At 38.5% G+C, this 144,179-nt stretch overlaps 4 protein-coding genes and 1 pseudogene across 8 annotated transcripts; 4 read left to right on the forward strand and 1 right to left on the reverse strand.

The window, feature by feature from the left end:
- Positions 1–41,814: 41,814 nt before the first annotated feature.
- Positions 41,815–45,719, forward strand: LOC110739724. Of its 2 annotated transcripts, none has more exons than XM_021920194.1 (5): positions 41,815–41,967; positions 43,124–43,363; positions 43,467–43,548; positions 45,177–45,255; positions 45,390–45,719. In XM_021920194.1, the coding sequence occupies exons 1-5, from the start codon at positions 41,953–41,955 to the stop codon at positions 45,454–45,456; spliced, it is 483 nt and encodes a 160-aa protein (XP_021775886.1). In that variant the 5' UTR covers positions 41,815–41,952; the 3' UTR covers positions 45,457–45,719. The 2 variants fall into 2 exon arrangements, with proteins under 2 accessions (XP_021775886.1, XP_021775885.1); XM_021920193.1 differs by having other exon boundaries at positions 41,825–41,970.
- Positions 45,720–46,671: 952 nt separating this feature from the next.
- LOC110739726 (probable inactive purple acid phosphatase 27) lies at positions 46,672–52,010 on the forward strand. 3 transcript variants are annotated; one of them, XM_021920195.1, is made up of 11 exons: positions 46,672–48,206; positions 48,427–48,499; positions 48,701–48,823; positions 48,941–49,036; positions 49,439–49,568; positions 49,775–49,856; positions 49,982–50,117; positions 50,264–50,469; positions 50,584–50,709; positions 50,828–51,137; positions 51,222–52,010. In XM_021920195.1, exons 1-11 carry the CDS (start codon positions 48,022–48,024, stop codon positions 51,531–51,533), a joined length of 1,779 nt encoding a protein of 592 aa, XP_021775887.1. In that variant the 5' UTR covers positions 46,672–48,021; the 3' UTR covers positions 51,534–52,010. The 3 variants fall into 3 exon arrangements, with proteins under 3 accessions (XP_021775887.1, XP_021775888.1, XP_021775889.1); XM_021920196.1 differs by lacking the exon at positions 48,941–49,036; XM_021920197.1 differs by lacking the exons at positions 48,427–48,499; positions 48,701–48,823; positions 48,941–49,036 and having other exon boundaries at positions 46,889–46,960; positions 51,222–52,008.
- A 3,137-nt stretch (positions 52,011–55,147) lies between these two features.
- LOC110739727 lies at positions 55,148–62,329 on the forward strand (annotated as a pseudogene).
- A 360-nt stretch (positions 62,330–62,689) lies between these two features.
- LOC110739728 (probable inactive purple acid phosphatase 27) lies at positions 62,690–71,286 on the forward strand. The gene is made up of 12 exons (XM_021920199.1): positions 62,690–63,453; positions 64,918–65,009; positions 65,231–65,300; positions 65,395–65,517; positions 65,627–65,719; positions 66,358–66,487; positions 67,963–68,044; positions 68,125–68,257; positions 69,312–69,517; positions 69,819–69,944; positions 70,199–70,508; positions 70,822–71,286. Exons 1-12 carry the CDS (start codon positions 63,271–63,273, stop codon positions 71,125–71,127), a joined length of 1,854 nt encoding a protein of 617 aa, XP_021775891.1. The 5' UTR covers positions 62,690–63,270; the 3' UTR covers positions 71,128–71,286.
- A 649-nt stretch (positions 71,287–71,935) lies between these two features.
- LOC110739729 (snurportin-1-like) lies at positions 71,936–96,272 on the reverse strand. 2 transcript variants are annotated; one of them, XM_021920200.1, is made up of 7 exons: positions 95,789–96,272; positions 94,884–95,070; positions 94,554–94,804; positions 94,307–94,421; positions 93,640–93,732; positions 91,353–91,496; positions 71,936–72,574 (listed from the first exon to the last, which is right to left on the reverse strand). In XM_021920200.1, the coding sequence occupies exons 1-7, from the start codon at positions 96,166–96,168 to the stop codon at positions 72,464–72,466; spliced, it is 1,281 nt and encodes a 426-aa protein (XP_021775892.1). In that variant the 5' UTR covers positions 96,169–96,272; the 3' UTR covers positions 71,936–72,463. The 2 variants fall into 2 exon arrangements, with proteins under 2 accessions (XP_021775892.1, XP_021775893.1); XM_021920201.1 differs by lacking the exon at positions 71,936–72,574 and adding an exon at positions 72,581–72,996.
- Positions 96,273–144,179: the final 47,907 nt, after the last annotated feature.

A 144,179-nucleotide genomic window follows, 5' to 3' on the forward strand; every position in this document is an offset into this window, starting at 1 on the left:
GAGAAATCTTTTATGAATCGCCGGTAGAACCCCGCATGCCCTAGGAATTGTCTTACCCCTTTTGCATTGACCGGTGGTGGTAGCTTTGCTATAACTTCAACCTTTTCTTTGTCCACCTCTATGCCGGAATTTGAGATCTTGTGACCGAGGACAATACCTTCTTCAACCATGAAGTGACACTTCTCCCAGTTGAGGACTAAGTTCACCTTCTCACACCGTTGTAAGCACTTCCCCAAGTTCACTAGGCAATCATCAAAGGACGCTCCTCCAACAGAAAAATCATCCATGAAAACCTCCATCTCGGCCTCTAACATGTCCCCAAAAATGCTCATCATACACCGTAGAAAGGTGCCCGGTGCATTGCAAAGTCCAAAAGGCATTCTCCTGTAGGCAAAAGTACCATATGGACAAGTAAAAGTCGTCTTCTCTTGGTCATTCGGGTTTATAGGTATTTGGAAAAACCCCAAATAACCGTCAAGAAAGCAATAATACTTGTGCCTAGTTAGTCTTTCGAGCATTTGATCAATAAAAGGGAGGGGAAAATGGTCCTTTTTGGTAGATGCGTTTAGACGTCTATAGTCTATGCACATCCGCCAACCGGTCACCGTTCTAGTTGAGATGAGCTCACCATTCTCATTCTCAACTACAGTCATTCCCCCCTTCTTAGGGACAACATGCATAGGGGAAACCCATCTAGAGCTTAAAATGGGGAAGATGATACCTACATCAAGGAGTTTGGTGATCTCCTTCTTCACCACCTCCCCCATTTGAGGATTGAGTTTCCTCTGCCTCTCAATAGAAGGCCTCGCACCATCCTCGAGAGTTATGTGATTCATACATATAGCGGGGCTAATACCCTTGAGGTTATCAATGGTATAGCCTATGGCACTTTGATGCTCTCTCAATACATCACACAACTTCCGAGTTTGATCCGCATCTAAAGAAGAATTCACAATGACAGGATAAGTTAAATTAGGACCAAGAAATTCGTACCTTAGATGTGATGGTAGAGGTTTCAATTCTACCTTAGGGGCCTCATTTACCTCTTTTGTGGTGGCCATAGCAAGTGCATACATGGGTGTAATTTCCTTGAAACCGTCATCACCATCATCTTCCTCTAGAATTTGCTCCTCTATGTACCTGCTCTCATCGGTATCACTTGGCTCAAGATCATGGTTAGTAGAAAGCAATAGTGTATGCATACTAGAGACAATCGAATCTATAGTGTCAATCATCATGCAGTTTTCGGAAGTAGACAAAGGATATTGCATGCTTTTGTTCAGATCAAATTCAAGGACCTCCTCTCCTACCTTTAAAGAAATCTTGGCACTCTTCACATCAATGAGAGCACCAGAGGTAGCGAGGATTATCTTCTACCTTACCCTTAGGTATATGATTATCTTCATCCATTTCCAAAACTACAAAATCCACAGGTATCACAAATTTCCCAACCCGTAGGGGAACATCTTCTACCTTACCCTTAGGAAATTTGATCGAACGATCAGCTAACTGTAGGGTAATGTTGGTAGGAAGAAGTTCTCCTACCCCTAATCTTTGATATACAGAATATGGCATAAGACTAACACTAGCCCCAAGATCACATAATGCATTATCAATTTTCATTTTATTAATAGCACAAGGGATTGAGAAATTACCTGGATCTCCCAATTTGGGAGGCATCTTGTTCATGATGATTGCACTACAATTCGCGGTGAGGTTAACAGTTTCCACCCCATCACAATTCCTCTTGTCACTCAAAATATCTTTCAAAAACCTAGCATAGTTAGGCATTTGTTTTATAGCATCGGTGAATGGTATGGAAAGGTGAATTTGCTTCAAAGTCTCTAAACACTTACCAAATTGAACATCCAACTTATGTCTCACAAACTTATGGGGGTAAGGAAGTTTTTGCAATAGATTAGGTTCTTTGACTTGTGTTACTTCCTTTTCTTTTAGGACCTCAACAGTTTTATCATTCTCTCCGGTCCTCTCCTCCTCATTCTCTATAACAGTATCAGTGGTAGGTGTAGTTACAGATTGACTCCTAGGAGGTACTACTTCATCGCTCCCCCTCAATGTCTTTCCACTCCTAGTGGTGATAGCATTTACAGAGTTTTTAGGGTCAATACCTTGAGGTGGGAGTTTTGACACTCCAACCCCATCCTTTATAGCACTAGCCAACTGAGAAATCTGGGTTTCAAGCATTTTATTATGTGTCATCACTTCATTAAACTTTTTGTCACTGGTGGCCATGAAAGTGTTGAACATTTTGGTCTGTGCTTCCATCATCTCCTCCAAACTAGTCCTTTGCGATGGTCCTTGAGCATTGTAGTTGTCATTAGAGGCTCGGGAACCACGCGCATTAGACTGTTGGGGATTTTGATTTTGGAAGTTGTTCCTGTTACCATTGTTATTCCAGTTTCCCCTGTTATTGGCATTCATGTTCTGATTGTATTGCCCTTGATTACCTTGATTACCTGCATTTTGTTGGTAATTATTCTGATTACCAAAATTACCATGTTGATTATAGGACCCTTGGGGATTTTGGTCCCTTTGGTTCCTGTTTCCCCACTGGTTTTGTTGTTGGTAGTCAGAATTATTTCCCTGTTGATTATAATTGTTCCCTCTTTGATTAGGTGGTAAATATCTGTTATTGTCATTCCTAGGTCTATTATCATAAGACAAGGCATTGACTTGTTCATTATCACACTCATTACCATCAATATAGTTAGATTGAAATTGGGAATCTACGTTGCAGGCAGAGGTATCATGGTCATAAGACCCACAGTTTTCACAGAATATACATCCAGCAGGCATATTATTAGAGTTAGAGTGCATACCTGCTCCCTTAGAATGGGATGGAAGATTTTGATGCGGTGGAGCATCGAGCTTCTCTTTGATAATTGACATTTCCTTACCTAAATTTGCAATTTGCGATGTCAAATTCCCGATTGCATTAAGGTGGTCTACCGAATAGACCGCTCCTTCACTCTTGCTCGTGACCTCTCGCTCTCCATCTTGCCAATCCATATGGTGTCATACCACATCTTCTATAATATCAATGACCTCCTCTTCGGTGTTGTTCATAATAGGGCCACCTGCTCCTGCATCCAAACTGGTCTTACCTTGAGGACTCAATCCTCCATAGAAAATATTTAGAACTTGGTATGTTGGGATTCCGTGGTGTGGGAACTCTCTTTGGTACTCCTTGTACGTTTCCCATGCTTCGTAGATTGACTCCCCACTCCTTTGGCGAAATCCCTGGATCAAAGCTCTAGCATCGGCCGTCTTCTTTTGGGAATAAAATCTTCCCAAGAATGCTGTCGTGACATCATCCCAAGTGTGTAGAGAGTTCGGCTTCACCTCCTTCTCTAACCATTCGAGAGCTCTCCCAATAAGTGAAAAGGGGAAAAGCTTCAATCTCACGAACTCTTGATTCACCCCATTAACCTTGATGGTATTGCAGTACTTCTCAAATTCGTTCTAATGAGCCAAAGGGCTCTCATGCTTGGCACCACTAACTACCTTCTCTCGATGAGGGTGATCATAGCCGGCCGGATCTCGAAATCATTGGCCTCAGTAGTGGGTGGAGCAATCCCACTTGAATCTCTACACGCCCCGGGAGTTCCCAACTCCTTAAGGGGTCGTGGTGCTGGCCGATTAGGTTGGTGCTGATTATTCATATCCGTCATTAGAATTGGTTGTTTGTCTGGCTCGGTCTCCTTTCCGTGAGAGTTTGATGACTTCTATCGGGATTTACGGTTGCTTCTCAAAGTTCTTTCGATTTCTGGATCGAAGGGTATTAACTCTCTCTGTTTAGACCTGCGCATACACACTAACCAACCCAATTAAATAGCAGGGCTACAAGTGTAGCCAAAAGGGAAAAATATTTTTGTGTTTTTTTTATGATGAACTAGACTCAAGAAATCAAAAAGCAATTAACAAACACCGTTCCCCGGCAACGGCGCCATTTAAGCAGGGGTTAAATCGGTCGCTACAATCTAACTCTCAATCAAACAATACTTATACGAACACCCTATAACCAAGTACAATGGCAAATAAAGGTTCGGTCCACGAGGAACGAGAGTAATTGAAAATCAATCTTAAACCTAAGCTAGTTCGAAATCAATGGAAAATGGTGTTCTAAAATACTACTAATAAGATGGAATAAATCAATAAACTAAGACACTAGGGAGAACGGGAATTCACCAAACCATCGGTAACTACGCAACAAGGAATCACAGAGACAAACGGGATATGCAAAGACTATATGTCTGATCAATACCGTGCGATAGGAAGACAACGGGCAATACTAAGCTTGGATTTCTCATGCACTTAACATTACTCGATACATAATCAAACCACATTCAATAATGAAATACTCCATTCACAATCTCTTGTTCAAATCAAGAATATCATGCAATCAAATTCAATATTCTAGGTTAGCTACTCCTATTATAGTGAATTAACATGCAATCACATATAATCAATTTAATCACAATCCGCTTATCAAAATCAATCCTTAATTACGTAGATTACCTAGGTCGGGTTTCATCCCGAAACCCTAGCTAGGAAACTACTCACACATATTCATAATCACAACAATAATAGATTCCATAAACATCATAGATCTAAACATAAATTCTGATTAAGGAATAATAAAGCTAGATTTATAAACAAGAATGAATAATACCAATTGTATTGATGCGAATCAATGGAAAAGTTTAGAACTTTGATATCCGTCGTCAATGAATAATATAAAGAATCTTCACAAATCTTGCTTCAAATCAATCCGAGAAACTAAAATCGCTAGAATTATCTGTAAGAAAACTAATGAATCTCTAATACCAAGAATGTTCTCCAATAACTCTCTACAAAGGCTCTCAAAAATTATCTCTAAATCTGTCTAAAAACGCCCCTTAAAGTCGGGCCTTATATACGTCTTCTAATTCGGAGAAGTCAAGCGCGCAGTCAACCCTGGATCAGCACGGCTGTGCTATATTTGGCACGGTCGTGCTAGCTTGTCAGTAGCTAAACCGGATTTCTTCTTCAATTTGGCACGGTCGTGCTATATTTGGCACGGTCGTGCTATATTTGGCACGGTCGTGCTATATTTGGCACGGTCGTGCTATATTTGGCACGGCCGTGCAGCTGCCTGGCACGGCCGTGCTAAAAATGACACGGCCGGGCTGAATATGCTCTAGCACGGGGCTCATACTAAAGCTGACACGGGCACGGACAACATCTGGCACGACGGTGCTAATGGCCTGCACGGCCGTGCTGGTGCGTGGATACTGACACGGCCGTGCTATTGGCTTGCACGACCGTGCTGCCTTGCTTGGGGCTGCTTGCTCATAGGCCAGCACGGGTGTGCCTATAGTAACTCGGCCGTGCTGCCTGTGCTATGTAATCAATGCACGGCACTTGAACTTCCTTAACTCCTCGGACTTCGGTCAAGGCTAGCTTGGTTACGCATCAAGGGCTCAGGATCCGACTAAACTCGGTTGATATTACCTGAAAACACATCAAAAACAAACCAAAAACTCGTGAAGCACGTAATATAGGGGACATAAGCATAACAAGGTAATAATCGGCCAAAACGGCCCCAAATACATCCAAAATCATCCTAATATATGCTCTAAAGCGCGCCCTAAAGTGCGCTTGTCACCGGCGCCACCCGATATCCCCTCCCCTAATACCAGCACCGCTTTAAACCCCCTTCTCTAACACCGACAACCCCCAAACCTCCTCCCCTAACACCGGCGTTCCCCTAAACATCCTCCCCTAACTAGAGTTTCGTGGTCTTTCAGGTACAGACGGTCGACGCGCATTCTCGGAATTGTAACTCTCCCGAGGGACTCCAAAAACCCGAAACATTTGGCGCCGTCTGTGGGGAGAGTACTTCTGAGATGGCATCCGATTTTGTACCGCCTGGTGAGGGCAAGCAGCCTACGGCCGAACCTGAGGTCCATACGGACCAGGATAGCACTGACGACTTTGAGGTCGACACCTATGTGGCCCCAGACCGGGTCATTCCGAACAAGGCGCACCCGTTCCAAAGAAACAAGGGAACGGGGCGAAGACAAAGCTGGTCCCAGCCACCTAGCCGGCAAGCCTGTTAGGCAACCCCAGGCGGCGGAGGGTACTGCCCTCATCACCAGAGACGAGCTCATGAAATTCATGACGAGTTTCAAAGTGGAAATCAAGGACATAATAAAGAAGTCAACTGGCTCCAACAAGGGTCAGTCGGCCAAGAAGCCTTCTCCCTCCGAGAAGAAGCACATAAAAGATCGGGTGCCTACTCCTCACCCTAAACCAAAGGGGGTGGATAGGCCCCAGATCGACCTTTCCAGACTTCATTTCCCTGAATCAGAGCAAAGGAAGGCCATCCGGCAAGTTCACCCTGATGGGTCAAAATAGACTTACTCTGACGCCCGGATGTTCATCCAGGAGAAGAGAAGTCAACATATGTCTGATTCGGCCTCAACGTTGACTTACCCAGACAGTTTTCGCAATACTTCAATGAAGTATTCAGACCGAGAGAGTCAGTTGTGCGACATGTTCGCACATACTGGCCCTCAGATTATCCAGCCGGCTCCGTATGTGCCCCAACAGCCATACATGCTGTATGGATCACCATACATGAAGCCGACCCTCTTAGAGGGTCCGGCGGCACAGCAGGTCCAGGTTGCTCTGGCTGCTAAACCTTGGGAAACAACCGTCGGTGTTCTCTAGGGAGATAACCGAGGCGGCTTAGCCGGCCAAGGTTAAGAATGTGTTGGTTGGTACCTATGATGGTACCACCAACCCGGAAGACCACCTAATGGCTTACACCAACCTCATGTACTTACAGGGGTTGGAAGACACCGTTTGGTGCCGATGTTTCCCGGCAATGTTGAATGGCATAGCCCAACGATGGTTTGGCAATCTGCTTGCCGGATGCATCAACAGATTTAAGCCACTTGCATACTTGTTTGCGTCCAACTTCTCCATGAACATCCCTGCCAAAAAGACAAGTCTCAACTTAGGGGCTATTCAGCAGGGAGATAAGGAAGGACTACGGTCCTATGTCAGGCGGTTCAATCTGATGAGAATTTAGATTCAAGGGCTGTCTGACGAAGTTTCCTATATAGACTTCTTCAAGGTCTGAAGGACGGGTCGACCTTTAAGTTCGACCTGGTCCGAAAGAGGGTAGCTACCCTCCAAGAAGCATTGATGGAAGCCGAAGCCTACATACAGGCGACGGAGCTCTGTGCCATTAAGCACTCGTCGGAACCTAGAAAGTCCGACAGGAAAGAAAGTCGGTCTGCTCAGCCGGCCAAAAAAGAAGAGAGCAAGCAAAGAAAAGAAGTCTGGGCGGCGAACCGTTCTGGTCAGCCATCCCAGAAGAAAAAGAGAGAGTTTAAGCTGTATGTCCCTAAGTACGAGTTCAACAAAGACTGCTCCTCCATCCTCATAGAGATCAAAGACCGGTTGACCCTTGAAAAATTGGCAGCAATGAAGAGTCCCATCAACAGCCGGGACAAGAGCAAGTACTGTCAGTTTCATGAGGATGTCGGCCATGACACCAATGGATGCTATAGCCTCAGGCGACTATTGGACCGTCTAGATGATAAGAAGGCTTTAAAGTCCTATCTGATGAAGTCCAAGGGTAACCCCAAAGCAAACAGTGGACAGCCGTCCAAGAAGCCGGCTGTGAGCTCTGACACAGATGAAGAGCAAATCTTTACCATAGCAGGCGGCTTCGCGGGAGGGGGTCCTACCATCCGGGGTACCAAAGACAACATCCGAAAGCTGGTCAACTCAGTGGATGAGGGCCAGGCGTCGAAAGACACCTTTTTGAGGTCCTCATCTCTAAGAAGGATCAGGGCAAGGTCAGGCGGCCTCACGATGACCCTATTCTCATCGAATGCAAAGTTGCCAACCAACGAGTAGGCCGGATCCTTATTGATGCTGGGAGCTTGTCTGACCTAATCAGCTATCAGTGCTTGGCGAAGCTCAAGTACAAGCCTAGCTGCATGCACAAGGCTTCCCACCCCCTAGTAGGCTTTGGGGGAGGGGTAGTGCATCCAGTGGGGAGGATTGACCTACCCATTCGGCTAGGAGAGAAGGAGGATGGAAGACACATGGTCGTCATGTTCTTGGTGGTCGAGGAATTGACCGCCTACAATCTAATTCTGGGCCGTCTAACCCTCAATGATTCCAAGGTAGTCATCATCCCATCCCTCATGCTGATCAAATTTGAAAGGGATGACGGATAAGTGGGTTCCATGAACGGGGATCAGAAGACAGCTAGGGAGTGTTACCTCTCAGACGTCAGGCCTATTGTGGCCGCAGCCGGCCAAGGCGAGGAACCCATTGACCTTGATGACTTCAAGGAAGTCGCGCCTGCTCCCAAAGCAGCCGGCAAAAAGAGAAAGGTAAACCACCTAATGGACGTAAAAAAAGAGAAGCAACAACAATCACTGATCAGGGAACGAACAGAGGATCTCCGTCCCTAGCCGGCTGGTGAAAATATTGACATTGTTTTAGATGATAGACGTCCGGAACGAACCATAAAAGTGGGGACGGTTTCTTTTGCAAAGTTGGGTGCAGATCTGCACCAACTATTGAAGGAATTCAAAGACATTTTTGCCTTTGAAGTGGAAGAGATGCCGGGCATCAGCCCGGATATTGCTGTCCACAAACTTGCCGCGGATCCAAAAAAGAAGTCGGTTAGGCAAAAAAAAAGGAACCACGGCGAGGAAAGATCTCAGGCGGCAGCCGCCGAGGTCAAGAAGCTACTGGATGCCGGGTTCATTCGACAATGCTACTACCTAGATTGGGTAGCCAATGTCGTCCTTGTGAAAAAGCCGAATGGAACTTGGCGGATGTGTGTTGATTACACAGATCTGAACAAGGCATGTCCTAAGGATAGTTATCCATTTCCAAAGATCAACAGTCTGGTCGACTCTACAGCCGGTTATGCCTTGATGAGCTTTATGGAGGCCTACTCAGGCTTCCATCAGATACCCTTGTGGAAAAAAGATCAAGAGAAGACGTCATTCGTCACTGATCAAGGGTTGTTCTGTTACGGTGATGCTGTTTAGGCTGAAGAATGCGCTTGCTACCTTCCAACGGATGATTAATACGGCCTTCATTAATTAAATAGGGAAGAATGTAGAGGCGTACATTGATGACATGATAGTCAAATCTAAGCTCCAGACGGATCACCTTGCTGATCTTCAAGAAACCTTCACCACCCTCAGGCGGCATAAGGTCATGTTTAATCCCAAAAAGTGAGTCTTTGGTGTTGAGTCTGGGAAGTTTCTCGGATTCTTGATTGATCAAAGGGGAATAGAGGCCAATCCAGAAAAGGTACAGGCGGTGATTGACATGAAGTCACCCGACACTGTCAAGGAATTCCAAAAACTTACCGGTTGTCTGGTGGCACTAGGGAGATTCCTCAGCCGATCAAGTGACAAGTGCCTCTACTTCTTCCAAGCAATTAAGAAGAAGACTAGATTTGAATGGGGAGAATGCTAAGGCGGCATTTTAGAAATTGAAGGAGCACCTCCACTCTTCGCCACGGCTGGTTAGCCCTCTAGCAGCAGAGGTTCTCTATATGTACTTGGCCGTCTCAGATCATGCCCTCGGTGCCTTTTTCCTAGCTGAGAGAGATGACATTCAGCTCCCAGTCTATTTCACTAGCCATGTTCTCCGAAATGCTGAGCTGCAATACCCCTTGGTTGAAAAAAATTTTAGGCCTCGCCCTATTCATGGCAGTCAAGAAGTTGAAGCCATACTTCTTGGCACATCTGGTGGTGGTCTACACAGATCAACCCCTCAAGCGGCCAATGACAACCTTAGAGTCATCCGGCAGAATGCTCAAGTGGGCTATTGAAATGCAAAGTCTGGAAATCACCTTCGAACCAAGAAAGGCAGTGAAGGGTAGGCGTTCGCCGACTTCATTGTTTAAATGACAAGGCCGGCTCAGCTGGACAATGTCAATCAGGTTTGAAAGGTTTATGTAGACGGGAGCTCTACTATGAACGGTTGTGGTGCAGGCGTAATTTGCAAGTCTCCGGAAGGGGACAAATATGAATACGCACTACGGTTCAAGTTTCAAGCCTCAAATAATGAGGCGGAGTATGAGGCCCTGCTAGCCGGTATACGCATATGTAACGCGACAGGGGCAAGAAAAGGTGACGCCTACTCAGATTCTCAATTGATCGTTAGTCAATACCATGGTGACTATAAGGCCACCAATCCGGCGATGATAAAGTATTTGCAGGCGGTTAAAGGTGAGGCCGGGACGCTTGACGAATTTCATCTAAGTCAGGTGCCCAGGTCAGAAAACAATCAGGCGGATGCATTGTCCAAATTGGCATCATCCGCCACTTGTGATGCGCCTAGGTTAGTCTTCTGGGAAGTCATGGAAAAAAGAAGCATTGAATATGATCCCATTGGAGTTCTTGACCGAAGCTCTACCTGGATGGATGCCATTCGAGATTATCTGGCAGACGACACTTTGCCGGATGCCCCTTCAGAAGCGGCTGCGTTAAAAAAGCGAGCCTTAAGTTTTGAAATCTACAAGGGGGAGCTCTTCATAAAGGGTTACCTCCAGCCATTGCTGAAGTGTGTTACCCCTGAAAGGGGAAAAGAGGTTCTAGAGGATCTGCACTCGGGCTTTTGTGCATCACATATAGGCGGCAGAACTCTAGCAAAAAGGGCCAGACGGCAAGGTTACTTTTGGCCCACTCTTGAGGCAGACGCCATGAAAATGGTGAAGAAGTGAGACAAGTGCCAAAGGTTTGGCCAGCTCATACACTGTCAGGCCACAAATTTGACGGCTATCTACAGCCCGGTTCCGTTTGCAAAATGGGGCATGGACATCTTAGGTCCATATATGCCTGCTACAGGCGGGTGGAGGTACATCCTGGTGGCTGTAGATTACTTCACCAAATGGGTTGAGGAAGAGGCGGTCAAGGGCATCAAGACAAAGGATGTCATCTCTTTCATTTGGAGAAATATCATCACCCAGTTTGGGGTTCCTATGTCTATGGTCATTGGCAACGGCCCTCAGTTCGAAATGCCTACCCTTAAGAGCTGATTGGGAGATCAAGGGATCTCACATTGCTTTGCATCAGTTGGCCACCCCCAAGCAAACGGCCAAGTTGAAGCCTTCAACAAGCTCATCTCAAACGACATTAAGAAGAAAATTGAAAGGGGTGGCGGTCTATGGGCGGATGAGTTGCCTCATGTCCTATGGGCCATCAGAATAATTAAAAAAGGGGCAACCAGTGAAACCTCGTTTCTCATGACATACGACACTGAAGTTGTCCTACCAATCGAGCTTTATGAGCCAACACTCCGAATCATGCTCTATGATTAAGAGGCAAATTGGGAAGCCATGCGTCTAGCTTTGGACTCGCTCCTGGAGCGCAGGGGCAATGCCACCTTGCGTCATGAGATTTACCGTCTAAGAATGACGAGGGTCTACAACAAAAGAGTACACAAACGGCCCCTCAAAGTGGGGGACTTTGTGCTATGAAAAATGGAGGCAACCGGTAGGGCAAATGAGCAAAGGAAGCTGGCCCCAAATTGGGAGGGTCCCTACCGGATTTTTGAAGAAGTTAGAGGCGGCACCTACTGCCTGGAAACTCCAGACGGCAGGCAGCAAGCCAGAACCTGGAATGTAGATAACTTGAAAAAGTACTACTTCTAAGGACTTGTAATTTTTTTGTAAATAGAGTATATTAATGAAAGAGTACTTTATTTCTACTATCTTTTGTATATAAAGTCCCATCTGTGCAATGCACAACCGGGCAACTACCAAGTCCCATCTGTGCAATGCACAACCGGGCAACCATTTGCCCTAAACTAAGTAGAAGGCTAAGTATCGAACTTAGCTATTCATAAGGCTAATGGCCAAACATATTTTAAACCGCCTGCTCCAACTTGAGCAGGCATCCGGCGACGCCCATTTAGGTGAATTCGTTGAAGAGAACATCTCCCTTCCAGGTAGTACATTGTTCTACAGATCATAACTCAAACGGCTTTAACCGACTACCTAGATTAAAGATAACTCATGGCCGTTCGAATGATCAATCGAAATCAAGATACAACCAGTCATTGCCTCAAGGCAACATAGACGATAATTTACATCTTGGTCTGTAGCCGGTTTTTGCTAAAAAGCACTACAACCGGCTACAAATCCCATAAGCAAGGTCAAAACCTTGTCATTTAATCCGCAATTGGTTAAGATGCATACGTCAGGCCACAGGCCGCCTACGTACCAATCAACGGGTAATCCACAGCCGGTTAAAAGAACAATCTAGGTTGGGCTTAGTCGGCACCGCCAGCTCATGGTGGAACTTCGGTCTGGCGGTTCGATTTGACCTCGGTGCAAGTCGGTTTCGGTTTGGAGCGGTTCGGGTTGAAATAGTTTTATTTAGCTGACGGGTCGGTTCGATTCGGTTTGGGTTAGTCACAAGTCGATTCGGTTTCGGTTTATTTCTTTGCGGTTTAAATTCGGTTTGGGTCATCAGTGGGTCGGTTTATAAACGATTCGGATTATGCCGGCTCAGTTTGAAACGGGTCGGTTTAGGGGGCGGGTTTACCCGGGTCGATGTTGGTTCGGTTTACAAACGGTTTGGATCATGCCGGTTTGGTTTGAAACAGATCGGTTTAGGGGCGGGTTTACCCGGGTCAATGTTGTTTTGGTTTATAAATGGTACGGATCATGCCGGTTCGGTTTGAAATGGGTCGGTTTAGGGGCGGGTTTACCCAGTTCAATGTCGGTTCGGTTTATAAACGGTTCGGATCATGCCGGTTCAGTTTATCAGCGGTTTGGGTCATGACCATGATTTAATGAGTTGATACTTAGAATACGATAAATTGATAATTAAGGAAGTACAAGTATTCAATTAGATCAATCAATAAGTGTTTTAAACTTTTAAGTTTTAATAATCAGATATGTTTATCGATTATACGTACATACCAATGATTCAATGAGAAAATAAATAAGTAATCTAAAACTACATTATTCACATTAATAATGTCGTTAGAGTAGGTGATATAAACCTAAGAAGTTTGATTAGATTTACATTTATTAACGTTAATTGTATTTATTTTAAATTTATATTTATTGTTACCTTTGTTAAATTAAAGTGTATATATATAATAATACTAGTATGTTACATTTGATATTAATTAAAATAAAAAAGTAATCTAAAACGACATTAATAATGTCGTTGGACTAGGTGATATAAACCGTTGTATAAACCTAAGCCGTTTGATTAGATCTACATTTATTAACATTAATTGTATTTAGGTTGTAAATAATTCAATTTGAATTAAGCAGTTTGTAATCGGATCAGTTTAAACATGTCGCGATTCGAAAACAGTTCGATTTTAACTGTTTAACGAGTTATGGCAGTTCGGTTTAGACGGTTAGCGGATTGTAACGGTTCGGTTTAAACATTTTTTCCTGCGGTTTACACGGTTTCAGTTAATAAACGGGTCGGTTTAAACGGTTAGCGGGTTACAAATGGTTCGGTTTAAACGATTTTTTCTACGGTTTAAACGGTTTCGGTTTATAAACGGTTTGAATCAATAACGGGTTTATAAACCATTCGGTTCGGTTCCCTTTCGGTTCGGTTTTGACCAGTTTGGTTTGTTATCGGTTTACGGTCCGTAACGGGTTGACATTAAGCGGTTCGATTCGGTTTTGGTTTGATATTGTACGGTTCAATTCGGTTTTCGGTTTAGATTTATCGGTTTATAAACGATTCGGTCCGTGATGGTTCGGTTCGGTTCGGTAACGGGTGGTTTCACGGTTCAGTTTGAAAAGTCCCACCCCTACCGCCAGCAGATCCAACTTAGGAATAATTCTATTTTAAAAACGGTCAAGGACCGCCTATTTATTAGCCTAGATGCTTGTATGGACGGTCGCTTGCTTAGAGTTGGACTAACTATAAGCAAACAACCGTCCAAGGGCAGACAGAGCCAATTCATCCGGTATACCGCATGTAACAATTCAAATCGCAAAACAAAAAACTTGTACGAGGCAAAAATTGCAAAAATTGAAGCAAATTATATCAAGGCAAAACCGACATAATCGACAAATATATTAAAAGAAGATTGTAAGCCAGACCTACGTCCGGGGAAATAAGATACATGCTTAAAAATACACGGCACGCAGGTCGGATGATGACAAGAAGTATAAAATAAAAGAAGGCTAAGGCTGCTACTGCTGTTGTTGCTCTGACGGCTGCCCTTGGCCTGAAGGAGGAGCCTCTTGAGTTTGCTGGGCTTGGGCTTCAGCAGCCTCACCCGGCATCTGGTCTTCCGCATACTCCTCCTCCTATGGAAAGCCGCCCACTCTTCAAAGGGCGCCGACTTCTCGGTCCCGAGAACTTGTGCGTCAAATACTTCAGTAGCGTATTTGTACCTCAAGTCGAAGAAGGCATAGTCAGTGTTCGGATGGATCATGAACCAAGCCATCTTCATGTCCTCGTAGTCGCGCTCCTTCTCGGTGACCATCCGGTCTTATTCAGCCACAAGCTTGTCCTTGTGCTTCGCCTGGGTCTGGGCCAACTCATTTTTCAACCGGTTGACCTCAGCCCGCAGCTCAGTGCTCTCCTTATCAGCCGCCCCCAAGGCTTTGACGTCAGCCTAAAGGTTCTTGATTTGGAGTTCATAGTCGGACGCTTTCTTGTTTGCCGCATCAGCAGCAGCCGTGAGCTCCTTGATCAGCTCCTCCTATTTTATCTCCCGGCTTCTAGTTTGGATTTCAAGCATAAGGGAGTTATATTGTGAAACATCTATGAGTTCGGCTGCCCGTCTCTGGGCATCCCTTACCTCCTCTTGCTTTTTCCGCAAGGGGGCCTTCATGCCTTCTATTCTAATTATTGTCTGCAAGAACAGCCGGAAAAGGGTTAGATCATTCCAATAATGTACAACTGGCAAAAAGATGGAAATATGTTGTACAGATCAGTCGGTGGCAAGCCAGATTGGCTCTCAACACCCCAACCGGCGAAATAACCTCGGCAAGAAGGGCAGTAAGGCGGTCAAGGTTGACCTGGTGCACAGCCGGCACCGCCTCCTTCTCAGACCGGGTTAGGGAACGCAACATTCTCTTGGCGTAACTCTAGAAGAGGCATCTAAATCAATAGATTTATCGGTTAAGTACTCAGCATATGCGGCACCTATATTCTGCCAACTGGCTGAAGAATCCCCTGATTGGGTAGCTTAGGACTTAACTCACATAGGCCCAAGCGGCTAGAGGGGATCAAAGGTGAGAGCAGTACCTTGATTTTCAGGCTGAGGGGTCACACTACCCCCAGCCGCATTTGAGCCGGAGGCAACAGCAAGCACCCGGCTTGAGGGACCTCAGGCTCCCTAGCCCCGGCCTCAGCCAGCCCTGAGCTCAAGCCCAGATCCTTCAGGATTTTGCCAGCAGAAGTAGGCCTCTCAGACGCAAGCGGCCTTCCAGTCGAGGGAGGGGCACCCGAGACCCTTCTTGTCTTTGAAGCAGGATGAGAGGGCTCCTCTCCCGGCCTCTTCAGCATTTGTCTTAGGGAACGAGGAACGTTCTTGCTCCCCGTCTGCAAAAGAAAACAACACAACCAGTTAGCATCAAAATGAGCCACAAATCATACAAATGGTAAGGAGGTCAACCGGTGCTAACCCCATCATCTTTGGTCGCCAGTTGGGCCTTCTTTTTCTCGAGTTGTTCCTTCCTGATATCAGCGGCTGACTTAGCCGGAGTCTTCTCTGGAGGACCCATTTCCAGCCCTTTCTCTACAAATAAGAAAAATGAAATTAGAATTTACCCAAGCATCATACAGGCAACATAAGGATGCCGGTTAGTAATCAACATACGTTTGCTCCAAAAAGTGCTAAGACCGCAGGTGGAAAGGAACGCCTCATCTTTCAACCAGTCCGGATGAGGGACTCAGTATTTGGGGACAATGACTTCTGTCCCATCATCCAGAGGCAGGGTGGTCTTCTTGAAAAGACCCGTCTCCATGATTTGATCCCAGGCCCTCTCCAGTATTTTGGGGAGGGCGCACTTCTTTCCAAGGAGAGCTGGGTGTTTGTTGTACGTAGCGACGCAGCCGGTGGTTCTGTTGCGGAGAAGGGGAAAAGACCATGTAAAACTTGCTCTTCCAGCTGCTCCACTTAGACGGCTTTTCTAGCGTCATCATATACTTTGGATGCATGGTCAATATATACCACGCATTCCATCCGCCTGGGGCACGGTTGAGGTAGTGCATATGTGCAAACGCCTCCCGGCTAGGCGATATTTCCTGCATCTCGCAGGCGGTGATATATCCTAGTATTTTCACCCAAGAGTTGGGTGTTAGCTGCCAGACGCCAAGGTCGTAACCCCTTAGAATGGCTTTTATTGTGTTATGAAGGGGGAACTAGAGGCCGGCCTTGAATGCCGCCTCATAGCAGCTGAAGTAATCATTAGCGTGATCTAAGTCGTCATCCTAGAAGACAGATGCCTCAACAGGCGGCACAATGATCTCCCATCCGTCCCTTACCGGGCGCTTTTCCAAAAATGTTGGGAGGGTGGCGTTTAAAGTAACAACGTCCCGGGCGCTCATGTGTGCCTACGTTGGATTATTTATTAAGGGCCAATTATATGCCTCCTCGTCCTCTTGAGGGGCATTCGGCTCCATCGTTGACTTAGTGGAGTCGGATTGCTGGACGTTCTCTTCACCGTCTGAGCTCCCGGATTCCTCCAAGATCTCATCCCCGGGCGTGCTAGGTACGCCCGGTTGGTCATAAGGAACATCATCAATCGGAACTTCGGCTGAAACACTTGACTGGTACTCGGGGTCTACAGCCGTCCATCTAGTCCGAGCCATTCTATCCTGCACATGAACAAAGATGGTCGGATTCGCAGAAGAGTAAGGGTGGTCTAAACACCCCCAAACGGCATCCCTAGTTCTAGATTCAGTCGTGTCTGGTGACCGGTTGAAAACTACCCTAGACCGTGCCATGTGTGTGTTGGGTGAGTCCATTATTCTCTAACAACCTATACAACCGGGAAAAACTCAAAAAAGTTGCAAGGGGTAGAGACGATACCTTGAAGTTGAAAGAAACTTTGAAGACGGTTGACTTGCTTAAATTAGCAGCCGGAAATCATCTGTGTTGCTTGGAGATGCCCCAGACGGTGTCCCAGATGTACCCCTTTGAAGAGAAACTGAAATTTGTAGAAGATCCAACCATTTTTCCAAAATGTGGCTTGAAGATGCCACAGGCGGTAGAGACCGGCTATGGGTATTTTGAAAGCTAAAGAGAATAATCGGATGGTCAGACAGTTTTGAAGAAGATGGATTGAAGATGCCCTAGACAGTAAAAGACCGGCTGTGGGTCTATTGAAAACAAGAAGAGGAAATTGACTAAAGTCAGGCGGTACCTTAGAGAATTGAGCAAAGAGCACTTAGACGGTATCCGGATGTGTCTGAAAAGAAGAAGCTGGTTGAATGCAAGGCAGCCGGTGTCAGAGCTTTTTCTCTCAAGAAGTTTATGAAAAATTTGTAAAGTGTTGAAATGAGAGGAGGAAGCCTTCCATTTATAGGAAAGGGCAGAAGGTGAATCGTCACCTCCCCCTCCAATTCAAATTCAAAATTCGAATTCAAAAAAAAAATGGAGGGAAGGAGACGAACCGTCACCTTCCCAGAATGTGACACCTGTCACATGTGCCACGTGGCAAGCCACGTTACACCTGTGAGGCGCAAATGTTTGGGGTAAAATTACCCTATGCTGCGTGGCCCAATGGCATGCTGACACGTGTCAACCTTAGAGAGGCCCAATGGGATCCACTCCTCTGCTGACACGTGTCACTGTAACCCTAATAGGAGAATTGATCTCCTTCTACTATAAATAGAGGAAAATCCTCATTTATTGGTCATTCATAAATATAAACACAAAAAATCGAGCAATATTAATTGCAGAATTTTCTCTGAATCAGAGAGAAAAACCTTTACTTTCCGCACATTTATACATCCGGAAACGGTCTGACTTGATCGTCGGAGGCAGAACTCCACCCAACCGGAGTTTCGTGGTTTTTCAGGTACAGACGGTCGGCGCGCATTCCCGGAATTGTAACTCTCCCGATGGACTCCAAAAACCCCAAAACAAGAGAAGCATTGCATGTAGGAACTGGAATGTGTTTTCTCATGAAGTTATAAAAAGGTTAGGCTTAGGAGAAACATAGAAATTCTTATAGATAAGAAGTTTAGTGGGAGCAAAAGTCAATTTTGTAAGGGTCCAACAAGAAGTTTACGAACTCTGTTGTGAAATAACTATCAAATGCTAAATGCTTAGATTTGAAAGTATTTTTGACAATGGACCAAGGTAAGGCGACACTTAGTACATAGTGGGAAATAAGATCTATTGGATAGACTCAATAAAATGTTTGAACGAGTAAGGGATTTTACCGTGTTAAACATGAAGGACTTGAAAAGTTTTCGACCCATATGTATAAAACTAAGTAACTGTTTGAACTAAGTACAAGCTAGGCAACTACTAAGTCAAACAAGAAAGACTCTAGTAGAGACTTTCAATCGTATCTATAGCAAACAGTTTAGCAAGACTCAGTGAAACTGGATGAGCTAAAAGTCACATGAATGGGATGATATTGGGAATATTTCAGCAATTAAATCCATCATGTATGCTACAATATGGAATCGTCACATGACCTGCATGCTTAGAGCATGACAAGTATATAATACCAATCGACTTGAATCTAAGTAATCAATAGTTAGATTATGATCAAGAACACCCAAAGTACTTGGTTAAGTAAAAGGATGAGTTCTTGATGCATGGAAACAAAAATAATTTGAGTATTGATGTTGCGAGCACAACCTTATCAAGGATCAGATCCTTAACAAGGAAGCCATTTATAAGCACAAGCTTAGATGCGTCGTAGCTTGAAAATGGTAACATGGACTAGCATCCATGTGCAATGTGCGGAAATTTAAGGTAAATTTCCATGATCACCAATGGTTAGAGTATCCCAAATCATTGTGAACAGGTTTGTAATATCCTGTATTTTTATACGTATTTTAATTTAAATAAGTATTTCTTAAAGTATTTAAATAATTCGAGATGAATTATTTATGGTGTTTCATTAATTTAAAAAGAATTATTTAAATTAAAATTTTATTTTTAATTATTTAATAATCTTGAAAATATATTATTTCATGATTTGGAAACTTTGGGGCATATTATTTTATAAAAGGAAATTTTAAAGTCAACGACTTTTTAAGGAATTTCAAAATACTAGTTTGAATAGGAAAGGGATCATTAAGGGTAGTAAAGGAATTTTAATTAGGAGGGTTATTGAGAGAGGGTATAAATACCCATCATATGCCCAAGGTGGAAAGTACCCAAAGGTAAACCCTCTCTCTCTCTCATCTTATTTTCCTTCCGCTTAATTTTTCCCCTTCCCCTTTATTTTAATTTTAATTTTTTTTTCACCACCACCACCACACACACCTCACGGTGGCCAGCTGCCACCACCACCATAGTCGGCCGTCGCTGCTAGCACAGGGCCGGCAACAGCAGCAGCCGTGGGAGGTGGCGCCAGCCACCCTCCCTTTCTTCCCCTTTACGCGTGCGTGTGTTTGTAAAAAAAAAATTTAAAAATTAAAAAAAAAAAATTCTCTTTTGTTTTTAATCTTAATCTAGCCTTGATCTAATTATTGTTTTTGGATTTTGTGATGATTTTTATGATGTTTGATAATAAGTATTTTGTATATAAATTTTCAGATTTAGTTTTGAATTAAAAAGCCCCAAATTATAAACCCTAGGTTTCTAAGTTTATGTATATTGATGGAAATTGTTTATGGGTGATTTAAATTATTGAAATAGGTGTTTTAAAACACAATTACAGCAATTTTAAATGATTTAATAAAGTTGGAATTTTTATATATAAGCTATAATTATGTTTCTTGAAAGGATTTTTAATTACCCATTAATTGGGAATAAAAGTAAGGGTTTTAAACTAAATTTCAGCATGTTTTAGAGGGTTTATAAGTGATTTAAAGAGTGTATATATTGCTGGAAATTTGTGTGGAATAGGTATTAATGCCTCTTTGTAATTTTGGTTCGGGGAGACTTCGAAGTGAGTGATTTTATTTAGTCGTGGTGATTTTGAGATCATATTCAAGGTACGTTCGCGTACTTGGTAATTATTTGAATATGTAGAAGCATGCTAGACTTTGATAAATTAATTCCAAGTAGCATCATGATAGGTGTTGGTTGGATTTTGTTGATTAGATTGATGTTGGTAAATGAATTGTGATGTATGAATTGTTTATGATGAATTGGTGATTGGCATTAATTATGTTGGCATGTTGGTTATGAACCACACTTTTATTATTGGCATGATAGAGAGCATGTTTAATTAAACTAAATGTTTAATTTGGTTTGAAATATGAAAAGGGAATTTTTGTTATGGTTCATATAATTTTTATTGATGCTATAAGCATGAGGAAGGAGCTATTTAAGTGTCTTAGTACAAAGGAATAAATTATATTGCGGTGCCTATGTGCACTTAAGGTGTTATTTAACACCGAGGGATAGGATTTGCGGCGCATTATGCGTTTAAGGTGTCTGTGACACCGAGGTAGTTTAAAAAAGGTTCAACAATTAAATGTCTATGGTCACTAATTATTCAAGAATTAAATTGGTATGTTTGATTGCTTGAATGAAGTGTAATGTTTGATTGTGTTATGATTTGAGAGTCATCACCAAGTATAATAATATGTAAAATAATGTAAAGTGAAAGAGATTACGCACCAAAACTCTTGGAAAGTATATACCTCGAGTATGAACATATGGGGGGAGTTATGCAACTTTATATTTGACCATAACTTCTACTAGGAGTACAAGACGCTGTATTTTCCTTTTTATTTATTTTATGCGCAGGACGTCCAGTCACTTCATGTGACATTTGTCTACCCGGTTAGCTCCCGGTGTAGTTTATCTCAATTTATTTGGGGCAGGGATTTGGTTGGAAACCCGTTTGATGCGTAATCAAATTAAATGGACGTTGGTATTTGTCTAGTTAAGTGTTGAATGTCTTGTGTTCTTGTTTACAGGTGCAACAAGGTAAGTTGTGTGATGATAGGATGAAAGCATGTTAGTGTGTTTTATTACGCTTATGTACTCAGCATTGCTGATTGTGTGTTGTATTTTGTTTGGCCTTGTCTTTACCTTTGCCCTACGACAACCCATTTTTAATGGCGAGTAATGGGGACAAGTAGAGAGAAGTTTTTCAGGTGATGAATCATTTTCATGATGGCCATGAGTGAAGAGCGAATCATGCTTAGTTTCCTTAGGAATTTGATGTGTTTTATTTGCTTTGAATATTATTTATTTTATGATGCTCATGAGACTAATGTAAAGGTTTTCAGTATTATTTGGTTTTAAGGGCCTACAATGGTTCCAAGTTGTAGGTTTGACTTTGCTTTTGTTTGGTTTGACTTTTGAGTTGACTTGTTTTGAATGGTTTTAAAGATAGTCTTCCGTTGTGTGTCTTTGATATTTGCCTTAGCCGTTTTCACGGTGGCAATAATGTCTTAGATTTTCCTATTTCGTATTTTAAAAGGGCAAAACACGTATTTTAAAGGAAAGAAATTTCTAGGGTGTTACAAGGTTGGGCTAAAATCCAAACAAAACATCATTAGGAACTCTACTAAAATATATGTTGAGAACATTATTGCCTTAAAGGCAATAATAAGGAAGTTGTTCAATGGATAGTTCGTTGTTGAACTTTAATTTGATAATTGTAGGTTGTCAAGTTGGAGACCTCAAATCATGAAAATGAGTGGGAAGCCATCACTTGGAAAATAAATCCTAAATCGCATATAATCTCTAACACTCTCAAATCTTATCATCTTATTATGAGAGTTTTTTTTATAATGAAGATGCTAAGTTTTGCAAAGTAATAATAACTAAACCTATGTAGTAAGTGAACCACAACATTCATGTATAACGGAAATCAAGCATATTAGATATGGGTGTGATTTCTATAAATGTTTTGTTAAGAGTATTACTCTTAAAACATTTGGGAAAACCATTTATTATAAGATGAAATGTTTGAAAATTTCATAGTGGAATAAAATTTACTAATTATTCCACAAAACTATTTAATTGTGGTTTAGAATTAAATAATGAGTTCGTTCGATTTAACAATATTCAAAATAGGGTATCAAGACCATGTCTTGGATAAAGAAACACCTATTAAGTGAACGTTGAATATCATTTATCGAAATTATCCCTAATCGAGGTCATTTGAAAGTTGGACGACTAATGACCGCGTGAGATTAGTGTATGATTTATAGCACCGTTTCTTGTACAACAAGGACAAACTTGTCATAAATCATTTGCAAAGGTATCAGTTTGGAACTATATCGGATCGACCTATGAGAATACTTTAAGAGATTTAACAATCATCATAAGTATATTACTCATTATGGCTATCGGAAACTTTTTTTCTCGACCATGAGTATTGTTAGTTCTCTTGTTTAAGTACTAGTTCGCTTTGATGTTGTCAAACGTCTGCCGTACAAGGGGATTATAAAGGCAACAGTTAGGCGGCTAGGGCCTCTTAGTAAGGGAACCTGACAATGCAAGATTGGGAATGTCCCCCTATTAACAATGGGGAACATGTCTTTATTGTTTACAAGGCCTCTCGAAGAGTGAGACTGTGAAAATGCATGGTCGTGCTCAGATGGATTTTCGAAATCATCTACTTATTGACAGTCGAACTCAGAAATTGAGAAACACTTCTGGACGTAATAAGGATGACGAAAAAGGCTATACATTAAGTGACATAGGAAACAGGCTATACACATAGAGCACACTTGTCCGAAAGGACAAGTGGGAGATTGAAAGGAATGGTGTCCTTCGAACAAGTGTATTATTCCGATAGAGGGTTCGGAATTAATTAGAAAGTTAATTATTCAGGGAGGTTCAGTGATCGGAATGCCTAGCTGAAGGCCGCTTCCGATCAGTAATATTAATGAGTAATTAATGTTACAGTTTAATCTTAACTGAACCCTTCAGGTCACACCCAATCGTGTAACCCAAAGGATTAAGTGAGTCGATAGAGATTTTACGAACTAAGACGTTGGACTCCAAGCTTAGAGCGTTGAAGCCGAGCGTCGAACGCCGAGTCGTTTCCAGGAATCGACAAGACGAGAAAATAAGTCAAATGACAAGTCATCGAACCTAGCCTCGGATTAGCCGAGCCAACCGAGGACTAGGCCGCGCTAGCTAGCATGGCTTCTAGCCATGGACTAGCATCGGCAACAGGCCCAGCAGCCACACGTGTGCGCTGGCTAGGCATGCTAGCCGAGCTAGCTAGCTAGCAGCGAAGGGGCCATGTGCGCGTTGCCTTATGGGTGAGCTAGCAGCGCTAGCATCAACCCACAAGCATCCGAGCAGACCAATGCTAGCAGCGCTAGCACCAGCCCGCAAGCACGCGAGCAGGCCAAGCAGCAGCCCGCTAGCTCGCGTGGGCTTGCGGCATGCTAGCAGGCCCAGCTAAGGGCAAGGCCGCCAGCTAGGCGAGCCTTGAGGCCCAAGGCATGTAGCCGGTCTTCCTTGTGTTGACCAAGTATGTGAGTTGGTGGGTTTGTGCTTGCTCTCCAAGGATGGGTTTGTGGTCCGTACCTACTCTTTCCCTCATGTTGACACTTGTCATTTGACTATTGCATAGCTTATTTATTTTAATTTGGAATTAAATTAATTGCTTATTTTCACATTTTACCAACTATCCCACGTTGAAAGATGATGAGAATTCTTGGGGAGATTTCCCTATAAATACCCATCATGGGGTATTGGGATTTTCACTTGAGTTGGTGAACTCTAACGGATCTCCAAAAGCGAGACAACCTTTGTTCGTAAACTCTAAGTTATTTTTGATCTAGCAACGACTAAGCTTCGGGGTAGAGACTGGTTACGGTTCGGTAGCGAGGGTATGAGCCGTTGGATGTTCTCGCACTTGCGGAACTTAAAGCTTTCAAGTCCGAGCTTAACGGTTGAGCGAAGCACGCTACAAGGGTGAGCATTCTTTCTCTTCTCTTATGTTTATGTTTATTTTGCATGCTTTTATATATGTTGTAATTATTATGCATGCGATTCGATTATCGAGTTTTGTTTCCGCGCGGTGTTGGACACCACAAAACCCAACAGTTATATCTCGCCTTTCACAGGCCAAAAACTGTGACAACAGATGTGATTTAGATATGTTTAGAGAGAAACCGAATGCTTCAAGCACTTGGAAAGGTATTCTCAACAGTATAGACATTGTTAGAAATGGAATTAATATGGTCATTGGTAATAGTTCTCGCACATTCTTTTGGCATCATAGGTGGGCGATGGAATAACCACTTACTTCGATTGCAAACAGAGAACCTCCTATTGTAATTCAAGATATGACCGTGAAGTGGGATTCCAATATGGGGTGGAAGCTCAAAATTTTTTGCAGATTTTCTCTCGGAGCAGGTGCTGGGCGAAATTGCAGCTCATTATGTTATTGATGATGAAGATACAATTGATGAAATTTTTATGAAGGGTACTCCTTCAAGTGGATTCACAATCAAATCGGTCATCTCAATTATTCGAGAAAATTCTAACACAGAAAATATTGCTTTTCAATATTGAAAGGTAGTTTGGAGACTCCCTGTTCCCCAGAGGATTCATTTCTTCCTATGGTTAGAAATACAAGAGAGAATTATATCGAATAAGAATAGCTTCATTAGGAAGTTGAAGGACGATCCTCGGTGCTTGGCTTGTGGGGCTGCGGAAGAAACAGCTACGCATATTCTAAGAAATTACCCTGCTTCATTTTGTGTCTGGCAGAAATTAGGTATACATTCTAACCCATATTTCTTAAATTCTTCTTTGTAAGAGTAGTTCTGGAACAATATTACAGGTGGAGATGCAATTAGAGGTGAAGAATGGCCTTGGATCTTTGAGGTGACATGTTGGTGCCTATGGAGATGACGTAACGAAAGAGCCTTTAATACAGAGCCTAATGTTCCAATAGATCAAATTAGTTTTATCTTTACGAGAGTTAGGCCGATAAAACAAGCTATGGAGAGGGATATTTTGTTGCTGCATCAAGGAGGAAAAAGGAAGAGGGAGCAAGTGTATATATCAGGTGGATTAAACCAAATATTGGGTGGGTCAAACTCAATACCGATGGCACAGCCAAAAGGAATCCAGGAAGAGCTAGAGCCGGTGGTTTGATTAGAGGCAGCAATGGTGAGTTGTTTGAGTATTTCGCAATGAAATGTGGGATATGTACTTGTTCAAAGGCTGAATTGTTGGTTGTTATGCGAGGCTTGATGGTGGCTTGGGATGGCGGACATCGCAAAAATATAGGTAGCAATTGACTCTGAAGTCGTGGCTTGCATATTGGTGGATGACATTCCCACTAACTCCCCATACATTCATGTGTTACGAAAATGCAAGGCTTTGATGTGTGAGAGAGATTGGGAGGTGGAGATTACGCATTGTTATAGGGAGGCTAATTGGGCAGTCGATTGGCTTGCTAAGTACGATGTGACGGCGGATCAAAACCTTATCTTGTTTGAGGAGATCCCGAAGGATCTTCATGTAGTTTTATTGGAGTACTTGGGAGGTGTTGCATTACCGCGTAGAGTGACGGCTATTAAATTAGCCTTAGTGCCCTTATGGAATTCTGTTAGTCTTGTTGTGCTTTTTAATTTCATTTGTTTAGTGTTTTATGTTTTGCTTGTTTAGAGGCCTAGCCCCTCTCCTCCACAAAAAATAAAACATCATAATATTTACTATGTTATGTAAGATATACTAAAATGATGGTTAGACAAATTATATTTAATGTTGTATTATCTATTGAGCTTATATGTTTAGAATGCAAGGTTAAAAAATATACTACCTCTGTATATTATTTGTTGCAACTTTGAGCTCTGGCACGATTCCCAAGTCAAAATAATTTCATAATGGTGATTAATGGATGAAAGGGTATGTGACTAAGGATGAGAGAGAAAAAATAAAAATGATTAAATAACCAACCACCAGTCCACCACCACCGACACCCTCCTAAACCCAGACCACCACCACCGACACCCTTCTAAACCCAGACCACCCACCAGCCACCACCACCCATCACTAACATCCCCTAGACCCAGACCGACGACCTCACAACCCAAACCCCCCATCGCCGACAACCCCTAAATCCAAGCTCAAAATTGCCGAAACCCAAATCGAAGCTCACCATCGCCGACAACCCCTAAACCCAAACCCACCATCGCCGAAACCCAAACCATCGTCAAAAGCTCACCATCGCCGAAGCCCAAAACCACTCACGAAACTCCCCACCCCCACGAACACAACAACCCCAAAGCGAAATTAAACCACGAAACATCCCGAAACTAGCCCTAGTCCAATTCAAAGCCTCCCTTAAACCATCTCGAACCGCCACGCATCCCGAAATCAAACCACGAACTCCTCAAACCATCAGATCTAAACAATTTTCTTAAAGAGAAAAAGAGGAACACCATTGAATTTCGAGTGGTCAGGGGCGGTGATTTTGAAGGCAGTGGTCAAATCTAAACATTGAAGGCAGTGGTCAGGGGCGGTGACGTCGATATTCAAGGTGGTGTTCTGATGGATTTTTGAAGATGAATGAATTATGAATTACGAATGATTTGATGAATGATTTTTTTTATTGAATTATTTTGGGTTAATTAAATTGGGGGAGAATAACTATGTTAAATAAGCTAAATTATTAATTTAATGAGTTGTGAATAAGTTATCTAATAGTTGCAACTAATGTAAAGCATCTTAATAAAATGACAAAAGTTGCAATTAATAATATACGGAGGTATATAACTAGCTATCAATATCTATATCTATTAAAAATTGTTGCATTGGGATTTGGGAACATCCAAAAGTAGTATGGAGTATACAACAATATTGATGCCAAAGTCAAGTTTCGTACTTTTAGTTTTGAGCCTACTTGGTCCTAGTTTCTTGCAAGTAAAAGGAAAGGGCCAAAAAAAAAAATTAATGACATCATATAGATAAATATGGAGGGAAAATTTATAAGGGGATTGATGACATCAACATGTTTTGTTTTAGTAATAGTTAATTGATTTGATCCAAACCCTTTTATTTAAGACTCAATCCAAAAATCTGAATTTTCATGAAAAAAAAAATCTACTTTTCTTGTAAAAAAAATCTGACCAAATTACTTATTTAGGCCCCGCTCACTTCACCTTATTTTTGCTGAACTGAAATTATTTTTACTGAATTGAAATTATTTTTGCTAACCTTAAATTATTTTTACTGAATTGAAATTATTTTTGCTGAATTGAAATTATTTTTGTTGAACTGAAATTATTTCTACTAATTTTCTGTAATATTTTTCTTCTAAAGTTACTGATGTTTACTAAACTGAAATTATATTTACTGAACTGAACTTATTTTGCTGAATTGAAATTAGTTTTATTGAAGTGAAATTATTTTTACTAAATATTATTTTTTAAAGGTGAAGTGAACAAGGCCTTAGTTGGATGAATTAAATTTTCAATTTTTACCCCAATTAGTTGACAGCTCAACACCTTTTTTTTTTAAAGGAAATGACAGCTCGACACCCTACAAATACGAACTAGTGATTGAAGGAAACATTTTTTTAGTGTTTAGATAGCCACAAGCTAGGGCGGGGGCGAGAATCGATCCCAAGATCTCCTGAAATCGAGAGGGAAGCTCTAACCACTTGAGCTATCCCTCACTCTCTCATTGAAGAAAACATTTGGGTGTTTGGTTGAGTAATTTATATATGAGGTACTTGTATTTGTTTAGAATGACAAAACCTAATGTAGTATTTATATAAAAAAATTTGACTCATACCATATTTTGTTCGATTCAGAACAAAATCAAATATGTGATACTACTCTAATGATTTCAAACCCATACCACTTTGCGAACCAAACATCTCTTACTTCGTATTAGAATAGAGTCCAGTTTGAACATTTGTATATCCAAGGGCGGCTAATGTGCGTGCCATAACTAGCTATGTCCGAGGTTAGTCAGATCTAAGGAGCCTCGCCCGACTTCTCTTTATATGTTAACCCCATATTTTTGAAATGTATTTTCTTATTAATTAAGTAATTAGTATTTTCTAAAAAAAGTTATTTTAGTAATTTATTTTATTATTTGAATTTTGGAGCCAAAATGATATTTAAATTTTGGCACCGAAAACATTTTCAAAACTCGATTATTATTTTGGATTTTGGATAAGATTTATTATCCATTTATTTCATTTTAAAAACCTTCGAATATTTTAATTAAACAAAATTGTATTTCCTATTTATTTTAACAGGGCCGAAAATTCCTAATTAATTAGCTAGAATTTTCGGATTTTCTAAGCATAGAAAATATGATTTTCTTAGTTAATTAAATTTATTTTAAATTGATATTTTCCTAATTAATTATTAACAAAATATATTATTTACACACTCATTTTTAATCCTTAAAGTCTAGCAAAATAATTCCTAAAATCTAACTATGAGGGCCGAAAATATGAGCATAGATATGCTCAAAATTTTTGGCCACCTTGGTGATTTTTGGGCAAATTATTTTGGCAATTTTGTATTTTATTGAGGAAGCCCCAGTTTATCACCTTGATAAACAAAATTCATTTATCAAATGGCAAAATTGTAAATAAATGAACAATTTTGCCTAGTTAACATGGCATATTTGTAAATAAATCAACTATTGTGGGCTCCATTTTATAATCTTCATGGTATATTTGTAAATAAATCAACTATAGTGGGGTCCTTTTTTTATTAAAAAGTTGTTTATTTATTTACAGTTTTTCCATTTGATAAACATATTTTGTTTATCAAGGAGATAAAATTGTATTTTCTCAATTTTTAATTATCTTCCTTAAATTTCCTTAATTCTTATTTTCCATCTCACAAAGAATTTGATCATGCAACTTATTTGCCTTAAATCTTTCTTGATTATTCCCCAAGTAAAGCCTACTTACCATTTTATATTTCATGACCAAGCTACTTACCTTAATTCTTCATTTTTTAATCACCATAAACTAATCTTTCCTAACTTTCTAAACTCTTTTTTCCAAGTAATTCCATAAACACAATTTATCATAATTCCTTAAACTCAAGCCTATAAATACCCCATGCATCAAAGCCAAAAACTCACACCAACACTCTCTCTTTTCTCTCTTAATCTCACGGTTTCTCTTCTTTTTTTCTCTCGATTTTTCTTGCGCCACAACCACCACAGCCACCGGCTGCCACCACCTCCGGCCAGGCACCGACGCCAGGCACTACCTTCGGCCACCAGCAGCCACCTGCCGGCGTGGTGCTGCCCCTGTCGTGCCCCTTCTTCCTCCTCCTTGTTTCAGTTTTCTTTCGTTTCTTCTCAGCAGCAGCAGCAGCAGTAGTAGTAGTAGTGGTAGTAGTAGTAGTAGTAGTAGTAGTAGTAGTAGTAGTAGTAGTTAGTAGTTAGTAGTGCAGTAGTAGCAGCAGTAGCAATAGTAGCAGCAGTAGCAGTATTATTATTATTATTATTATTATTATTATTATTATTATTATTATTATTATTATTATTATTATTATTTTTATGGTTTTACAAAAAATATTATTGGTGTTTTAAATTAAATGAAATCATATTATTGTTCAAGTTTATAAAAAGAATTTTTATAAGGTTCATGTACATAGAGTTGGGAGTTTATTTTATTTGTTGTGATTATTTGATGACCTTATATTGATTAAGGTTATATTTAATTGTATGGTGTTTTTGATAAGAGTGCTTGAGGTTCTTTGTGTTTTGCTTGATCGAGGATCAAGGTACGTTTAGGTGGTTAGATACTTTTAAGATTGATTGGATTGAATAGCATATTTTGTATGATTGAATTAAATTGAATATTATGATTTATGAAATGATCTTGAGAATTCATGTTTAAAATAAATATGTTTGAGAATGGATTTTTAATATTATGTTTTGAATGATTTATTTAATTATCATGTTTAAAAGGTTTGGATTTAAAAACATGTTTGAATTAAATAAAAAGGAGTTTTGAGGATTTAATAAGTTAAAGAGAAATTATTGAATTATTATTATTAAAGTGGCTTTACAAGCATTATTATATTAATTCCACTATGCGGATTTGGTAGATAAGACTTTGGACTTTGTATGACTGAGTATTTCGTCAATGATAGCTTTTTAATATAAAGAAACTAATTTGGGGGGTGTGCACACTTAGGAGAGAAATTGATTTATTAATCACTATTATTGAATTATTGCGTTATTGGAATAGTTTTGAGAAACTTGAGAATTGGTTTGAATTATGAGCTTGAAAATATTGAAATAAATATTGGAATCGATTTAAAAGCATGTTTGCTAATAAATTGAGTTTACTTATCTTGCACTTAATGTACTTAGCATGTTTTGCTAATCCGTATTTCCTATTTGTTTTGGTTCGCCTTGTTTACCTTAATGGTAAGTGATTAGGGGATTTTGCTCCTACCAATCGGAATGCGCCACGTGGGCCAATCAGGTCCTGCCAAGTGTCCCCCAGTTGGAACTGCCAGGGCTTGCCACGTGGCACACGCTTATTCGTCCACCTTGCACCTATTATGTCATGACACGTGGCATACTCCATGCCTAATGGAGAAACCGGCCACCCAGGCCCAACTTCCGAGGGAAACCCAATCAGCCCTAGGTTAACCTAAACCTAGGATTGGCACGTTTCCCAAGGTTATAAATACCTCCCTTAATCCTCATTAAGGGAGATTACGCTAAAAATTCAGCTATTAATGACTCTTACCTAGAGAAGTCTAAACACATTGATCACTCCTCCCCTAGAGGAACCAGATCTCCCACCTTTACTTTCCGCATTTATTACTCCTCAAACAAGTACTAACTTGATCATTGGAGGCGGAGCTCCCACCACAAGGAGTCTCCGTTGTTTTGCAGGTACAGGCGTCCGGTTCCAGTCTCGGAATTGTAACTCTCCCGCAGGACATCAAAAAACCCCGAAACATTTGGCGCCGTTTGTGGGGAGAGTACTTCTGAGATGGCATCCACGTTTGTACCGACTCCTGAAGAGAGACGTCCCTTGGACGACCCTCTAGTTCAGTCGGACCACGATACTGAGAATGAATTTGAAGTTGAAGCTCACACAGCTTCAGACGGGACCCTAAGGGCCCGACGTACCCGTCATACCGAAAGGAGGGAACGGGAACATCTTCAAACTAGAAGCGAGCCAGCAGGCGCACCGCCTGTTCGGCAGCAGCCGACTGATGGGTCTGCTCCCATCACAAGGAGTGAACTCATGACCTTCATGAGGGACTTCAAGAGAGAAATTCAAGAGTTGATCAACAAGAAGCCGCCTGCTCTGGACAAGGAGCAGTCGGCTAAGAAACCCTCCACTTCACAGAAGAGGAAGCCAGTTCAAGGGCGAGAGGCGACTCCTCATCCTAAATCTAGGAAGCGGGAGCCACCTGCCCTTGATTTCACAAAATACCGTTTTCCTACTCCAGGAAATAGGAAACATGTTCGTCATGTTCAGGAGGACGGGTCGAAGAAAACATACATAGACGCTCGGCTACTGCTAGAGCAGAAGAAGAGTGACCGATTGTCAGAGTCGGCCTCTACTTCAAACTTCCAAGACAGTCTGCGAAATACCTCGATGAGGCATACTCAGTCGTATCATGAGAGTCAGTCAGGCGGCACCTCCCGTCAGTCCGGCTATCATAGCGACCAGGCGGTACCAAACTTACTGTTTGTACCGCAACAACAGTATTTTATACAGCCACCTCCGTTTGGTGGACATGCAGCAAAACACGTCCAACCTATGGACTGGCAGCTACGGTTGCTTAGACTTGGCGAACAGTCGTCGGCCTTCTCCAAGGAAATTACTGAAGCCGCTCAGCCGGCCAAAGTGAAAAATGTATTAGTAGGCGCCTATGACGGCACTACTAACCCAGAAGACCATCTGATGGCATTCACCAACCTGATGTACCTTCAAGGGTTGGATGATCCCACTTGGTGCAAGTGTTTCCCAGCGACTCTCAAAGGAATCGCACAACAATGGTTCGGCAACCTGCCGACTGGTTGTGTAAATAGCTTCAGGACGCTTGCTTACTTATTCACCTCCAACTTCGCCATGAACATCCCTGCGAAGAAGACGACCCTTGATTTAGGAACAATTCAGTAGGGCGAGAAGGAGGGGCTTCGTTCTTACATCAGGCGGTTTAACCTGATGAGAATACAGATTCAAGGGTTACCGGATGAAGTAGCCTATACTGACTTTTTCAAAGGTCTCAAAGACGGGTCGACCTTCAAATTTGATTTGGTCCGAAAGAGGGTGGCGACTCTTCAAGAGGCCTTGATTGAAGCGGAAGCCTATATACAGGCGACTGATCTTTGTAGTACGGTAAAACAGTCAGACGGGAAAAGGTCCGACAAAAGAGAAGGACGACAGAAACAGTCGTCAAACAAAGACGAGAAGAGAAAAGAGGTCTGGGCGGCTGATTCCTCTAAACAGCCGGCCCAGAAAAAGAAAAAAGAATTCAAACCATACTCCCCAAAGTATGCGTTTAACAAAGATAGCCAGTTTATCCTAAAGGAAATCAAGGGACGGATCTCAATTGAGAAGCCGGTCCCCATGAAGGGTTCTGCAAACAACCGGAACCAAGAAAAATTTTGTGCTTATCATGAAGATGTTGGTCATCACACCAATGAATGCATCAGTCTCATGCGGTATCTGGACCGCCTGGCTGAGCAAGGTGATCTTGACACTTATGTCAAGAAATCTACGGGGAACACTTCCTCAAAAAAGCAGTCGGCCAAAAAGAATCAACAGGCCGACAGCTCCGATACAGATGATGCAGTCGTCTACACCATTGCAGGCGGCTTCTCAGGAGGCGGCCCCACTATTAGGGGCAACAAAGACAATATCAGACGGTTAGATGTAAATTCCGTTCACCAAGAACGGCCCTCCAAATATTCATTTCCTGAGATTGTCATCACTGAAGAAGATCTAGGAGGGGTAAGAGGGCCGCATGACGACCCAATCGTTATTGAATGTAAAGTTGCCAACCAGAGAGTTGGCCGAATCCTCATAGATACCGGAACCTCCTCAGATCTCATCAGTAGCAAATGTCTGTCGAAACTAAAATATCAAACTGATTGCATACATCCGGCATCCCACCCTTTAGTAGGGTTTGGAGGAGGAGTCGTCCACCCAGTGGGACGAGTGGATTTACCCATCCGCCTCGGCGAAAAAGGGAAAGGACGACACATGGTAGTCCGGTTCCTGGTAGTAGAAGAAGTCTCGGCCTACAACATGATTCTGGGACGACCAACCCTGAATAATTCCAAGGTTGTTATAATCCCATCTCTTATGTTGCTCAAGTTTGAGAGGGATAATGGAACAGTCGGGTCCCTAAGGGGAGATCAGAAGATGGCCCGAGAGTGCTATCTCTCGGATGTCAAGCCCACTGTTATGGCCACTGGGTCGAGTGGTGGAAAAATAGACCTTGACAATGTCAAGGAGAGTGCGCCTGTTCAAGAAGCAGGCGGCAAGAAGAGAAAGACATCCCAGACGGGGGCCGCAAGAAAAGACAGAAAATAGCAATCATTGGCAGAGGAGCGGTCGGATGAATTCTGCCCTCAACCGGCTGGTGAGCATACGGACCTGATCTTAGACGACTCGCGTCCTGACCGAACAGTCAAAGTTGGGACGACTGCTCTGAGAGACCTAGGTGACGACTTTCACAAACTAATGAAAGAATACAAGGACATCTTTGCATTCGAAGTCCATGAAATGCCAGGCATTAGTCCTGATCTGGCGGTACATAAACTGGTCGTGGATCCAAAAAAGAAGTCGGTACGGCAGAAGAAGCGGAACCATGGCGAAGAAAGAAGTCAGGCGGCAGCCGCCGAAGTTAAAAAATTACTAAATGCAGGGTTCATTCGGCAATGTTACTTCCCAGACTGGGTTGCAAATGTGGTGCTTGTTAAAAAGCCGAATGGCACCTGGCGAATGTGTGTAGACTACACAGACTTAAACAAGGCGTGCCCCAAAGACAGTTACCCTCTGCCTAAAATTGATAACCTGGTCGACTCAACAGCCGGCCATGCTTTGATGAGCTTTATGGACGCCTACTCTGGTTTCCATCAAATTCCTTTATGGAAGAAAGATCAGGAGAAGACGGCCTTCGTCACTGATCAGGGGTTATATTGTTACACGGTCATGTCGTTTGGTCTTAAGAATGCCCCGGCCACTTTCCAGCGAATGATAAACACTGTGTTCTTTGATCAAATTGGGAGAAATGTCGAGGCATATATTGATGATATGATTGTCAAGTCTAAACTTCAGAAAGATCATCTGTCGGACCTCCGAGAAACTTTCGCCACACTTAGGCGGCACCATGTCATGCTCAATCCCAAGAAATGTGTCTTTGGAGTTGAGTCTGGGAAATTTCTCGGATTCCTTATCAATCAGAGAGGAATAGAGGCGAACCCTGAGAAGGTGCAGGCGGTCATTGACATGCAGTCGCCTCGTACCATCCGAGAGGTTCAGAAGTTAACAGGTTGTCTGGCGGCCTTGGGAAGATTTCTAAGCCGATCAGGCGACAAATGCCTATACTTTTTCCAGGCAATTAAGAAAAAGGCAAGGTTTGAATGGGGGCCGGATGCTGAGGCCGCCTTCCAGAAATTGAAAGTTCACTTGCATTCCTTGCCGAGGCTGGTCAGCCCTTTGCCCAAAGAAGTACTCTACATGTACCTGGCCGTCTCTGATCATGCGTTAAGCGCTGTTCTCCTTGCTGAAAGAGACGGCTAAGGTGGGATACGGGTAGTAACTATGAGTATATTTGTATTGGCTCCTTTGCACAAAGTATTTTAACTTTGGCGGAAATTGATAAAATATGATGCCCGAGCTTCTTTCAAAAAAAAAAAAAATCTATTTTATTTATGTTTGGTATTAATAATATTTTTTTTAAAATTTTATTACTAACTAGATACATTAAACATATTTTTGTTTCTTTAAATATATATTTAGTTTAATATATATATTGGGTTATCGCGTACCCAACCAATTCCGGGTCATTAAGAATTGGAATTGGAACCGGTTGTAACTAGTTCCTTAATTTATTACCTGAAATTGGAACCACCGGTCCAATTCCAGTTTCGGACCACCAATTCCTAATTAGTTTCTATTCCAATGTGGAGTACTCAAATTTTTGCTTAACCCTACTGTGTAAGAGTTCAATTGTTCAAAAAAAGGCCGTTAATATCACGAGGGCAAATAAGTTTACAAACAATTTTAGGTAGCACTGTCAAAACGGTTTGACAGTTCGGTTTCGGTTCGGTTTGAAATCGGTTCGGTTTGAAATCGGGTCGGTTTGAAATCGGTTCAAATGTCTTACGGGTCGGTTTCGGTTCGGTTTAAATAATTATCGGTTCGGTTCGGTTTCGGTTTATTCTTGAACGGTTTAAATTCGGTTCGGGTTATAAACGGTTCGGTTAGTAAACGATTCGGTGCAAACGGGTTGCGGTTTGTTAACGGTTCGGTGTAAACGGTTTTTAACCCGGTTTAAATTCGGTTCGGGTTGTAAACGGTCCGGGTTGTAAACGATCCGGGTAGTAAACGGTTCGGTGCAAACGGGTTGCGGTTTGTTAACGGTTCGGTGTAAACGGTTTTTAACCCGGTTTAAATTTGGTTTGGGTTGTAAACGGTTCGGTGCAGACGGGTTGCGGTTTGTTAACGGTTCGGTGTAAATGGTTTTTAACCCGGTTTAAATTCGGTTCGGTTTGTAAACGGTGCGGGTTGTAAAAATTCCAGGTAGTAAACGGTTCGGTGCAGACGGGTTGCGGTTTGTTAACGGTTCGGTGTAAATGGTTATTATCCCGGTTCAAACAGTTTCAGGTTGGAAACGGTTCGGTTGTTTTTTGGTTTAGTTTTATTTTAGTTCGGTTATAACTGGTTCGGTTCGTTCACGGGTTTGGTTCTTCTACGATTTAACATTATTTAGATCGGTTTTATTTCAGATTTACTAAATTACGGTTCGAGTCTGTTTTTGATTTCAAAAAATTTTGTACTACTTTCTAACTTTTTGCTAGTTAACAAGTTTTATATCAAGCCGAGACTTCATCACTTCATATTGAGGCATCATATTATATGCAAATTCTCATTAATTTTATAAATACATATCATGTTATGATTTAAGTTTAGCTATACTGATCTTACTAGTTTATTATGAAGTAGATTATAAAAGTTTAGTGCATTAATGTATTATTGTTTTACTATCAGATTATTATCTGCTTCTGATTTGATCATTTAGTTAATAGTGTCATAATCATGATTTGATGAGTTGTTGTGACATCGAAATTTGCAATTTGGTATTCGATACTTAATTAGTCAACAAGACTGATAATTAAGACTCGTTTATCATTATATATTTGCATAAAGTTATACATGAAGATATTACAGAGTAGTTTGATTTGTATAATGAAAGAAAACATTAATGAAGAAGAAGGTAATGTTGATTCCTTCAATCGATTATACAGATACATAACATATAACCATCTCATATTCTCATAGTTAGATATTATTAGTATAAAGGGATGAGAAACATAAGATTATTATATTTTTGTATATCCTTTACTGGTTTACCCTTAAGGCTTAAGTCACTAATTAGTAATTAGTAATTACTTAATTAGACTAACAAGTTAATCAGAAAGAGTAACTTTTAACTTGAGTCTAGTAGATCAAATACTGAAATGGTATTAGTATATTACCGAGTATGATAGTCTAGTACGCTGCTAATCTGTTATGCAGCTATGCTAAATTGACAATTGCTCATATAGTCATATTAGTCAATCACTCATGTAGACATAACTCATATCTAATTAAGTAATTTGTATTTATGTACTAATCTACTAGTCAACTATATCATTTATAAGTTTACACTATTACAAGTGTAATGCTTATAGGTACAACTAAACTGATATAAATATAACCATATAACAAATCCGTAGTACTTCTAACTCTCTAAGATACGACATCATTATTTATTAAACAATTTTCGATTTTTTATTAATCGCAACGCCTAGAAATTACACGCTAACCGATTCATATTTTATAATTTAAAGAACTTAATATTTTAATGTGTGTGTTAAAAAAAATTATAAAAGCTGATATTATGAAGGTGAATATCGTTTTATCGGGATCCGAGAAATGTAATTAGTTTTTTTTTTAAGTCATGTAATTAATTAATTGTATAAAAGTTTGTTTAATGTTATTAAAATAAAATTAAAAATTTTGATTTTTACAAAGTGGAAAATTAATTTCATTTTTTTGGTTGACAATTTCAACAAAATATGGTGGGAAATTTCCCTCCAAAAACCAAAAGGAAAAACACATTTTAGATTTAGAATTTAGATATTTTGATTCTTTAATAATTAAATAAACATGTGGTTCATATATTATGCAAAAGAGAAAAAAAAAAAAAAAAAAAAAAAGTGAAACGTGAAACTGTGAAAGACTGAAAGGCAATTAGGTTCTTCATTCATCCTCTTCATTCATCCTCTTCATTCCACAGCATTCACCGTTCTTCTTCTTCATCCTCAAATCGAAGCGTTGAATCCTCACTCACTCTCAAGTTCTCAACTCTCAAGCTCTGAACTCTTAGCCTTCAATAGCTCAAAGGTAAATTTTAGTTAATTGTTTTTGTTTTCGTTTCGTTTTTTTCGATTTTTTTTTCGATCTCTCCATTCTCGTTTTTTTTTTCATTCTCCAGTTCTCCATCTTCAAATCTTCCTCTCCTTCAAGCCGTCACTGCTCAAAGGTAATTTTATGTTAATTTTTTTATTTTCATTTCGGTTTTATGTTGCTGATTCGTTGTTTGCAAGATTTGCATGTCTTTATTTTTTGATTTTTAATTCGGATTTGTTCATATAATTTCATATAATTTCTGATTTGTTCATATAATTTCTGATTTTTTGATGTTGTTTATGTAATTTTTAATTTTATTGTTCTTGTTGTTCATTTAATTTCTGATTTTTTAATTTTATTGTTCTTGTTGTTCATTTTTTGTTATATCTATTTGTGAGGTGTTCTGGCCTTACCAGCTTTGGCTATGCTCAGTTCTGATCAGGGTTGTGGTTGTAGTACCATGAGCAACAATTGAGTTGATTTGGTTACCTTATTCATGCTCGTGGTTTCTTTTCGTGTTATTAATTGTGCTTGGTTTTTTTCAGGCTGCTGTGTTGTTGCTGGTCTGCCTTTGTGACTGTTTGCTGTTTGTTGAGCATTTAAAATGTATGGCTTTGTCTATAATGCTCTATTAGTCTTCAAATATACTGAATGCTATCCTTTGTTCTATCAGCTGCATTGTTCTCTCATTAGTGTTTCTGTTTATGTGGGTTAATGCTGAATGCTAGCAGGATTTTTTGATTTAAGTTTGGGTTTTGTTTTGTTGCAAAAGTGCAAGTGCATTCAGATAGGAGTTGTCTAATAGTGTTTAGTATATTTTAGGACTGAATTGTAGATGGACTACCTCAGCTTAGAGCATGTAGTACTAGCTAGGGTTTGTCCTGTGCTGCTGCTGTTCTAATGTCTGGCCAGATCTGCTAGATGTACAAGGCTAGATTGTAGGATCTGCTGGGTGTTTTCTGCCCTGTTCAGAGCAGAGTCTTTCTGGCCATGGTTTGTGCTATCCTAGTTGATGTCTCTGCTGCAGGCTGGGTGCTGGGGTTGGTTGCTGCTGGTTTTCTAGGGTATTGCAGCTGTGGTTTTGCTGTCGTCTTGTGTTAGCTGGGCTGTGTTGTCTGTCTGTTGCTGGGCTAGGTTGCTGGTGTGCTTTGCTTGAAGCAAGCAGGTCCGGAGCTGCTGTGTTAATTTGCCTATTTTTTTTTATTTGCCCTTAATTTGCCTTTTTTTTCACTTGATTTATACTGTTGTGTTTTTGTTTTTTCAGCAATGGAGCAAGAGTTTATTGGTTTTGATGAGGATTCTACTGTAAAGAATCAAGATTCTACTGTTCAGAATCAAGATTCTACTCAACGTACCACTAGTGGTAGTAAGCGTGGACGAACATCAGATGTTTGGAGGTATTACACCTTTTTTGATAAGATGGTTGGTCTTGCTCCGATAAAATATGCTCGATGCAATGTTTGCGGTAATGAATATAAAACTCCAGGTAATGCTGGTACTTCAACTTGTAAAGCTCATACTAAGACATGCATGAATAAAAATCCACACCATCCTGGAAATCATGAAAGTGGTGTTGAGCTCCTGTTTAATCAAACACGTCATTTACAATTGCTTGCTAGAGCTATAATTTTGCATTCCTATCCTTTAAGTATTGTGGAGCATCATGGCCTTAGGGAAGTTTTTACGAATTTGAACCCCAACGTGAATCATGTGTGTAGAAACACTATTTTGAAACATTGTATTGATGAGCATGATAAGTTTAAGTCTTTGTTGTTGCAATCTTTTTCGGGAATTGAAGGTAGAGTTAGCTTCACTTGTGACTTATGGACAGCATGTACTAATCGAGGTTATCTTACTTTAACGGCACATTATGTTGATAAAAATTGGTGTCTTAGGTCTAAAATTCTGAATTTTAGATATTGTGGTCCTCCTCATACTGGTGTTGAGGTAGAAAAATTTGTGTTAAAACTTATTGGGGAGTGGAACCTTCAGGGTAAAGCTTTTGCAATGACTGTTGATAATGCTCGATCCATGGATGTTATGGTTAACCTTTTGAAGAAAGATTTAATGTTGACTTCTCCTCTTCCTTGTAATGGTAAATTTTTTCATATTCGATGTTCAGCTCATGTCTTGAACATTATTGTTCAAAGAGGTTTAAAAGAAGTTGATAGTAGTGTTCAAAAATTGCGTGAGGTTTGTAAATATATTGATTCTTCAGATTCTAGACTCACTCAATTTGAGCATGCTCTTCATGAGGTTAACTGTGTGTTTAATGGAAAGTTACGTCTTGATGTTGTGACTCGTTGGAATGCCACATATACGATGATTCGAAAAGCTTTGGAAGCAAAGGAAGCCTTGAAATTGGTTATTGATAGGTTTATAGGTTATGAATTCAAACTTTCGAATGATGAATGGGATACCCTTACTAAAATATGTAATTTCCTAAAGCCATTTCATGAAATCACTGTGTTATTTTCTGGTTCAGAATATCCTACTGCAAATTTGTATTTTGCTAGTGTTTTAAAAATTGAGCACACAATAAGTAAAGCCCATATAGATCCTAAACACCCATGGCAAAGTTATGCTTGAAAAGTTTGAGGGCTATTGGGATGAATATAGTTTGATCCTATCAATTGCTATTGTTCTTGATCCTCGTTATAAGCTTGTTCGAGTGATGAAGATGTTAAAAGTGCTTTATGTTGATGAGGCATGTGTTGAAAAGGCGAAGGTGATTAAAGATGCTCTTTTGGAGTTGTATAACTTTTATTCTTCTTTGTCTTCCGGTTTTACATCAAGTACAAATGCTCCACCCTCCATCCCAGCTGTTATCGAAAATTCAAATAGTCACTTGGATGATGATATATTCAAGGTAATCAATTTCTGATTATTGTGGTTTACAAAATTAATAATTTTATGTTTTAATTTTATTATTTAATAAAAGCATTTTGTTTGAACTTTTCTAGTATGTTGATAATGATGATGATGAGGAGGATGACACATCAAATCGGCCATCGATGGAGATTGATTCTTATTTGTGTACTCCTCGACAACCAATTTATGAAGGGCAGAAGTACGATGTTCTTAAGTATTGGGAATCTCAAAGTAGTGTGTACCCCATATTAGCTGTTATGGCTAGGGATGTTTTGGCCATTCCTATTACATCGGTAGCCTCAGAGTCTTCTTTTAGCATGGGTGGTCGTATTTTAAACAAGTATAGGAGTGCGCTTTTGCCTAAGAATGTTGAGGCGTTGGTGACCACACAAAATTGGTTACGTGGTTATGATTGTGATATTGAAGAAGACGTCCTTGAAATTGGTAAAGAAGTGATAGATGAAAGTTTTGCATCTAATTAAGAAGACATGGATGTTGTATTGTAGTGAACTAGTGATGCTTAATATATATTGTGTTGCTTCATTGCTAAAATGTTTTAATCTCATAGAACAAGTATTAATAGTTTTAGTCACATTACATATTGATATGTTGTTCCTTTTTTTATCTTGAGTTATTGGTTATTATTTATGTCCCGCTAAATATTCATCTTGACCTGCAACCGACTCACTTCGTAAATGATCTGCATCGACCCACACTGACCCACCCAATAACCACTCCTAGTAGTAAGTAGTTTGTAAACGGTTCGATTTATAAGGATTCGGTTCATAAACAGTTCGGTTTATAAATGGTTCGGTTTATAAACGGTCCGGTTTATAAACGTTTGTAAACGGTTCGGTTTGTAAACGGTTCGGTTTGTAAACGGTTCGGTTTGTAAACGGTTCGGTTTATAACGGTTTTTATGCCAGTTTAAACGGTTTCGGGTTAGAAACGGTTCGGTTTATTTTCGGTTCGGTTTCCTTTCCAGTTCGGTTTAGATTTGGTTCGGTTCTAAAACGGTTTAACATTACTCGGATCGGTTCGGTTTCAGGTTTACTAAAATGCGGTTCGGGTCGGTTTTCGGTTTCAAAAAATTGGTTTTTAATCGGTTCGGTTCTTATTCGGATCGGTTCGGTTTCACCGGTTCGGTTCGGTTTTTGACAGTGCTAATTTTAGGGATATACTTGTATAAAACTTTTCTTAAACTTTGTGAAAGTTAGGGATATTAAAAAAAAAAAAACCTTCAACGTTTATAAATTTCCTTAATTTGTTACTCACACATTTTAGGGTTTACAAAAATCCCAAATCTTTGTGGTGCGAGAGCATGCATGAGTGAAATGAAGGTGGTTAGTTTCTCTTTTCATCTCTCTTTATTTTGGTCTTTTTATTCCTTCTTACTTTTTACTGGTTTTTTGTGGAATTATATGACTTTTGATGTTATTAATGGTAGTGCAACCTAATTTATGAGCATTTTTCTTACAAATTTGATTAAGAAAATGTACCTAATTTATGAGCCTTTTTTTTTGCTGATTTGATTAGGAAAATTGATGATTTAGGCCAATTTGCAACGTCAATTTCTAGCCGTTGGTTTTAAATTGAAACCTAAATTCTGTTGCTTAATTTATACATGGTACACAATTGTTGGACAATCGTTATTATTATTATTTTTTAATTCTTGATTGATATAATTAAGAGGGTAATTTGATATTCTAGGTATTTTATGAAATAATTTATGTCAAATTACAATGAAATATTATGAGTTGTGATACGATGGGGTTCGTTTATTAGCAGTAATTGTGTTCCAATTTCGTTTTTGAACTCAGTTAACACGATAATCGGAGGATATCGCGCTGTAACAATCAGACCGGCGCTAACCTTATTGATAATAGCTCAAATATTGTTTATGAATAGCTTTAAATCATGGAGTTATTTATGGAATACACTAAAAATGAGTTGTGAAGAAGAACTGTTTTTGTTGCGGTTCGGTCCATCTGAAATTATAATATACACTAGTTAAGCTATTATGAAAATTAAGATATATGAAGGACCAACATTAGCTAAACCGATTTTCCGTGAGGTAGCTACCCAAGCAAATGGAAGAAATGGTTCAAACTTCTTGTGTACTTACATTACACCTGCAGAAGTGCAGAGCATAAGACAAGATTCAATTGATTCTTTGGGAACCCTGAAATTTACTGACCTTGGAGTAATTTATGACTTACCTTATATCACATGAGAAACTTTAATACATGAGGATTTCTGTTTTACCTTTATATATGGAAGTTAGTTGATTAAGTTGCAACACTACATTTCCTTCTAGAGCCCTCCTGACAAAATGAGAACAAGATATAAAACTTTCTACTACCTATTATATTTATCCCAGACCTTATATGTTTATTATTTTTTTACCCTTATTGTTCTTCTACTCTATATATCATTAGCTGACTATTACTTAACACTTGTTGGAATATTATAATATCATGTGGACATTTTTAACAGGAGGATAAACAAGCTAACCGGGGTGAAAATCCAGCTCGGTTTCAACGTACAGATCAGTGGCGTCCTGTTTATTCTTGGTTGGAAGCATTGGATTTGGATGAGGTTATTAAGTCCAAAGACATTTCTGACTGGTTGGCTGCAAATCCTGAGGTCAATGAAGAGTTGGGCTCAAGACATTCTCGTTATCATTTGATGCACTACATCAAAAAATGTCATATGAAGATACTGAAGAAACGGAATGTAATTATATCATTTCTTGCTTCCATTTTTATCAGCTCATGCATGTGTAACCTTAAGCTATTTGCTCATGCGTGTGTACTTGCTTTTGAAATTTGTTGGATAGGGTGGGCAGCAGAAGCCTAGTGAATCAGCTCCCTTGAGTGTTGAGCATCCCAATGTGCCAAAACTGCCAGCCACAATTACTTGTATGTTTCTCCTAGTTAGCATATATGTTCTCTTTTAGATTGCTTCAATTATATTGTTTGAGGATGACACTGTCATGATGTCATCCATGATTCATGTCTCTGTTTTTTTTTTTATCAATTACTTGAGAATTAACATGGATTGGGAACTTGTTATTCCATTTCTGATATATGCTCTTGGATTCTCTGTTCCTCCCATACTTTGATCATCATCTCTAATAAACTAATGTTATTATAATTTATTTTCTAATGATTTAAGGTTGCAAGGAACTGATGGATTATTTTTCCTCTGTATGTTTATTTAAACTTTAAGGCATAGAGATCTGTATGCAGTAGATTATAAATGCCAATTTTCCTTTTTCATCTTCCTCAGCCCCTACAAATCGAGCTATCAATGGTTTCGAATTACAATATAATTGAAATACAGTGCTTTCCTATAATCTTTGGATATCGTTAATTTGTTATGGCCATTGAACACTTCTGTGGCCATTTGGATACGATACATCATTATATTATGTTAATATGTTAACTTTTATTGTTTGCTACATTTTTCTTTTTAGCTCGAGTAAATTTTGTTTTCTTCTGAAGTCTGAACACATCTGGTAGCAGCAGCAACCTTCCAGCTATATTTTTATCTAAGATATTGACTGTTGCTGCAAAGTTATGGATAAAACTCAGGGAATTGACTCTTGTGAACCAGTATTGACAAATTAATTGGTCTGTCCATGTGAGCAAGCTCATGTAGAGTTGTTTTATTATACTAAAAATTACATTCCTTAATTAACTGTTCCTCTTGTGCTTTAAGATCTTTAATATCGATCAACTTTACTGCTGATAGTATTAACTATTAAGGTATTCTTGGTTGTAGGTTTTTTTTTTTCTCCCCCCTTTCTTTCATATAATATTTATTTTTATATATACTGTGACAACATTCAATACAAGAAATGAGCAAGATTTTTGAGAAATAGAAATTATTTTCTTCCACATCTTACTGCTAGCTAACGAGCAAGATTAACTTTTGAGACCTTTGCACTTTTTATGCGCTCCACTACATTGCAGCTTCTTTGCTTGAATAAGACTAATTAACAGTCCGAGAATTATTTAAGTCTCTGCTAGATTTCTAAAGATGATCAAATTTCTTTCATTATTGACCTTGTAGGCATTAGGCAAGCAAGATCTTCTTATTTAGTTCCTTAGACTGGTGATTGCTCAATATCCCCTTGTTACTTTTTATTTACTTGAAGAATCCATGGCAATCCTTGCTTCACCTGCTGGCTGCTTAAAGATTTTTTTTTTCTCCATGCTCACTCTTTTAAGTTTTTGCTTCCTGTTGTCTGAATCAAGGAGACTTATAATTATCTTGCCTCTTTCTTTGGTTTTGGAGTCTGCATTAAACATCTACCACTGATAGCTTCTTGCTTTTTCATACTGCAACTCTGCTAAGAGGATTATAGAAAAATTCGAACTCCAAGTTTCTATGTTGGACACAATTTGTTCTGCTCTAACACCCCCGTGATAATAATAAAGTACATCACAGTTCTGAATTGGGCGAAGCTAGGATCATGTACACCGACTCTGGTAAGCTACTTCTTATCTATGCTGATTATTTTCTTCTTGGTATCATTTGACAGCTAATCCATTGACAAACGTGCCTGAAGACAGTGACCTTTATCATGTGAAACGACTGGAAGCTTTGCGCAAATATGAGATGTTAGTACTGTTGCATGTCTTGCTTGATTGTTATCATGCATGTGTCCATCTCCACTAAGTATTATGATGTTCAATGTATACTGCATTTTTTATACTCACCCCTTTTCTCCCTGTATATCGCAACATTTCTGCAGTCTGGTAGAATTTGAGAAGCAACTTTCTTCTATCATTGCAAAGCAGAACACTGCTCAGGAGTCTTGATCAAGCTCTCATTTTGAGCACAAATTTAATGGATAATGTGGAGCGAATCCTTTGAAGTTTGTGCCCATCAGTGTGCTATGTATGCATTCAACAAACGGGACCTTCCTTTTCTCATGATATTTCTGTAAAAACTAGTTTGTGATTCGGGTGATGCGAGATGCAGTAGTATACATGTAAATATTACTCTGTGCAATTGCTTAACTGGTATTTAATCTAGAAAATTACTCATACCATTTATGGAATCAACAACCATTAGTATGTGATTAATTTCTTACAAATTAATTTGTAGTTTATTATTGTACAATAATTACTTAGAAGTTATCTTTTAGAGAAAAATTAAATATGAAAGTTACACATATGAAAAGTTTTAGAATGATGACACATATAAGGTGACACGTAAGGGTGACACATAGCGATGATGTGGCGCCAAATCATATTGATGCAACAGTGATACATGGTGTTACCATGTTGTCCATTTGTGTTTTAATAATATTACAGATTATGGTAACAAAATGTGGCTGTTTATAACCTGTGTATGCTTTAGACAGCTTCACCACATTCTATTTATGAATCTAAATCCATGTATAGATTAGAATTGCCAAATTTGTTTTTCTATCCTTTTCTAATACACGAAGTATGTAGTATCAAAATTTTAATTCTAATGAAAAAAGTTGTGAGAACTTAAGCTGTTTGGTAAGATAGTAAAACTACCTTATTTCAGGAGATCCCAAATTCCTAATTCCTAAAGTTGAGGCTTATCAACATGAGTTTGTGAAGTGGTTTAAAAATGATCGATTAAATTCCTAAAGTGTGATTATCTATAAGTAACTAAGTATGTCTAATGAGACTTCTACATTATGTACATACTTCATCGGTTTCTTTTTAGTTGACACATTTCTTTAGTTACGTTTATTAATGACACAGATTCAACCATTAATATCATCATTATAAATAAGCAAAAATTATAAAAAGTTGATATTTTAAAAATATATGTAATGATGAATCTAACATGATCTCACGTAACTATGATAACAACTGTTGAGTAAATCTTGCACTATAAAACATGTCTCATTTATATTGCCGGAAAGTACAAGATATTGACAAAGTTCTAAGACACTAATCATTGCCCGTAAATTGTTTTTTCTTTTTGGCTCACATGTAGGAATGAATGTTAATGGCTATCCTCTTACCACGTTGGATCACAAAACACTCATAAAGAAATAGATATTTCTTGGTGTACTAAAACAAAAAAAAGTCCTCAAACTCGAGGAAAATTGAAGAGAATGAAAATTGGAATAATAGTCCTAAAAATGGAGAATAATAATTACAAGTTAATCCAAGTTTTCCTGCTGACAATCTTAATCTTAATGAGGAGAAAACACCTAGTAGACGTATATCCCTGGCCGAGGCCGAAATTAATTTACCGGTTCAAGAAAAGGAGAAGCTCAAGCTGAACGTCCTAAAGTATGAAGGAGATGAAGTTCAAAGTATAACCACCAAAGAGGTAGTTTTGCAACTGAGAACCTCTAAATTACTATTGAGATATTCTTGACCATATATACGTTTTATTTATGACATGTGTTGGGTATAATGTTGGTTTTTTTAGTTTGTATAACATTAATATATGACGGTCCAAATGGTATAACACCTTCTTATGTTAGGACATTCTGCTTAAAATTCTATAATTAGTATCTGTTTCTATGTGAACTTTTTCCTTACTAGCAAAATACACTTGGTAAAGCAGTTACACAAGGACAACATAGATGCCAACTAACTTAGTTGATTATAGTCTTGAGGATTGTAGTTATTAGTCAAAACCTGAGATTAAGTCCTGTTTTCATCATGGCCTTTGATGACTATCTGTACACTTTGAACTGTTAGGAACTCTTAGCATTTGCACACATAGGCTTAGAGGCTAGCTGGACTGCAAAGCACGATTAAACGTAGTATCTACTATAAGCATCTAAAATGAGCTGGATTGTGGGAGTAGTGTCCCTTTTCAGTTAAAAGTTCTGTACTTTTGTGTTTAATACTGCGTAGTACAAGTATATATGGAAGGGGTGGAAGCTGACTTTGATGTATACACTCATAAGATCTTGAGAAGGTTTGAGAGTTTCTCGAACACAGTTTAAGAGAATAAATCAGGAATCAGAATATTGTCAGTTAAAAAGAAGATTGAACCATTTTGCATAAAACCACTTAGTATTCCTTCTTAACTGATTTGATTGTTTCACCTCAGCACTACTTCAACTGTTTTTTAATGCAATCAACTTGGAGACTTCTAACTTCCTAATCTGTTTATACTGGAGTTATGTTGTTAAATTAAGCTTTATTACTAAGGCGAATAGGAATAAAAAGGTGTAACAAACTTCAATTGAGTTTTTGTATTAATTTTTACACGAACTGAGCTTTGAGATTAGTTAGACTTGAGTTTAGAACTTGGAGCCATATCAATTATATATTCATGGTTACAACAGACGACTGTCCTACAAATTGTTCTGTTGTATAACATGATCTTATTAAGCAGTTGATCAATCATTTTATTATAACAATACTTAGCTTACGATGTTAATTGTACAACAGACTGTCCAACACTTCTTTTGTGTACTCTCAATATACAATATATTCCCAAATTTAATCTTTCGCTACTTTAGACAGACTTATGGCCAAGCAAGGGCAACGGTGAATATCAACACTGATCATCCATCTCCGGATGATTGGGTTGGAGTTTTCTCCCCTTCAAATTTCAAGTAAGGCAACAAACATCCAACTACAATTGGATAGAAAATCTTATATACTGTTTGAAAACGGAAACACTAATAAGAAGGATAAAGCTGTACTCGCTATGTAATAGTGTCTTTTAGGCCATATCTTCTCTGATTACAAGTTTTTTTTTCCTAAGCCGGTATTTCGATTTTCACAAGACTAGACCTGCTTAACTATATATAATTGGTTTGTGTGTTTGGGTAGTGTATCTGCATCTTGTCAGGAAGTTGGTAACAAAAGAGTTAAGGAGCCATACATATGCACCACGCCCATAAAGGTTAGCATTATGTAATTCTACAAGCCTTACACGAACACGAGGTATATGTACCAATAACTTATTGAGAGGCATAAGAAGTTTAAGTTTAAAATCATAAAAAGTCATTGAACTAAGTTATTGGTAAGTTGGCTTCATACAAAATTATGCCAAATACTTTTTGTTGAACAAGGCAACAAGCTAACAATAGGCTTAATCTTTCAGTATAAGTATGTAAATTACTCCAGTCCTAATTATCTCAATACTGGAAAAGCTACTGTGGATTTTGAATTGATCAATCAACGAGCTGATTTCGCATTTGCAGTGTTTTCTGGAGGATTGTCTAATGTAAGTTTAAAGTATCCTCTTTTCAATTGTTACCACTTTGCCTATCATATTTTTTTGTTTTGGGTTTGACAGATATTTTGCCTATCATACTGATGCATCAATATTTGATTTTTGAAGCCAAAACTAGTGAAGATCACAAAACCTATATCACCTTTTCCAAATCCTAAAGCACCGCTTTACCCACGCCTTGCTATGGGAGAGACTTGGGATGTAGTAAGTGTCAATCAACGTACTGCATTCTTGCACATATAACAGGCAATCAGAATTGTTTCTTTATTGTTGTTGCATACTAGTTATTTTTGGTGGTTAAAGGCAACTCGGGCTATTCATTTCTCCTCAAGTGCCTTTAAATGTTAGATTCTTAGCACTCAACATGAGTATGGACACTTGACACTTTATCTTGGACCTAAATGATGATGGAGTAAATTACATTAGCCAAGTTTGACATGTATACTCGATTTTGAGTAACATAGGGTACTACAACATATTGTGACTTTCATCCCTATTGTTTGTGTGTATCAATTTCTTAGATGGTTCACTCCTGTACTGTAATTGATTTCTTCAATCTCAAAACTCAAATTTTGTCTTATATATCACTCTTTGTGATTTTTACAGATGACAGTAACATGGACAAGTGGTTATAACATAGATGAAGCAGTCCCTTTTGTGGAGTGGGGGTGTCCTGGTGGCGCGACCATGCAATCGCCTGCTGGAACTTTCACATATATTCGCAATCAAATGTGTGGTATGCAATTTCATCTTTAACATCACCTTGATCTTTATCTTCTTGGTTTATATTTTGTCATGCTAATATTGATATATAAGTTAATCATGTTTTATCATTCTACTTTTTCTATTTAGATTTTGTCTGAGTTTTCTTGTCTTGTAACATTTTCATAATTTGTGCATTCATATATACTATTACGGAGTTATTTGGTTGTAAATGTGAAGGTTCACCTGCACGCACTGTTGGATGGCGTGATCCTGGATTTATACACACTAGCTTTCTAAGGGATTTGTGGCCAAACACAGTGTAAGAACTGATGAGTGATATTCACTTCAGCTGAGTTATAATACTAAAACTCGTAAAAGCTAAGGTAAAATACCACTATCAGCTCTCACCTTCACAAATAACTATGTTCATTGATTATTCTTCAGATACACCTATAGGATGGGCCATCTCATAATATCTGATGGTTCATATGTTTGGAGCAAAAAGTATAAGTTCAAATCCCCTCCAGTTCCCGGAGAGAGCTCATTACAACGTGTTGTTATCTTTGGTGACATGGGAAAGGTACAATAGATTAGTTCAATGTAAACATAAAGTATATAGCATAGGGATAACTGTCAGGTATGGTGGATACCTTCCTCCTGCTGTACTTGAGAAGTTATGTTGAAGTTTGATCGAAGATTGAATTAACTGCATATTTCCTGTCTTAGGGAGAACGAGATGGATCAAATGAGTATGCTAACTACCAACCAGGAGCATTGAATACCACAGATCAACTCATCAAAGATATTGACAACATTGATGCTGTTTTCCTTATTGGAGACTTGCCTTACGCCAATGGATATGTCTCACAGTGGGATCAATTCACTGCACAAGTAGAGCCTATTGCATCCGCTGTACCCTTTATGGTTGCAAGGTTTGTGTTCTGTATCAATTGAATCTTTGTATGATTTGTCATGTGAAAAAAAGGTAGTGTACATGAACATACATGAAAGAACGCTAATTTGTTTAGTAACTGACTGTTTTTCAGTGGAAATCATGAACGCGATTCACCAGATTCAGGATCATTTTATGCAAATAATGACTCAGGTGGTGAATGTGGTGTTCCTGCAGAAACAACATTCTATGTTCCTGCTAAAAACAGGGCAAAATTTTGGTATGTCAAAAAATAGAAATGGCTTTGTCACACAAGATATGGCCTTTTCAAGTCATTTGAAAGACTGAAATAAAGTTAGTCTGGCAACAACAATGACACTTCTTATGCACTCATACAGGTACTCAGCAGATTACGGAATGTTCCACTTCTGCATAGCTGACACTGAGCACGATTGGAGGGCCGGCACTGAACAATACAAATTCCTTGAGGAATGCCTAGCATCAGTAAATAGGCATAAACAACCTTGGCTGATCTTTGCTGGTCATCGCCCCCTCGGTTACTCCTCTAATAAATGGTTTGGCCAAGAAGGCTCTTTCGAAGAGCCCATGGGTAGAGATGACCTACAAAGACTATGGCAGAAGTACAGGGTTGATATTGCATTTTGGGGTCATGTCCATAATTATGAGCGAACATGCCCTATATATCAGGTATGTAATTCTTGTTCAATATCACATAACTGCAAACACTTAAGAATACTCCATTTTAAAATTTCGGTAATTTGGTGAGTGCAGAATCAATGTGTGAAGAGCAAAGATCAGACATCTCATTACTCAGGTGTGGTAAATGGTACCATTCACGTTGTTGCTGGTGGAGGCGGCGCTCACTTGAACGAATTTAGTCCAATAAAAACTGTCTGGAGTATTTACAGAGACTACGATTTTGGATTTGTGAAGCTCACTGCATACAACTACTCGCATCTAAAATTCGAGTACAAGAAGAGCAGTGATGGCAAGGTTTATGATTCCTTCACTATATCTAGAGATTACAAAGATGTCCTGTCTTGTGTCCATGATAGTTGTGCACCGTATACATTGGCTAGTTAAGATGAGGAAAAAGTCTTGGACAAAAGTGAGCTAGACAAGAATCCCCTCAGTACATAGTTGGTTGTTCGTATATAAGGATAATCATATTACACTATCAATGTGACGAACAATTTTAGATGGAAGAAATATGATTTCACTTCGACCACTTTGTAATGTGCTTTTGTAGCTGGCCCGTGAGTCAATCTATGTAGATATATTCTTGCATCAATAAACATTTTAGGTAGGAAAAACAAAGCATCACAATTAAACGTCCAGGAATAAAAATCACAAATTAAAGTATATTCTTAATGTACTTGCTTATGCCTCACTTTGGTAAAACTTATGTATTTTACTTTGACAAAGCTATAATAGCCCGTTTGATAGCCAGTAATAAATGGTGCTCATACTTTGTAAGACTTTTCACCAAAGTAGTGACAGCCTAGACATTTGATTTGTAATACTTTGGATTATATTGTGGGCCTAAAAAATTGACATGGTATTTGTAAATAATTGTTAGATTTACTTTATTGATAATCATTAGTCATAAGCATCATGGTTTGTGAATATACATTATTGCAAAAACATCAAACTTTACTTTGATTATTATTACACTGTAGCTTTTGTCAAAGAGATCAAGTAGATGCCCACTTTGGTCGATTGCTAGAAAAGAAAAGCACCCTCGTGTTTCATGCTAAATTGCTACTTTTAGTCTTTTAGATGTATAGGTTAAGTATTGGCGCATAACTGTTATTTACACAGCTATAAGATAAAAGAGTGGGATTTTTTTTTTTTTTTTTTTTTTTTGGTGTTACAAATATTGCACCACTGTTACCTATAATGACTATAAATAGTACTATTAAAACAACTTATACTCTAGTAGTATAAAATATATGTATAATAGTACATTAAAAATACCACTGTAAGTATAATAGTACATTAAAAATACCACTGTAGCATTAAAAAATCACAAAAATTAAGTGAATTTATCAGTTAACCTTCCTATATGCATCCCAAATAAATAGCAGCTATGCGCCTAGTTGCACTCTTTCTTTTATTTAGCAAGCTTTATTATGTACTTGGAAAATTTGGACAATGGAACGAATATCGCTTTCCATATTAAATATCCGATAATCAATAGCGTTGAAAATGATAAAGAGTGATCAACTGATTATGATGAATTGAATTAATAAGTTCAGATGACTGAATATAATAACTCGAATATAATAACTCGAATATAATCTCTCCTTTTCTAAATAATTAAAACGTTTGACTTTTTCACTATTTATATACTCATTTTGACCATTAATATTTTTTTTATTAACGTATAAAAAACGAATATAATAATAAATTATATTGTTAAATAAGTATTTGTATAAAGTTTTATAATATTAAATTTTTTAATATATTTACTAATGTTTAATTATACAAAGTATAAGATCAAAATAGTGCAATAACATGTGTGTCAAGTTTGACCATATCAATTATCGAGAAACGAAGAGGGTATATTATATTGGTTTCATGACTCATGAGTTCATGACCATATCAATAGCATAGTTTTTTTTTTGTTTTTTTTTTTTTTTTAATCTCTAAAAATTGGTAATGAAAAGCATAACTACGAAAACATGATATTTGCTAAAAAAAAAGGTAACTAATAAAATACACAATGATACCACATGTTTTATATTGCTATATGAAATTAAGAAATGTTAAATATTAGGTGCACTTTACTATAAAGATTGAATTTATATATTCTTGGTTAGGTTGTAAAGTAATTTTACACATGAGTGCGCAATTGCGCATAGATCTTGTAAATTATTTGTCCAGGCCATGAGCCAAGAATAGACGAAATCTGGGCGTTACAACTTATAATAGGGTGAATTAGAACTTGCAGCAATGTGTCGATCATATGTGGAAGGAATGTATGTGTAGTACTGTAATAAGTTCTATTTGATCATTCTTAACCAAAATTGTTTAGTTATAAATTGAATAGTAAGTATAAGATTAATGAGCGACTAAGCATATAGCTAACAAAATGAAAGAGGTTGAGGTGTTAGGCCTTGTTTGGTTCACCTTATTTTTACTGATCTGGTCTGATTTGGTCTGATCTGGTCTGATCTAATCTGATCTGATTGTCTGATTTGACCAAACTTTGACCTTAAGTGTACGATAATCTATAAGGAAAAAATATATCAAGTGGGATCTTGTTAGATTCGTAATAATGTATACTTTATTAATATGTAATTTTCACAATTTTTTTCATTACGAAATTAAGAATATTTAGCGATAAAAAACCGCACATAAAACGAAGTTCTGATCTGAACTTATTTTTTCTGATCTAATTTGAACTTATTTTTTTTGAAATAAGTAAAAATAAGTTGAACTAAACAAGGCCTTACAATCACAAATAACATGTATCATACTTTTGCTAAGCTAATTTTATTTTAGGGGTGACAAATAATGTGAAAGTAGTCCTTAAAAGTCTTGATAACACTTTGTTTTTACATAATGTCATCAAATTGATAATTTATGTTTGTATCTTCCCCTCAAACAACTTTATTTTTAAATTGATAATTCATGTTTGTTTCTTCCCCATAAACAACTTTATTTTATTTTACTGTGGGTTAAAACAAAATATCTTTTTTTTTTGTTTGACAACAGCAAAATATCTTTATAGAAGTCAATATATCAACCATAGAAGATCCAGAGATTCTAGGCGGGTGTGTAGAATTTCCGGATCTTCCATGATGGATCCGGAAATTTTAGGCGGATCCATCTAGAAGAATCCTGATTTTTTAGGCGGAAGTCATTTTTTTTTTGTATTTTATTGATTTATTAATCTAATCATTTTTTTTGAAACCAATTAATCAAATTTATTATTATAATCTTTGTATGATAATTATAATTTTTATTGTGATTATTATTATTTTTGTGATAATTTGAGTAATTAGTATTAGTATTATTAGTTAATATTAGTTATTTTTGTGATATTAGTTAATGTTAGTTAATATTAGTTAATGTTGTGATATTAGTTAATGTTAGTGTTAGTGCTGTTAGTTAATATTAGTTAATGTTAGTCTTAGTTGATGTTAGTTAATATTAGTTATTTTTGTGATATTAGTTAATGTTAGTTAATATTAGTTAATGTTGTGATATTAGTTAATGGTAGTGTTAGTTGATGTTAGTTAATATTAGTTAATGTTGTGATATTAGTTAATGTTGGAGAATTTTGTGTGTTTTCTTTTATTTTTATAGGATTTGGAGTTTGAAGACGGCGGTGATGGTGTGAATTATAGTGTGAATTTTGTCACCGACACGTTATTTCCAACATTTGATGGTGCAGTTAAATGGGCGGATGCTGTTTCCATAAATCTGGGATTTATTTTGGTTAAATCGTCTTACAACAAAACCAGAGATGGTCGGCCGTATCGATATTTGAGATGTGATCGAGGACGGAAGAGCAAGCCGAGAGATTTTGAGAACGCAATACGAAAGGACACAAAAACCAAAGCTAATGGTTATCCTTTCTACGTCAAAATACAATAGTAGAAAAACTTAAATGAGCACCGCTAAATGCGCATCAGTTTTTAAAAACCGGTGCAAAAAAAAAATAGGCGGGGGAGGGAAAGATTTTTCGCACCGGTTCTAACCAAACCGGTGCGAAAAATGAGTTAATCGCACTGGTTCGGTTCGAACCGGTGCGAAAGCTTTTGTTAAATAAAAAAAAACCCGGTCTGTATATATGCTCTTTCTTTCTCTTTCATTTCTTGTTTCCTCCTCTCTCATCTGCCTATCTCTCTCCTCCATTAAAGCGTACTTGAAATTCTCCATTGAAGGGGCTTTTGAGCTTTCTCTCAGCACTTTCCTCAAACTCCTTCTCTCTCCTTCGATCTCCTTCTCCATAACTGCCACTTTCCCTTTCCTTTCTTCTCTCTTTCGATCTCCTTCTCCTTCTCTGTCCGAAATTGGTGTCATTAGAACCAAGCACAACCACCATCGCCGCCACCGTCAATTTTTCCTTCTTTCTATTTCCCCTCTTCGTTCTTTCTGTTTCCCCTCTTCCTTCTTATCTCTCTATTCTATCTCCTCTCTCCTCAAACAAACCCTAATCTAATGAAGAAATCGGCCTTGAACGACCTGCTGCCCTCCTTCGAAAATCAGCGTCAATTCGTACCAAGGACGACCATCATCGCCGCCGCCGTCTATTTCTTAAATCTACAATATTGGAGGTTAGGGTTTCTGGGTGCGTCTATTTTGAATCAATTCGATGTGCGTGCGTCTTAACAACAACAAATTTGAATCAATTTCGAACCAAAAATCATAAATTCGAGGTTAGGGTTTCTGGGTTATTTAGCTTTGCGTTATATTTTGGTCTTTTGGTCCAATTATTCATGTTAAATGCTTTGAAATTTTGGGTTTAATTTATGTAACATTGTTCGAAATTTGTTGAAGATGGCTTGAGAAACTGATACCAACAACAATGGAGGTAACAACGCTTTTAATGAAGATAAGAAGCCTGCTCCTGATCAATTTACTCATATCAATCTCAAGGTTAAAGGTCAGGTAATTATTTTTAATTTTTTTTGGTGATTCTTTTGATTTTTCTGTGAATTTTATTTTGCTTTTTTATAATTTTTGTGTCAATTTTGTATTTTCTTAGGTTAAAGGATTTTTGTGTTAATTTTATGTGAAATTGTTGCTGGTTTGGATGATCCGATGAAATTAATTATGCGATTTTGATGTTTTTGAATCATTTTATGACAATGCATGCATATTTAAAAAGAGTGTTAATGTTGTGGAAATTGGGCATTTTTTTGGTTGATTTGGGTGAATTGGGATTTTTGATGGTTTATTGATGCTATGTTACTGTGGGTGAATATGTTACTGTGACGAGTAAGATTATAATCTTCTAGATTATATAAAATTTTTGTACATTATGTATTAAGTTTTCACTGTATCACTTATTTACATTAATTTGAAAAGAGAAGATATGGTATTAAATAAAGTTGATAGTTTTAGTAGTGTGTACATAAATACATGTAGCAAAATTAATACTCTGCAGTAAACTTTTACGACACAAATATGTTAGTTGATTGTTGCTTGATTTTAGTACTTCATCAAGCAATTTATGATTATGATTTGTTTTCAATCCCATTATGCAGTAAATTAATTTAATTATGCGAAATTTCCTCTGAACTTGGTGTATCTATCTGATAATTATGGCTTTTCAATTAATGTTATATTGCATGTCTGGCGTGTAGTTGCTTTGCTACCTATTTGTGGTAAGGTGTATGGATGACACATTCAAGTAGTGAACAAAAAGAATAGAGACTTTTGGAGGGCAATGGGAGAAATAAAAGCTGTAAAGAACAACTGTGTAATTTGATTATACCATTTAAAGCGAGAAGAGCTAACTACATATGAAATACATAGGGCTGCTATTAAAAGTAGAAAATAACATAATCCGATGTAGGAACATGTGTCAAATTTTGTGGAAAAATAAGGACTCTTTATTTGGTGAATCTATGGTATTGTTTGATTATTTCTACTCCTCACCATTTCAGCACCACAAAATGATAAAATGTGACTAATAAGTTGATCCACCAGCTATATTTAATTTGCTTTTTTGGTTGAATAACATTTATTTTTCTATTTGTCTTTCAGTGTGGCCATTAACATTTTTTGGGATTGAACCAATTAACAATTTTTGGGATTGAACCAAAGTTCACTATTCCTCACTCTGCTAAAACAGACGAGGTTGTTCTTGCAAATGGACTAATTGGAAGTGTTCTCTCTGATTACTTTTGGTATTTAGTCATCCTTTTCCAAATCCTTTTAATAAACGGTTCATCTTTTTAGTTCACTCATAAGTCATAACATAATAATCCAACTATTCTTTTCAGGGCATTATCTGTTGTTTGGACAACTCCTCTAGTTGCAACTTTGGGTATGTCGCTTACAATCCCACTTGCAATGTTGGCTGGCATGATTATACATGGTCGACATTATTCCATAGTCTATGTTCTTGGTTCTATCCAAGTAAGAAACACGATTAACAAGATAATTGCCATTTCCAATTACTGACATAGAGTGTTATTTCTGTATTCTTTACTTTATTGAGTTTGCCAACTTATTACATGTGTGCTAGGAACTAGATTCTGCTACTGGAAATCCGATTACTCAAGTATATAAAAATGGAAGAACAACAAATGTTGCCCAGATATTTGTAAAGTTAGCTATTAACCAACTATACAATGGTTTTTCCTTCTGTTCGAGAAGAAGGCACTCTCCCAAAACAAGCCTGAGCTTATCACAATTAATTTCTGGATATCCATTGTTGTGCTCATGCACACATATTTATACTACTATGATCTTCTACAAGACTTAGGACAAAGCCACCAAGGTTTTGTTACAAGTGTACAATGACAAAATAAATAACAAACACATGAAGATAAGATATTTTTGTTATACAAATACAACTAAGAATAAAAATGGGTGGTCAATTGAGTATTTGGAAATATTAATGGCTTGTTGTGTTTCAAACACTGTATTCCACAGGTGGAGAGGAAGCCCAAGGAGCTTATTTGGATGGAACATCGGAAAGTCAAAAGTTGATGAGAAACCACAACCTAAGTACCATGACATTGATCTTCCCTTCGCACCTTCTCTGGTCTCCAAAACATTTTTAAATGGTATCCTCTTTTCCTCTTATCTTTTTTATCCTCAAAACAAAAGTGCATTATTTTTTTATTTTAAAAATTCTACAATAATTCATCATATTAAGTTCCCATTTCATATTATTGAATTTGAATCCATGTGTATTAACAATAAGTCAATCATGCTCAGTCTTTTTACTATTATTGGGGGAATATTAACTGGCAGGAAAAGAACTGAAATGCTGTTATAGAGCAAGCATTGATGGATTTAATGCAATAAACTTCTACAACTGCTGTAACTTTAAGGGTCCTTGTGTTATAATAGGGTACACAAACAAGCCCTTCAAATTTGGGGCATTGTTACAGAAGCAGAGATGACTACTATGACACATTTGATGCATTCCTGTTTTACTGGCATGAGGATGGGAATCCTGATCCTATAATATGTAATCATTAACCAAAATACAACGAGTTTAAGAAGAAAAGACGTTCTCGTTGTAATGTTAATTTTGCAGGTTCGAAAAGAATGATGTTCCTGCTTGGTTGATGATTGATGAGTTCGAAAAGCGGAATGTTCTCATCTTTAAAGAAAAAAAAATTGAAGGCGACATCACAAGAGTGTGCATCTCGGCTTCAACAAATTTCGTTTATTAAATGGCAAAATGGTAAATAAATCAACAATTTTGCTAGTCATCATGACATATAGGTAAATAAATCAACTATTGTGGGTCCATTTTCTAGTCATCATGGCATATTTGTAAATAAATCAACTATTATGAGGTCCCATTTTATTAAAAAATTGTTGATTTATTTACAGTTTTGCCATTTGATAAACATATTTTGTTTATCAAGGAAATAACCTTGTATTTTTCGGAATATACTATAGAGTATTTATGTATTTTACAAAATTTAATTTGTTTTAAATGTAAGATGAAACATATAAACTACATACTCTTTGAGATTAACATGTATTGAAATTCCAAAAGCATTCTCATCTTTTGAGCTTAATGATTATATTTATTTTTTAACATGAGCAGTGCATCTGCAAATTGTGAAGAAGTTGGTAACTCAAGAGTTCTAAAACCTTTTATTTGCACTGCACCCATTAAGGTTAGTAAAATATAAATCAAATGACATTTTAGTTCATATCAAATTTAGATTAATTTAATTTTTTTATTGTTATTATTGAAATTCAGTACCAGTATGCAAATCACTCGAATTCAGAATATACAAATTCTGGAACAACCACTTTAAAGTTTCAATTGATCAATCAACGAACTGATTTTTCATTTGCATTATTTTCTGGTGGATTATCTAGTGTAAGTTTTCTCAATTTTGGATAATATAGTTATATTATTGCTACTATGTATATTGATGTTATGTGTTCAATGTTGTAGCCAAAGCTAGTCGCAGTATCGAACACCATTTCGTTTGCAAATCCTAAAGCCCCTGTCTATCCACGACTTGCTCTCGGAGAAACATGGGATGTGGTATGTTTATACTTCTAAGTTACATTCGTGTTATATTCGTATCATCATTTACTTGTTAAAAAATCACATAGACCATTGTGTACTATTCTAAAAAATGGTGACTATTATTCGGATATCCTAAAATAGTATGATAAATGTCTGATGTAGAAAATAGTATTCTGTTATTTCTTTAATTTCATCAGAGAGACTATAACATGAATCAGTAGAATATTAAATTTTTTGAAAGATATTGTTATGTGAAATTCATTTTCCTATAGTTTTTGGTGCAAAATAATGTACTAAACCCTTACCAGATTGCAAAATAATGTACTAAATCTTTACCAGAATGCAAGATTTAACTATGATTCTTGTAATTATGCAGATGACAGTAACATGGACAAGCGGCTATGACATAGATGAAGCAATTCCTTTTGTTGAGTGGGGTATGCCTGGTGCTCACACTACGCGATCACCAGCAGGAACTCTGACATTTACTCGTAACCAAATGTGTGGTATGGTTCTTCTTCACTTATAATTTCAGTATATCTTTATATTAATTTACCTGGAAACTGCAAACATTTCAAAATCTCTTTCATAAAGTGAATGCTTAATCAATATTGTTAAATTTCACAAAATAATTGTATAAGAAGTGTCTTTGGCAATCATGTAGCTGCACCTGCAAGAACTGTCGGTTGGCGTGATCCTGGATTCGTTCACACTAGCTTCTTGAAAGATCTGTGGCCCAATATCAAGTATGCAAATAAACATTGGTTTAGTATACACTAGCATGCTTGTCGTGACTAATGATTAATAATACATTCATAACGACTTTGATCCTTATATATGTTATTGATTGTATGTTTTCCAGATATACATATAGGCTTGGTCATCTCTTAAATAATGGTACATATGTTTAGAGCAAGAAGTATCAATTCAAATCATCTCCATATCCTGGACAAAGCTCTTTACAACGTGTTGTTATTTTCGGTGACATGGGGAAGGTATTACATTTATACAATATACAAAAAGTTGGTTAGATGTTTTGAATCTACCCATCAAGACAGTACTATGTAAGCAACATATAAATTTGCAGGCTGCAGGCTGCAGTGCCTGAAATCAATTTTTGCTTCTTTTAGGCTGAACGAGATGGATCAAATGAGTACGCAGATTACCAACCAGGATCGTTAAACACCACAGACCAGCTAGTTAATGATATTGACAACATTGATGCCGTCTTTTTGATAGGGGACATGCCATATGCCAACGAATACATCTCTCAATGGGATCAATACACTACACAAGTAGAGCCAATAGCATCAGTTGTACCCTTTATGGTGGCAAGGTTTAATCTATTCTTAAAAACAGATTTTGTTTATTTTTAGTAATAATATTATTTGATAAATGTTCTGTAAAGTTTAGAAATATCTATACTATGCTAACGCTTATAGCTATTTTTTATCAATGGTAATCATGAGCGCGATTCACCAGATTCAGGGTCATTTTACCAAACTGATCACTCAGGAGGTGAATGTGGTGTTCCTGCAGAAACAGAGTTTTATGTTCCTGCTAAAAATAGAGCCAAGTTTTGGTAAGTACAAACGACGAAATTTCCTGTAATCAGTTGTAATGGAACACTCGCTCACCAACAATGCATATACATATATATAGGTACTCAGCAGATTATGGAATGTTCCATTTCTGCATAGCAGATACAGAACATGATTGGAGAGAAGGCACTGAACAATACAAATTCCTGGAAGAATGCCTTGCATCAGCAAATAGGCACAAACAGCCTTGCCTTATATTTGCAGGCCATAAACCCCTAGGATACTCTTCGAATTCATGGTACGGCCTAGAGGGATCTTTCGAAGAGCCAATGGGTAGAAGTGACCTTCAAAAGTTATGGCAGAAGTACAAAGTTGATATGGCATTCTGGGGACATGTCCATAACTATGAAAGGGTTTGCCCTATTTATCAGGTATCACTAGAATTGTAGACTTTATTATCTGTGATAAAAAAAAACAATAAGCTAATTTTTGTCTTGTTCTCGTCACCTGATTTTTACTTTGCAAAGTATTAGTATTACCACCTGAAACTGCCTTTTACAATGTCATTTGTTTTATTGTATGTAGTTATTGTTTGTTTACTGATTAGAACAATGATGGGTTCACGCAGAATCAATGTGTGAACAACGAGAAATCTCACTACTCAGGAGTTGTAAACGGAACAATCCATGTAGTCGCAGGAGGAGGAGGAAGTCATTTGTCGGAATTTAGTTCGTTAAAGACAGTGTGGAGTATATACCAAGACTATGATTATGGGTTTGTGAAGCTCACAGCATATAACCACTCGTCTTTGCTGTTCGAATACAAGAAGAGTAGTGATGGCAAAGTCTATGATTCTTTTACTATCTCTAGAGATTACAAAGATGTATTAGCTTGTGTTCATGATGGTTGTGAACCTTACACTTTAGCAACCTAGGAGAGATTAAGGAAAATGTTTGTACCTTGAAAAAGGAGGCAAAGGTCAATAACTGCCTCATTCAATGTGTAAAATGGAAAAAAGGAAAATGAGTATTCAATTGGATTGATGAAATGGGAAGAGAGCCAATTAGCCTAAGACTTTGACATCACATTCAATTAATTAAGGAAAATTGTTTTGGACCTTTTTCAATGGTTTTATACTTTCATTTATATTTCCATGACTTTATTTCCAATGTTAATACACTTTTTCTTAAATTAAAATAAAGGATTTTTTTTTGTTAATAACAACCTATTAAGTTTCAACCTTTACTACTCCCTCCGTCCCTTATTTTTTGCCCCATAGCAAATATATGGGTCAAACTTTTATAGCTTTGACCATGAATTCTTGTTAATTTATAAGCGATAATATATTCATGTTGGATCATGTTAGAATCATCTTATAGTATATTTTATTAATATCAAGTTTTTATATAATTTTTACGCTTATAAAAATGAAAATATAGTTGTTTAAAAAGTCATCTTGAAGACCGTGAAAAGTCAAATGGAGCAAAAAAAAAACATAAGGAACAAATAAAGTAACATTTATCTTATGTTTTAAACTTTGTAAATAACTACTACTCCATAGTACTTTTTACTTTGTTTTTGTTTTGGTACTCTTACTTGATGACGAATGTAGTCAAAATTTTCGTTAATGGGGCTCACATTCATCGATTTCTACACTTTTCCCCAATTAAGAACCCTAATAAAAAGAGAAAATAAAATTTTATCAAGTTAGAGCACTTAAAAAATAATAGGAGTTTAACTCCCAAAAAAAAAAAAAAAAAAAAAAAAAAAAAAAAAAATGAGGTTTATCTGCTTGTGAAAGTATAACTGTAATTTGATTATTTGACTCTTAGTCAAATTCTATCTCATCACCAAAAGAATCCTAATCTCCGCATAAACCTCGTTAAGATTCCTCAGTTGTTCTTACTACTCACAAGACTTATCATCATAAAGTATTTATTATATCTCCAATAATGCAAATTAATCAACCTTTTCCCACCATTAAAAGATATATTTCCATAAAACTAAGATTAATAACTTCAACTAATGAATACATTCATTATTTAACCCCAAATCTCAATTACTAGCAAATTCAATTTCAGTGCTAAAAATGAAGATGGGTTTTGTAATTTTGAAGCTTTTCATAGTTTTGAATTCATGGGTTTATCTTGGGTCGGGTCATAGACCCGTTTCTGGTGAACAACCCCTTTCAAACATTAATATTTTGAGTACTATTCTTGCTCTTCATCCACATGCCTCCATTACTGCTGCTCCACTTCTTCTGGGTTTGAAGGTATAAATTTACTACTCTTTTTATTATTATCAATTTTTAATTGATTTACTATTTTTTTAATTAAATTTTTGTGATGTACTGATTTAGAGTAGGGATCATATTATTAATTTAGTGAAAGATTTAACCTTTGATGATTTGGACCTTTTGGGATTATCTCGGGTTAATCAAAAGTTCGGATCTTGTAAAGTAGACTGTCTAAAGTCGAGAACTTTGTTATTAATTTTTCTATTGATTATATTATATGATCATTACAGTGGTGAAATATAATGACAATGTTGGATTATTTATTAGAAAAATGGTTTTTATACAAAATAATAAAGACAACTTGAAATTGAATGATTAAAGAGACTAAAGTACTTTATTTACTTTAGTGCTGTTTAGGCTGAATTGTCTAAACAATCTTCAAAAGTTGCACATTGTTAAGCAAACCCCTCTATAGATTAGGAAACTGTATATTCCCTCCATCCAGAAACAATTGTTGTGATGGCTGCATCTTGATTCTTGGCTGACTTGACTCCCAGATGAACTATACCATCGTGAATATAGATGGTAGAGAATTTTATTATTGGCCTCGGTGTCTTGTGTATATATGTGTTCACTTTCAGTATCAGGCTTTTAAACATTACAGTATTATATTTTGTGTCAAGTGTTAATATCCATGCTAGAGCATATAAAATCTTGGCTGCTTCACTGCATCGTGATCGCATTGTAAAGAATTTTGAGCTTACCGTGACAAATGTATTAGGCCGGAAACCATCTGCATTGCCCACAAAATTGGTTCAATGGTTCCATGACTGTTACTGCATTGCGACCACATCCGAGATTTAAAATCATGTGCTAGTGTCTAGGATGTAACACTGTATCTTTAGGTGAACTGAAGAGTCAAACTAACAAAGGTAGAAATCAATGAAGAAATTTGACAAAAACTATTCCAAGTTTCACATATCTTGTCAAATTATTCTCACTTTATGATAATTTAGGATCGATCCCATGATCTGGATGAAGTATTCTTTGAATGGTGTTAAATAGTGGCATTGAATAAGGAATTGCCATTATCAGAGAAATGTTGTTTTTGCCCGAACTGCTTTTGTAAGCTGTAGGAAATAGAATATCCTAAAACAAAATATACTCATTGATAAGATTATAAGAACAATAGTGCTGCTATCATAGAGATGATCAAGTGTTATAAAGTGCATGACAATGAATCTAATATATTTGCATCATTCAGAAATTATTGACTGCCCTGTATTGCATTATCCATTACCAAGCTTAGATTTCAGGGACTATGCATGGCTATTTGGCAAATGTAGTTAGAGATTGAGAAAGAAATAAAGGGGACATAAAACTTGTGAAAATGTCGACTTTGAGACTTTTTAGTCTATAAGCTTCTCAAGCTATGAAGTGGTTCCATCAGTTTAGTTCCATCTGTCATAATTTGATTACTTATATGTTTATTGATTCTAGGGTGAAGACACTGAATGGGTAGACGTAACCCTTCAGGCTCCAAACCCATCTTCAGATGATTGGATTGGAGTTTTCTCTCCTGCAAAGTTCAAGTATGCTCTCTTACTGCCTTTATACTCTGACCATATTGTTGGTTATGTTTGTTTAACAATCGGTTTTCAGCATGATTGCTTCTTTACTCTAGCCACATCTCATGAATGCTGTCCTCAATTTTGTTGATACATTACCAAGTTTTTACTTTTTTTGGTCAAAGCTGTTTAATTGCTATGATTCAAGGACAATATCCTAATTAACAACTTACTTGCTTCTGAAGCTCATCATCCTGTTATTCAGAAACTGATTTGAAAGATCAAAAACCATATTTATGCTCAGCACCAATTAAGGTATATATACTGCAAAGAAGCTGTTTTGTCCAACTAGATATATTTTCTTCACGAACACACTTGGATTGGCTATGAACTAAATGTATTATTTCAGTACATGTTCGCAAACACCTCCAACTCAGATTACACAAACAATGGAAAAGCCAATCTGCGTTTCCAGCTGATCAATCAGCGTGCTGATTTCTCATTTGCTTTGTTTTCAGGCGGCTTGTCCAATGTAAGTGGAATTACTTTATTCAGATATCTATAATCATTACTGTTCTCATTATGTTATGAATATCACTTCATGACTTCATCAATGCCTCTGATATACTTGTTCTCTGCAGCCAAAACTGGTGGCAGTTTCAAATTATGTAACATTCGCAAACCCTAAAGCACCACTTTATCCACGTCTTGCTCTAGGGAAGTCATGGGATGAGGTAAGTCTGTTGTCCTCGTAATCTCTGTGTGCAAACAGTGTAACAATTATTCTTTAGCTTTGCACTTTTCCAGAAGAGTCCTCTCATTCCATTTTTAGACAATTTCAGTTTCACTATGTTCTTTTAGGTGTTATCTTTATTTAACAGTTTTTAAAAATAGAGTTGGGATATTTGAAGCATTTATTATGCCAATATTGTAAGGTACCAGTACAAAATGGCTCCCCCTCAAGTATAATGATATTATGACAAAAAAATGTATAAGAAATAGTTAAAAAAAAACCGGCTTATAGAAAGAAAACATTCACGTAATTTGAAAACTACTCGTAGGGGTTAACAATTTTATTGTAATGGAGGGTATGATCTTATACTTTCTTTTCTCTAGGCAATATGATACAGCACTCCGGTTGACTTGCTGACTTTGATTCAAACAGCTGTGATTTTGCCGTTATTTGGGGTCATGTATAATCAGTACATCCATTTATTAGTGTATTACAAGTTTGCCATTTATATATAGTGAGGTTTGGTTGCAATGCATTAACATCACCAGAACATTTCATCATTTGTAGTTGAATTGAGAATTGAACTCTCTCTGGATGTGCATGTGTCATGTATCAATATATACTATCTTTGTTTTGCAGATGACTGTAACCTGGACAAGTGGCTACAATATAGATGAGGCTGTTCCTTTTGTCCAGTGGGGCCCTCTAGACACAAGTCCAAAGCGAGCACCAGCTGGAACATTGACATATACCCGCAACACCTTGTGTGGTAAGGTTTAGTTGCTGAACTACTGTCATGTTGTGATTCAATAATCGTGTCAGTTTACTTTCAAGTGCACAGCTCCAAGCCTTTATTCTTTGTTTAAATTTCAGACCTCTAACTGTACAAACATCCTCTTTCCTCCTGTGTTATGATCTGGAATTGAGCATCTTAACCTCTTATCAAGAAGCATGACTTAGATGAACTTCATTGCCTTCAAACTGAAAATTTGATCTTTGCATTTAAATCAACCTTGTTCTATCTGCTACTTTCTCTCTCCCTCGCTACCTTCTTCTATCTACCTCTTTTCTCTTTTTCTATCTCCCCCCCCCCCTCTCTCAAGTTTCTTAAAATTAATCCCAAGAATATTCCATTTATTATCTGTTTCTTTTACTGTTTCTCAAAAAAAAAAAAAAAATCTGTTTCTTTTACTGGATGTGAATGACCAAATTAGATACTTATCTTGGCACTCCCTAAAGGACTTTTTATACTACCTCATAAGTGACCGGTATTATACAGTGTGCTTGGACATGGAGGACTGCAAAATGTAAAGTGTGTAAACACTATCAATAACATTGGGCTCATGATTGATTTTTATTAATGGGGAGGCTTCTGTTCAAGATACATTGTACCACTGAGGTTGCAGATCGTGATTCAAACATTGTTTGAGACTTTGAGCCAGATAACTCACCTTTGGGATCACATATTGCCATGCTTTCTATGGTTTTTTTTTAAATTTACTTGAATGGAAAGATACAACATAAATTGCTCTGCCAATCTCTCAATGTTTATAATCTATCACATCACAAACATTCTCTGTTCTCTTACTTCCTACTAAGAAATTTGATTCACTTTCTTTCCAAAATTGATTGTAATCTGATGAAAAAAACTATATACCAAGCTTATCTAGGAAGTGGTTTGAGGTCATAGATCATCATGGATTGAACACCTTCTAAGTTGTGGTTGAAGGGCACCACTTTAAATGTTGGTGCTTAGTGCTTTCAACCTGCCTGTAGCGGAGGGCACATGAGTGTCCATCATAATGACTGTGTGCAAAGAATGAGCAGATATAGCTTCTCTCTGGCCTAAATTACACATAAGATTGCATTTCATTGTCCATTGAAAAACCTTATCGCTTCTAGCTGCATATTCTTGACTGCTTTATAAAGTTACAAATATGCTCTGAGGGCTATCTGCATTATTGAATTTAATCCTTTTCCAGACAGCCTTAGGATCAGATTCCCAAGTTTGTTTGACATTTTCTGAATGGAGAAATCCTGAGCATTCTGAAGATCTTTCACTTGCTGTAAACTAAACTTACATTGTACAATATTGCAAGTTCCCTTAAACTTCAATCTGGATTTTAGTGATTCTCAAACCTAGATTAAAATGGTTCAAGTATTTTCTTTATTTAATTAACAATAAACCTATGTGTCACTTGTAGTGGCAACACTTTTTTCTTATTGTACTTAACTTGCTTGTAGGTGCGCCTGCAAGGACAGTTGGTTGGCGCCATCCTGGCTTTATACATACAAGTTTCCTGAAGGATTTGTGGCCAAATCAGCTGTAAGCATCTAAGAATCTTACTTTCTATAATTATCTAGTCCATGACTTTCGTCCTTATGCTCGTGGCTATTATTCTTCAGGTACATGTACAGGATGGGCCACATCTTGTCCAATGGTTCATATGTTTGGAGCAAGACATATTCATTCAAAGCTCCTCCTTCTCCTGGGCAGGACTCATTGCAACGTGTTATAGTATTTGGCGACATGGGGAAGGTATGTCCATTTTGTGCTAACTGGGACATAGATTTCTTCCCAAGGAGTTCATATTCCCTGTATGTTCTCATATTTTTATGCTTTAATGATCAGCTGTGCAGCTGACTGCTATATTTCACCTGATAAACTACATCCATATATTTTTATGCTTTAATTATCTATAACAGCTTTCTTTTAGTGATCTTTCTCAAGCATTAAATATTTTTGGAAAAGTGGTACATATGTACTCATGGTTTGACATATTTTTGCATAACACCCGCCCACACCATCCCATGTTTTTACCTATTGCCCTAAATAGGTCCCTTTATAATATATTAGTTATAGCTGCATAGGTGAATAAGTCAATAAGATGTAAGTAAATATACTCTACACTTACGTAGTGACTTTATTTTTAACAACCCTCATTCTTTCTTTTATTCTGTTATTTCCATTGTTAAGGGTGTTTTGCAGCTGGGCTTGCATACAGATGACTTTCAAATTAGAAAAATTTTGCATGTAGCATTCATGATTCCTGTAATCTTGATGACCTTGATTGATTATATACTAATGTCAGATGAGAACTTTGACTCCACACTTGTTGTGATACTTGTAGCTAAATGGTTTTTTCACGATGAATCTATAGGCTCAATTCATGCTCATTTGTGTGCTACCTGCTTTTTTATCCTCTCTATCTTTGTTAGTGTGTCTTTGTTCAATTAGATTTTAAAGATTTTTTAGTCTTACTGTCATGAGAAGAGAGCCATTATTAGATTATGTTCGCTCCCTCCATCTTTAAAAGTTCTCATGCTCTGACAAATTTTGTCTCACAACAAAAAGTCAAAATAGAAAGAACTTTTAGAGACGGATAGAGTACAGTACTTCATCGCTACTTGTTTTTCGCACTTGAAGAAATAATAAGCTTTGTAATGCTACTCAAGGAAACATATCAAGATCGAGTCTTGAAGTATTGCTGTTTTTCCCGTTTTTGTTAATATTTTTGTTTACTTTATCCTTTTAATCTTAATATTAAATTTGTGAAGGCATTACAATTTTATATGTCTCCTTTCTAATTCAGGCAGAGCGTGATGGATCGAATGAATACAGTAACTATCAGCCAGGATCACTCAACACTACAGACCAACTCATCAAAGATAAAAAAAACTTTGATATAGTATTTCATATAGGAGATTTATCATATGCAAATGGATATCTCTCACAATGGGACCAATTCACCTCTCAGGTGGAACCTATTGCATCAGCTGTTCCATACATGGTTGCAAGGTCTTTAAGCTCTTCTCTTTAGTGTTATTGTCTGCATTATTACACTTTCACACAGCATTTCCTTCCCTTTTAGATTAAGCTAATGTACCCTTGGAAACTTTTTTGTTTCCTTAACTTGGTTACCACACATATTTAAAATTATTAGGTGGTATTTAAGGGTTATCAATCTAATTGAAATAACAAACCTTTGCTAGTGGAGATGCATCACCTTGGACATACATTTCTGAGGGACACTGCATGAAATTACACAAGCTTGATACCATTTCCTCAATTAACATGTCATATTGTCTTTTTTTCTCAGTGGTAATCATGAACGTGATTGGCCAGATACAGGATCATTCTATGGCAAAACTGATTCAGGTGGAGAATGTGGTGTGCCAACACAAACCATGTATTATGTTCCAGCAGAGAACAGGGATAAGTTCTGGTAAATTTTGATCCAAGCTTCCAATTTAGCTTCAGTATCTTTCATTATAACTATGACAAATTAAACTATGATGCAACTTGAAAACCTGTAATGTGTTGGCTTGTTCAAGGCACTCAGTATGATGCATGCATAGAATTACACCTACAAGAGCAACAATTATGCCAGATTTGGCTCAGTACTGAGTCTGACGGTTAAAAGTTTCCATTGTATAGTTTTTCCTATATATTTCACTAACTAATGATGATATTGTTTAGGTATAAGGCAGACTATGGAATGTTCCGCTTCTGCATTGCAGACAGTGAGCATGACTGGAGGGAGGGAACTGAACAGTACAAATTCATTGAGCACTGCCTTTCAACAGCAGATAGGCAGAAGCAACCTTGGGTCATCTTTGCTGCTCATCGTGTTCTTGGTTATTCATCGGACAAATGGTATGGGCTACAGGGCTCGTTTGAAGAGCCAATGGGTAGAGAAAGCCTTCAAAAGCTTTGGCAGAGGTACAAAGTTGACATTGCATTTTACGGACATGTACATAACTATGAAAGGTCGTGCCCAATATACCAGGTATGGGTTCTATATCCTCCCCATGTACATTTACTATTGGATGAGAACTGAAGTATAACCTTATCTCATAAGATGGGATCTTAGTAAACTCATCCACTTTTCTCCACAGAAAAAAAACTCCTATATACTCAGGCAGTGCCAAAAATGCTTGTCACCCCCCAAAAATTGCATAAAAATGCCTCTGAGATACACTCTCAAATAGTCAAATGTGTATCACTTCTTGTTGGATGGGTTGGCGCAATGGTACTGTTATTGTCTTTGTAATATTTTCCTTTCTAGTGATCTGATTTTTCTCCCTGCTTGATTGATGCAGAATCAATGTGTAAACTCGGAGAAGTCTCATTACTCTGGCATTGTAAACGGGACTATCCACGTCGTTGCAGGTGGTGGAGGAAGTCACTTATCGGAATTCAGTGAAGTGAATACTACTTGGAGTATCTACAAGGACTATGATTTCGGGTTTGTGAAGTTAACTGCATTCAACCATTCATCTCTGCTTTTCGAGTACAAGAAGAGCAGAGACGGCAATGTCTATGATTCCTTTACGATATCTAGAGATTATAGAGATGTTTTGGCTTGTGTCCATGATGGCTGTGAATCAACTTCCATGGCATCTTAAATTTGAAGGAACTTGATATAAATTCAACATGGAAAATTGATGACTTGTGAAATTTTAAAGGGACTATTGTTTCTCTAGCCTAGGAAGAATTAATTGCATACCAAAAGGATATTGATAGTCATATAATCGAATTTCAAAGGGATGCGCATTTTTCAGACACCAACTACTTAAAGAAGAGTGCTTGTCTGGGACTTCAGTCTCGAAAATGCTTCCCTTTCAAATGTTGTTCCAATTTCAATCGATCAAAATTTTTGGTTCCGAATTCGTGGCCTTGACATAGAGAACTTCATAAAAAAAATAAAAAAAAATAAATCGGAGCCTTCTTTCGCTTGATGGCTCGCTACTTTGATGATAACCAGTTTTATGAAATGGCTTGAACAGGCTATTTATAACAAAACCCATGATAAAATAATTTGCTTTTATTCAAGCTAGCCCTAGTCAATCTTGATAAACGAAATATGCAAATCAAAGGAAAAACTTGTAACAAAGCCCTACATTAAGCAATTAATTTACAAGTTTGCTACTTGATTTGCATTTCAAATTTATTAAAAATTTAAAATTGTATTTTATCCTTTATAATTATATATTTTTCATATGATAAAAAAGAATGTTTAAGAGTGCAGAAGGGGCAAACATTGAAGTTTACTCATCAAAAATATTAAATTGGGGGTACCGGGGTAATATGAACAAAACATTGACAACATCTCAAAGTGTAGTTTCATAAATAATATCAACATTTTTTTTTTGGAAAAAATATATGTTAATATGTATGTAGTAACTAATGATATGAATGATCAAAGATAAGTTATTTGACATAAATACTACGGAGTAGTATATACATTACTCGTAAAATATACTTGCAAAACAATTGAACTCGTGAACTCCAGCAAGTTGACAAGCATTGACTAATATCATTAATATAATAATATAACATTAACCTGAATATGACTTGAGCGCTCCGAAAACAAATGGAATGACTCATAACCTGAATATAGTTAAACTTAATTGACATCTATATTCTCTAAAACAAAAAAAAATTAGCATTACATGTCAAGGAAAAGGATCACAGAACCTTCCTGCATAGCAAACGAGGATAGTGGTGAAAATTATCTTCTAAGTATTATTGATAATCATCATTCATCATACTCAAACCAGAGTAAATCTCTAGTGGCAAACCAACAAAGGTCACACATTATGTATGCACAAGGCAGCCTTCACGTTATTCTTATCTGATGGTAGAAAATGACTTGCTGCATCAACTTTTTTCCCAACCAGGCAAAGGTTAAAATATTTTGCCGAGTTAAAGAAAGATATAGTTGTCTTGTGTGGAGTATAATCAGCCTGACATCTCAACATCTTTATTTTCTTGGTCACTTCTTGAATTGATGGATCCTAGCAAATCATCAATCTTAAGAGGAGAACGACGAGCCATGTATTGAAATACAACCTGCAAAACAGTTAGGAGACAAAATTATCCAATTTTACCAACAATCAATCAATTAACTCTAATACCTAGGGAGCAAAATCATCTTCACAGTTCTTGAAGTGGCAGAAGACTTTGATCTTCGTGTAGCCAAAGTAGAAGCATTGCTCCTTTCAAGGGGCCTCCAAATACAGTAGAGAACTACAAAAGTATATACTTCAATTAACATTTATAGTCAACTTATAAATCCTAGGGCTTCGCGTTGTGGTAAACTGGCAACATATTATGTGGTAAGCTCTGAATGCTTAGGGCTTCAAAGCAGAAAAGTAGGCCTTGGAAAGGTAAAATCGCAGAGGTAGAGAAGGATCAGTTCTTCCAAAATACACTCTCCTTGGACAAAGAGCAGGCAACACTTGGTTGTAATGTCAGCAACACAAATCAGGCAACTGTTGAAGGTATATATCTCATTAAAATCACATTATTCAAGTTTAACTCTATAAGAAGCAAAGTGAGTAAGAAACAGCACATTCTTTGAGCCCAAAGGCAAAGCAAAGTGACTATAAAGAAAGTTGGGCATGCAGGAACAGCCCTTGATTCCCATATGCCATATCTATAAACATGAGATGGAGTGTCAGTGTGTCACACAATATTACCAATTTGACTTCATGATGGCACTTTTTTTCCTCCAGCCCCCAATATAGTTTTTTCAGGTAGCTAAAACCGATTGTTTTTTTTTTTTTTTTCCCTTGCCATATCCTTTGTCTCACTTAGTAAAACATAGAGAAAATAAAAAAGAAATGGATATTAAATTGTCGAAGTCAGATTAGACTCATGAGAGAAACTGTGACATAGATTTTCAAATTGTCAAGACCCCGTTATAAAATGGAAAATGAATGAAATACCTGCATCCCAAGTATTGACATGTGGAATAAATACGAAGCTACACCCTAAAAGAATAATACTATGTATCCCCCCTAGAGTGGTAACAACATTTTTAAGACTTTGGTGGTATAATATACAGAGAGTAATAGATGGCAGACATGGTGGTTCTTCTAGAGAGAAGCATGAAAGAGGTAAAATGAGAGTAAAAGAGAGCTAACCCGTGTCTCCTGTTCCTTCACAAAACCAGAATTTCATTGGAGGCAACACATTGTGGGAATTATGGGTCTTGCATCTTAGGTAAGCAGTGAGGTTTGGATGAAGGTATAATTGAAAATACAGTAAGATAATAAAAGATTTTTCTTCTCCTGTTTACTAGCCAAAGTGATTAGAGGCAACCTGGGTTACAATGTACTTATAGTGATGTTGATGTTTATTAGTTCAAAACTCTTAATTTATTGCTAGACTTTTGGCCCTGCTGTAATTGCTGCACAATCTGATGAGAACAATCTAACAGGTAATCTTAAGCCCAATGCATGATGGTTTTTTATTTGTAAATATGTATTTCTGTGTACACAGCAAGTATTCAAATGTAATTTATACTTTAAAAGTCTAAGAACTTTTAACATAGCTAAATAATTGATAGCAAATGTAATTTGTAGATAATATAACAGATTAATAGATAGCAAATTTAACTACTCCCTCCTTATTTAATTACTTGCTCCACTTTCCTTTTACGGCCGTATTTTATCATTTGCTCCGTTTCCTTTTTTGGAAACCTTTCACAGTATTTTACTAATATCTTCTCCCCTAGTGGACCCCCAAACTATCATACTTTAATATTTCCAAATTCTCTCTCCTCCCAACTATCATACTTCATTCTTCCACCAACCCCACTTTCTTCATACGTAGTATTTTATTACTTTCTACTATTTCTCCTAAAACACCGCGCATGGAGAAATGGAGCAAGTAATAAAGTACGGAGGGAGTAATAGATTGTATTTTTGTTAAAGCATTCAATAATTTATCAATTTTCATATAGTAGCAAGTAATTGTTTTCAGATGTATTGAATGACACATAAGGATGAGAGTACAATTTGCTATACAATGTAGTATAAGATAAACAATTACTTCATAAGGGTTATTGGGTATTTTAATTTTTGAATCAGATAGGCTCTTCAATATGCTCCCCTGGTTAGCATATCAGAGAATAGAAGATCAACTCTACTACTCTTTACCAAACACCAGCTTATAGTTGAGTGACTAATCAAATATACTGGAATTGATACTCTTTTTAGCCTGATCAACTTTATATAGACACCCTCATAATATGTGTCAAACAAATGAAAGCAACTAACAAATTTTTACAATATGCCTCTCTTTACAATATACCTCTCTCAAGAAGAACCACCATGTCCTGCCATGTACAACTCAAAATCTCATTCAGATCTAATTCTCATCTGCTAGTGCCTATAAACTTACCGAGACACCTGTACTCTCAAGATTCTATTAGGTCTTATGATCCAACCATTCTTACTGCCCAGTTTCTTGACAGGTGCCAACCAAAGCTTCTGTAAGGACATTAACGTTCAAGCAGCTTGTGCAGAAAAAGGGATGTACCATTCTCAATAATAAATGGATTAGTGAAAGCCCTGGGAGGATAAAAAGCTAGAGTGTCAAGTAATTTAATAGCTATGGGACTATGACATTAGCTCAAGCCTCAAGGATGCGTGTGCATTTTGCATAGCTGGCACAGAATGGAGGCACTAAATCTCACCTAAAATAGTGCTCCCTCTATCCCAGATTAGTTTTTTTTTACACTTATCATGGCGCACAGTTTTAAGTGATAAGTTGTTTGGTTATTAATTATTATATATTTGTTCAAAAAAAAAAAAAAAAAATTAACGCTTATATTTGAAAAGGTAGATGTGATACTCCCTCCGTCCCATAATACTTGACACGGTTACCATTTTCGTCTGTCCCAAAATACTTGACACGTTACTAAATATAGAATGGGACCACTAATAAGAAAAATATTTTCCTATACTCTCTTTGGGACCACAAACCCCAAAACCCAATTAAATCCTACATTTTCTCTCTCCTCACTACCCCCAACTCCCCCACTTTTTGTTTTCTTACAATATAAAAATACAAAAGAGAATCCTTTATATAATAAACAAATGTTTTACATGGACCTGCTTGTAGTTTTCTTAAACTACGTGTCCACCCCAACGTCCCAAGTATTATAGGACGGAGGGAGTAAGAGACAATGGGGTTTTATTTTGCTGGAAAATAGATGAGACAGAAGATAGTGGAGTATTTTTCTATTAAATGTGAGAGTGGACCCAAACTTTTTAGTAGTGGAAAGAGATATGAATTAATATTATAGTGGGAACTTTCCTAAAAAGGAACTGTAAAAACTAATTTGAGACAAGTGAAAAAGCAAAGTGTAAAAACTACTTTGAGACCGAGGGAGTAGTTTGAAATTAAAGAATTTTACCTTGAACAATGATTTTCACATAAGTTGAATAGCAGATGAACAAGTGTAATGTTCTGCTTATTCCAGATCTGGGTTTTGGTGTGGCATCTAACAAAAGAGCACATTATCAATATATTCTCACTCCAAAAGGGGTGAAGAAGAGATACATTGAGAACTTGTTGGATGTTAGACTTGCAGACCATGTTTACCAAAAGAGGCTATGCTTCTTGTGCAGACGTACTTACAAAGCGCTTTTACTAGTGTTGGGTAGGTCCATCATCAAAAATGAAAAAAGTGAAGATGTTACACACAAATAGAGTTAGCAAACCCAAAAGTCCAAGGTTGGTGCGACTCGAAGACACGAGTAAGATTTCGATTTTGGATTAAGAAGAAACATCACATGCACTTTGGTCGACCAAGGCATGAGCGTTGACCATCCCGCATAGGCGGGCAGGCCTTCGGGATTTTGCAAGCCGCACGAGTGAGCGGAGGATCGAATCAAAGAGAACGAGCAAAGTGAGATCTAGAGGGATCACACTTGTGCCTAAAGGCTTGGGATGTTATGTGGAAGGACCCCCATGTATTTAGACCTTGGTGCTAGCAAGTGCTTAGCCAACTAGGCCTAGGCCTTGTGGCTAGAGCACGTGCGTGCGCACCAAAAAAAGCTCATAGTATTTGACCGAGCAAAACTCCATAAAAATCTATGATATTGATTGAGGGGACTCATTGGGACCCCAAAAGATCATGGATGGTCTTAGGATCAAGGTTGGTTCAAGGGATGGGCCCGGGAGACCATTAGTCAGTTGAGTGTTTACTAGAAATTCTTAGCCAAAACAAAATAAAGCTCTTTAGGGGGTGAGTGCTCAGTCAGCGACCGACCAAATGGTGGCCCTATGGCAATGAGCCATGGGCGTAGTCTTGGACTCTTGGACATAGGAAGGCCTATGAAGGCTATAACACATGTGGGTGGCTAAGGTGAACATTCAATAAGACCGACTCGGTGGTCACCATTAAGGTGGACATTGGCTAAGACCGGCCTACTTAATGGATCGATACAAAGCATGTCGGCCATACGGAGTGTTAAGTTGACCAACGGTCAAACGCGGTTGGTTTCGTAATTACGCCACTAACAAGGTGGTTCCTAGAAAATAGGAACCCCAAATCCTTGGACGTGGATCACCCCCATGTACGTAGACAAGTCATTATTCATTCAAGAGAAGTTGAAGGAGTGGGCAGATAGGCAGTTAGTTACTTGGATAATGGGTGTAGTGGGCATAGTGGGTAGTTAATCCTAACTAATTGGGTAGTAAATAATAACTAACTGGGTAGTAGTCAGTGCCTACAAATAGCCCTTGGCATTCCCTTGCTAGCAAAGATTTTGGGAACCCTAGAAAGTGAATCTCCATTGTGTTTTGTGAGCCACATTTAATATAAGTGTTTCATACTTATGTGTTTCAGTGTGCAACCTCGTTACTTTAAGTGTGTGCAGCTAATCTAGACGCCATTACGGACCCTTAGCCAATGAAAAAAAAAATAGCCTCAAAAATTTCACGTGACAACTTAGTCCAACGTGCCGGAAAGCAAAGGACTACTCAAATTTGTACCATCCGGCAAAGGACTACTCAAATTTATACCACCTGCCAATATGACAAGGCCACCTTCTCAATTTGGGAAGTCAATGATGACTATCGAAAACTCAACGACTTGGAAGCACACTTACTAGGAATATCCCAAGGGGATTATCGAGCGCTAGTGGTGTCAAGAAGCAGAGTCCACTTAGAGAAATGCCCGCCTATGGCCCCTCCAAAGGAATTGTGTTGGATGATGATCCCTTGTATGCCAAGACCTTGTTGAAGATGTCTTGTACTCTAGTAACCCTTGGTCTTCCCTTGATCAACTAAAGTCCCTCATTAAGGATAATCGTGGGAAGCTTGGGTTCAATATAAAGGATCCTCGAATTGCTTGGTGGAACCAAAAGAAGGCTGGATAAACATTTGACATGGATGATCAAGATGCGGGCATGGAGAGGTAGTGTAGGCGCATTTAGGATGTCAGTGAGAACTTTGTTTCTCATATCCCACCCTCGTCCAAGCTAAAGGGGACCTCCCAAGTGAATGAGAAGTCCAAGGATGCCTTGACTTAGATGTGGGTGGCTAGATAGAAGATGCCCTAATGGTAAGTACCAAGGAAATTAAGGCCCCGGTGAAGGGAAGCACAAGGGAGTTGTGGCACCCACAAAGGATGGTACCAAGTCTATGTAGGTGATCGTGCTATTAGACTCTGAGGAGGAAGATTTTGTAGACGTGATGTCCAAGTCAGAAGACTCGATTAGTTAGAAGAGGCACTCTTTCAATGATGACGAAGGGAATATGGATATACCTTCGCCAGAATACAACCCCACTACCCCCGAGCACTTCTGCCTTCCTAATCAGGCCACGTGTTGGCCCCTTTGCTCGGGTGGTTTGAATTATAGTAAATGTCACCTAGTTATGTATTTTATCTTTGTAGGGTTATAAATGTTGTTTGGATGTTTTAATTGATGTAATTACACACTATTTAATGAAAAGTTTTAGCCTTTTCTTTGATACGTTGTCTTGTTTTTATAGTCTTAGTATCATGAGAAAATTTGCTAGCTTAATTATCTATTACAATATAAGCTCAGTTGTTGGAACATTTATATGTAATAAATGTGCTTATAAGTATTTCACATGTTTATGTCGTTCGGTGTTGTGTTCTTAAACGACATAGTATAATTATCTAATATACTTGATGTTATAAACCAGGTCAATGGACCAAGTTAGCACCCTAGGTGGTGTATACGAGGCGCAAAAGGGGGAGCAAACAGGAACAACAACTAGGGGCAGCAAGCATGGCAAGCATTGTTGAGCAACAAGACAAAATTCATTAAGAAGAAGAGAAGGAAAGAAAGCAACCAAGCTTCTACTATGTTATTTATTGTTTTTCTAAATTAGCTAAGTATCACATGTATTAGTCTTAAGGTCATCCTTGACCATAGGCAATCCTTAGTATAAGTATGTAATAGGAGTAACAAAGAAGGCATCCAAAAATTAAGTGAACTCTTGTGAGATTTGTGACCTCTCCTAGAGAGAGTGATAGCCTAAAGCTATTGTAATATCCCTTAAGCCATTAACAATCAATACAAGCATTCAACTTTGCCTTCAATTCTTATTACTACCAATTTGCAACTTAGAGTATCTTAGTACATAACAAGTGGTATTAGAGCGGTGTTCTTGCGACCACCGTTATTGGAAAACACCGGCTTCAGTTAAAAAAAAAAATGGTTACAACACTAACGCCAAGAGTCGAGCAACTTGAAGAGCAGATCAACGGAATGGAGCAGCAACTAGCCAAGGTTACCCAGAGGCTAAAGGATCAGGAAGAATCAGTAAAGAAAACATCGGAGGATGCTGTTGAGAAGCTTTGAAGGAAGAATCGACCAGTTCCGCACCGACCACGAGACGGCTCGCAATTTGGAGAAGGCGGACAGGCTGAAATTCCAATAGGAGTTGCGCAACCCGGTGGCGGCGCTCAGAAATCACCCCGGCAACCCCACCACGAGGAGGAGGCCGAGTATTCTGGGTTTCGAGGAGAGAACCGTTGGGATGCGAGGAACAACTGAGAGTACGACAAAGGCGGAGGAAGATGGAAGCACCGCAAACTCGACATGCCGGTGTTTGACGGATCAGATCCCGATAGGGGCCATGAACATGCCATACACTTGAAGGAGGGCAGCAATCCAATTAGTGTGAGGCCCAATAGATACCCACAAGCCCAAAAAGATGAAATTGAGAAGTAGATCTAACAGATGCTCGAGGCCGGAATCATAATTCCATCATATAGCCCGTTTTCTAGTCCGATTTTGCTCGTGAAAAAGAAAGATGGATCGTGGTGATTTTGTGTCGACTACCGGGCACTCAACAAGGAAACCGTACCGGATATATATTTGATACCGGTGATCGATGAGCTACTTGATGAGCTTCGTGGGGCTACGGTGTTCTCAAAATAGGACCTCAAATCGGGTTACCATCAAATTCGGGTTCGACCCGAAGATACTCACAAGACGGCATTTCGCACCCATGAGGGCCATTATGAGTTTTTGCTAATGTCGTTTGGGCTCACAAACGCCCCGGCCACATTCCAATCGCTCATGAACGATGTGTTTCGCCCTTACTTGAGAAAATTCGTGTTGGTCTTTTTTGACGACATTCTCATCTATAGTAAAGGGGATAAAGAGCATGAGAGCCACTTACGTTTGGTGTTACAAAAATTAAAAGAGCACCAACTTTCCGCAAACTTGAAGAAATGTGAGTTCGGTAAATCGAAAGTGGCCTATTTAGGGCATGTGATGTTCGATAATGGAGTGGCCATGGATGGGGAGAAAGTAAAAGCTATTCTTGATTGGAAAATACCGAAGAACTTGAGGGAGTTAAGGGGATTTTTGGGGTTAACGGGCTATTACCGCAAATTTGTGGCTCATTATGCCCTAATTGCGAGGCCACTAACCTCTCAATTAAGGAAGGATTGCTACAGTTGGTCAGAATTGGCCACCCAAGCTTTCGAAAACCTCAGGCTGCCATGACCTCTGCCTCGGTGGCCATGCCGAACTTCATGGAGAAATTCATGGTTGAGACCGACACCTCGGGATACGGAATTGGGGCGGTCATGATGCAAAACAACCGTCCAATAGCTTTTTATAGAAAACTCCTTGGTGTTAGAGCTCGTGCAAGGTCTATTTACGAGAAGGAATTGATGGCCATAGCGTTGGCCGTGTCAAGGTGGCGCCATTATTTGTTGGGGAGGTCGTTCATAATTCGAATCGACCAACAAAGCCTCAAGTACGTGACTCAACAAAGGGAGGTCGGTGGGGAATACCAGAAGTGGATGAGAAAATTAGTGGGTTTCGACTTCGAAATTTTCAGTACAAACTTGGAGCTTCGAACCGCGTCGCAGATGCTCTGTCACGCAAGAATGAGGAAATGCTAGCCAAGGAAGATGAGCGAGAAAGAGTGGAGTTTGGGATGATGGTCCATTCCCAATTCGTGGACTGGGCCGAATTAGAAGATGAAATCAAAAATGATAAGTGGCTAGGAGAGATTTTGGGATCCTTGAAGAAGGGTGAAAGTGGGCCAAAAGGGTTTACTTATGTGGGCTAGAGGGTTTATTATAAGGGAAGGATTGTTTTGCCAAGTAAATCTAAATTCACTAAAGTTTATTGAAGGAGTATCACGACAATCCTACTGGTGGTCACGACGGGGAAATCAAGACGTATCTCCGCCTCCCCGTGGAGTGGTTTTGGCCGGGCATGAGAAAGAGTGTTCGGGAGTTCGCCACGCAGTGTGATGTGTGTCAACGAAACAAAGCTTCCACCCAAAGTCTGGCTAAGCTTTTACAACCACTTCTAGTGCCGGAGGCGGTTTAGAAGAATATTCCAATGGATTTTATGGAAGGGTTGCCAAAGTCGAAAGGGGTGGATTCCGTCTTGGTGGTGATCGATCGGTTGTCTAAGTACGCTCATTTTATTGGGCTAAAGCACCCCTATACGACTTTAAAAGTGGCTGACCACTTCGTGAAAGAAGTGGTGCGACTCCATGGGTTTCCGACCACTATTGTCTCAAATCGGGATAGGGTCTTCATGAGTAACTTCTGGAATGAGCTTTTCACCTACAGGGTACCCACCTTAAGCGCAGTACCTCCTACCACCCACCCACCCACAAACTGACGGTCAAACCGAAATCGTCAACAAAAGCCTCGAAGTTTACCGCCGATGTTTCAAACTAGGTTCAGTGGTTGCCATGGGCAGAGTACTCATACAACACGTCTCCACACACAGCTACGAAGATTGCTCCGTTTCAGAAACACCACGGTGGTGGCTAGTTTGGCAGAACAGTTATTGGAGAGAGATTTGGTGCTAGATGAATTGCAAATGAATCTGAATCGGGCATTGCAATTAATGCAGGAGAGCGCCAACAAGAAGAGGAGAGACGTGAGCTTTGAGATTCGGGAGGAGGTGTATCTTAAACTCCAGTCGTACCGTCAGAGATCGGTGGCTAAGAGATAATACGAGAAGCTAGCTCCGAGATTCTATGGGCCGTTTCTGATCATTGGTAAGGTGGGCAAGGTGGCATATAAACTAGCACTACCGAGTGATTGCAAAATTCACCCTGTTTTTCAAGTATCACAATTGAAAAAGGTAGTTGGGCAGCCAACCGGTTAATCCTACCATTCCTTCGCAAATCTCTCCAGAATTAGATTTAATTGTTGAGGCGGCAGAAGTATTGGAAATCAGACATAAAGGGACCGAATCGAGCGCCACTCTCGAGGTGCTAATTCGTTGGGATGGGCCGTCAGAATTTGGGAAGACTTCCACGCCATTAACAAACGGTTTCCGACTTTCCACCTTGAGGACAAGGTGAAGGTTAAAGGGGGAGGTGATGTTATGAACCGAGTCAATGGACCAAGTCAGCCACCCTTGGTGGTGTATACGAGGCGCAAAAGGGGGAGCAAACAGGAACAACAACTAGGGGCAGCAAGCATGGCAAGCATTGTTTAGCAACAAGACAAAATTCATTAAGAAGAAGAGAAGGAAAGAAAGCAACCAAGCTTCTACTATGTTATTTATTGTTTATCTAAATTAGCTAAGTATCACATGTATTAGTCTTAAGGTCATCCTTGACCATAGGCAATCCTTAGTATAAGTATGTAATAGGAGTAACAAAGAAGGCATCTAGAAATTGAGTGAACTCTTGTGAGATTTGTGACCTTAAGTCACTAGAGAGAGCGATAGCCTAAAGCTATTGTAATACCCCTTAAGTCATTAACAATCAATATAGGCATTCAACTTTGCCTTCAATTCTTATTACTTCCAATTTGCAACTTAGAGTATCTTAGTACATAACACTTGATCAGTTATTAAGTTATGTAACTTAAGTATATTGATGTGTCTTTTGGTATTAAACGTTTATGTATTAAAAGACATGTCTCTTAGAAACATATCTTTTGGTATTAAATGTTAAGGTGTTAAAGACATAACTCTTGGAAACGTATCTTTTTAAGTATGTTTCAATTCCTCATAAATAGAAAATGCCACATTGTGAAATTTTATGTCATGAAAAATCTGTCATTTTCTTGCTTCTCTCTTATAAGTTATTCACGAGTTTTCTTGAGAGTTGTAATAAACACAAAGCACAAACCATTATTAGACTAGTCTTGTAAGAACAACCAAGCCTAGTTGATTTTCTTTGTATCTCAATAGTATTACCGTGTGAAAGTAAATTACTCTTAGGAAATAGACATTCAGTTACGTACCTAGAACATATTCGGTTCACCCCATTCTATTTTTCTAACAATCTAATAGTAATTTATACCTTTGGAAATGGGTTCTTCGGTGAAGGAGATAGCTACCAATTTTGGAGACTACTTTGAATGTGGAGTATATTCTTAGAACCCCCATGCCACCACTTCGAGCGGAAGGAAAGAAGGAACTTTTGGAGACTACTCGTCGGAGGACCAAATGGAAAAATTATGACTACATTTGTCGGGGACTCATTTTAAATGCAATGACGGACACTTTGTTTGATATCTATCAAAATGTGGAGAGTGCAAAGGAACTTTGGGATGCTCTTGAATCAAGGCCGAAGATGCTTCAAGCAAGAAATTTTTTATTAGTAGTTTTACTAACTATAAAATGGTTGATAGTAGGCCAAGGTTCAATGAATCCTTTGCCAAATTAGACAACATAACATGATTATAGATGAAGCTATTGCGGTTGCATCCATAATTGACAAATTACCCTTATCTAGGAAAGAGACTATAAATTTAAAGCAACAAAAGGAGAATATGTCTCTTGAACAATTGGGTGCTCATCTTCGTATTGAGGAGGGCATTTGATTGCAAGATAGAAATAAGGAGACCAAAGAAAATGGTACTCCGGCTTCTACCATCAATGTGATGGAGGAAGGATAAGCAAGTAAGACTAATAATAAAAAAGTCTAACAAGCGCTCTTTCAAGTGTACCAAAAAATCAATCAAAAAGAAGGAAAAAAAAGGTAAATCCAGAACTTGTTGGGTGCGTGGCGGTTCTCACTTTAAAAGGGATTGCCCTTCTAGAAGAAGGCAAGTTGCCAATGTCGACCAAGTCTAATGTTTAACATGACGAGTCTAAAATTTTAGAAATCAATTTTGTGGCTATGCTTTTTGAAATCAATGTTGTGCAGGATGATGTTCTTGGTGGGTAGATTCGGGAGCATCTAGACATGTGTGCAAAAGCCGGCATTTCTTCAAGACTTATCAAGAAGTAGAAGATGGGTCAATTTTGTACATGGGGAATGATTCTACAGTTAAGGTTGGAGACATCGGTCAACTAGAATTTTTGTTAACATTCGGGAAAACTTTAACTCTTAATGATGTTGTATTTGTTTTGAAAGTTAGGAAAAATATAATGTCAAGTATGGTTTTAAAATGGTTTTTGGAGCTGATAAGTTTTTTTTTTTTTTTTTTTTTTTTTTTTAATCCAAAAGGGGTATATTTGTAGGACAAGGATATTATTGTAATGATTCAAATTAAGTAGATTTTATTTATATGCTTAATGTTTCTTCTCTATTGCATAATCGTTTGTCATGTTAATTATTGTCTTTTATATAACATGCCTAAAATTGGTTTAATTCCTCCATTTGATTTTAGTATAGAGAAGTGTAAGACATGCATGTTGAAGAAAATTACAAGAAATCCTTTTCCAAGTGTTAAAAAGACATTCTGCATTGCTAGAATTGGTGCATAGTGATTTATGTGATTTTCACAGCACGCCTCCTTTAGGAATTAAGAAATATATTATAACATTTATTAATAATTTTTCATGGTTTTATTACTTATATTTATTATCTTCTAAAGATGAAGCTCTAAATATGTTTAAGGTCTTTAAATTCGAAGTTGAATTATAAACTAAAGAAAAAAGTTAAGAAAATTCGAACAGATAAGGGTGGAGAATATTTTGATCCAAGTTATTTTCAATCCATAGGTGTAATCCATGAAACAACCGCACCTTATTCACCACAACAAAATGGTATGCCGAAAGGAAAAATAGAATCATAAAGGAGATGGTTAATTCCATGATTTCTAGTTCGGGTCTTAGTGATGGATTTTGGGGTGAAGCTATGTTGATAGTTTGCTATATTTTAAGTAGAGTTCCCAATAAAAGGAAAACCCCTTATGAACTTTAGCTCAAACAAAAACCTACTCTCAATTACTACAAGGTATAGGGATGTAGGGCAATCCAGAACCCAAAAGAAAAGCATTGGGTGAAAAGGGAATTGATTGCATCTTTATAGGCTATGCGGAACATTGCAAAGCCTATAGCTTTTATGTCATTGAGTCAAGGGATGCAAATTTTAATGAAACATGATTTTCATCAATTCCAAGGCCAAAGGACATTATACCTAGTACTATCTAGGCCATTGTAGATGATCCTATTAATAACGATCATGAGACCACATTGCCGGAAGTTAGGAAAAGTAAGAGAATTAGAAAAGAAAAATCTTTTGGACCTAATTTTCAACTTTATTTAATTGAAGGGTAAGGGAGTCAATAGAAACTCAAACAATATATTGCTATAGTGTGGAGGAGGATCCTAAACCTTTGATAAGGCTATGAAGTCTATGATGCAGCATTTGGAAAGAAGTATCCAAGATAAAATGGATTCAACAAACTATACTTGGGTTTTATTCGGTTGCACTCCTTTAAGTTGTAAATGGATTTTCAAAAGAAAATTAAGGATTGATGAAACTGTTGTAAAGTACAAGGCCCCGGTTAGTGATCCAAGGGTACAAGCAAATTCACAGTATTGATTACTTTGATACATATGCCGCAGTGGCAAGAATAACCACCATAAGGTTCTTGATAGCTCTCGCGGCGATTCATGACCTTGTAATTCACCAAGTGGATGTAAAAACAATTGGAGGAAGTTTACATGAAACAACCAAAGGTTTCTTTGTCAATGGAGAAGAAACCAAAGTGTGCAAGTTGATGTTGTATAGGCTAAAATAGGCACCTAAGCAATGGCATCAAAAGCTTGATGTTGTCTTGACAAATGGCTTTAAGATAAATCAGTCGAATAAGTGTGTACAGCAAATTTGATAATTACAGTAAAGGTGTTATGATTTGTTTGTATGTTGATGACATGCTTATATTTGGGACTGATTTGGATCAAGTTGAAAAGACCAAAGAATTTTTTTCATCTAGCTTTTCCATAAAGGATATGGGAGAAGCGGATGTTATCCTTAGTATTAGGATAAAGAGAGGGAATGGCTCACTAATTTTAACACAATCTCATTATATTGAGAAAGTGATTAAGAAGTTTAGTGAGTTGGAAAGTTCTCTCATGTCTCCTCCAAAGGACCCAAATGTTTCTTTGGTTCCAAATGGAAGAGGTCTGGTTTCACGGTTGGACTATACTAGGTTGATTGGATGCTTGATGTATGCTATGGCAAGCACTCGACCGGATACAGCATTCGCCATTCGTTTGAAAAGGGTTTACGGATGCTAGTTGGATCACTAAAAAAGAGGATTATTCTTCTACTAGTGGTTAGGTATTTCTTCTCGGAGGAGGTGCTATTTCATGGGCATCTAAGAAGCAAACATGTATTACGAACTCAACAATTTTGAATTGATTGAATTAACCCCACTATCTATCTAGTACAATACTAGTGATTGAATTAACCCCACCATCTAGTTGGATCACTATATGGGTTTTTCAACAATGTAACAGCTTGAATTGATTTTCTAAATAGATCTTTTTGAAATGTTGCTCATATTGTAAGAGCGTGTGATAAAAGGTCTACCTCAAGTTTGGGTGCTTCACTCTGTTTCGGGCTTAGCTTGGAGTACTAATTTGGATATGGACACAAGACCTTTAATGGTGCCAAAGGAACAATGTATTTTGTATTTAATTTGTGTGTATGACATCTTTAATTTTTCATTATGGTTGTATGATTCAAAGCTTAGTCTATAATTACAATCCGAATTGTTGTTAAGTATGTTATACTAAACAAAAATTCAATCGTTTCGACATTTTTGTAATGCACAAGTTTGAGTGTTTATCATGTTAAGCAAGGTATAAGCTTTAAGCATCTATTATATAAATGGAAGACGATTATTGGAACATTTACGTACTTCCTCCGTGTTTTAATAAGTGTTACACTTTGACCGGCACATAGTTTTAGGCAATTTAATTGACTTAAATAAAATAAGAGGTAAGAGGGGTAGATGGAGTATTAAAAAATTGTAAAAGAAAGATAGTGGGGATAATAGTTTATTGAAAAGTAATGAATGTGGGAGAAAAGAAATAATAAAAAAAAAGTAGCAGGGACCATGGAAGAAGAAAGATATAATAATATTAAAATGTAGTTTATTGGCGGAAAAAAAAAAAAAAAAAAAAAAAAAAAGGAAGTGTAACACTTATTAAAAAAAAGGAAGTGGGATCAAAAGATTACTATTAGGAAAGCGACATTCAGTTACATGCCTAGGAGAACATATCCGGATCACCCCACTCTATTTTTCTAATATGGATGTGGCTAGTGGTGCCACTCCTACTTAGACTATCTATATAAACTTCAAGAAAAAATGGTAGTGTTCAAGCACTCAAAAGGTAATTTTTCTCAACTTTGTTTACAACTCATTTTGAACTATTTTCCAAATTTGTTTTGAAATTTGTTTTTGATTTTTTAAATTAGTGATTTTACTTTAATAATTTTTTAACAAAATGTCCTTTATACTTTTGTGTAATTTTTTTTTTTTTTTTTTTTGGAAACAGAAGAACTGTATAACTTTTTTTTTCAATTTCTAAAGATATTTTATTTACTTTCAATATACAATATTTATTTATTTATTTCGTTATACTTTATATTTCTTATACATTAAGATCCTGGTTTTTATTTTTATTTTTATATTGTGTTTTAAGAATTTGTTTTCAAAATTTATTTTTTAATGATTTTGAATTCAATAATTTTTAAGCAAATTGTGCTTTCGAATTTCGTCTTGATATTTGTAAAGATCTGTATAGTTTTAGTTTTCTTTTTCAATGTTTAAAGTCAGTTTTTTCTTTTTTTTTTAAATGGTTCGTTTTTGGCTTGCTTCAATGATAAGGGGAAGGGGAGAGGTGAGGAGGGCCCCCTTCAAGCAGACTACTTTACTAGCTTGAATTTTTGTCCGTAATAATATGACCTCTGTCTCATCCGCCCAAAAAATATAACTATTTAACAGGTTACTGTCACTAGTGACCATTACAAACGGATTGGCATTAAAGGTCAGATTATTTTAATTATAAAAGGTTTTTTTTACTTCAACTTTTCTATTGGTTTTTGTTTTAGAAATTTTTTTAATATTTTTTTGTTAAATTTTCAAATTAGATCCACTAAACTAAGTTTTTGGATTTGGATAATTTTTAATTTAAGTTTTAAAACTTATAGTTTTTTTCTTTAATGTTATTTTGATTGTATTTTTTTTTTTAATTAGAACATAACCTGACTTTTGTTTATAAGTTGATAAATTTCGTACTTGACTTTGGTTTTTTTTTTTTTTTTCAATTTTTGAGTCATTGGTTTGAATTTTTTTTTTAAATCTTTTTCTAAATTTTACATTTTACTCTACAAGATATTTGACTTTGATATAATCAATTTTGATTTTTTTTTTCTTTCTATCTTTTCATATTTCTGTTTCTTTTAAGTATTGTTGATTTAATATTTTTTAAATTTGTGTGATTTGTAGGTGAAAATTCATTATTGAACAATACATTGATTGATAGCTATATCAATTTTGCGAGATGAAATGTAATAATTTCAGAAGTTTTAGATTATTAGTTCCATACAAATGATTTTATATTCTTTTGCATTTTCATAGTGTTTAATTATAAATACTATAATAAAAATTGGAAGTATTAGTGCTTGATTAATGCTTAATAATTTTTTTTAGATGCACAAATAATGCTTAATAATTTCATGTGTCTTTGCAAGAGTCAGACATTTATTAACTATAAAGCGTTATATTTCAAAAAATAAATAAATAAAAAAAAAAGTATAAATTATTCTTGGCGATCGATAAACACACATATTTTGGGTGTTTTTATTTAATTAAGAACTTCAACAACTGCACCATTTAATTGCATCCATATATATATAGGTTAATATTTTTCATTACATGCTTTGTTAAGCCTATACCAGTAGATAGTTTGCTTGATGTAATATGTATCTCTACAAATGATATGATGTAATACAACTTTTAATTAAGAATAATGCAATAAATTTTAAGTAGTATTTCATTTACAACTGCAATGCAATTTATATTTACATATAATTTGATTTATATTTAACGTAAGAACAATTCAAATATACAATAAAAGAATTCTTTAATTAAAAAAATCAAACATTTAACTAACAAGTTTAACCCCTGCATTGCACGGGCTAAATACCAATTTTAATATCATAAGTGGAGGGTATCCGACTTTCTCCTAAAAAAACGAAAACAAAAAGAAATTTGGATAATTCTCAACATGAAAATACCCCAAAAAGCAATAAATGGAGGCAAGTTTGAAAATTCCCCCAAAAAGAAAAAAGAAAATAAAAGGAAAATTTTGAAAATTCCCTAAAAAATAAAATAAATAAAAGGAAAACTTTAAAATTCCAAAAGAAGAAAAAGAATATAAAGGGAAATTTTGATGAGACAACTTTCCTCACAAAAAAATAAAAGTAAAAAATAAAAAAAATAAAAAAAAAGAAGAGGAAGATTAAATTCTTCCTCAAAAATTAAAAGAAAGAAAAAAGGGAATAAGTAAAATAATAAAGGTTTCCTTAAGAAAATCAATAAGGAAAATAAGAAGATGGAAAAAGAAAGAGAAGAAAAAAAAAGAGGGAAAATTGAGCCAAGATACAGAGACAATTTATCACGCCATGTCATGATTGGAACGACACGCAAAATATTGCCGCATCGCGGCAAATCTAGGATTAGGTTTGAAATACACACCTCTAATTCTATATTCCTATTATCCTTTGTATTCTGGATCTTGGATCTAGGATTGAATTTGGAATACACACCTCTAGCTCCGTGTAAAGAGGTCATGGTGTCTTTATTCAATGCACAACTAAGGAGAGATTACAAACACTCTTAGCTTTCTAGATTAAAGTTCTAGGGAGGTGTGGGCGTTGTGAGGGTCCCTAATAATTATTGGTAGTTCATAGTTTTTCCCCTACTAGTTTAGGAGGGATTTTCCACGTAAAATATTGTTTATCATTGTCTTTGCATACCTCTAATTCGTTCATTTAAATTTTGTTTATTGTTTGTATTTTTGCTTCTACTATTCTCAATAGAAACAGCCAATGGAGTCTTTTCCATGAGGAATATTTAGTCTGGATGAGTCATTCCTAGTGTTGTATCGATCATAAGATGTTGAATGTGCATGACCTAAAACCAATCAGAAGCTTCTTCCAGGAAATACCATCAAAGGTATTCACTCAGATTTCTTGTTTGTTTTTGGTGAAGAATCTTGTCTCAAATGTAAGATTTTGGGTAACGTGGAGAGTAAAGAATTTGACATTAATCTATGCCTTAGTGTTGGAATTTTTTAGTGTCTAACTTTATTCCTCAACTCAAAAGTTCAATCAGCATCAATTTAAATCTTGATCTTTAAGTTCATAATCCTAAATTTTAGCGGTAATGACGAGCGGGAAGGTGAAAGAGAATAGGAAATGGAAGAGAAGATGGGAAGAGAAAGAATAAAGACTGAATATAGTGGTAATTGAGGCCAGCATAACTGGTGATTGATGATCAGCAATGAAAGAAGTAGGGAGGAAAGGGAAGGTTCTCTGGATCAATATTGTAAGGCAATGGCAGTATGGCACTTAACTGAAATAAATATAAAAACATAAAAAGAGGGCAAATGCGGATGGAATATTTCCTTCATTTAAATTCCTTTATCCACACTCTTTTTCTCCCATATGTTCAATCAAGGGTAAATAAAGGTCATACAATGGTTTAATATGGATTATGGTAGCTTGATATAAATTCTTTCATTGACACTACTATACGACAAGAAGAAATACACAACTGTAACAAATTTTGCTAATTACATCAACGCGGTCATTTTCTCCCTCAAAAGTAAAAACCACTTGAGGATCATATTGAAGTTATAAATTAAGACCACAATAAAAATAAATACTACCTCAGTTTCATATTATTTGCAACGATTAGACAATTTCTACTCACAGTTTATGTCAAATCATTGCAAATAATAAGAAACGGAGGTAGTAAATAAATAAATAAAACACACTCCAAGGCTTCAATGGTAATATCAAAATTGAGTGGAAGAGGAATACAGCAATTCTGATTCACAAAATGTATTCACTCACCAACTTTATAATTATATAAGCTTTACCAACTGACCTTTGAGTAACTATCAGCAAAAGCGCGAGCACGGTTGGGCTTATCTTGAAATTGTAAATCAGCCTTCTCAAATTTCCCATCAACGAAAGTCAATCCTCCATCATTCATTGAAAAACGCAGAAGATTACCTGGACTTAATCCTGACTGAAAAAATTAAATCAATGACTGAATTAAAAAATACTTCCAACATCATTAACAGCAACATATGAGTACAGTAGCACAGAAAAGATACAAGCAAATGATACATCATTTAACATATAAATGACCACACAAAACAAAATTATCTACAAAAAAACTCATTTTGAATCCGTCTAGCCAATAGAACAGAAAGTTTCTGACAGATAATATTAGATTCTCAGACGAATCCATGAATGTTCGCCTTCCTTGCCAACAATGTCTGATGTGTTAGTGATCACGTCACAGCCTCACAGGAATATGCTTGATGTCTTTATCAATTCAAATCATTAGAGACATGTTTTCTCTTTACCTCTGTTTTCCTTTTTATTCATTCAGAGACCATGACTAAGTATCTAATGACACCAATCAGTGATAGAAGTAATAACTAGGTAGTTGTTTGGTATAAGCCTGGCACATATTTTGGAAAAACAAATGTTCGAAATGTCAAACATTGGACCATAGTAAGCAGCAGTGAGGGGTGTTAGGGCTGCTTAATTGGTGATGGAGGCTTCGGTAAACAACAACAACAACAACAAAGCCTTAAATTCAAAATGATTTGGGTCAGCTAACATGAATTGTCTTAAGGAACCGTACAATATAAAGAAAGGGACATAACAAGAAAATCATTTGACAGACTTTGAAAAAAGGTGAGTAAAGTGAGCAAAAGAAAGAGCATCCAAGAAAAATTAAGGGAGTTCTACAAGAGAACCAAAAATAAAATTCAAGAAAGTTTAAAGGAGTTTTAATTGGTGATGGAGGCTTTGGTAAGGAAAAAAAAAAATCTCTTAGTTTAATTTTGCAGGCATTTAGTTCAATTTAGTTGTCCATTCCATTCCCTTTCTACTTTCTCTGTTCCACCTTATTGTGTTTAATTCTCTCCCACAACCACCCCAACCCCTTACCCCAAAAAAAAAAAGAAAAAATATTTTCAATCTTCAATTAATGAGCTCTAACCTTTCCTCTCACAGCTCACCACATTTATTCCTCCATAAGCCCATCACTGCCTGATGCTAAGAACCCATTTTTCCTGCATCCCACTACGACCTTCAGCCGATCCCTCTCACCCACAGTGCCCCACTTTCTAACCCACTATCACTGCCACTGTAGCTAGATTCCATCAAAACACCCACCGAATATGATATTCATACACAGTAGAAAAGGAGGAATGCGAGATATAATGCAAGAGTACTTCATGGTAGCAGCAAGTAAAGACATTGGTGATGATCTAGGTTCAATCCTGCAGGGTTCGAACTTCACCTTAGCCCCCCCCCCCCTCTCTCTCTCCTCCCTTACCCCTCAAAAGGGTTCAAGATCTCTACCACCACTTAAGGCTGACCAACCAAGCCCTCATTCATCATGGTGTGCCTGTTGGCTAACAAAATCATTAAGTTAGTGGTGCTCACCAGACACATAGAAAATGTGAGAGTGAGAGATGAAGTATAAGGGAACCATGGGGTGATGCAAGACGGGCAGCAGTGGTGAATACAGAATGCCTAAAAAATGAAAGTAAGCACCTAACACTGACAGGGGGAAGCAAAGGAGAATGACAACTGAGTAAGGTGGTGCAAAGAGTGTACATGGTGAGCAGCAGAAGCTAAAAAGGAAGAAAGAAGAGGAAGGGACATAACTCATATAACTATTTTTTATTTTATAAACCAACATATAAAAAGGAAGATCAAGTACATTCCCAATTGAAATAAGCATTAATTCAAATTTCCAATTCTAGAATCTTGAATCATTTCCTCTTATCTAGTTTTCTTGATTCCTTGCCCTAACACTAATGTGAATCAAATGGCCTCTTTACAGGTATTTTTGGAATAAAGACATACAAGAAAATGGCAAAGTATTCAACTTCAGGCTAACAATGAATCCTCTCTGATCAACACAAATAGGATTAAAACATCACTCAATTATAATGAAACTCAACATAAAAGCTTTCAACTTTAAGCTAACGATGATAAACAGCACTTTTTCCACACAAGGAGTTATAAAGCATAGCTCAATTATAATGAAATTCATCAATATGAGCTGAAGATTGAGACCTATGGCACTATCTTCAACACTAGACAAGAATAAAAGTGAAAATTCACAAGTACCAAAATGCACAAACCTTTTGTTGAAAGTCCTGGTCTAGACAGCCAAATACAACAGGAGGATCATCCGAAGTAATCACCTTTCCATCATTTTGTAGCTCTAAGACCACCTGTTCATAAAGATAATTGATAAGTTATGAAACACGAGTATTTGAGTTACTTAGTACAGAGGATGGAAACAATTAGCGCCAAAAGATAAGAGGAGCAACTGACTATTGCATCCAACTTCCAATGTTTTCTGGACTAATCCCACTCTTTTTTTATGACTCCCCAAGATTGGGGAAGAATTTATTTAATAATTCATATTCATCCATATTTCCGACCCGCTGTATGCGTCAGAAAACAGCCTTTTGAGTATGTTCCTTTCTAAGATGCAATTGTAATACCTATTTCTCTTAAATGACTTAGCTGATAGCAGTAGCTCGGGTACTGCCTCCAAACAGTTTTTACAACAAAAACAACAACAACAGAAAATGACCAAATAAAAAGTTAAAAAAATTCAAACACTTGCAATTGACTTCCAGGCAAAATCACATCTCATAAATCCTGATACATCAAAAAAATCTCTAAATAACAAATTCAGAAGATAGAGTTAAAATGCCATGGCAGCAAAACAGATCAATGCCATTCAATGGCACTTCTGGAAGCCAAGAATTAATAAGGTGAAAATCTTCATATAATTACCTGTTGTTTGCTTGGCACTTCGCCTTTATTATCTGTATCAATAACATATTGGCTACATTTTTCATCCTTCCAGACTAACGTCAGTGGTGTATTTCCTGGTTGATAGTGTGCATGCCTAAGAAAGGCAGAAGTACCACAGAACTAGGTTACTGGGAGATCCTAATAGGTAAAAATATGCAGTCAAACAAATGGAAATTTGAAGGCCATTAAAGCAAACAATTCCAGCAAAAAGGTAGTAGAGCCTTACTTGTTATAGAATAAGAGACCATCTTTTACATAAGGTACTTGTCCGGCATATGCTGAGAGCAGTCCGCTATGGTCACAGCTGTATACAGGAACTGGACTAAACCGATACCTATGATATTGTGAAGGTGGTCCACAAGCATCACTTTCGGCAAGCTTGGAATTCAACCAAAAAAACCTAAACTCCGCATTACAATCGTAAAGAGAGTATCCTCCCCAGCATAACATGTCGATCACATAGTAAGTCTGGTCTACCTGTATTCACATTCATCAGATAAGAGAACAAACATACGCTCAGAATCACAAACATGAATATTAATAATGACAACCTCACCTCATGGAATATGCAATCAAGTATACAATACGACTGGCCAGATCCAGAATTCCCTCTCGTTCTGGCTCCACAAGGTAGAGCAGATGGAAAATGATGCAACACTATGCCATTACGTTGTCTACTAATTGTTGTCCCATTGGTGGAAACTATAAAGCATCGCTTCCCAGCCGGCCTAGCTAATACAAACCTGCAAAAATATATATCCAAGACATGATTAAAAAATTACCAAACAATCACCCATAAAAAAAACATATGGTTGTGATATCTAGTCTAAACAATCTAATAGATATTATATTGGATATAGTGAAGCCGTGCTCATATGAATAAGTTTGAAAAATCAAACTATTAATTTTTTGAGGGAAAGATGAGCTTACAAATTATTAATTCAATACAATTTCTGCTAAAGCCAACTTTGAAGAATTATATTCAAATAAACCAACTCCATACAACCATGAGTATCCCATCTCACGACCAGGCTATTCTTTCCCTACCATACAAGGAGGACTAACAAAACATTTCTGCCTACTCTTTCCTAACCTCCTTAACATTTCCTAAGTAGTAAAGTTTAAAAATTCAAAACTATAAACAAAAAAATAATATAGATTTCAATCATTTCATCATTCCACGCATTAAACCCTTATAAAACCACTCCACTACCACGACAAAATGGGCGCGACTAAACCCTTATAAACTCCTCCGCAACAAGAGGTGTTCAAAAAATCCCGACCCACAAAACATTCCACTACTAAACCCTCAATTCTTACAAAAATCCACATTAAACCCATCACACAATCATTCAATCCATGTAAACCAAACAATACCCATCAACAGAATCTAACTAAAACCATAGAAACATTTCACCCACTAAACAAAATTCAATAAACAAAGCAAAAAAAAACTCGAACCAGTCTTGAGAAAGGCGATCAGGGACATCAATCATCCACTCAGGAAGCATCAACTGACGAGCAAACCAACGCCGAGATTCTTGACCACGAAGCTTAGAGGCTTGTCGAACATCCTTTAAATTTTCAAGCTGAGGAGCATTCGGATAATCCTCCTGTTCTTCGGGTTCAGTATCGATATCGAAAGCGTTGTCGTCGTCGACGGCGGAGGAAGTGGAGGGGGTTGGTTCATTGAAAGAGAAAAGGGTGGAAGCGAGGCGGCGAGCATGGGATTGAGCGTCAACGCGGCTTTGTTGCTGGCGGAGAAGAGAGAGTTCTCTTCTCTTTTGTTGGTCGGAGATTGCTGGGCGTTTGTATGCTCGCCGGATTTCATGCGTCGGCATTGTGTTGCTACTACTGGGTTCGGTTTGGGAGATTTGGTAGGAATTTGGAACTCAAATTTTCAAATACAGTTTCCTGGATTTTGAAAGGAAAATACAAGTTTTTGATATATTAAAAAAAAAAATGATATATATGTATATATATATTATATATTCCTTAAAAAAAAATTAGAAAAATTTGTTAGTAGAAAAAGATCTTTTAAAGCAACCCATTTTGTTTAAAAAAAACACTTTAAAAAATTTCTTAGCCATGTGAAATTTGTTTATAAATTTTTTTTGCTGAAGACAAGTAGGTCTCGCTTTTCGGCATTCACTCGTCATTTTCCGGCGTTGACCTATCATGTGCATGTCACATGACTTTTTGTTACAATCTCACCCCTTTTTTAAATATAGTTCTCTCTCTCTCATTTTGTATGTGAACTTGGCCGTTGTGAAAGTTCATTTAATTCGAAGAAGGTAAAGCAATTGAAGACTTTCCCAATCAAATTCGGCCAAGGCAATTGCTTTAGTAATGTTTAATTTATCACTCTTTCATGGTTTCGAAAGTTTTCAAAATTTAGGGTTTGTTGCCCGCTTATTAAAATTTACGCTAATTACACTCCCTTATATGAATTATACAGCTACTATGGTTCGAGGCAATGAATTATACAACGCTAATTACAATGCCTTATATGAATTATACAACAACTATGGTCGAGACAATGATTTGAGGTGTGGATGATGGAGCAGCCATGGCAGAGAAGGTTGTAGAGATTACTAGTCTCAATTCAGTTCACAATGAGAGAGATGGGAAAAGAGAGAGGGGGGTTTAATTAGAGATGAGATGATGTAATTAGAAAAGAGGGGTGGGAATTGAATAGTAAATATAAGGTCACATGACATGCACATGATAGGTCAACGCCGAAAATGACAAGTCATCGTCGAAAAGTGGGGCTTGGTTGTCTTCAACAAAAAAAAAATATTATAAACAGGTTTTTATATTGCCAAGAAATTTTTAAAAGGTTTTTCAAGACAAAAAAGTTGCTTTAAAAGGTTTTTTTTGTGACAAATTTTCCAAAAAAATCAATCTTGCATTTTGGTAAATAAATCAATAATCTATAACTAATACTTAAGTAATTACCGTTAACATCATCACTATCCACGTGGCAACTTCTTATAAAAAAATTTCCCTCCAAAACTATTATTGACATTATTCTTTTTTTTTTTCTTTTTCAAGGTAAAACTAATGCTTGGAAATGATTGATTAATTATATATTTTTCTAAAAGTTTTTGTAACTGAATTTACTAAATAAACAATTTCTATTCTTGTGGAGTAAAAATAATTGACGGTTGGTCTCTTTCACATTTTTTTTCCTCCTACATAGATCATTTTTAAAAACACTCTCCTGTATTTTATTAATGATTGTAGAGTTTGGTTTTTCTACTCTTTATTAATGGGGAAATTCTACATGGTGGCCTTAAGGTTTCAATTTTTCTATGTGGAAGACGAACTTTTTTCCAACTCTCTTAAGTGGCACCCAAGTTTTGAAAAATTAAGCATAGTGGTCTTTTTTAGGTTTAATGGCTAACTTTTTTATTTTTTTGGTTAACCATAATTAATATTTTTAAAATAAAAAAAATCAAAAAAGTAAAACCACCACTCAGCCACCCACCTAGTCACCCGCCGAACCCCACTACCGTCTGTCGCTGGCGCTCCTAGATGCCTTCCCCCGGCGCCACCTCGACCTCCTTCCCTTCCCCTTTCCTAACCAACGTAACCCCATCCTTGTAACCCGACCCTAACCAGGCAGATCCCGTAACCCAACGTCCCAACCTCCACCCTTCGATTACCCCAAAAATTTGCAGGAAAAGTTCGCTCGCCCCTTCCCCACACCTCGAAAAGGTCGACGCTAGGGTTTCGTGGGGGGGGGGAGGGGCAGCCGAACTTTTCCGGCTCTTTTAGGGGTTTTCAATTGGTGGGGGTTGGGGTTACCAGATTGGTTAGGAAAGGGGAAGAGAGAAAGGTCGGGGTGGAGCCGACACAGAGGGATGGGGTTCTGGCGCGCCGGCGCTGGAGGAGGGGGGTTAGGGCGCGCCGGTATCGGGGATAGTGGGTACGGCAGGTGCCAACTACCGTGGATGGCTGGCTGGTCGTTTTTTATTTTTTAATGTTTTAAATTTTTTTTTTAATTACTTATGGTTAACCAAAAACTAAAAAAAGTTAGCCAAAAAATCAAAAAATGGGCACTATGCTTTTTTTTTTTTTTCTTTTTCAAGGTAAAGCTAATGTTTGGAAATGATTGATTAATTATATATTTTTCTAAAACTTTTTATGACTAAATTTACGAAATAAACAATTTCCATTCTTATGCAGTAAAAATAATTGACGGTTGGTCTTTTTCACATTTTTTTTCCTCCTACATAGATCATTTTTAAAAACACTCTCCTGTATTTTATTAATGATTTTAGAGTTTGGATTTTCTACTCTTTATTAATTCTTTAAATTTTCTATAATGAATCAAATATGAATGCTAAATTTTTTTAAATTTTATTACAGCTATGACATTAATTAGAATATTTAACATCATGTCCTTCATTTTAGCTCAATTAATCTGACGATAGTAAAAATTTTATTATTAAAACCATGCATCGCACGGGACTAATCTAGTTCTATTGTGGGCTGATAAATGTTGATTATTTATTAAAAATATTCGCCAATACCCAGCCTCCCCTTTTCGCACCAGCGCCCAACCCCCTCCATATCCCCCACCCTACACCACACCCTCCTTTTCTCCCACCTCGACATCCACCCCCTTCCCAAAACCAGCCCCCCTCTCTTCCCCACCGCGAAACGCCTCCTCCCTTTCCCTCCACCCCGAAACAGCCCCCCCAACCCTAACCCACCTCGAAACTGCCCTAAACCAGGTGGGCTATTTTCGAATGGAGGATTTCGGCAACTGGTGACGGACAATACATGGGGAGGAAGCAGGGGCGAAACTAGGATTCTGATTAGGGGATTTAATCCCGCCACATGGTCCAATGAAACTCTGCCACGTACCATCCACGTGGACCAACTAGAGTCCGCCACGTGTCACTCCGTAAAGAGTCCAAACTGGACCACTCAGAGCACGACACATGGCAGACAGATTGCCAACTGGGAGAGGCTGCCTTAAAGGCCCAAACTCCTAGTTAAGCCTAGTCGGTCCTAGGTTTCTGTAACCTAGTACTGGGCACGCACTTCGAGACCCTATAAAAGGGAGATGTTCCCCCTTGGGAACACACATTCAGAAATTCACAAACACAACAAATACACCAAACTGAGCAATCATTAATTGTAGATACTCTCTTGGAATCCGAGAGAGACTTTATTACTTTCCAAACTTTACATCTTTGAATACGTTCTAACTTGATCGTCGGAGGCGGAACTCCACCCAACCAGAGTCTTTGTTGTTTTGCAGGTACAAGCGTCCAGAGACAAGTCTTGGAATTGTAACTCTCCCGCAGGACATCCAAAAAACCCCAAAACATTTGGCGCTGTCTGTGGGGAGAGTACTTTTGAGATGGCTTCACAATCTGTACCGCCTCCTAATGAGAAACGGCTGATGGCTGACACACGGGTCTACACAGACCAAGATACAGATGATGACTATGAAGTCGATACATACGTGGTCCCTGATGGGTCACTAAGAACTAGGCGCGTCCGTCCCGCCGAAAGAAGGGAACGGGGCGACGAACAGGCGGGTCCAAGCGAACCAGCCAACCAGCCGACAGGTCAACCCCAGGTGGCCGAAGGCTCCACCCCTATCACCAGAAACGAGCTCACGAGTCCCATGACAATTTTCAAAGGGAGATCTAGGACCTGATCGATAAACGGACGGCTGTCTCCACCAAGGAACATTCGGCCAGGAAGCCCTCCCAGTCTAGGAGGAACAAGCTGGTCAAGGACCGAGAAGCTACTCCTTACCCTAACCTAGGGAGAGACAGTCGCCCTTGATCGACTTAACCAAATTCCGATTCCCTGAGCTAGGGAAGAGGAAGGTCATCCGGCATGTTTAGTCGGATGGTTCAAAGAAAACTTATCATGATGCCCAGATGTTAATCCAGCAGAAGAAGAACATACAACTGTCAGAGTCGGCTTCAACGTCGAAGTTACAAGATAGATTTTTGAATGCCTCAATGAGGTATTCTCAATCAAACCGAGAGAACCAGACAGGCGGCATGTCCGCCCACTCTGGTCCTCATATGCTCCATGCGGCCCCGTATGCGCCTCAACAACCATACATGCCGTATGGACAACCCTCCATGTAGCCTACTCTCTTCGGAGGTCAGGTGGCACAAAACGTCCAACCTTTGGACTGGCAGCTCCGACTGCTAAGACTTGGAGAACAACCTTCTGCGTTCTCCAAGGAAATAACTGAGGCCGCATAGCCGGCTAAGGTGAAAAATGTGTTGGTAGGTACCTATGATGGTACCACCAATCTAGAAGATCACCTTATGGCATACACCAACCTTATGTATCTACAAGGGTTGGATGATTCCGCATGGTGTCTATTCTTCCCGGCCACATTGAAGGGCGTCGCGCAACAATGGTTCGGCAACCCGCCAGCCGGATGCATCAATAACTTTAAGACGCTTGCATACTTGTTTGCGTCTAACTTCTCAATGAACATCCCTGTGAAGAAAAGAAGTCTTGACTTGGGAGCTATACAGCAAGGAGACAGAGAAGGGCTACGGTCATACATCAGGCGGTTCAATCTGATGAGAATTCAGATTCAAGGACTGTCTGATGAGGTGGCTTATACAGACTTTTTCAAAGGTCTGAAAGACGGTTCGACCTTTAAGTTCGACCTCGTTAGGAAGAGGGTTGCTACCCTCCAAGAAACACTAATGGGGGCGGACACCTATATACAGGCGACCGAACTCTGCAACATCAGTAAACAGTCGGACTCAAAGAAGTCTGACAAGAGAGAGAGTCAATCTTCACAGCCGACTAAGAAAGAAGAAAAGAAAAGAAAAGAAGTCTAGGTGGTTGATACTTCTGAACAGCCGTCCTAGAAGAAAAAGAAAGAAACTAAATAGTACTCCCCAAAGTACGAGTTCAATAAAGATTGTTACTCCATCCTCATGGAGATAAAAGAACGGGTGACCATTGAGAAGCCTGCTGCTATGAAAAATTCCGCCAAAAATCGGAACAAAAATAAATATTGCCACTTCCATGAGGACATTGACCATGACACCAACGACTGCTTTAGTCTCAAGCGGTTGTTGGACCGCCTAGCTGATAAAGGGTTACTCAAGTCTTATATTTTGAGGTCCAAGGTTACCCTGCAGACTAACCATGGGCAGTCGTCCAAAAAGAACCTCAGTCTGCTAATAGTTCGGACACTGATGAAACTCCGATCTATACAATAGAAAGCGACTTTGCTGGAGGCGGCCCAACAATCCGGGGTAACAAAGACTACATCAAACGGCTTGATGAACTCAGTCGACGAGGGGCAGGCGTCCAAGGACTCTTTCCCCGAAGTTGTTATCACTAAGAATGACAGGGGCAAAGTCAAGAGACTACTTGATGACCTTATTGTCATTGAATGCAAAGTAGCCAACCAAAGGGTTGGCCGAATCCTCATTGACACGGGTAGCTCGTCTGATCTCATCAGCCACAAATGCCTAGACAAACTCAGGTACAAGCCTGAAAACATGCACCAGGTCTCTCATCCCTTAGTTGGATTTGGGGGTGGAGTTGTGCATCTAGTAGGTCGGATAGATCTACCCATTCGGCTGGGAGAAAAGGGAGAGGGACGCCACATGGTGGTCCGGTTCTTGGTTGTTGAAGAGCTGACCGCCTATAACATGGTATTGGGGCGTCCCACCCTAAATGAATCCAAAGATGTTATCATTCCTTCCCTTATGCTTCTAAAGTTTGAAAGGGATGATGGAATAGACGGCTAGGAAGTGTTATCTCTCTGACGTCAAGCCCACTGTGGTCGCATCCGGCCCCAGTGGAGAAAATATAGACCATGACAAAGTCAAGGACGCCGCGCCTGCTCCCACAGAAACCGACAAAAAGAGAAAGTTCGACTAGTTGGTGGTCGTGAAAAAAGAAAAGCAATAGTAATCACTGATCGGAGAACGGCTGGATGAACTCCGTTCCCATCCGGTTGGTGAGCACATTGATATTGTTCTGGATGACACACGTCCGGAGCGAACTGTTAAGGTGGGGACGACTGCTTTTGCTAAACTAGTCGAAGACTTGCACAACCTAATGAAAGAATTCAAAGACATCTTTGCCTTTGAAGTGGATGAGATGCCAGGCATCGGCCCGGATCTAGCCATCCACAAACTTGTTGTAGATCCTAAAAAGAAGTCGGTAAGGCAAAGAAAAGAAACCACGGTGAAGAAAGAAGCCAGGCAACAGCCGCCGAGGTGAATAAGCTTTTAAATGCTGGGTTCATTCGGCAGTGTTACTTCCCTGATTGGGTTGCCAATGTTGTGCTCGTAAAAAAGTCGAATGGTACTTACCGCATGTGTGTTGACTACACAGATTTGAACAAGGCATGTCCAAAGGATAGTTATCCTCTTCCAAAGATCGACAATTTGGTCAACTCTACAGCCGGCCATGCCTTGATGAGCTTTATGGACGCCTATTCAAGTTTTCACCAGATACCCTTATGGAAAAAAGATCAAGAAAAGACAGCATTCGTCATTGATCAGGGGTTATTCTGTTATACTGTGATGCCGTTTGGTTTGAAGAATGCGCCTGCTACTTTCCAGCGAATGATTAATACAATCTTCATTAATCATATTAGAAGGAATGTGGAGGCGTACATTGATGACATGATAGTCAAATCCAAACTTCAGACGGATCATCTTACAGACCTCCGAGAAACATTCGCCGCACTCAGGCGGCACCAGGTCATGCTCAATCCCAAGAAGTGTGTTTTTGGTGTTGAGTCTAGGAAGTTCCTTGGATTTTTGATTGATCAACGGGGGATAAAGGCCAATCCAGATAAAATACAGGCGGTCATAGACATGCAATCGCCCCGCAATGTAAGAGAAGTTCAAAAACTAACAGGTTGTCTGGCGACATTGGGGAGATTCCTCAGTCGGTCAAGCGACAAGTGCCTCTATTTCTTCCAATCTATCAAGAAGAAGACTATGTTTGAATGGGGGGCGGATGCAAAGGCGGCCTTTCAAAAGTTGAAAGAACACTTGCACTCCTTGCCAAGGCTTGTCAACCTTTTGCCAAAGGAAGTGTTATACATGTACTTGGCCGTCTCGGATCATGCTCTCAGTACCGTTCTCCTTGCTGAAAGAGATGGTTGTCAGCTCACGGTCTATTTCATCAGCCATGTCATGAGGAATGCTAAATTACGGTACCCCATGGTTAAAAAGTTTGGTCTAGCTCTCTTCATGGGAGTTAAGAAGTTAAAACCTTACTTCTTGGCGCATCCGGTCGTGGTTTACACAGACCAGCCTATCAAGCGGCCAATGACAACCATGGAATCATCCGACCTTATGATTAAATGGGAGATTGAAATTCAAAGCCTTGAAATTACTTTTGAGCCAAGGAAATCAGTGAAGGGGCAGGCGTTTGCCGACTTCATTGTCGAAATGACTAAGCCGACTGATCTAGAGAACCTTGAATAAGTCTGGAAGGTATATGTGGACGGGAGCTCTACAATGAACGGCTGTGGTGCAGGCGTCATATGTTAGTCCCCTGAAGGGGACAAGTACAAATATGCACTACGGTTTAAGTTCCAAGACTCAAATAACGAGGTAGAATATGAAGCCCTACTAGTCGGTATCCGCATGTGTAAGGCGGCTGGGGCAAGAAAAGTTGACGCCTGTTCTGATTCACAATTGATTGTTAGCCAATACCATGGTGACTATGAAGCCACACCTCTGGCTATGATCAAATACTTGCAGGCGGTCAAGGAAGAGGCTGGGACACTTGAGGAATTTCATCTAAGTCAAGTGCCTAGATCTGAGAACAACCAGGCGGATGCTCTCTCCACATTGGCATCATCATCCGCCTCTTGTGATACACCTAGGTCTGTCTTTTGGGAAGTTATGGAAAAAATAAGCATTGAAGAAGATCCAATTGGAGTTCTAGACCGAAGCTCAACCTGGATGGACATCCAAAAAACCCCAAAACAGATTCTACTTAGGCAAGGACCAAAGTAGTATTAACAACAATAATGTCTTAATCACCTCACATTAACACAAATATTCAAGAAGGTTTCCACACAAAACACACAAAACCCATAGCAACAAAAATTACTTATAAATAAGGATAGATAAAGAAGCAAAACATATCCTACAAAATTACAAAGCTTTTATAATAAACATACCTTATCTGATACCATTTGAGTTGTGCTCGCCTCTCTTTCATCATATAAAAAGTATCGATGATGGCATCTTTACTAAGTGTCTCCGCTATCTCCTTTTCAATACACACAACCAAGTAGTCCTTCAAAAAATTGTCCTTCTTTTTATTTCGAAGGTTTGTTTTCATAATCGTCATGGCTGAAAAAGATCACTCTGTTGTTGTAGTAGATGCAGACCGCGAAAGAGTTAATGTGAGGCGAATTAACCTATCAACAAGAGGACTCTTTTGTTTTCTCCGTAATCACCAATCCTTGACATAAATCACCAAAAGTAGACAAGTTCTTCATCTCTAGATGAATAGGAATATTAAGCTCATAATATTGCCATTCATAGCTTAAATAATCTTTCTCATGGTCTGAGAAATCCTTAGATAAAAGTCTCGAGCTATCTCGTTCTATATTGAATGACTTGTAACCATCTCTAAGATTCAAGGATGCACTCAAAATAAGAAGCTCATCAGTAGAATGCTCACTCAACCTGGTATTCCTTCTTGCAATTGTCAGCCTGTGGCAGAAGTGAAAATATATACTCGGTAATGATGTTCCACTGTCACATTGTGTTTTTGTCTTAATTTTTTCCTAATAGATTTAAGCACATCGAAATAAGGAGAGTCCAAGTCGGGGATAACTATACCATTTCGCTCACAAAATTCTTTCACATTATGCAGCAAACTCACCCACCCATTATTCCTTAAATTCTAAAGTAATGTCTTCGTAGTGCAAACCAAATGCATCGCATTCACAATATCTTGTGTCTTCAATTGTTGTGCTTGAATAAACAAAGTCCATCTGTTTTGGCCATATTCTCCTTCACCACATGTAAATAAAAAAACAAATTCAAATGACATAAACAGCTTAGCTCCATTAAGAGCATTTCCTTGTTGAGCAAAATTTGTACCTTCAACAGCTAGCTATGTCAGCAAGAACTATACAAGTACACTAGTAGAAAAATGCTATTTGTAACGTCCTAGTAGTAAGTGGCATAAATTATGTTAGCTAAAATAAGATTATTAGTAAATGACATAGATAGCGCGGGTTACAAATAAATTAGTATTAGTAACTGGCATAACCAAGGTTACTATTTCATGAAGAATATCGCTCTCGATCTCTTTTCAAAAAAAATAAAAAATAAAAAAAGGTATGCTCTCAATCTTCACTTAATAATTTATGTATTTTGATTAATTACAAGCGATTATTTGATAAAAAGAATTCTTGGGTTTGTTTTGACTCTGCTGTTAATTAGTTTGTTTTAGCATTTTACACTATCCAATTTGCATGAATTTAAATCTAGTTTAGCTATTAGATAGTCGAATTGGATGAATTTTTAGTTGAATTTGTTAATTGTTGTTATTTCGGGGTTTTTTGATGTCCTGCGGGAGAGTTACAATTCCGAGACTGGAACCGGACGCCTGTACCTGCAAAACAAACGGATGCTCCGGATGATTGTAGATCTGCCTCCGACGGTCAAGTTAGTACTTGATTAAGGAGTAATTAATGCGGAAATTAAAGTGATTGGGTCTCTCTAGGTGAGAGTGTTTAATGTGTGTAATCTGCGTAATCCCCCTTAATGAGGATTAAGGGAGGTATTTATAACCTCGGGAAACGTGCCAATCCGAGGTTTAGGTTAACCTTGGGCTGATTGGGCTTCCCTCGGAAGTTGGGCCTAGGTGGCCGACTTCTCCATTAGGCATGGAGTATGCCACGTGTCATGACATAATAGGTCCAGGGTGGACGAATAAGCGTGTGCCACGTGGCAAGCCCTGATAGGTCCAACTGGGGGACACTTGGCAGGACCTGATTGGCCCACGTGGCGCATTCCGATTGGTGGGAGAAAAATCCCCTAATCATTTGCCCCTCACAGGTGGCACGTGACTGGTCACGTGGTACCTGTGACAGGTGTCGCCCTGTAACAGGCGACGGCCTGCTACAGGTGTCACTCGGCGAAAGACCGGGAGATTCTCCCGCCCAAATTTTGAATTCCGGAAGTGACCCTTCGCCTTCTCACTTCGCCTATATAAGGGAGTGTTGCCTTCGGTCATTTTCACACTTGAGAACTTTGTGAGAGAACATTCGGACCCCTGAACTTGCTATGACATTTTGGACCCTTTCTGCCTACCGCCTGCTCTGACAAGCCGACTGCAAAGGATTTTCAGAACTTCATCAATCGTCACTCGTTCAGGTAACCGTCGGTTCTCTTACTCTTAATTTTCTCTTTACTTTATTCATTTTTGAAATGGCACCACGGAAGCACACGACACGACCTAGGTTAGCGATCAGCCGGTCACCGGGGACGGCTGAATCTAGGACTAGGAGTGCCGCCTGCCCTTTTCTGGACCCATCTTTTCCCTTTATACAAAGTCCAACTGTATCTGTGTCTATGCAGAACATGATGGGCAGAACAAAAAAGACGGCTAGGATCTCGAACTCAGACGGCTCCTCCCACCGGGTGCCGATTAGTGAAACATCTGACCAGGCGCCAGATGTGAAAGTGAAACAAAGCGGCTTGAAAGCCGGCAGTTCTGATAGAGGAGTCAAAGTGACCCCTTCCCATTTTACAGTTGACAATTCTACATTCTCTCCTGCTCCTTTTAAAGGAGAGGAGGCGGGCCCCTCTGGGAGAGGGGAGGAGTCGTCCTCTTCGGACTCGTCAGAGGACGAATCTGAGTCTTGCTCTTCTGGCCATGCTTCTCTGGACACAGAAGAGAAAAACAGTCGCCTACAAGAGGCGAGGCTTTCTCACGCAGTTGAGAAGGGGGACAATTGGGCGGAGCCATCCGCCTCTCACCGAGAGCAAAATACCCCCTACTACTGCACGATACCTCGTGGCCGGATCACGGCCATGCCAGAAAAAGTGGGGAGCTTTATCGCAAACCACACAATGGGCCCCGGCTTTTTAGTGTTCGTGCCGGATCCAAAAGACACAGTCGTCTGGCCGGCTGGTACTAGTTATGATGGCGCCTGCTTTGGCTGCTACGAGGCGGCCATCAAGGCTAGGCTGCGCTTCCCACTACATCCGGCTGTTCAGCGGATCTTGGATGGGTATGAGTTGGGGTTATGGCAGTTAGCCCCGAACTCTTGGGTCAACGTATCGGCTATGTGGCCGGGTGCGAACTGCACGGGGTGGAGACGAACTTCGAGGCTTTCGCCCAAATGAACTACCTCAGCCGGACCCCTAAGGCAGGCGGTACCGGCTGGTATCAATTGACGAGCCACAGGGGCTACCTCATGACAAGAGGTAAAGCAAACAAATGGAAGGACTGGCAGAGCACCTTCCTCATCCTTGAGAGTTCAGACACAGACCTGAACAAGCGCTTCAACAGGTGGAATAGGAATCTGCCCCTTCTTGCAGGCGGCCGCAGCATGCCGCCTGTTCCCCCAAGGCTAAGAAAGAGATCCTAGATAAAGGACTCTTCAAAGTAGAGTCGAAGGTGAACTCTACTTCAGGGGTACGAGAGCAAGTACCCCTGCACTGCATCCCGAGCTTCAAATGGCTCTACGACGAGTACTTTTTGGCCGCCTGTGGCCTCAGCAGTCGGTGCTCAAGAGGTAGCCGGCCTGTCGAATACTCTGTTGTTCCATGCATTTCTGTTAAGACTTTTATTAACTTTGCTATTTGTTTTTGCAGCGGACGCCATGAGCAAAATTGCCGCCTCCAAGACTGCGGCGACCATGTTGCGGGCCTCCATCATGCAATAGTCTTCAACCGACTCCCCCAACAAGGGGGCACCCTTGGTGGGCTTCGAACCTTTCACTCTCTTTTTGGAGTTGTGTTTATGCATATACTAACTCTTTTCTTCTTTTTTTAGACGGGCGCTCCAAGAGCTTCTTCTTCCCAACAGCCGGACTCCAAGGCCCGGAGGACGACTGTTGCGAGCTCTCCTGGTTCTGCCAGGAAACATGCGGCGGTTGAGAAAAAGCCGGCCACTCCTTCCAAAACTCCAATTGGGCCGCCTAGAAGTATGAAGTTGTCCTTGTAAATTTTAGACTTGCTCCCTTCTTTACTAGGTCTAATCCGTTTGTCTATGCTTAATGCAGCCGGCCCTCAGGAGCCTGACTTGGTCGAGGTGGCCAAGTCTATGATCAAGGCCGTTCCTCCAGTTGAAAGGGAGGCAATCAGGGGTGTCGACACCCTTGACCTAGACGGGATTGCAGGAGTCCTTGCTGAGGTATACTTAACATATTTTTGAGTATTTGAATTCCAGGACGCCTCTTTTTTTTTTTTTTTTTTTTTTTTTTTTTTTTTTTTTGGAAACCGACGCCTGTTCCCCTTTTTACTTAGGCCCTGCTCCGAGTAAACAGCCTCCGTAAGCCGCTTGACAGGAAGAACAAAGAGGTAAAGGCTGCAAAAGCTATGGCCGCCTCTGACTGTGATAAGGCAATGTTTCAAATTGCCCAAAATGAGGTTCTGACAATTGATATTCTTTATTATCAGGCGCAGGCTACCGCCGCTATCCGGGCTCAGTTAGAGGCGGCCCAAAAGAGGAATAGCGAGCTGGAGGCGACCATCAACAATCTCAAGGCCGAGCTGAGACCTCTTCGCCAAAAGATGTCCTCATACGACACCTTGGAGAAATCCTTGGCGGCTGTTAAGGAACGCCTGGTGACCCAGGAGAAGAGTCTTACTCAAGAGCTCTCGGAAAAGGCCGAGCAAGAAAAGAAAGAGCTGGCCCGGGAGATGATGGAAGACTCTGCTCAAATCCAGCGCATGACTTGGGGCCGCCTCTTCCCCAATGCCGACTTTGCCTCCTGGGAAAAAACGTACCGCCAGTGTTCTGATAGATATAATCAAGAGATCCTGGCGGCTGCTGAGGAAGAGGCGTTGGAGGAGGAGGAGCAGCCGGTAGTGGCGCTTGTGCCGCTTGGGGGTAATGCATCGAAGAAGGATGCAGCTGAAGCCGAGTCCAGCAAAAAGAGTGCTGACCAGGCGGCAGCTGCTAATATTGAAGATCTGCCCCCTTCTTAAGATTTATGTCTTCTTTCCACGGCCTGCGTGCCGTTTGTTTGTATTTACCCGGCCAGGGGGCCGGGGCTCTGAATATTTGGCCGGTCTTTAATGACCGGCTTCCTTTTTATGAATTTTTTTTTGTTTTGCTTCAAATTTGTTTAAGTATTGAATATTCTGAACTATACCGACTGTTTTACATGGCCGATAGTTGCAGACAGGTACGGATAGTTAGTCACGCCGCCTATGCCCCTGGACGACTGGTTGTCTGTTTCCAGGCTAGGCGATCAGTCGGCCATTTATCCAATCGGTATTCGACCCATTTTAAAGACTGGATCCCCTTTAGGCAGGCGGTCCTGTCATTTGTAAAATTAACCAAGTAGGAAAGTGGTTTCCTACCTGTCATGTTTTTAGGCTAGAGACTTTAGGCAATCTAGGCCGACTGTTCCCCGCCACATTTAATCTAGTGTGAACAGGTGCTGTATGAACACCTTTTTAGTTTCATACTAAATTTTTAAGGAGTGACCAAGTAAACATGATTGTTACCTAGTTGCCGAGTGACTGAGTAGTAGAGGTTTCAAGCGGTGGGTACCGGTTGCTCCCCTTTATTCGCCAATGTTTGTTGGCTATCAACTCATAAGATATCGATTGTTCTTATCCCAAGTAGTCCAGTCGGTTGGTTGACACGGATGGTCACTGCGAACACTTGTTTGACCTGATTAGTCAGTTAAGTGAGAGGTATCCTTGTCCGGGAAACAACTACGTGGTTGTCTTGTTTAGACAGTCGTATAGGTGTCGTGTAATGATTTTATAGAACAATGTTCCACCCAAAAGGGAGCTGCTCTCTGCGACGAATTTCATCCGGATGGATGCCGTCGGACGCCTGCTATAACGTTGGGACAGGTCGAATTGAATTTTTATATTTTGATCAGTTGGCTTGACGCCTGGTCTGATCATTTTAGCCATGAGCCTTTGATAGTTCTTGGTGAACTGTAGTATGGGAGAGTAGCCGGTTGAGTGAAACAAGCGGCGTGCCCCTCTCAAGTAAGAATAAAAATTAAACATGGAGAGTAGCCGACTGTTTGTCAGTAGGCATGCCCCTCTTAGGTAAAAATGAAAACTAAATATGGAGAGTAGCCGACTGTTTGTTAGTAGGCGTGCCCCTCTTAGTACAAAATTGAATGAAACAACAAACTTTTATTAAGTAGCCCTTGACTATTTACATCATTCAAAAGAAATATTTCTTAAGATTATCTACATTCCAAGTTCGAGGCAACGGTTGGCCGTCTAGTGTTTCCAGACGGTAGGTACCGTCCCTGACCTCTTCACAGATTCGGTAGGGTCCTTCCCAGTTGGGAGTTAGTTTGCCAGACTCATTAGCCCTACCAACTGCTTCCATTTTTCTAAGTACAAAGTCCCCCACTTTGAGTGGACGCCTGTGTACTTTTTTGTTGTATGATCTAGTCATTCTCAGGCGGTAAATTTCATGGCGCAAGACAGCATTGCCCCTCCTTTCAGGGAGTGAGTCTAATGTCAGGCGCATGGCTTCCCAGTTTCCCTCTTCGTCATATAGCATTACTCGAAGAGTCGGCTCGTAGTGTTCTATTGGAAGAACAGCTTCCGCACCATAAGTTAGGAGGAATGGAGTTTCTCCAGTCGCCCCTTTTTCAGTCGTCCTAATGGCCCAGAGAACATGTGGTAATTCATCCGCCCATAGGCCGCCTGCTCGTTCAATCTTTTTCTTGAGACCGTCTGAGATGATTTTATTAAAGGCTTCTACCTGGCCGTTTGCTTGTGGACGGCCGACAGATGCAAAGTAGTGTGCAATTCCTTGGTCCAACCAGCTTTTGAGAACAGGCGTCTCAAATTGGGGACCATTATCAAAAACCATAGACATGGGAACCCCGAACCGAGTGATGACATTTTTCCAAATGAATGAAATTACATCCTTCGTCTTGATTCCCTTTACAGCCTCCGCCTCTACCCATTTAGTGAAGTAGTCGACTGCAACGAGTATGTACCTCCTTCCGCTTGTAGCAGGCGTATATGGACCCAGAATATCCATGCCCCACTTAGCAAACGGTAGTGGGCTATGAATGGTAGTGAGGTCAGTAGCCGGACGGTGAATTAGCTTGCCAAACCTTTGGCACTTGTCACATTTTTTCACCATCTCCATTGCATCTGCTTCTAAAGTAGGCCAAAAGTAGCCCTGCCGCCTTGCCCGTTGAGCAAGCGTCCTACCGCCTATATGGGAAGCACAGTAACCAGAGTGAAGATCGTCTAGTATCTCTCGCCCCTTTTCTGGAGTAACACACTTCAAGAAGAGTTGAAGGTACCCCCTTTTGTGAAGTTCTCCCTTTATCATTTCAAAACTGGTTGCTCGTTTTTTCAGTGCTGCCGCCTGTTGATGATCATCCGGTAGGTTACCGTTTGTCAGATATGCCTTGATTGGATCCATCCAGGTTGAGCTTCTGTCTAGGATTCCAATAGGGTCTTCCTCGATGCTTCTCTTCTCCATTACTTCCCAAAAAACAGTTCGAGGAGTAGCACAAGAAGCGGATGATGCTAATTTTGAAAGTGCATCCGCCTGGTTGTTTTCTGATCTCGGCACTTGAGTCAGACGAAAATCTTCAAGGGATCCGACCGCCTGTCGTACCGCCTGTAAATACTTGATCATGGCCGGATGGGTTGCTTCGTATTCGCCATTATACTGACTCACTATCAATTGTGAATCGGAACAGACGTCTATTTTTCTTGCCCCTGCCGCCTTGCACATGCGGATTCCAGCTAGTAAAGCTTCATATTCTGCCTCATTGTTTGAGGCCTGAAAACTGAAGCGTAGAGCATACTCGTACCTGTCGCCCTTTGGCGACTGACATATGACGCCTGCTCCACAACCATTTGATGTAGAGCTTCCATCCACATATACCTTCCAGACTTAGTCTGGATCTCGAGAATGAGGGGGACGAGTCATCTCAACAACGAAGTCAGCAAAGGCTTGCCCCTTCACTGCTTTTCTAGGCTCAAAAGTAACTTCGAGGCTCTGTATTTATATGGCCCATTTGATCATTCGGCCTGACGACTCCATGGTGGTCAGTGGCCGCTTGATAGGTTGATCTGTATACACGACGACTGCATTTGCCAAAAAGTAGGGCTTCAATTTTTTAACAGCCATGAAGAGTGCAAGACCAAATTTCTCCACTAAGGGATACCTCAACTCGGCATTTTTCAGTACATGGCTGACAAAGTAGACCGGGAGCTGACAGTCGTCTCTTTCAGCAAGAAGAACAGCGCTTAACGCATGATCAGAGACGGCCAGGTACATGTAAAGTACCTCTTTGGGTAAAGGGCTGACCAGCCTCGGCAAGGAATGCAAGTGAACTTTCAATTTCTGGAAGGCCGCCTCAGCATCCGGCCCCCATTCAAACCTTGCCTTCTTCTTAATTGCCTGGAAAAAGTATAGGCATTTGTCGCCTGATCGACTTAAAAATCTTCCCAAGGCCGCCAGACAACCTGTTAACTTCTGAACCTCTCGGATGGTACGAGGCGACTGCATGTCGATGACCGCCTGCACCTTCTCAGGGTTCGCCTCTATTCCTCTCTGATTGATAAGGAATCCGAGAAATTTCCCAGACTCAACTCCAAAGACACATTTCTTGGGATTGAGCATGACATGGTGCCGCCTGAGTGTGGCGAAAGTTTCTCGGAGGTCCGACAGATGATCTTTCTGAAGTTTAGACTTGACAATCATATCATCAATATATGCCTCGACATTTCTCCCAATCTGATCAAAGAACACAGTGTTTATCATTTGCTGGAAAGTGGCAGGGGCATTCTTAAGACCAAACGGCATGACCGTGTAACAATATAACCCTGATCAGTGACGAAGGCCGTCTTCTCCTGATCTTTCTTCCATAAAGGAATTTGATGGAAACCAGAGTAGGCGTCCATAAAGCTCATCAAAGCATGGCCAGCTGTTGAGTCGACCAGGTTATCAATTTTAGGCAGAGGGTAACTGTCTTTGGGGCACGCCTTGTTTAAGTCTGTGTAGTCTACACACATTCGCCAGGTGCCATTCGGCTTTTTAACAAGCACCACATTTGCAACCCAGTCTGGGAAGTAACATTGCCGGATGAACCCTGCATCAAGTAATTTTTTAACTTCGGCGGCTGCCGCCTGACTTCTTTCTTCGCCATGGTTCCGCTTCTTCTGCCTCCGGCTTCTTTTTCGGATCCACGACCAGTTTATGTACCGCCAGATCAGGACTGATGCCTGGCATTTCACGGACTTCGAATGCAAAGATGTCCTTGTATTCTTTCAATAGTTTGTGAAAGTCGTCACCCAGGACCCTTAGAGCAGTCGTCCCAACTTTGACTGTTCTGTCAGGACGCGAGTCATCTAAGATCAGGTCCGTATGCTCACCAGTTGGCTGAGGGCGGAATTCATCCGACCGCTCCTCTGCCAATGATTGCTATTTTCTTTCTTTTCTTGCGGCCCCCGTCTGGGATGCCTTTCTCTTCTTGCCGCCTGCTTCTTGAACAGGCGCACTCTCCTTGACATTGTCAAAGTTTATTTTTCCACCACTCGACCCAGCTGCCATAACAGTGGGCTTGACATCCGAGAGATAGCACTCCCGAGCCATCCTCTGATCTCCCCTTAGGGACCCGACTGTTCCATTATCCCTCTCAAACTTGAGCAACATAAGAGATGGGATTATAACAGCCTTGGAATTATTCAGGGTTGGTCGTCCCAGAATCATGTTGTAGGCCGAGAGTTCTTCTACTACCAGGAACCGGACTACCATGTGTCGTCCTTCCCCTTTTTCACCAAGGCGGATGGGTAAATCCACTCGTCCCACTAGGTGGACGACTCCTCCTCCAAACCCTACTAAAGGGTGGGATGCCGGATGTATGCAATCAGTCTGATATTTTAGTTTCGACAGACATTTGCTACTGATGAGATCTGAGGAGCTTCCGGTATCTATGAGGATTCGGCCAACTCTCTGGTTGGCCACTTTACATTCAATAACGATAGGGTCGTCATGCGGCCCCCTTACCCCTCCTAGATCTTCTTCAGTGATGACAATCTCAGGAAATGAATATTTGGAGGGCCGTTCTTGGTGAACGAAATTTACATCTAGCCGTCTGATATTGTCTTTGTTGCCCCTAATAGTGGGGCCGCCTCCTGAGAAGCCGTCTGCAATGGTGTAGACGACTGCATCATCTGTATCGGAGCTGTCGGCCTGTTGATTCTTTTTGGCCGACTGCTTTTTCGAGGAAGTGTTCCCCGTAGATTTCTTGACATAAGTGTCAAGATCACCTTGCTCAGCCAGGCGGTCCAGATACCGCATGAGATTGATGCATTCGTTGGTGTGATGACCAACATCTTCATGATAATCACAGAATTTTTCTTGGTTCCGGTTGTTTGCAGAACCCTTCATGGGGACCGGCTTCTCAATTGAGATCCGTCCCTTGATTTCCTTTAGGATAAATTGGCTCTCCTTGTTAAACGCATACTTTGGGGAGTATGGTTTGAATTCTTTTTTCTTCTTCTGGGCCGGCTGTTTAGAGGAATCAGCCGCCCAGACCTCTTTTCTCTTCTCATCTTTGTTTGACGACTGTTTCTGTCGTCCTTCTCTTTTGTCGGACCTTTTCCCGTCTGACTGTTTTACTGTACTACAAAGATCAGTCGCCTGTATATAGGCTTCCGCTTCAATCAAGGCCTCTTGAAGAGTCGCCACCCTCTTTCGGACCAAATCAAATTTGAAGGTCGACCCGTCTTTGAGACCTCTGAAAAATTCAGTATAGGCTACTTCATCCGGTAACCCTTGAATCTGTATTCTCATCAGGTTAAACCGCTTGATGTAAGAACGAAGCCCTTCCTTCTCGCCCTGCTGAATCGTTCCTAAATCAAGGGTCGTCTTCTTCGCAGGGATGTTCATGGCGAAGTTGGAGGTGAATAAGTAAGCAAGCGTCCTGAAGTTATTTACACAACCAGTCGGCAGGTTGCCGAACCATTGTTGTGCGATTCCTTTGAGAGTCGCTGGGAAACACTTGCACCAAGTGGGATCATCCAACCCTTGAAGGTACATTAGGTTGGTGAATGCCATCAAATGGTCTTCTGGGTTAGTAGTGCCGTCATAGGCGCCTACTAATACATTTTTCACTTTGGCCGGCTGAGCGGCTTCAGTAATTTCCTTGGAGAAGGTCGACGGCTGTTCGCCAAGTCTAAGCAACCGTAGCTGCCAGTCCATAGGTTGGACATTTTTTGCTGCATGTCCACCAAACGGAGGTGGCTGCAAAAAATACTGTTGTTGCGGTACAAACGGTAAGTTTGGTACCGCCTGGTCGCTTTGAAAGCCGGACTGACGGGAGGTGCCGCCTGACTGACTCTCATGATACGACTGAGTATGCCTCATCGAGGTATTGTGCAGACTGTCTTAGAAGTTTAAAGTAGAGGCCGACTCTGACAATCGGTCAGTCTTCTTCTGCTCTAGCAGTAGCCGAGCATCTGTGTATGTTTTCCTCGACCCGTCCGCCTGAATATGACGAACAAGTTTCCTCTTTCCTGGAGTAGGAAAACGGTATTTTGTGAAATCAAGAGCAGGCGGCTCCCACTTCCTAGGTTTAGGATGAGGGGTCGCCTCACGCCCTTGAACTGGCTTCCTCTTCCGTGAAGTGGAGGGTTTCTTTGCCGACTGCTCCTTGTCCAGAGCAGACGGCTTCTTGTTGATCAACTCTTGAATTTCTCCCTTGAAGTCCCTCATGAAGGTCATGAGTTCGTTCCTTATGATGGGAGCAGACCCATCAGTCGGCTGCTGCCGAACAGGCGGTGCGCCTGCTGGCTCACTTCCAGTTTGAAGATGTTCCCGTTCCCTCCTTTCGGTATGACGGGTACGTCGGACCCTTAGGGTCCCGTCTGAAGCTGTGTGAGCTTCAACTTCAAATTCATTCTCAGTATCGTGGTCCGACTGAACTAGAGGGTCGTCCAGGGGACGTCTCTCTTCAGGAGCCGGTACAAACGTGGATGCCATCTTAGAAGTACTCTCCCCACAGACGGCGCCAAAATGTTTCGGGGTTTTTCGATGTCCTGCGGGAGAGTTACAATTCCGAGACTGGAATCGGACGCCTGTACCTGCAAAACAAACGGATGCTCCGGATGATTGTAGATCTGCCTCCGACGGTCAAGTTAGTACTTGATTAAGGAGTAATTAATGCGGAAATTAAAGTGATTGGGTCTCTCTAGGTGAGAGTGTTTAATGTGTGTAATCTGCGTAATCCCCCTTAATGAGGATTAAGGGAGGTATTTATAACCTCGGGAAACGTGCCAATCCGAGGTTTAGGTTAACCTTGGGCTGATTGGGCTTCCCTCGGAAGTTGGGCCTAGGTGGCTGACTTCTCCATTAGGCATGGAGTATGCCACATGTCATGACATAATAGGTCCAGGGTGGACGAATAAGCGTGTGACACGTGGCAAGCCCTGAGAGGTCCAACTGGGGGACACTTGGCAGGACCTGATCGGCCCACGTGGCGCATTCCGATTGGTGGGAGCAAAATCCCCTAATCAGTTGTGATGAGAACTTATTATCTAGTAAAATCAAAGTGGATTTTGATATGGTTGAGTTTCATTTTCGATTTTCCTTTTTATGTTTGAAACTTTATGGAAATTTGTTTTGCTGTTTGTTGTGAATTCTGGTTGTAATTTTTGTATCTGATATGAATATAAAAGTGCATGTGACTGGAAATATTAGTTTTCGAAGGAATTTAAGCCCAATTTTGAGTGTATTGAGAATTTTTTGCTCGTGCTAGGGTTAATGAATCAAAACGTAGAATTAAACAACTCCATCCTTCTAATATATATATAAAAGTGCATGTGACTGGAAACATTAGTTTTCTAGAATATATTTTAAATAAATGGCCTATAATAAAAAACTTTTATGTTTTCTCTAACTGGTAGAGAATCTAAAGTCTGTAGTTTTATGTATGGTAGACAAGTTTTCTAGCTAGTACCCCTGTTATCTTGTATGGATGTAATTTGTATGCGATTTATCTGTAAAGAAAAAACTTGATTCATCACCGTCAAAGAGCTTTGTCTCATACTAAATTACTAAAGTATCATTTTTGTAGCCTGATGAACAGATTTTCGCACAGATGTATTTTTGCCATCAGACCATCAATGTTATAATGAAATGTGATGGTCAGTTACCCAACTTGTCTCTGTATATGCTGTATAATATTATGTTTTCAGGCTAAGAAATCAGTTGCGAATTCCAACATGCCCATTATGCTGTAGCCAATTTCATTTACTCGAGTTGTAATCTGACTTACGTACAAAAGATTTGATAAGTAAAACTATTAGCTAAGAACTCTCATTTTAATGCATACATAAATAGAACAAACGTGATAGGAATGGACTGAATGATGCCAACCTTCTTAATTTTCTAGTTTCTTATGATCTCCAGGACCATATTTGAGACCTAATAGTCTAATCTTTGCTAATATGAGTGGAGTTACTTAGCTTTTTGCCTTTTCTTTCTTGAACAGCTAAACTCCAATCTTAGGAAGCAAGCTATCAATTCATCCTTTTCCCACTTTAATGGGTAATTGCTAAGTTTTGCATATGTGGTTAATTAATATGTTTGTATGGGTAGCAAGTATTTAATTTTGACACTATAACACTATTGTGTTGGCCATTTTAAGTAAATTGCTAGAATGCTAGTATTTTAGCACATATTTTGTTTTTATTACAACTATAGGTTTGTGTAGAATTTATTAGGATTTATATTGGTCTTCTAAATGTATTCCATCTTATTATCATGGAGCAGTCATGGGTTTATGCTAGTTTAATGATGTAATGAGTCGTCATTTATAGTAATATTCTATCCATTAGAATCCCTTGGCCTAGGATGTTATGCTATATATGTTTCCCACTATCCGGTGAGAAAGAACCTATTTTAAGATGTCCATAGTTTTACACTTTCAGTAGGGCCCCAGGAAGCATTTTTTGGCATTAAACTATAGTTACTTTCCGATGCAGTTACCTACTTAACCACTAATTAATAGAATTTATTAAATAATCTGGCATAGAGAAATATGTGCGAAATTGGTGAACATGATGAGGAGGGAATTTATGATGGAAAACTTTCTTTAGTGACTTTCATTATACACTCGAAAGATTTGACCGGACTATTCTGTAAACTTTATATATGTTAATATTTCAGGGTGCACCTGAACAAAAGTTGAGAGGTCATTTGGTACAACTGGAAATTTTGCACTCCAGCCTATGTACACCTTATTTGGTATGTTCCTTTTCAGCATATTGGTATGCTGATCATCATGGAAACTTTCTCTTAGCTTGCAAGATGGATGCAGAAAACTATATCCAATTCTGATTCAGACTTTTTACTTAATCTTGCCTGCTTCTAAGTGATCCTGCAATTTATGGTTGTTGAAGTTTTGGGACTCCATTACCAGGTGGATAGAATGGTTTTTTGTACCAGGTGGTAAAAAAAACAGAGTAGCTTTTGCAAAGATTACTTTCAAGAAGCCACATTTGTTGCTGGACGAGCCGTCAAATCATCTTGTAAGTATTTTCATCGTTGTGATTATTGGTTACTCCGTATAAAAGAGTGTTGAACCATGGGTGAGGCAGCTGTGCCCTCAAAATCTTGAATGTATTAGGTGGATGAATTATTGATTTAACAAACTTTTATGAATTGAAAAGTCGAGATCTTTGTTGCATAGTCCATTTTTGTGTGTAGTTTGCGTCAAAAATAATGAAAAAAATATGGGCTTGACACTTTCTCTTTTCTAGTTTGTGAATGACATGTCACAAAAATATGAAAAATGTGGATTAACTTATTTGTTCATATTGTGGGGAACTAAAGGTTAACAGTTAGTAAATGTATTTGCTATATCATATGGATTTGTTTCTACTATTTCTCAATAATGTTAGTCATCATACATTTGGTCATAGTAGAACATTGCCAACGAACCTTTAACAATAGAAGTTGCCAAGTTATGTGAAGAATCCCAACGCACCTTTAACAATAGAAGTTGCCAAGTTATGTAAAGAATCCTTCAATGTGGTTTGTGGGTTTATTGTTCTATGTAGGAGACGTTTCAATTGAAGTTTTGTAGACATAATTTGATTATGGTACTTTAAATTAACTGTAGGATTTGGATGCCGTAGAAGCTCTTATCTAAGGTAGGAATACTGATGGTATTTTTTTCTTTCATTTGGCTGCAACCTGTAGCTACCATCTATTGATACTTTTTTTTTTAGCTCTTATGCCCCAATTGTATCATTTAACTAACTAGATTTTTTAGTTATAGAGTATTATTTATTGTGAATATGAGAGATATGTTTGTAATTTACAAGTACATCAATTCAGTATTATTGTAAAGTTGATGATGTATATGTAGATGTCGGTTAAATTTGGCCTTATATTGGTTAGTTTGATAATTATTGTATTTATAAAACTTTATTAATAATTTATGGTCTTCAAATTAAAAAAAAAATGTAGTGTACGTATGGTGGCAGTAGAGGAATATGCTATTTATTTATTATTTTTATAAAAAAAAAACACTATTCGTAACTGGCGTTAGGCTATGCCAGTTACAAATAATGCTATATTTGTAACCGGCGTAACTTAATGCCAATTATGAATAGTAAGCTTTCTAACTTGGAAAATAGACTATTTGTAACTGGCGTTAGGTTAAGCCAGTTACGAATAGTACATTATTAGTAACTAACATTAGCCAGTTATGAATAATTTTTACTAGTTGTAACGGCGGCAATAGCAACCAACAATGCCAGTTAACTAAAAGTCAATTTTGCCAGTTACAAATAGTAGTTTTTCTACTAGTGGTAGTACGATACATTCTTAACAAACTACACATTTATTTATAATGTGAGCTCCAATAGTGAATGTAATATGCATAAGGACATTACTTCACAAATAAAGGTTAAAAACCCATTCCGCTATCCACGCCTATTACTCGTACCATCATCCCCTTGACCTCTTATATTCTGCAAATTAAGATTACGATTTGACAAAACAACACAAATCTCACTTTTCAATGTTCTTAAAGTTGTGTCTTTAACGTGGACCAAATCCAAGAAGCGCTCTCTTACAAGTCCACGTTTATCAACATATCTCACTACTAAAGCCATTTGTTGCCTTTTAAAAATATCTCTGGATTCATCAATAATCAAACAAAACTTTGCATCACTATTACACCCAAAAATCAGATTTTTGACTTTTTATCGACTTTTCTTGACTTTGACCAAGCGAATTGGGTATTAGAGTTAGTGAAAGGCCTTTGGGCTAAACTGGTGAGATATAATGAGAATTGGGCTAATATCATCTAAAGGCCCAATTTTATAAGCCAGTTTGGAGGCAAAATGGGTAATTTAATTTTTTAAGAGAGTTGGAGCCAAGAGGCATAATTGCACAACAGTTATGGGAGTCAGCCATATCCACTTCAATTTGCCTATAAATAAAAGCGTGAAGATCAAAGAAGAACATCCGCAAATCAATCAACAACAAGCATTTCATTTTTTTTAAGCTATCTTCTTAGCTTTTGTAGTTTCCCTAGCCAACACTACAAGAAAACAGCCGATTTCCGACGGACTCGTTCCGACGGACAAGTAATTCCGTCGGAATATTAATACTAAATTAGAGTTTTCGACGGATAAATATTTCGTTGGAAATTTTCGACGGAATTTCCGTCGGAATATAAATTAAAAAAAATCTTTTTAAAAATGCTAAAGCCTTCCGCTTTTCTGTCCGCCCTTCCTCCTGGCTGAGGGTTACGTTATGAGAATTCGAATTTTGCTTTCCCCTTCTCTTTCTCTCTCCTATTCTCTTTCCCCTTCTCTTTCTCTTTCTTCTCCGCCCTCCTCTTTCTCTCTCTTCTCTGCCTCTTTCTCTTCTCTGTCTTCTTCTCCTGTTCCCTTTCAATTTTAATAGTATTAATCAACCATAATTAATTTCCTTCAATAAACATCAATTTAGAAACCTAGGGTTTATCAATTTGGGGCCTTTTCCTATAAAACCAAATCTGAAAATTATATATGTTAAACATCATAATTTCATCACACAATACCCAAAATAATAATTAATCAAAGCTAGATTAATTTAAAACAAGAAGCAAGGAGGAGTTTTTTTTTTATTTACACAGCCACACGCAAGCACCGGGGGGGGGGGGGGGAAGAGCTGTTACCGCCCTCCACACCGGCGACAGTTGCTGCCGGTTGATACTGGTGGCGGTGGCTGACCGGTTGGTGGCAGTTGTGGTGGTGGCGACCACCTTGGTGGTTGTGTGTATGGTGTTTGTGAGGGAGAGGGTAATTAAAGGAGGAAAAATAAAAGAGAGAAAGAGATGGAGAGTTAACCTCTTTGGAATTATCACCTTGGGCAAAAATTTGATTTTTGCTTTTAAGTGAGTATTTATACTCCTCTCTAAAACCCTCTTCGCACTTGATTTTCCCTTTTTACCCTTAATGATTCCCACTTCCACTCAAATTGGTCTATTGACTTTATTTAAAATTCTTTTGACTTTAAAACTCCTTTATAAATTAAAATATGCCCCAAATTTTACAAATATTAAAATATAATATTTCCAAACCATATAAATAAATAATAAATGAGTTTTTAATTAAAATACACCTTTTTGAATATTAATACCATAAATAATTCATTTCAAATTATTTAAATACGTCATAAAATAATGCTTTAAATTTATGAACGTATAAAAATACGGGGTATTACATTCTACCCTCCTTAAAAGAAGTTTCGTCACCGAAACTTGAGTTACAAAAAACAAAACCCACACTCAATGAGTGAAAGAATACCAACTTTTGAAAACCATTTTCCTCCTTTTGTGTAATATTGATGTACTCTTTTGACATAAATTTACCTTTAATGTCTTCTAGGACCCAAAATTACTCGAATTAACCGTTAAAAATGTGCAAAAAGCACTAAAATTAATGAGAATGTAGGGAAAAGCGCGAAATTCTACCGCATTCTACCCCCCTTAAAGATAAACGAGTTACGCCCCCGTAACTCAACATACCTTAAACAACTCAGGGTATTTCTTTCTCATCTCATCCCCGACTTCCCAAGTTGCTTCCTCATATTCTTGGTTAGACCATAGCACTTTAACAATCTTAACTTCCTTGTTGTGTGTACTACGCACTTTAATGTCAAGAATCTTCACAGGCCATTTCTCATAAGTTAAAGCTTTGATCTAACTCAATCGTTTCGGTTGTAATACAAGGTATATACCTTCTCAATTGAGACACTTGAAATACATCATGCACTTTGCTCAGCTCTATAGGTAGGCCAACCTATAAGCTACTTTGCTTATTCTTTGTAATATTTCATATGCACCAATATACTTTGAGCTAAGTTTCCATTTTTTCCTAAATCTCGTGATACCTTTCATTGGTAACACTTTCAACAACACTTTGTCACCAACTTCAAACTTTTCTTCCATATGCTTCAAATCTGCACAACTCTTTTGACGATCCTATGCCGCTTGAATCTTAGCTTGAATCTCCTTCACTTGCTTGACTGTATCTTCAATCATTTAAGGCCCTAAAATCATTGTTTCATTTACGTCATTTCAACACATAAGGCCACAACACTTCCTTCCATACAACGCCTCAAATGGTGCCATGCCAATACTCTCATGGTAGCTATTGTTATTAGAAAACTCAATTAAGTCCAAGCTATCTTCCCATCTACCTTGGAAATCAATAACACAGGCTCTTAGCATATCTTCCAAAGTTTGAATCATTCTTTCACTTTGTCCATTTGTGGCAGGGTGAAATGCTGTACTCATCTTTAGTGTCGTACCAAAGTTTTCCTGGACACTTTTCCAGAACTTTGAAAGAAACCTAGAGTCTCTGTCAGACACTATATCCTTTGGAACTCTATGTAACCTCACAACATTTTTGATGTAAGCTTTTGCAAGTTGCTCCATCTTCCAGGTCCCCTTCATTGGTATAAACACTGTGGATTTGGTAAGGCTATCCACCACAACCCAAATGGTATCATTTGCACTCTTCGACTTTGGAAAGCAAGTAACAAAATCCATTGAAATGCAATCCCACTTCCATTCAGGTACCTCTAATGGTTACACGGTTCCTTGTGGTCTCTTGTGTTCGATCTTTACCTTTTGACAGGTTAAACATTTTGCTACAAATTTGGCAACTTCATTCTTCATTCTAGGCCACCAATACACCTTATTCAAATCTTTATATAACTTGTCCCCTCCAGGGTGTACTGAATATGGTGTATTGTGCCCTTTTTCCATCAACTTGTTCTTTAATTCTTCTCACTTTTGTGGTACACACCATCTCCCTTTATATCTCAAACTTCCATCCTCATGAATCTTGAAATATGTAGCTTTGTTCTTGTTTTATTTTCTCACAAATCCTATCCAACTTTAAATCTTCTGCCTGGTTTTCTCTTCTCTTATCAAATATCATTAGGTGGATGCTCAGATTTGCAAGTATACCCTTTGGAGCTCCTTTTTCTACCACTTTAAGTTCATTTTACTCATTTCTCTACATAACTCGTCAGCCACTACCAAAGTGTTTACTCCAGGGTTTGTTTTACAACTTAGAGAATCGACGACTACATTTGCTTTCCCTTCATGGTGTTGGATGTCTAAATGTAGTCCGTTGCAAACTCCAACCATCTCCTTTGGCGCGAGTTAAGATCCCTTTGAGTGAAAATGTATTTTAAGCTGTTGTGGTCCGTATATATTCTACACTTCACTCCATACAGGTAATGCCTCCAAATTTTTAGTGCAAAGATAATTGCAGCTAATTCTAAGTCATGAGTAGGGTAGTTTGCCTCGTGATGTTGGGTTTCTTAGCGTCCAACGCTATGCGGAAGAGAAACCCGCCCAAGACCCGCTCACTAATTAAAGCAACTAAAATATTTAATCACATAATTAACAACATAAAGAGAGAAAGAGAAAAGACATTCTTACCCTCGACGCGTGCTTCGCTCGATACACGAGCTCTTACTTCGAAGCTAGAGCCCCACAAGCGTGAAGGCCTCCAACGGCTCGTACCCTCGACCCGACCCGAACGATCTTCGTCTCGAGGGTTAGTCGAGACTTGTCCAAATAAAACTAGAGTATTACGAACTTAGAGGTTTTCTCACCTTAAGGGAGATGCCTTATTGAGTTGAACTCAAGTGATTTTTCCCAAACCCAAAACTTGGGTATTTATAAGGAAAGGAGACTTGATTCTTCTTTCTCCCATCAATGTGGGAGAATTGCAATTTTCCCACGTTATTTTAATTAAAACAAAATTAAAATTGCAAAGCAATCATTAAGTTACAAGTGGCATAAGGAGGAAGAGAGATTAGGTGAGGACCATTTCCAAGGAGGGGACCGTGGCCTTGGTGCCCAAGGCAATGCCCATAACCCTTTGGTCCCCACTAAGACAAAACCGACTTCCTCCATGTGGCTGGCTGGCAGCCTGCCTTGGCTTCCAAGGCTGTTAGCTGGCGCCTAGCACCAAGGCTGGGTAGCCAGCCAGCACAGCTAGCATGCCACACGCAGCCAGCTAGCAAGCAACCTTCGCACATCCACCATGCATGCTGCTAGCGAGCCACACATGCTGGGCGCTACAACTAGGTGCATAGTGCTGGGCGCTGCAATGCTAGCCTCACGCATTCGCATCATTGCTGCTGCCTAGTGCTGTGCTAGTGAGGCACAAGCACACGCACACGCTGCTGCTGCGATGGTGTTGTGCTATCGAGGCACACGCACACGCACATGGATGCTGCGATGGTGCTGTGCTAGCGATGCACACGCACATGCATGCTTCGATGGTGCGACGAGCAATGCTAGGCCTTGCCTAGCGGTAGCGCCTAGCATGCTAGCAAGGCCTAGCCTTGCGATGCTTGGGCGCATGGTTTGCTAGCACACACGCAAGGCCCTAGCACGTCTAGCATGCTAGGCTTTGCGATGGGTCTTGCCTAGCCTAGCACTCACATGGCTAGGCCAATGCGAGGCTACAGCTAAGCTCGTACTTGTAACTTGATTGATTTCGCGTCTCGTTGAATTCTAAATTCGACTCGACTTGCGACGTTCGATCTCGACGCTCTAAGCTCGATATCCGAAGTCTTTGTTCGTAATACTCTAATGACTCATCAAATCCTTCGGATTGATTTGTCGGTTCAGATCGGTAGTTCGATTGGGTTTGACCCGAAAGGTTCAGTCAAGATAAAGCTGTAATATTAATTAACATTAATATTACTGATCGGAAGTGGCCTTCACCCAGGCATTCCGATCACTTGACCTCACAGAAGAATTAGCTTCCTGATAATTCTGAACCCTCTATCAGAATAATACACTTGTTGGAAGGACACCATTCCTTTCACGTGAGGCTTCAATTGCCTTGACGCATATGCAATTACCTTACCATTTTGCATAAGCACACATCCCAAACCATTTTTGGATGCATCACTATATACATCGTAGGCTCCACTATCATCTGCTAACGTCAAGACTGGTGCAGTAATCAACTTTTCCTTCAAAAGCTGAAATGCTTCTTCACACTTCTCATCCTATTCTAACTTACGATCTTTCTTCATCAAGGCAGTCATATGCTTAGCAATCTTTGAAAAGTCCTTCATAAAACGCTTATAATATCCTGCTAAACCTAAGAAACTTCTGACATTATACACTGTCTTTGGCGTAGGCCACCCTTTTACTGCTTCAATCTTTGGTGGATCTACTTTTACCCCATCCTTGGATACAAAGTGACCCAAAAATACTACCTTCTCTAACTAAAACTCACACTTGGAAAACTTCACATAGAGCTTGGTCTCCCTTAATGTTTGTAAAATTGCCCTCAAATGTTCCTCCTTGTTCTTCGAATACACCAGTATATCATCTATGAACACTACGACAAACTTGTCCATAAATGGATGGAATACCCTGTTCATCAAGTCCATAAAGATTGCTGGAGCATTCGTCAACCCAAATGGCATCACTATGAACTCGTAATGCCCATACCTTGTCCTAAATGTTGTCTTAGGTATGTCCTTATCCGCAATTCTCAACTGATGGTATCTTGACCTCAAATCTATCTTGAAAAACACTAGATGCGCCTCTCAATTGGTCAAATAAGTCATCAATCCTTGGTAATGGGTACTTGTTCTTTATAGTGACTTTATTCAACTCCCTATGGTCAATACACAACCTCATACTCCCATCTTTCTTCTTAACAAACAACATTGGAGCTCCCCAAGGCGACGCACTTGGTCTAATGTATCCCTTTTCCAATAAATCCTACAGTCGCTCATTCAACTCACTCATCTCTACATGTGCCATTCAGTATGGTGCCTTGGAAATTGGTGTTGTTCCTGGGACTAATTCTATTGTGAAGTCAATTTCTCTCTTAGGTGGCATCCTTGAAATCTCCTCTAGAAACACATCTAGAAACTCATTCACTACTTCTAAATTTTCTAGCTTAGCTATCTCTTCATGATTGACAAGCGCACTTTAGGGTGCGCTTTAGAGCATATATTAGTATGATTTTGGATGTATTTGGGGCCGTTTTGGCCGATTATTACCTTGTTATGCTTATTTCCCCTATATTACGTGCTTCACGGGTTTTCGGTTTGTTTTTGATGAGTTTTCAGGTAATATTAACCGAGTTTAGTCGGACCCCGAGCCCTTGATGCGTAACCGAGCTAACCTTAACTAAGGTCCGAAGAGTTAAGGAAGTTCAAGTGCCGTGCATTGATTACATAGCACAGGCAGCACGACCGTGTTACCATAGGCACACCCGTGCTGGCCTATGAGCAAGCAGCCCCAGGCAAGGCAGCACGGCCGTGCAAGCCAATAGCATGACCGTGTCAGTATCCACGCACCAGCACGGCCGTGCAGGCCATTAGCACGGCCGTGCCAGATGTTGCCCGTGCCCGTGTCAGCTTCATTATGAGCCCCGTGCTAGAGCATATTCAGCACGGCTGTGTCATTTTTAGCACGGCCTTGTCATTTTTAGCACGACCGTGCCAGGAAGCTGCACGGTCGTGCCAAATATAGCACGACCGTGCCAAATTGAAGAAGAAATCCGGTTTAGCTACTGACAAGCTAGCACGGCCGTGCCAAATATAGCACGGTCATGCTGATCTAGGGCTGACCGCGCACTTGACTTCTCCGAATTAGAAGACGTATATAAGGCCCGACTTTAAGGGGAGTTTTTAGACAGTTTCAGAGATAGTTTTTGAGAGCCTTTGTAGAGGGTTATTGGAGAGCGTTCTTGGTATTAGAGATTCATTAGTTTTCTTAGAGATTATTCTAGCGATTTTAGTTTTCTTGGATTGATTTGAAGCAAGATTTGTGAAGATTCTTTGTATTATTCATTGACAACGGATATCAAAGTTCTGAACTTTTCCATTGATTCGCATCAATACAATTGGTATTATTCATTCTTGTTTATTAATCAAGCTTTATTATTCCTTAATCAGAATTCATGTTTAGATCTATTATGCTTTTGGAATTCATTATTGCTTTGATTATGAATATGTGTGAGTAGTCTCCTAGCTAGGGTTTCGGGATGAAACCCAGCCTAGGTAATCTATGCAATTGAGGGTTGATTTTGATAAACGGATTGTGATTAAATTGATTATATGCGATTGCATGTTAATTCATTATAATAGGAGTAGCTAACCTAGAATCTTGAATTTGATTGCATGATATTCTTGATTTGAATAAGAGATTGTGAATTAGTATTTCATTGTTGAATGTGGTTTGATTATGTATCGAGTAATGTTAAGTGCATGAGAAATCCAAGCTTAGTATTGCACGTTGTCTTCCTATCGCACGATATTGATCAGATATATAGTCTTTGCTTATCCCGTCTGTCTCTATGATTCCTTGTTGTGTAGTAACCGATGGTTTGGTGAATTCTCGTTCTCCCTAGTGTCTTAGTTTATTGATTTATTCCATCTTATTAGTAGTATTTTAGAACACCATTTTCCATTGATTTCGAACTAGATTAGGTTTAAGATTGATTTGCAATTACTCTCGTTCCTCGTGGACCGAACCTTTATTTGCCATTGTACTTGGTTATAGGGTGTTCGTATAAGTATTGTTTGATTGAGAGTTAGATTGTAGAGACCTATTTAACCCTTGTCAATGATCCAAATTATTCCTTACACTACATAAATACAATGGGTGCCCCTTCTTGGAATACTTAGCCAACTTCAACATAGAAATGATCCTTGCACACTTGGTTTCCCCATGCTTCCAATGAGTTACCAATTCACCCTTAGACGACCTTAACTGTACCTTCTATGATCGACAACTAACCTCTGTGTTATACTTGCTTAACCAGTCCATTCCCAAGATTATATCAAAGTCGCTCAACTCACACTCAATGAGATCAGATAAGAACTGTAACACCCCCAAAATTCGGGTCTTTGTAAACGATAAGAATAACCTTTTTATCTTTCAAAACCAACCATCGAATCGTGGGAGTGTTACTGCTACACTTATTTTCCATAGAAAATAAATGCAAAGCAAAACGAAATACCATTTATAACTAAGTGATCTAAGTGGCGACAAGAATAAAATAGTCGTTACATCCAAACTGTAAAACATTTTAAAACATTAAATGAAAGGAAAATAACTAAGTTCAGAGTTAACTAAAAAGTCTTAGCTACGTGATTATTCTAACGTCTCCTCACACGTAACCGAGTACCCTTTTACCAACCTGCGAAATAAATCAGAAACAAGAAAAGAGAGAAAATTCCCAAAATCAGATAAACTAAGTAATTCCAACTCCATCCCGTAAAATAATAATTTTAGTTCGAAAACATTTTACCCAACACACTTTTATCGACACCATAACAATAAGTAAAGAAAAATCAAGTAGTCACATAAAATTTATTACTTTAATTAAGAAAGGGAAAGAGAACGCCAGTAAGCCGGGACTAGTTCCTGTCACCACCTACTTTACAGAGGGTCGCGCGTAACCCCAAATGGCCATAAATTAAACAGAATGTCCCTAGTGTGCACACCCCTCACTAATACCCATTGATTAGGAGGAAGACTAAACAACAATATACGTTAATTTAACCAACTAGTAGCAACCATAACTACTAGTGGGCAACCTGTTCTTCACCCTTTCGGGTTTCATTTCCCTTCTTAATTTAATGTACATCTTACTAGATTAAATTGCCCGATCACATTGCACACGAGTATTGCACAAAATCAATTTAATCCCAAGTAGCAATATTTTAATTTCAGTATTATTAAACATAGTCATTTTACAAGACATACTAGTTACAACTCGTTTCTCAATAGGTCTTGGAGACCATCAACCACATATAATCAATCATCCAATTCCCAAGATCTTAATTATATAAAAACTCATACGATACCAAATAATCAAATTTTCGAAAATATTATACTAGTACACAATTATAGAAAACTAGTACATAATATAATTCCAAAATATCATACGATAACACATCCATCACATATTATTACGTAAGCACATAGTTGGCACACAATACTTTAAAACAAGTTCCTAACGGGATTCTAAAGATGATGGACATTGAAAATTACCTTGAATTGCGCGTAAATCTCAAGGTAAATAACCTCCGAGACGTTCACCTAGTAGCCTCCGTCTTTATACCAAGACAACTATGGCAAGGGGTTTTTAGCGAACAACGCAAGACAAATTAAAGTAGGAGAAAATAGCTTCTTGAGGGTTCAATGGTTTCCTCACGGCAATTGGGATGGGATGAGATATATATACATTAAGTATAGCTAGGGTTTAATTATGTATCTAGAAGACTCACATGAAGGATAAGGTTAAAAATTCAAATAAGATTAAAATTCAAATAAAATTCCGAGGCAACAAACTGATAAAATCAGTTTTCCATATATTTGTTTTAATAATATATAATACTTGAAAATAATTATAATTTTAAAGCTTTATACTAGGAAAAATAGTTGGTTAAATATATAAAAAATTGGGGTATTCTACTCCCCCTAAAACGAAAGTTCGTCCTCGAACTTTAAATTTAGCTCCCAAATTAGGATCACACGATGACAAAGATAAGTTAGTATTACATTCTACCCCCCTTTAAAAGTTTCGACCTCGAAACTTAGAGTACCCGTTCAAAAAGTTCTGGGTAGCGCTTTTTCATATCATGCTCGGTTTCCCAAGTTGCTTCTTCAGAATTCTGATTAGACCACAACACTTTAACTATCTTCACTGCCTTATTTCGAGTATTTCTCGTTTTGGTATCAAGAATCTTCACTGGGCACTCTTCGAAGGTTAAGGTCTCATCTAGCTCAATAGTCTCAGGTTGGATAACATGGGTAGGGTCATGAACATACTTTCGGAGTTGGGAAACATGAAAAACATTGTGAATATTGGCTAACTCCATAGGTAAGGCTAGTTAGTATGCCACCTCTCCAACTCTCTTTAATACTTCATACGGCCCAATATATCTAGGACTTAGTTTCCCTTTTTTACCAAACCGCATGACTCCCTTGGTAGGTGAAACCTTAAGTAAAGCCTTTTCCCTGACTTCAAATTCCACTATTCTCCTATTCTGGTCCGCATATGACTTTTGTCGATCTTGAGCCGCCTTCATGTTTGCCTGTATGAGCCTAACTTGCTTCGTTGTTTCTTCAATCATTTCTGGCCTCAGAGTCAAAGACTCACTGATATCACTCCAACATAAGGGACTTCTACATTTTCTCCCATACAATGCTTCATAAGGTGCCATTCCTATGCTCGCATGATGACTATTATTATATGAAAATTCGATCATAGGTAATCTTTCGACCCACGATCCACCAAAGTCCATCACACAAGCTCTCAACATGTCCTCCAGGGTCTGAATTGTTCTCTTTGTTTGTCCATCTGTAGCAGGGTGAAACTCTGTGCTAAACTTCAAGATAGTGCCAAATGCTTGCTGAAACATTTCCCAGAACTTTAATAAAAATCTGGGATCTCTGTCTGAAATGATGTCTTTAACAACTCCATGTAGTCTTACAATTTCTTTCACATAGGCGTCTGCCAACTGATTCACATTCCAAGTGTCCTTTATTGCTATGAATCTTGCTGTCTTCGTTAAACGATCAACTACGACCCAAATAACATTATTTGCTGCCCTTGTAAGCGGTAATCCCATCACAAAATCCATAGAGATAGACTCCCACTTCCATCCTGGCACATCTAACGATTGCAGTTTCCCTCCGGGTCTCATATGTTGTATCTTCACTTTCTGACATGTAAGGCATTTTGCCACAAACTCGGCTACTTCACGCTTCATGTTCGGCCACCAAAAATATTGCTTAAGATCTTTATATAGCTTATCTCCTCCCGGGTGTACAGAGTACGGGGTGTTGTGAGCTTCTTCAAAGATCTTCCTTTTGAGATCTTCATTCTTAGGAATACACCATCTCCCTTTGTATTTTACTGTTCCACCATCATCGACATCAAACTCAGTTTTTGCTCCTTCTTCTTTCATCTTTCTCACCTTGGTCAACCACTCATCGAGCATTTTCTTCTCACGAATCTCATCATATATGGTAGGTTTGACCGACATTACATTCAACTGAGCATTCACCTGGCCATACTCCATCACTTCCAAGTTCAACTTCCTAAATTCTTCACAAAGTTCCTTGGCTAAAACCATCAAGTTCACTGTATGACTTGTCTTCCTACTCAAAGCATCGGCTACCTTATTCGCCTTTCCTTCGTGATATAGAATCTCTGGGTTATAATCGGTTAGCGCCTCAACCCATCTTCTTTGTCTCATGTTCAAATGACTTTGTGTGAATATGTATTTCAGACTTTTATGGTCCGTATACACCTTACATCTCACACCATACAAGTAATGTCTCCAAATCTTAAGAGAAAATACCACGGCTCCTAGCTCCAAATCGTGAGTAGGGTAATTCTGTTCATGATGCTTGAGCTGCCTCGATGCATAAGCTACAACCTTCCCATGTTGCATAAGTACACACTCAAAGCCATTCTTAGATGCGTCACTATACACTTCAAACCCTTCAGTCCCTGATGGTAAGGTTAAGACTGGTGCTGAGGTGAGTCTTCGCTTCAATTCTTGAAAAGATTTCTCACACTTCTCATCCCACTAGAACTTAGTAGTTTTCTTCATAAGATTTGTTAAAGGTTGTGCTATCCTCGAAAAGTCTTGCACGAATCTCCTATAGTATCCAGCAAGCCCTAGGAAACTCCTTACTTCAGTCACACTTGTTGGTCTTGGCCAATCAAAAACAGCCCGGATCTTAGATGGGTCCACCTTAACTCCTTCCTTTGAGATCACATAGCCTAGAAATGCTACCTTCTCTAGCCAAAATTCACATTTTGAAAATTTGGCATACAACTTCTTTTCTCTAAGAATCTCTAACACTTTTCTTAGGTGTTCTTCGTGCTCTTCTCTATCCCTTGAGTACACCAAAATATCATCTATGAATACCACCACAAACTTATCCAGATATGGCTAAAAAGTTCTATTCATGAGATCCATAAAAGCTGCCGGCGCATTAGTGAGTCCAAAAGGCATAACGGTGAACTCATAATGTCCGTATCTCGTGCAAAAGGCTGTCTTTGGTATATCTTCCTCAGCAATCCTCAACTGATGGTATCCCGTCCTCAAGTCAATCTTTGAAAAGATCCCCGCACCTTTAAGCTGATCAAATAAGTCCTCAATTCTGGGCAATGGATATTTGTTCTTTATAGTGTCATTATTCAACTCTCGGTAATCAATACACAACCTTAAGGTTGCGTCCTTCTTCCTCACAAACAAAACCGGTGCTCCCCACGGTGAGACACTTGGCCTTATATAGCCCTTCTCCAACAACTCTTCTAATTGTACCTTCATCTCTTTCATCTCTACTGGTGCCATTCTATATGGTTCCTTAGAAATAGCTCCAGTCCCAGGCACTAAGTCTATTTTGAAATCCAGCTCCCTAATTGGTGGCATCCTTGGGATTTCGTCTGGAAACACATCTTGGAACTCCCTCACCACCGGAATGTGATCTATGGACTTCTCTTCCACACTCACATCTTGCACATGACATAAATAAATAGGGTAGCCCTTTCGGATATAAGAATGAAAAGTCATGGCAGACACAATATTAATCCCTGGTTTTGACACAACTCCTTGGTAAGAGATTTTATTCCCCCTCGGTCCCCTAAGAGACACCTTTTGGGTATGACACTCAATTCTAGCCTTGTACTCGCTAAGCCAATCCATTCCCAATATCACATCAAAGTTAGTTAAGTCAAACTGAATAAGGTTTGCAAGCAACTCAGTTCCAGCAATGTTAACTGGAATGCCTTGGTATATGGACTTACAAGGAACTACCTCCCCAGACGGAATTGTTATGTTGGCTTGACACAAAGATGAAGGTTTTAAAGCATGTTTATTCACAAAAGAAGTGGCTATAAAAGAATGAGATGCCCCAGAATCAAAAAGTAAGTAAGTAGGTTTTGAGTTCACGAGAAAAGTACCCGTCACAACGTTAGCGTTGGAGTCAATCTCGCTCTGGTTCATGACATAGATTCTTCCATTACTGGTCCTACCATTGCCATTGTGGTTTCTTCCTCCGCCATTGTTGTTGTTCTGTCCATTCCCTCCTTGAGCATTGCCATTTTGGCCCTGAGAATTGTTGTTATTGAAGCGGTTGTTGTAGTTTGAGTTCCTCCCATAACCACCTCCATTGTTGCCATTGTTGTTACCTTGTCTCTGAGCTTGATTATTGCCATTTTGCTTCTTTGGACACTCAAATTTCTTGTGACCAACCTCCCCACATTCAAAGCAAGTAAGCAAATCTCCATTGCAATTGCGTCCTGGATGGCTCTTATCACATTTACGACATAGTCGATTGCGAGATCCTTGCTGATTCTGTTGTCCTTGGCCCCGGTGGTTATTGCTTCGATTGTTGTTGTCACGGCCTTCCTGCTGTCCATTTCCACCATTCCCATTGTTATTACCCCCGAGGCGTGGTCTCTTATCATACCCTTGATGGTTCGATGAGCTCTCACCATTCCCCTTCCTCTTGTGCCTATCCTTGACCTCCTGCTCGCGCTTCAAAATCCTTTCAATATTGCAAGCTCTATCATAGGCCTCCTTATAGGTAGCAGCAGTACCAGCCCCATTCACCTTCTTTTGGATCCTAAAAGTCAATCCATCTTCAAACTTCTGAGCCTTGGATCTCTGATCAGGCACTACATTAGGACAAAACCTAGCATACTCATTGAATTTCTCAGCATACTCCTGCACACTCATACCAGCAGTTTGGTTAAACCTACTGAACTCACTGTACTTTTGTCTCCTGATATGTTCATGAAAGAAACGATCCCTAATTGCTTTCTTAAAAGCCTCCCAATTAAAGTCTTGTTGAGCTCTTATAGTGGCTCCTTCATTTTCCCACCAAATATTAGCAGCCTCACGTAAATAGAATGTGGCTTGGTCCACCTTCTGAGCATCAGGGGTACCAGCAACAGTAAAAATCTTGTTAAAATCACGTACCCAGTTCTCAACCAACATGGGATCTTCCTTCCCCATAAATAATGGAGGTTTCAATGCAGCAAGTTTCTTAGCCATGGCAGCTTGGGGGTCGTTATCATTGTTATTATGGTTGTTGTTGTTGTTCAGCTGGTTTTGCAACAACATTCCAAGGTTCTGGTTCATTTTCTCAAGAGCTCTCAACCTTGCAGCAAGTTGTTCGGGAGTCTCGGCCATTTGTGCAGTTCTTCTCGAACGAGACCTAATGTAAACGTTGTAATTTTGCATACACAATCTGCACAATTTCAACACTGATGTTACCACCATACACATTTTAACACGATTTATTTAGATCGTGTGAATTGCTATTAAATTAACAATCACATTCTTTCACATCATTAGTACATATAAACAAGAATTAAGCGTTTATTAAATCTCGATAACATTCATAGAGTCGGCCAATTTCCAAAACAAATAATGCATCAACTTAGCATTAAACTATAGGTTCGCGTATTGCTCTTGTGATCCCACTATAATCCAATTCCTGTCATTACTATACTTGACTAAAGTAAGCACAAGAAAATAGGAGTTTTGTTTTATACAAATGCAATAAAAATGAAATTATACTACTTTATTAAGTTAATTAATAATCATAAAATAAAATGTCAAAAATATGTTTATCGAAAATTAATTTATTGCAAAATCAAGACAAAATGAAAATCATCTTTAAAGTAGCACACTAGCTAGTGATAATTATTTCGATAAACTACTAGTTGAAAATAAACGAAAACTACATTATAGTTTCTAATCATAATAACTAGCTTTATTTGCAAAAGTATTATAAAAGATTTAACTAAATAAGCTAAATGCGACTTAAAAAAATAAATTTCAACCATCATTTTCCCCTTGACTCTCACGAGCTTCATTTTCCTGAGGCTCCTCATCATCATCCAAGTTATAGTCATATTCCCGCTTAGCTTCCATCATCGCCCTCTCAAGGTATTCCATAGTAAGGATTCATCTTCCATTATAATAGTATTTATCATTCGGTTGACCTTCAATATATAAATCAGCATACTTCTTCTTAAGTTAAGAATAGGGTCCCCTCACGCATAGTGTGTGTAAAAGAATTTGAGATCGTCTCTCCGGAGTGAGGTAATCGGATTGGCCCTCAAGTACATTGTAATGAAAATGTTCAATGCAAAGATTAAAACGGTAGACATAATGTCGAATGTCTTCATTATACTTCATACGGATCACATAGGGAGAATCGGGTAATAACATTGTACTCTTCCTAGCACTGGACTTTCTTGCAGTTCTACGTTCTCGTACCATCGTCTAAGAAAATAAATAACCACATCATAAGTACTTAATAAATTACTATAAAACACATAGATCCCTTATCGTGATTCCCACACTCACGGCTTTCCTAAGCTTAAATCAATTTACAAAACTTATATACAAGTTTTAATCCTAAGTATTTACTTTAATTCATTTTAGTCCCTAAATTTTGAAAAACCTTGGCTCTGCATACCAATTTGTAACACCCCCAAAATTCGGGTCTTTGTAAACGATAAGAATAACCTTTTTATCTTTCAAAACCAACCATCGAATCGTGGGAGTGTTACTGCTACACTTATTTTCCATAGAAAATAAATGCAAAGCAAAACGAAATACCATTTATAACTAAGTGATCTAAGTGGCGACAAGAATAAAATAGTCGTTACATCCAAACTGTAAAACATTTTAAAACATTAAATGAAAGGAAAATAACTAAGTTCAGAGTTAACTAAAAAGTCTTAGCTACGTGATTATTCTAACGTCTCCTCACACGTAACCGAGTACCCTTTTACCAACCTGCGAAATAAATCAGAAACAAGAAAAGAGAGAAAATTCCCAAATTCAGATAAACTGAGTAATTCCAACTCCATCCCGTAAAATAATAATTTTAGTTCGAAAAATTTTTACCCAACACACTTTTATCGACACCATAACAATAAGTAAAGAAAAATCAAGTAGTCACATAAAATTTATTACTTTAATTAAGAAAGGGAAAGAGAACGCCAGTAAGCCGGGACTAGTCCCTGTCACCACCTACTTTACAGAGGGTCGCGCGTAACCCCAAATGGCCATAAATTAAACAGAATGTCCCTAGTGTGCACACCCCTCACTAATACCCATTGATTAGGAGGAAGACTAAACATCAATATACGTTAATTTAACCAACTAGTAGCAACCATAACTACTAGTGGGAAACCTGTTCTTCACCCTTTCGGGTTTCATTTCCCTTCTTAATTTAATGTACATCTTACTAGATTAAATTGCCCGATCACATTGCACACGAGTATTGCACAAAATCAATTTAATCCCAAGTAGCTATATTTTAATTTCAGTATTATTAAACATAGTCATTTTACAAGACATACTAGTTACAACTCGTTTCTCAATAGGTCTTGGAGACCATCAACCACATATAATCAATCATCCAATTCCCAAGATCTTAATTATATAAAAACTCATACGATACCAAATAATCAAATTTTCGAAAATATTATACTAGTACACAATTATAGAAAACTAGTACATAATATAATTCCAGAATATCATACGATAACACATCCATCACATATTATTACGTAAGCACATAGTTGGCACACAATACTTTAAAACAAGTTCCTAACGGGATTCTAAAGATGAAGGACATTGAAAATTACCTTGAATTGCGCGTAAATCTCAAGGTAAATAACCTCCGAGACGTTCACCTAGTAGCCTCCGTCTTTATACCAAGACAACTATGGCAAGGGGTTTTTAGCGAACAACGCAAGACAAATTAAAGTAGGAGAAAATAGCTTCTTGAGGGTTCAATGGTTTCCTCACGGCAATTGGGATGGGATGAGATATATATACATTAAGTATAGCTAGGGTTTAATTATGTATCTAGAAGACTCACATGAAGGATAAGGTTAAAAATTCAAATAAGATTAAAATTCAAATAAAATTCCGAGGCAACAAACTGATAAAATCAGTTTTCCATATATTTTTTTTAATAATATATAATACTTGAAAATAATTAAAATTTTAAAGCTTTATACTAGGAAAAATAGTTGGTTAAATATATAAAAAATTAGGGTATTACAAGAACTCCTTTCCTTTAATCTCTAGTGGCACATCCTAAAAGGTTTTGGTACACTGTACTACCCCTCCCGTATAAATAACTAAAGGTACATCTATAACATCTACGGTTTTCAAATAGTGTGATAGTTTTGAAATAATGGCTTTTGAAATGAAAGAAAAAGTTGACCAGAATCAAACAAAACTTTAACAGGAACAGAGTTAATAGTGAAAGTACCAGTAATCACATCCTTCGTTGTATCAGCTTTATGCCTACTTATCACATTCAATTTTCTTGGAGCTCCTCCCTTCACCTGATTATTCCCATTGTTGTTGTTCTTTACCCCATTTTGTTGTGGCCCTTTATTTCCTGTATAGTTGTTGTTCCCTTGAAAGCTCCTTTGTGGGTTTCCTCCTTAGCTGTTGCCTTGTGTGTTTCGGTTAGGATCCTTAGAGAATCATTCATATTTCCTACGGCCTAACTTGTTGCAAGCACGACAAGTAACCAAATTACCCTCACAGTCTTTACTAGGGTGATCATTCCTACACCTTTTATAATAGTGATGTCTTGTTGCTTTGTTATTTCCCTGGTTAGAGTTCTTAGCTCCTCCATTAAAGTTTTTTCCATCCTGACGGTTGTTATTGTTGAAGTTATTGTTGTTGTGGAAATTATTATTGTTGTAGTTGAACTTCTGCTTCTTAGAATTATTCTGGTTACCCTAATGGTTCCCAGAACTTTGCCCCATATTTTTTCTCTTTTCCTTCCCTTCCGTTCAGCTAATTCCTTTTTTTTTTTCAACTCTAAGGTGTAGAGGTGTGCAACCCTTCCATAAACTTCATCCAATGTTTCAAACACTTGTCCACACAACTTAAGTTAAAGATCAGTAGTCAATCCACTCTTGAACTTTCCAGCTTTCGCTTTTTCTGTAGCAACATATTCTTTGACAAACCTTGACAACTAAATGAAATTTGTATAATACTCAGTCACTGACATCTCTCCCATTGCTAAGTTAGAAAACTCTTCAGCTTTTTGTGTTTCTGTAGAAAACTGGGGTAAAACGTATCCCCAACCTTCTCCTAAAACATAGTCCAGTTGAAACCTGGTAGTGCCTTAATGGTAGCTTCATTTTGCTGCCACCAAAGGTCAACTTCACCCCTTAGATAATAAGTATCACAACTAACTTTCGAGGCTTCTGGGCATCCTTCCGCCCCGAACAACTTCTCGAACTCCCTTAACCAATTCTCTAACACAATGGGGTCAAGTTCACCTTGGTATGTTTGTGGTTTGCTTTGAGCAACCTTTTTGAATAACTCACCCTAAGTATCCCCATTAGTAGACGAGTTCTTTGCCAATTGCTGAGCCACTAAAACTAGTTGCCTCACCACCTCACTCAACTCATTTCCTCCATTGTTATTATCTTCAGTACCTCCTACCATTTACGTCTCCTGAATTAAAACAAAAGGGGTCTCTTAATAATTAAGGTTATGGTTAGCGCTCAAATTAAACACCTATCCTATTTAGTTGCACCAATTATGCATACACATATAATTTAAACTACTAATTTGAGGTTGTAATAATCACAACTCTCAACTTGTAGCTTGATTCATACATTTTTTGATTGCTAACCAACCATTCATTTAATAACGCATAACAATAATAAATAAAATAATTCCCATGATTCTCACAGTTTAAAATGGAAGATTGGAATAATTGAGTAAGAAATGGACAAGTGGAGTGTTGTAGCAACGAAATGGATTATTTGGCAACGAAATGGATTATATGGCAATAAATGATTTATAACTTTTATTGATAATTAAGGAAATGATTGGAAATAAAAATGATTTGAATAACCTACTCAAAATTAATAGGTTTATTGGCTCACTGCGGCCATGCCACTTATTACTCTACTAGATACAAAATGACTGTTATAGCATAAATGAAATCTAGAAATCCTATGAAGAAGTAGAACTACAAAAATCTAGTCCTTTCGGACATTATTCGACTTGTCCTTTGATTGTTTGTAGCTTCCAAGATCGAATTCAGGGTCATCGTCATCCTCCATAGGCTCAGGTGTCTCAGGCTCTTGTTTAACTTGAACAAACTCCTTCACCTCCTCATCATCAGAAGAAATATAAATAATAACTGGTGATGGGGGTGGATTTGGATTAGGTTTCTCTATAATAGACTATCTACAGAATTGTTACTCTCTTCCATTGGTTCTCCTTCCTCCTTTCCTCCATTTGCTCTTAGTTGGTGTCCCTGTGATGGTGTAGTACTCCCAGATTGATGGCTTGAAGAAGGGGAATTATTCCCTGTTTGTTCATCCTAAACATAATAGTTTGGGTGTGGATTATGCAAGCGGTCACAATGGTACTTTTCAACATCAACAAGGTGAAAAATAAAATATCTATAGTCTGGGTATCACTGTCCATATTAATCTCTATATTTTGAATAATTAAGGATGTCCCCAAGCAATTAGAAATTTGCAAACTTTGTTTTGATAGCCAAATACGGGGGTTTGTTAGGGAGACAATGCACAATCAGGGCTGAGATACGATAAGGAAGATACCATTATTTGTCCCCAAGGACATTACTCAAATAGGAACAATAATAACGAATTTTCTTAACATGATCGAAGGGGTGTTCATATTCTTTCTTAACTAGTGTTCCAATTTGGAGTGTTTATTAGGGAGAATCGGCATCCTGTAAAGAAAAAGTTTAGAAAAGAATTCCCTTCCCAAAAGAAAAATACAACAAGACAATTTTTGCATGAATTTAAGTTTGATGTTCAATCATAAAATATTTTATTCAATTCTAATCACATAAATACATGCTTTACACATTATTCACTTCACATGATCAAACATCACAACCTAAATAATTAATGCACACAAGAACATGAATAATTCTAACTTATATGTCCAAATTCTTTCCTACCCAAGCTCACAACATGCTTTTAAAGCTTTTAACACATAATTATTACCTTAATCCTTCGCTTTCCTGCAAAACGAACAAACTAAAAATATTTTTGAACTCCTCTTTTTATTTAAAATTCCAAAAATTAATACCAAATAAGGCAAAATTTTCAGCCAAAATAAAAAAATTCGGACACCCCCCCCTAAAAAAAATTTCGGATTTCCCCTTTAATAAAAAAAAAAATTCGGACATTACCCTTAAATTTTTTTTTTTTGGTCCTTTTGAAATAATTAAATAAATACTTAAATAACTTTAAAATAAAATCAAATTCAAAATGACTCATAAAACAAACACTTGGCCAAGTTTAAAACATAATACTTTAAAACACATTTTCGACTTTAGTGGTAATAAAAATCTCAACCAAAGTTACCAAATACCACTTTGTAACACCCTAGAAATTCCTTCTTTTTAAAATCCTTTTTTGTTCCTTTTAAAATACGAAATATGAAATTCTAAGACATTACCGCCACCGTGATAACAACTAAGGCAATGATCAAAGACACACAACGGAAGACTCGTTTCAAATTCCTTTTTCGAACATAAAACCAACCTCAAGTCAAACCAAATGAAAGTAAATTCAAACCAAAGTCAAACAAAGTCAACCTACAACTTGGAACCACTGAGACCCTTTTCAAAACTCAACCAAACAAATAAAATCATTGTGTTAGTCTCACAAGCAATAATAATATTTTAAGCAAATAAACACATTATATCTTCATGGAAACTAAACAAGATTCGCTCTTCACTTATGCCCCAACATGAATACGCTGCATCTCCGGAAAAGCTTTTCTTTACTTTGTCCCCACTACTCGCCATTAGAAACGGGTTGTTGTAGGGCCAAGATAAAGACAAGGCCAAACAAACATACAAACACACAATCAGCAATGTTGAGTGCATAAGCGTAAAGGAAACACACTATTATGCTTACAACCTAGCATCACACAACTTACCTTTATGCACCTGTTTTCAAGCATACAACACACAACTTATACAATAGACAATCCAGTTATTCATTTCATTGATTACGCATTGAACAGGTTTCCAACCAAATCCCTGCCTCAATTAAATTGAGGTAAACTACTCCGGGAGCTAACCGGGTAGGCATAAATGTCACTTGTGAGTGAGGGACGTCCTGCGCATAAAATAAAAAGGAAAATACAGCGTCTTGTACTTACAGTAGAAGCTATGGTTAAATATAAACCCCATAATTTCCCCCCTTATGTTGCAATCTCTTTCACTTTACGTTCTTTACATATTTTAGACTTGATGGTGACTCTTAATCCACAGCACAATCAATCAAAACAATTCATTCAAGTAATAAAACATTCCAATTTAATTCTTGAATAATTAGTGATCATAAATAATTTAATGTTGAATTCTTTTTAAACTACCTCGGTGTTAAAACACCTTAAGCGCATAATGCACCGCAAATCTTATCCCTCGGTGTTTAGAACACATTAAGTGCACTTAGGCACTGCATTCCATTTTATTCCTGTGTACTAAGACACTTAATAGCTCTAATCTCATGCTTAAAGCATCAATAAAAATTATATGAACCATAATAAAATTTCATTTTTATATTCCAAACCAAATTAAACATTTAGTTTAATTAAATAAGCCCTTAAACATGCCAATAATAAAAGTATGGTTCAACAACAATATTCCAATATCACCAATTCCAATAAATAATTTATTTCAACCAATCTTGCTTCACAAATATTTCACCAAAACCATTCCAATTCAATTCACCAATTCTAACCAATTCCTAGCATGATACTAATTTAGAATCAACTAAAATAAATCCTAGCATGCTTTTACACGCTTAATAAATATCGAGTACGCGTACGTACCTTGTATATGATCTCAAAATTGCCACGACTACACAAAATCGCTCACTTGGAAGTCTCCTACAACCCACAATTACCAATAGACATTAATACCTATTCATATTAAATTTCCAGCAATATACACACTCTTTAAAACACTTTTAAACCCTCTAAACATGCTGAAATTTATTTAGAACCACTTACTTTTATTTCCAATTAATGGGTAATAAAAATCCTTGCAAGAAAACTTTAATCTAGCTCTCTTGATTTGAAGTTTCTTCTCTTCCTTCACACAGTCATCAATCTCAGCTCGCAGGTGATCCATCTCTAAGTTTAACTCTAGATCTTTCTTCTTCAGAAGATCTCGTTGTTGGAAAACCTGGGATACTTGTTGAGAAATGTCAGAGACCATCAAAGGAGGAAGAGATGACCTTGTCTTAGCCAATTTGACAGCACATGCTTGATAAGCGATAGACAAATCCTCCTACATAACAGGATCATTAGTCCCCAACAGACGAACCAAGGCCATTAGTTGTAGAGATAGTTTAATCTGCATATATACTTGGTGTTTTGCAACTCTACTCTTTCACAAAGAGCTAGAAGTTCTTCAAGGAGTTTAACCTCTAGAGACGTAGACACTAGTGAAAATGACAAGTGTTAATTAAATTGAAAGACTCAATAAGCATGATAACAAATGAAGTTGGAATGCTTACTTTCACTTAATGCTTGACCTTTGGAAGTTTTGTTATTCCCTATCTCCTTCTCCTAAGGTGCCATCGCTAAAACAAAACAAGGCATATCAGATACCGAAGTAAAGGGGCATAGAAAGAGGATTTGAATGTTATCACTTACCAAAGTCTGGAGATGTAATTTTTCCCATAGGAGCTTCTTCACAAAGACTTGACTCTGTAACATTAGATGCTTTATGAGTGGTCTGAAGCTCAAAATCCCTAGCCTGAACATCTGTAGTGTTGCTTTGCACAGCTATAGGAATAGATTCCGTGGTCTTCGGTTCAGCTTCATCATGAACTTCTTCTTCTTGTTCTTAAGCAACCATAGAGGGTTGTTTTGGCTCAAGCGATGGTTTTACGGCTGGATTGGGCATATGATCTTTATCTCCTTGTTCAGCCCCATCTTGAGTATCTACCAACTTGTTTGGGTCAACCACAGAAGGGTTGATTTGGTTCAAGTGATGACTCTGAAGATAGAGTTAACAGATCATGAGCTAAGGGGGAAACAGTGCTAACAGTAG

The sequence above is a fragment of the Chenopodium quinoa genome, unplaced genomic scaffold (genome assembly GCF_001683475.1).
Source record: "Chenopodium quinoa cultivar QQ74 unplaced genomic scaffold, ASM168347v1, whole genome shotgun sequence".
Taxonomy (NCBI): domain Eukaryota; kingdom Viridiplantae; phylum Streptophyta; class Magnoliopsida; order Caryophyllales; family Amaranthaceae; genus Chenopodium; species Chenopodium quinoa.

What these genes read in the sequence shown, in the direction of transcription:
- LOC110739724 (XM_021920193.1), top strand. An exon ending in AGATACTGAAGAAACGGAAT is followed by an intron (nt 43,364 to 43,466) that starts GTAATTATATCA and finishes TTTGTTGGATAG; the next exon opens with GGTGGGCAGCAGAAGCCTAG. An exon ending in GCTTTGCGCAAATATGAGAT is followed by an intron (nt 45,256 to 45,389) that starts GTTAGTACTGTT and finishes ACATTTCTGCAG; the next exon opens with TCTGGTAGAATTTGAGAAGC.
- LOC110739726 (XM_021920195.1), top strand. Translation starts at nt 48,022, where the DNA reads ATGTTAATTGTACAACAGACTGTCCAACACTTCTTTTGTGTACTCTCA. An exon ending in GATTTGTGGCCAAACACAGT is followed by an intron (nt 49,857 to 49,981) that starts GTAAGAACTGAT and finishes ATTATTCTTCAG; the next exon opens with ATACACCTATAGGATGGGCC. An exon ending in GTACCCTTTATGGTTGCAAG is followed by an intron (nt 50,470 to 50,583) that starts GTTTGTGTTCTG and finishes ACTGTTTTTCAG; the next exon opens with TGGAAATCATGAACGCGATT.
- LOC110739728 (XM_021920199.1), top strand. Translation starts at nt 63,271, where the DNA reads ATGAAGATGGGTTTTGTAATTTTGAAGCTTTTCATAGTTTTGAATTCA. An exon ending in TAGGGAAGTCATGGGATGAG is followed by an intron (nt 65,720 to 66,357) that starts GTAAGTCTGTTG and finishes TTTGTTTTGCAG; the next exon opens with ATGACTGTAACCTGGACAAG. An exon ending in GATTTGTGGCCAAATCAGCT is followed by an intron (nt 68,045 to 68,124) that starts GTAAGCATCTAA and finishes ATTATTCTTCAG; the next exon opens with GTACATGTACAGGATGGGCC.
- LOC110739729 (XM_021920200.1), bottom strand. Translation starts at nt 96,168, where the DNA reads ATGCCGACGCATGAAATCCGGCGAGCATACAAACGCCCAGCAATCTCC. An exon ending in TTGATTGCATATTCCATGAG is followed by an intron (nt 94,805 to 94,883) that starts GTGAGGTTGTCA and finishes ATGTGAATACAG; the next exon opens with GTAGACCAGACTTACTATGT. An exon ending in GGTCTCTTATTCTATAACAA is followed by an intron (nt 94,422 to 94,553) that starts GTAAGGCTCTAC and finishes TGCCTTTCTTAG; the next exon opens with GCATGCACACTATCAACCAG.